Source organism: Panicum virgatum, chromosome 8N, assembly GCF_016808335.1.
Source record: "Panicum virgatum strain AP13 chromosome 8N, P.virgatum_v5, whole genome shotgun sequence".
NCBI lineage: Eukaryota > Viridiplantae > Streptophyta > Magnoliopsida > Poales > Poaceae > Panicum > Panicum virgatum.
The window spans coordinates 20,745,923-20,889,590 of NC_053152.1; the positions used below are offsets into that span (position 1 = coordinate 20,745,923).

At 46.4% G+C, this 143,668-nt stretch overlaps 5 protein-coding genes, 2 long non-coding RNA genes and 1 other non-coding gene across 23 annotated transcripts; 4 read left to right on the forward strand and 4 right to left on the reverse strand.

Moving 5' to 3' along the window:
- Positions 1-33,284: 33,284 nt before the first annotated feature.
- On the forward strand, positions 33,285-33,881 carry LOC120684880 (mucin-7-like). Its single transcript, XM_039966747.1, has one exon. It carries the CDS (start codon positions 33,285-33,287, stop codon positions 33,879-33,881), a length of 597 nt encoding a protein of 198 aa, XP_039822681.1.
- An 11,843-nt stretch (positions 33,882-45,724) lies between these two features.
- LOC120687069 lies at positions 45,725-45,831 on the reverse strand. Its single transcript, XR_005680569.1, has one exon. It is a non-coding gene; the product is annotated as a small nucleolar RNA R71 (small nucleolar RNA).
- A 2,427-nt stretch (positions 45,832-48,258) lies between these two features.
- LOC120686574 lies at positions 48,259-52,501 on the forward strand. Its single transcript, XM_039968788.1, has 2 exons — positions 48,259-48,981; positions 51,809-52,501. The coding sequence occupies exons 1-2, from the start codon at positions 48,591-48,593 to the stop codon at positions 51,907-51,909; spliced, it is 492 nt and encodes a 163-aa protein (XP_039824722.1). The 5' UTR covers positions 48,259-48,590; the 3' UTR covers positions 51,910-52,501.
- A 15,089-nt stretch (positions 52,502-67,590) lies between these two features.
- On the reverse strand, positions 67,591-69,005 carry LOC120686559. Of its 2 annotated transcripts, XR_005680239.1 has the most exons (3): positions 68,864-69,005; positions 68,100-68,767; positions 67,591-67,995 (listed from the first exon to the last, which is right to left on the reverse strand). It is a non-coding gene; the product is annotated as an uncharacterized LOC120686559 (long non-coding RNA). The 2 variants fall into 2 exon arrangements; XR_005680238.1 differs by having other exon boundaries at positions 67,607-68,767.
- Positions 69,006-69,680: 675 nt separating this feature from the next.
- On the reverse strand, positions 69,681-70,713 carry LOC120686557. The gene is made up of 3 exons (XM_039968768.1): positions 70,277-70,713; positions 69,974-70,195; positions 69,681-69,903 (listed from the first exon to the last, which is right to left on the reverse strand). Exons 1-3 carry the CDS (start codon positions 70,616-70,618, stop codon positions 69,811-69,813), a joined length of 657 nt encoding a protein of 218 aa, XP_039824702.1. The 5' UTR covers positions 70,619-70,713; the 3' UTR covers positions 69,681-69,810.
- A 31-nt stretch (positions 70,714-70,744) lies between these two features.
- LOC120686558 lies at positions 70,745-77,094 on the reverse strand. 4 transcript variants are annotated; one of them, XR_005680236.1, is made up of 5 exons: positions 76,776-77,094; positions 76,589-76,690; positions 74,038-74,115; positions 70,993-71,190; positions 70,745-70,918 (listed from the first exon to the last, which is right to left on the reverse strand). XR_005680236.1 is itself a non-coding variant. In XM_039968771.1 (4 exons), the coding sequence occupies exons 1-4, from the start codon at positions 76,975-76,977 to the stop codon at positions 73,584-73,586; spliced, it is 390 nt and encodes a 129-aa protein (XP_039824705.1). In that variant the 5' UTR covers positions 76,978-77,090; the 3' UTR covers positions 73,312-73,583. The 4 variants fall into 4 exon arrangements, 3 of the variants coding, with proteins under 3 accessions (XP_039824705.1, XP_039824704.1, XP_039824703.1); XM_039968771.1 differs by lacking the exons at positions 70,745-70,918; positions 70,993-71,190 and adding an exon at positions 73,312-73,591 and having other exon boundaries at positions 76,776-77,090; XM_039968770.1 differs by lacking the exons at positions 70,745-70,918; positions 70,993-71,190; positions 74,038-74,115 and adding an exon at positions 75,870-76,438 and having other exon boundaries at positions 76,776-77,093.
- A 29,465-nt stretch (positions 77,095-106,559) lies between these two features.
- On the forward strand, positions 106,560-108,263 carry LOC120686556. The gene is made up of 3 exons (XR_005680235.1): positions 106,560-106,933; positions 107,582-107,679; positions 107,993-108,263. It is a non-coding gene; the product is annotated as an uncharacterized LOC120686556 (long non-coding RNA).
- A 21,358-nt stretch (positions 108,264-129,621) lies between these two features.
- On the forward strand, positions 129,622-132,488 carry LOC120685630 (3-oxoacyl-[acyl-carrier-protein] synthase, mitochondrial-like). 12 transcript variants are annotated; one of them, XR_005679669.1, is made up of 7 exons: positions 129,622-130,462; positions 130,616-130,695; positions 130,778-130,850; positions 131,082-131,185; positions 131,259-131,389; positions 131,703-131,799; positions 132,228-132,488. XR_005679669.1 is itself a non-coding variant. In XM_039967669.1 (6 exons), exons 2-6 carry the CDS (start codon positions 130,652-130,654, stop codon positions 131,745-131,747), a joined length of 378 nt encoding a protein of 125 aa, XP_039823603.1. In that variant the 5' UTR covers positions 129,622-130,462; positions 130,635-130,651; the 3' UTR covers positions 131,748-132,017. The 12 variants fall into 12 exon arrangements, 2 of the variants coding, with proteins under 2 accessions (XP_039823603.1, XP_039823604.1); XR_005679673.1 differs by having other exon boundaries at positions 131,082-131,143; XR_005679668.1 differs by having other exon boundaries at positions 130,635-130,695.
- The last annotated feature ends 11,180 nt before the right edge of the window (positions 132,489-143,668 follow it).

The following is a 143,668-nucleotide window of genomic DNA, read 5'->3' on the forward strand; positions in this document are numbered from 1 at the left end:
CTTCCAAATTGAGTTACAAACGGAGTCCACAATACAAATCCTAACTCTACTCGGACTGCACAGGCCCAGACCAGTCTGACCGGTCGGCCCAACTAGTCAGACCGGTTGCCCTCGGTGTTTGCCAATTTTGGCCTCTAATAGATGGGGATAATTACTGAGAGGAACAGAATTACCAAGTGAATGTGAGTATCACCGCCAATCGTATTACGAATCGGCAGTGATGCCTGTCAAACCTTTCTCCACTGGCCTGTAATCAATCACTATCACCATCGGGTTGTATAAAATCAGTGGAGATGGGGCGTTTGGACTGGATTGTTTTGTAGTAGTGATTTGACATTCAAAATATTATTACTCTTTTTTATGCACTTGATGTAAATTTAGAATAGTTTGACTTAGAACAAACCAGCCTTGTATTTTAGAACGGATAGGTAATAGCATGAGAAAGTATCTCTGGTAGGGTTCCTTTTCATAGACATAATTCTACTGCTGGTTCCGCACACCGTACCCATACATTCTCAGCACTCACAAGCAGTGTATAAGATAGCGGGCTATGATAATTAGCGGAGAGCTCTTATCAGCCGCCATAGCGCGCTATTGCGTTGCCATAGCGTGCTATTTAGTACAATAGTGTTATAGCTGCAGTTGTTGAAAAATGCTATTGCGTCTCTATAGTGCCACTATAGCGCGCTATTTTGTACATTGCTCACAAGTCATAATCTGGGGTGCCGCCCTAGTATAACACCTGGTTTATAAAAGGACATAAATCGAGCAATCATATACGTGCCAGGATCAAGTCACACGTATATACAACAGAATGAACAGTATATCACAGCACATATCACGTAAAAGATATAATAAAGCGAGTACGAATGTTATTTATTACATAAATGACAAAATGTCTGATACAACGGAAGCGAAGTACAAATACGATAAAAACTCTCTGAAGCTGAGCAGGGCGCCACAGGGACGTCGACTGGGAGACGAACGCCTAGAAGTCCTCGAAGTCCTGGTAGCTCTGAGTGAACTCCCTCGCATTGGCAGGAACTGAGCAACAGTAGCGTATCCAAGGGGAAAAAGTAGAGAAGAGGCAAGGGTGAGTACACAACTTGTACTCAACAAGTATAACACAAACTATGAGGCTCTAGGTTGGCTGACTGACTGCATTAGCTTTTAAGTCTTGGCAAAATTTTATTAAAGCTAATTACTACAAGTTGATGAATTACCAAAAACCCAGTTACATAGTAATTAATCAAAATTAATCATGTTACTACTAAGAACCAAACCAAAACCACCAAGGTAACCCCGAGAGGCACCCCCTCGTCGGAAGGAGCTAACCCCACTAATCAAAAGGAGGATCTGGGCCGCTCATGACCGTGAGCACAGCTAGTATACCAGTTTTACACTCTGCAGAGGTTGCACATCTTTACCCACAAGTCGTGAGCTATGCCAGTTGTTCATCACACTTCCTTAGGTGAGATGGCTAGCAAACTCACTACGAGGCCGTTACAAAGGACACGTTGGTAAGGTGTAACCGCTAAGGATTCAGGCAATGCAACGATGGTACCCACCTCGAGGGGTGCGCACACCAAGCCTCGTAGCTTGGGCACCATTGAGGCTCGACTCCCCTCTTGCCCCGTCGGTAAGTTACTCCCGAACCAAAATGGCCTAATTAGTAAGCCAAGGCCGTCCCATTCCAGTCTTGTGGTAGCGCTGTTGTCCCAGGTTGTCGCTCTATGAATCGGTCCTTATGGAGAGTGGCCAACCAGGCAGTAAGCACCGTGCCGGCCCCCTAAACCATGTTTCTAACAAAACCAATTTTTAACGAGAAGTGAGCCACTCAAGCCACACAGAGTGCCACTCTCAGAATTAAGTTGCATATACCATTAATCAAATTAATTAAAAAGGACCATTATGTGTTATAGCGCGACACCTAGCACAACTAACCAAAATGCAACCCAAAGGATATATATAAAGGATATAATGTGGTTAGGAAAGTCCTTATAGGCATACAGTATTAAAATGCAGTATGAAAATGTATTTAAAGTGATAGGTTGTTCATGTTACACTTGCCTTCTTCGTACTGATCCTGCTGCTGCTCAAACTGCTCAGAAGACGGCTGCTCCGGGTACTGGTACTAGGGCTCCTCAACTGGATCAGCGTCTACTCACGAACACATGGCCAAAACAATGCACAACAATAAACATACATGCAAACACTAGCAAAAACTAAGAAACAGTACAACAATACATGAAAACAGCACACAAAACTAGTCTAGAACTATTCTACGCGTTACAACAATCGCGTGAACATAAAGAACGCCTAAAACAGAGCTAAAACGCATAAACTAGAGCTAAAACAAGTTCTAGGGGCTTATTTGCGAGAAAAACTAAGTTCCAGGCGGTTTTCTGCAAAAACCGAGGGCCTAAATGTAATTACCGGGTAGATCTAGGGTCTAGCTTGCAAAACTGCACTGACTGGACTGCGGATCCTATTTCTAGGAAGCTCAGGGGGGTCCTTGTAAAGTTTTGGGCCCATCTGTAATTACTTTTGAACACAGCTAGACCGCGGGTTGATTCTAGGAAAGTGGGGGGGTCTTTAGCAAAAGAACCAGGGCGAAAGGGTACGGGTGGATCTCAGCTGTTGGATCACAATCCGGTGGCTCAGATCTGATCAGCTCACGTTCTAATCCTGGGCGTTGCTTCCAGATCGGGCGGCCAGGGGCAAAGGGCGCGCGGGGCGGCGGCGGAAGGCCGCCGGCGACGGCTTCCCGCGGCGGACCAGCGCCGGAGAAAGCCAATCCAGCGCTCCAGGGGTCCGTTCGGGCTACTGCTTGGCCGTGGATGGAGTGCGCGGCATGCTTAATCCACCTGGGGGGTTATTTGGATTCGGGAAGGCTCGGAGCTGCGCTCGCGTGGGCGGTGGCAGCTCTGCGGGTCGTGACCGCCGGTGAGCGGCGTTCGTGCCGTGCGGGTGCTGGATGGTGTGCGCCGCAGGAGGAAATAACTAGCGCATAGGGGGTTTGGGGCTTGGGTGTGCTTACAGAGGGTCAAGACCGGTGAAGCTGTAGCGCGGAGTCATCGGCGTCGATGGCGAGCGGCGGCGCGCGGTGCAGTGCCCGTGGACAGGACCGAAGCAAGGCGTCCCGGGCTTCTAGACCTCACTGATCGACACGTGGTGCTCCTGTGGCGGCGGTGGGGGGGTCAGTGTGGCCGGAGCGGCACCGACGGCGAGCAATTGCTCGGATCAGAGTTACCTGCGGCGGCGGAATCCGGGGAAAATCCGGCGCAGGCAAAGGTCGAGGTTGGGGTTGGTGGCCGCAGTGCTGCTCCTGGTGCTCTGGCGAAGCTCCTGCAAGGTTGGCCGGGGTTGTGGCACGGCGGAGCGGCGAGTCCGCGGCGGCGCAGGGGCGGAGCTGAGGCGGGCGAGCGGCTAGGGTTTGGAGCGGCGGCTGCGGTGGAGGTGAGGTGCAGGGGGTGCGGCTGCGGGCTAAAAAGAAGGGGGCCCGAGATCTGGGCGTGCGGGATGGGCAGGGGAATCACGGCGAGGATCACGGCCGTGATTCGGGAGGCCGTTGAGCGCGGGCGCGTCGGGGAAGGAGGACCTGGCAAGCGGGCCCGGATGGTCAGCGGGTGCTGGCGAGAGCGTTCGGTGCGGGCGAGCGCTCCGCGCAGGCTGAGCAGCGGCTGGGCCGCGGGGCTAACGCGCGCGCGGTGACGGGCCGAGCGGGAGAGGAAAGGAGCTGGGCCCAGGAGAGATTGAGCGCGGGGGTTTGCTGGGCCGCGCGCGAGGGAGTGGCTGGACCTGCGGGTGGAAGTAAACTGGTTTGGGCTGGGAAAAAAAAAGAAAGTGGCCATGGGCCGCTTCGGGTATTGGTGGGATGACAGGGTTGGGCTGCCAACAGGGTTTGGGTTTCTTTCTATTTCTCCTTTTCTATTTCTAAAACAAACAAGCACGTTTGAATTCAAATACAAGTTTGAATTCAAACCACACTCACTCAATTGAAAACTATGCATCAGCATGAATGCAACAACAAGATTTAAACCTAGATAAAATTTTGATTACTTGAGGAACAAAATTTGGATTAAATGCCAGACTAACACAGAAAATCCTTAGAAAATTAAATAAAGCCAATTAAATTTATTATTAATTGCTGAAATTTGAATTAGGGTGTTACAAATCCTACCCCCTTACAGGAATCTCGTCCCGAGATTCTGGGCTGGCTAGCAAAGAGACTAGGATATGTCTTCATCAACTCCTCTTCCTTCTTCTGGCAAGTCTTCCGGAAAGACGTCCGGGAATTCAGACACCACACGAATGCCATCCGTGGGTCTAGCCTCCATCTGATGAAGAAAACCAGAAGGCTCGGTAGCACTGACTGTCACTACTTGGCCATTAGATGCTAACAAGTGAACTGACCGCTGAGCACAATCAATTCTGACTCCCCACTTGGCAAGAGTATCCATTCCCAGAATCACATCGATACCCTTGGTGTCTATCACCATCAGATTTGTACTGAACTTTACTCTCCCTATGGAAACAATGACTCTGGGGCAGGAGATATGAGACCTCAATTGTCCTCCAGGTGAAGATACTAACATGCACTTCTTTAATGTGTTAGTACGAATACCATGGTGCTCGACAAAAGACTGTGCAATGAAGGAATGTGTAGCACCAGTATCGAACAGCACCGTAGCTGGATATGAGTTGACCATGGACGTACCAATAACCACATTCAGAGACTCGGCCGCTGACTCGGCCGTCACATGGTTCACCTTCCCCTGTCGTGGCGCTCTGGGTTGGGCTGGGCGCCCCTGCTGTCCTGCCTGCCGTGGAGCCGGTGATAGGCGCTTCTGTGGACAACTTTTGGCATAATGACCTTTTTGCCCGCATTGGTAGCACATGCGGTGGTGGTGAATGACGCTACTTGGTTGACCTCCATGTGAACTTAGCATCACATCTTGCATCATTTCTGTTGCTTGCTCTTTGGGCTCCTTGCAACTGCGTGGCTGAATCACAATCATAGTGATAGTCAACCCATCAACATAATCATGGAGAGCTTGATTCTCGATATGTGTATCTCTAGAGCACTTAGGATCCTTTCTCTTCCGGATGGTTTGTAGCTCTTCAACTGAGGGAGAGTCAAGGAAAAGGGAATCCTCGACTAGCTGCTTTTGATGAGACCTCTTTCTCTTTGTACTGGAGAACAACCTCTGGTTCCTCCTAGTTGTGGCTTCATCTTCAGTCGCACGAACTTGACGACAAGGGACGCCGTAGAATTGGCAACACGGGCAAGCCTTCTCACCATTCTTCCGGTGGTATGTTGTTTGCGAAGACTGATCTTGTATCATCGTCGACTGCTTCACGGAAACTGTGGCATGAACACCATCACCCATTGCATGGTCTCCAAGGTCTTTTTGTTCTGCCGCCATCTGAGCTGGGTAAAGAGGAAACACAGGTAAGGTCAAGGAAGAGAGAAAAAATCCATTATTTAAGGTTCTATCCTAATTAGACAACACTGCACAGACATTACTGCTGATAACTCCAGATAGGTGTTTCTTAAATCCGGGAACAAGGAACTAGAGCATAACTTTTCTGTTTCGTCTGAGAGATCTCTCAACTTCTCCAGTACTATCTGTAGGCCGGGGTGTCACATCCCTACCCCCTTACAGGAACCGACGTCCTCGTCGGTGAATCTCTGGACATCACCTTCTCTTCGCGCTATCCTTCTTCTCAACAAGACCGAAACCCAAGGCATGATAAAGTAGAGAGGATAGAGTGGATGGTTTTACCCCCAACGATCTAACTTGTTTTATTAATTAATTAACTTTAACTTAAAACTGATTTTCATTAAACAAATTTAACTACTAAACTATGCAATCAACCAAAAATCCAAATCAAACATTTGCATAATGACAAGCATACAATTTTCACAACTTAGCCGAGTTTAACACACGACTCGACTAGCACAACGCGTCGCAGAGCGTGCTATCGTATTATTATAAAAGGGTCGCCTAGCTGATACTCATGGTGGTCAGATGACTGATTCAGGCCAAAATCTACGGAAACTATTCTTTAGAGAGAGAAATCAAGGAAAGACGGGTAAAAGTCATAGAATTCAAGGGGTATAATAGTAAAATAGTTTCAGCAGGCAAGGATTGGAGAGAAGAAGTCCTAAAACTCGACCAGTCTTATCTAGGCTTCGTCCTACAGTCGATACGGCTCTGATACCACTCTGTAACACCCGGTTTATAAAAGGACATAAACCGAGCAATCATATACGTGCCAGGATCAAGTCACACGTATATACAACAGAATGAACAGTATATCACAGCACATATCACGTAAAAGATATAATAAAGCGAGTACGAATGTTATTTATTACATAAATGATAAAATGTATGATACAGCGGAAGCGAAGTACAAATACGATAAAAACTCTCTGAAGCTGAGCAGGGCGCCACAGGGACGTCGACTGGGAGATGAACGCCTAGAAGTCCTCGAAGTCCTGGTAGCTCTGAGTGAACTCCCTCGCGTCGGCAGGAACTGAGCAACAATAGCGTATCCAAGGGGAAAAAGTAGAGAAGAGGCAAGGGTGAGTACACAACTTGTCCTCAACAAGTATAACACAAACTATGAGGCTCTAGGTTGGCTGACTGACTGCATTAGCTTTTAAGTCTTGGCAAAATTTTATTAAAGCTAATTACTACAAGTTGATGAATTACCAAAAACCCAATTACATAGTAATTAATCAAAATTAATCATGTTACTACTGAGAACCAAACCAAAACCACCAAGGTAACCCCGAGAGGCACCCCCTCGTCGGAAGGAGCTAACCCCACTAATCAAAAGGAGCATCTGGGCCGCTCATGACCGTGAGCACGACTAGTATACCAGTTTTACACTCTGCAGAGGTTGCACATCTTTACCCACAAGTCGTGAGCTACGCCAGTTGTTCATCACACTTCCTTAGGTTAGATGGCTAGCAAACTCACTACGAGGCTGTTACAAAGGACACGTTGGTAAGGTGTAACCGCTAAGGATTCAGGCAATGCAACGATGGTACCCACCTCGAGGGGTGCACACACCAAGCCTCGTAGCTTGGGCACCATTGAGGCTCGACTCCCCTCTTGCCCTGTCGGTAAGTTACTCCCGAACCAAAATGGCCTAATTAGTAAGCCAAGACCGTCCCATTCCAGTCTTGTGGTAGCGCTGTTGTCCCAGGTTGTCGCTCTATGAACCGGTCCTTATGGAGAGTGGCCAACTAGGCAGTAAGCACCGTGCCGGCCCCCTAAACCATGTTTCTAACAAAACCAATTTTTAACGAGAAGTGAGCCACTCAAGCCACACAGAGTGCCACTCTCAGAATTAAGTTGCATATACCATTAATCAAATTAATTAAAAAGGACCATTATGTGTTATAGCGTGGCACCTAGCACAACTAACCAAAATGCAACCCAAAGGATATATATAAAGGATATAATGTGGCTAGGAAAGTCCTTATAGGCATACAGTATTAAAATGCAGTATGAAAATGTATTTAAAGTGATAGGTTGTTCATGTTACACTTGCCTTCTTCGTACTGATCCTGCTACTGCTCAAACTACTCAGAAGACGGCTGCTCCGGGTACTAGTACTGGGGCTCCTCAACTGGATCAGCGCCTACTCACGAACACATGGCCAAAACAATGCACAACAATAAACATACATGCAAACACTAGCAAAAACTAAGAAACAGTACAACAATACATGAAAACAGCGCACAAAACTAGTCTTGAACTATTCTACGCGTTACAACGATCGCGTGAACATAAAGAACGCCTAAAACGGAGCTAAAACGCATAAACTAGAGCTAAAACAAGTTCTAGGGGCTTATCTGCGAGAAAAACTAAGTTCTAGGGGGTTTTCTGCAAAAACCGAGGGCCTAAACGTAATTACCGGGTAGATCTAGGGTCTAGCTTGCAAAACTGCACTGACTGGACTGCGGGTCCTTTTTCTAGGAAGCTCAGGGGGGTCCTTGTAAAGTTTTGGGCCCATCTGTAATTACTTTTGAACACAGCTGGACCGCGGGTTGATTCTAGGAAAGATGGGGGGTCTTTAGCAAAAGAACCAGGGCGAAAGGGTACGGGTGGATCTCAGCCGTTGGATCACAATCCGGTGGCTCAGATCTGACCAGCTCACGTTCTAATCCTGGGCGTTGCTTCCAGATCGGGCGGCCAGGGGCAAAGGGCGCGTGGGGCGGCGGCGGAAGGCCGCCGGCGACGGCTTCCCGCGGCGGAGCAGCGCCGGAGAAAGCCAATCCGGCGCTCCAGGGGTCCGTTTGGGCTACTGCTTGGCCGTGGATGGAGTGCGCGGCATGCTTAATCCACCTGGGGGGTTATTTGGATTCGGGAAGTCTCGGAGCTGCGCTCGCGTGGGCGGCGGCAGCTCTGCGGGTCGTGACCGCCGGTGAGCGGCGTTCGTGCCGTGTGGGTGCTGGATGGTGTGCGCCACGGGTGGAAATAACTAGCGCATAGGGGGTTTGGGGGCTTGGGGGTGCTTACAGAGGGTCAAGACCGGTGAAGCTGTAGCGCGGACTCACCGGCGTCGATGGCGAGCGGCGGCGTGCGGTGCGGTGCCCGTGGACAGGACCGAAGGAAGGCGTCCCGGGCTTCTGGACCTCACTGATCGACGCGTGGTGCTCCTGCGGCGGCGGTGGGGGGTCAGTGTGGCCGGAGCGGCACCGGCGGCGAGCAATTGCTCGGATCAGAGTTACCTGCGGCGGCAGAATCCGGGGAAAATCGGGCGCAGGCAAAGGTCGAGGTTGGGGTTGGTGGCCGCAGTGCTGCTCCTGGTGCTCTGGCGAAGCTCCTGCAAGGTTGGCCGGGGTTGTGGCACGGCGGAGCGGCGAGTCCGCGGCGGTGCAGGGGCGGAGCTGAGGCGGGCGAGCGGCAAGGGTTTGGAGCGGCGGCTGCGGTGGAGGTGAGGTGCAGGGGGTGCGGCTGCGGGCTAAAAAGAAGGGGGCCCGAGATCTGGGCGTGCGGGATGGGCAGGGGAATCACGGCGAGGATCACGGCCGTGATTCGGGAGGCCATTGAGCGCGGGCGCGTCGGGGAAGGAGGACCTGGCAAGCGGGCCCGGATGGTCAGCGGGTGCTGGCGAGAGCGTTCGGTGCGGGCGAGCGCTCCGCGCGGGCTGAGCAGCGGCTGGGCCGCGGGGCTAACGCGCGCGCGGTGACGGGCCGAGCGGGAGAGGAGAGGAGCTGGGCCCAGGAGAGAGGGAGCGCGGGGGTTTGCTGGGCCGCGCGCGAGGGAGTGGCTGGGCCTGCGGGTGGAAGTAAACTGGTTTGGGCTGGGGAAAAAAAAGAAAGTGGCCATGGGCCGCTTCGGGTATTGGTGGGCTGACAGGGTTGGGCTGCCAACAGGGTTTGGGTTTCTTTCTATTTCTCCTTTTCTATTTCTAAAACAAACAAGCATGTTTGAATTCAAATACAAGTTTGAATTCAAACCACACTCACTCAATTGAAAACTATGCATCAGCATGAATTCAACAACAAGATTTAAACCTAGATAAAATTTTGATTACTTGAGGAACAAAATTTGGGTTAAATGCCAGACTAACACAGAAAATCCTTAGAAAATTAAATAAAGCCAATTAAATTTATTATTAATTGCTGAAATTTGAATTAGGGTGTTACACCTAGGCCACACCTGAATATTTTGAGAAACAATTATGTAGATATCCCCCAAAACAATTTTGTATTAGAAACTAATCCGGAACATTATTAGTTTGTTTTATATGTTTGTATATAAATATGTTATGATACAAATCTGGGATGAATTAAATAGTTGAAAGGATCGTAGCCCAAGAAGGGGGGTTGAATTGGGACTTTTTCGATTTCTATTTGTCCTTAGCCTACTACTAGTGTTGCCCAAATCTATAGTTCAAGAACCTAGTATCTAGAGCACACAAATAACCTGATGATTCTAGGTAGGTAAGCACACTAACATAGCCATCATCCTAGATTGATCAAACTACCAAGCAAAGGCTAGCCCAAAGAAAGCAAACTATCAAGAGCAAGTCCTAGTTCCACACAAGCAAGCAAAGAGCAAGAAACTGAAACAACTTAAGTAAATTGCTTGAAAGTAAAGGAAAGAGGACAAGAGATAGCCGAATTTTTTTTCTGTGGTGTCGAGGAGTTGACACTCCCCCTAATCCACGTTGGAGCACCCACAAAGGGTTAAGCTCCCTTGTATCACGAAGAGCAAGTGATCACTAAGAATACCCCTTCTTCTTGGGGCTCCCACAAACTCCAAGAGCTCACCAAGAGCCTCCGATCGCCAAGATCATCTAGGTGCCGTCAAACACCAAGAGTAACAAGTCCGAAGACTTCACTTAACCATCACTAAGTCGGCCCTAAGCTCTAGCACACTTGCACTCTTCCAAGGATTGAATTCTTGATGGAAATGGTTGATCACAAGTATTTGGATGTCTTTTCTCAGCACAAGGGTGGCCTCAGGTGTTCAAGTGTTCAAAAGGCAGCTCAAATGACCTAAGGCACCCCCTTATATAGGCTAGGGATCACCTAATAGCCGTTACCAACTTTTCTAGAAAAAGTTAGTAGGCGTCGGATAATCCGACGGTGCTCTGACCAGGGCGTCGGATCATCCGACCCCACTGGGATTTTCATCGTAGCCGTTACATTTTAAACATTTGCTGATGTCATTCATTCGAGCCTTTAGTCCGACGACTTATGAAAGATGCATCAGATCATTCGTTGCTACTATTTGTATTTGAATTCCAAAGCAATGGCCATGATCATTACTCCTACTGATTTGTCCGACGGTCCAAGTTTATATCATCGGATCATCTGGTCCTTAAGACCATTTCAAGTCCTGGAATTATAAGCTCTTTGTATGATGATACGAGGAATAGTCCGACGTGCACCTTGAATGCGTCGGATCATCCGATCCTGTAGGCAAATTTCCAAACTGAAAACACCCTCTCTGAAGAATGATCCAACTCTTAGTCCGACCAATTTTTCTGGCGTCGGATAATCTGGCTTCTTTGGTCAGATAGACCGACACTAGGGTCATCGGATAATCCGGTGACACTCGGTTTTTCTGTTTCTATTTTCTGACTTGGAGTTGAATGGTTCTTCGATTCTTTCTTCTTCCAAGTGTCTTTCTGAGTTTCATAGCCTGTCTTGAGCTGATCTTGAGCAAGTGTGCATGAAATCTAAGGCCAACTCAAAGAATGGTCAAGCTACTAACTTCGAACCCCTCTTTACAATACGGTCACGAACTAAAAACTATAAAACCTATACTAAATCAAGTGTCCTTCATCTCCTTGTGACACTTGAGTCTAGAAAGATCCTTAATCTTGACGATTTGAGATGCTAGAAGTTTTTCTAGCAGTGGCCGAGCCGGTTTCCCTAAGCTTATCATCTAGGCTCCCAGGAGATGCTAGAAGTTTTTCTAGCGGGAGGCCTAGGAGAAGATCAAAATCGAGGATATCGTAGATGTAAAAATCTAAATGCACCTCGATTTTGTCTATTGTGGTAGGCACGTCCCTTGCAATCCCCCGACATTCAAAGTACAGTCCGGATGGACTTTTAAAGTGCTTGTCGGTTGGGGTTTGTAACACCCGGTTTATAAAAGAACATAAACCGAGCAATCATATACGTGCCAGGATCAAGTCACACGTATATACAACAGAATGAACAGTATATCATGGCACATATCACGTAAAAAGACATAATAAAGCGAATACGAAAGTTATTTATTACAATAATGACATAAATGTCTGATACAGCGGAAGCGAAGTACAAAATACGAAAAAGCTCTCTGAAGCTGAAGCAGGGCGCCACAGGGACGTCGACTGGGAGACGAACACCTAGAAGTCCTCGTAGTCCTGGTAGCGCTGGACGAACTCCCTCGAGTCGGCAGGAACTGAGCAGCAGTAGCGTAGCCAAGAGGAAAAAGTAGAGAAGAGGCAAGGGTGAGTACACAACTTGTACTCAACAAGTATAACACAAACTATGAGGCTCTAGGCTGGCTGACTCAACTGCAATAGCTTTTAAGTGTTGGCAAAATTTTATTAAAGCTATTTACTACGAGTTGATGAATTACCATTAACCCAGTTTCATAGTAATTAATCAGAATTAATTAAGAAACTACTGAGAACCAAACCGAAACCAAGCCACCAAGGTAACCCCGAGAAGCACCTCCCTCGTCGGAAGGAGATAACTTCACTAATCAAATGGAGGATCTGGGCCGCTCATAACCGTGAGCACGGCTAGTATACCAGTTTTACACTCTGCAGAGGTTGCACATGTTTACCCACAAGTCGTGAGCTACGCCAGTTGTTCATCACACTTCCTTAGGTGAGATGGCCAGCGACTCACTACGAGGCCTTTAAAAAGAATCTCGTTGGTGTTACAAATCCTACCCCCTTACAGGAATCTCGTCCCGAGATTCTGGGCTGGCTAGCAAAGAGATCAGGATAGGTCTTCATCAACTTCTCTTCCTTCTTCTGACAAGTTTTCCGGAAAGACATCCGGGCATTCAGCTACGCGAATATCATCCGTGGGTCTAGCCTCCATCTGATGAAGAAAACCATAAGGCTCTGTAGCACTGACTGTCATCTCTTGGCCATCAGATGCTGACAAGTGAACTGTCTGCTGAGCACAATCAATACGGACTCCCCATCTGGTAAGGGTCTCCATGCCCAAAATCACATCTATCTCTGAGGAATCAATGACGGTTAAACCAGTGCGTAATTCTGCCCCCTTTATGACAATACTAACTCTGGAGCAGATAGAACATGTATGTATCTGGCCCCCAGGTGAGGTAACTACCATAGCTGACCTCAGACACGAAACTGGAATACGATGCTGCTCGGCAAATGACTTGGAAATGAAAGAATGAGTAGCACCGGTATCGAAGAGCACCGTAGCTGGATAAGAGTTGACCATGAATGTACCAATAATCACATTAGGAGCCTCGGCCGCTGACTCGACCGTCACGTGGTTCACCTTCCCCTGTCGTGGCGCCCTGGGTTGGGCTGGGCGCCCCTGCTGTCCTGCCTGCCGTGGAGCCTGAGGTGCTGGACAACTTTTAGCATAATGACCTTTCTGCCCGCATTTGTAGCACATGCGGTGGCGGTGAATGGCGCTACTTCGTTGACCTCCCTGTGAACTTATCTTCACATCTTGCATTATTTCTGCTGCTTGCTCTTTGGACTCCTTGCGACCGCGTGGCTGGATCACATTCATAGTGATAGTCAACCCATCAACATAATCATAGAGTGCTTGGTTCCTGACCTGTGTATCTCTAGAGCATTCATGATCCTTTCTCTTCTGGATGGTCTGTAGCTCATCGACCGATGGATTATCGAGGAAAAGGGAATTCTCTACCGGCTGCTCTTGATGAGACCTCTTTCTCTTTGTACCGGAGAACAACCTCTGGTTCCTCCTAATTGTAGCTTCATCTTCAGTCGCACGAGCTTGACGACAAGGAACGCCATAGAATTGACAACACGGGCAAGCTTTCTCACCATCACCCATTGCACTGACTCCAAGGTCTTTTTGTTCTGCCGACATCTGAGCTGGGATAAAAGGAAAATACATATTGGTAAGGTCAAGGAAGAGAGAAAAGACCCCATTAATTAAGGTTCTATCCTATTTAGACAACACTGCACAGGCATTACTGCTGATAACTCCAGATAAATGTCACATAAATCTGGGAAAAAGGAACTAGAGCATAACTCTTCTGTTTCATCTGAGAGATTTTCAACTTCTCTTGTACTAAATATAGGCCGGGGTGTCACATCCCTACCCCCTTACAGAAACCGACGTCCCCGTCGGTGACGTCCTTGCCAGTGAATCCCTGGATATCATATTCTCTTCGTACCGTCCTCCTTCTCACAATTAAGACCGGGGAAACCCAAGGCATGATAAGGTAGAAAGGTTAGAGTGGATTGTTTTACCCCCCAATGATCTAACTCATTTTATTAATTAGTTAACTTTAACATAAGAGTGATTTCCTTTAAACAACTTTAAACTACTAAGCTATGCAATCATTCAAAAATCCAAATCAAACATGTAGCATAATAACAAGCAGACAATTTTCACGACTTAGCCGAGTTTAGCAAATAGACTCGACTAACACAACGCGTCGCAGAACGTGCTATCGTATTATTATAAAAGGGTCACCTAGCTAACTCATGGTGGTCAGATGACTGATTCAGGCCAAATCTACGAAAACTATTCTTCAGAGAGAGAAATCAAGGCAAGAAGGGTAAAAGTCATAGAAGTCAAGGGGTATAATAGTAAAATAGTTTTCAGCAGGCAAGGATTGGAAAGAAGAAGTCCTAAAACTCGACCAGTTCTATCTAGGCTTCGTCCTACAGTCGATATGGCTCTGATACCACTCTATAACACCCGGTTTATAAAAGAACATAAACCGAGCAATCATATACGTGCCAGGATCAAGTCACACGTATATACAACAGAATGAACAGTATATCATGGCACATATCACGTAAAAAGACATAATAAAGCGAATACGAAAGTTATTTATTACAATAATGACATAAATGTCTGATACAGCGGAAGCGAAGTACAAAATACGAAAAAGCTCTCTGAAGCTGAAGCAGGGCGCCACAGGGACGTCGACTGGGAGACGAACACCTAGAAGTCCTCGTAGTCCTGGTAGCGCTGGACGAACTCCCTTGAGTCGGCAGGAACTGAGCAGCAGTAGCGTAGCCAAGAGGAAAAAGTAGAGAAGAGGCAAGGGTGAGTACACAACTTGTACTCAACAAGTATAACACAAACTATGAGGCTCTAGGCTGGCTGACTCAACTGCAATAGCTTTTAAGTGTTGGCAAAATTTTATTAAAGCTATTTACTACGAGTTGATGAATTATCATTAACCCAGTTACATAGTAATTAATCAGAATTAATTAAGAAACTACTGAGAACCAAACCGAAACCAAGCCACCAAGGTAACCCCGAGAAGCACCTCCCTCGTCGGAAGGAGATAACTTCACTAATCAAAAGGAGGATCTGGGCCGCTCATAACCGTGAGCACGGCTAGTATACCAGTTTTACACTCTGCAGAGGTTGCACATCTTTACCCACAAGTCGTGAGCTACGCCAGTTGTTCATCACACTTCCTTAGGTGAGATGGCCAGCGACTCACTACGAGGCCTTTAAAAAGAATCTCGTTGGTAAGGCGTAACCGCGAGAGTTAGGTCGGCGACGATGGGGCCCACCTCCAGGGGTACAAGCACGTAGCACAGACCAAGCCGGAGGAGCAGGGACCATTGAAGCTTGCTACTCTTGCCCCGCAGGTAAGTTACTCCAAACCAAAAAGATCTAATTATTACGCCAAGTCTATCCCATTCTAGCCTTGTGGTAGCGCTGTTGTCCCAGGTTGTCGCTCTATGAACCGGTCCTTATGGAGAGTGGCCAACCAAGCACTAAGCACCGTGCTGGCCCCCTAAACCATGTTTCTAACAAAAGCCAATTTTAACGAGACGTGAGCCACTCAAGCCACACAGAGTGCCACTCTCAGAATTAAATTCAAGTAAACCATTAATCAATTTAATTAAAAAGGACCAAAGCGTGTTATAGCGCAGCAACCTAGCACAACTAACCAAAATGCAACCCAAAGGCATATATAAAGGATATAAAGTGGCTAGGAAATCCTTAAAGGCATACAATATTAAAATGCAGTATGAAAATGTATTTAAAAGTGATGGGTTGTTCATGTTATACTTGCCTTCCTCGTACTGCTCTGGCTGCTGCTCAAAGTGCTCGGAAGACGGCTGCTCCGGGTACTGGTACTGGGGCTCCTCAGATGGATCAACGTCTACTCACGAACACATGGCCAAAACAATGCACAATAATAAGCATACAAGCAAACACTAACCAAAACTAAGAAACAGTACATCAATACATAAAAACAGCGCACAAAACTACTCTAGAACTTTTCTACGCGTTACAACGATCGCGTGGACATAAAGAACGCTAAAATCGGAGCTAAAACGCATAAACTAGGCCTAAAACAAGTTCTAGGGGCTTATTTGTAAGAAAACTGAAGTTCCAGGGGCTTTTCTGCTAAAACCGAGGGCCTAAACGTAAATAAACTAAAACTCTGGGGTCTAACTCGCAAAAAGGCAAGGGCTGGACGGCGGGTTCTAATAGGGAAAAACTCAGGGGTCCGGGTGTTAAAATCAGGACCTAATTCTAATTGTTTTTGAGCTACCAGAACCGCGGGTTGATTCTTAAGAAGCTGAGGGACCTAAACGAAAAAGCAGCAGCGCTGACCGTTACTTAACTGGTTTGACTCCAGGCCCGGGTTAACTTGGCCCGCCCGATCTGGATCCTGCGGCCAGGATGGCTTGGCGCGTGTGGTGGCGGCGCTGGGTCGCGCCGACGAGCTTCTACGGCGGCGCCGCGCTGGGCCTCGCCGGACTTGGCCAAAATTGGCCGTCCGGGGGTCGAATCGAGCGGGGCTTGGCCTAGGAGGGAGTGCGCGTGGCGCCGAAAGCAACTGGGTGCTTGGGAGAGCAAGAGAAGGGTCTGAGCGTGCGGCGCAACGGCAAAAGCGGCTCCGGTCGCCGGCGCTCACACGTCCAGTCGTCGCCGGGGTAGATCCTGGACACTAACTGGGCAGGGAGTTTGTGGGGGACGCTAAGAAGCTACTGAGCACTACACGGGGCTTCGGCGCAGGGGAAAAAGTGGGGGCGCGCCACGACTTGCCAGTTCAGCGGCGGCCCGGCGAGGCGTGTCGAACCGACAGCGGCCGCTACGGCCCGACTTCAGTCTAGGGCTACGACACGAGCGCGAGCGGGGCACTGGAAGGCTCACCAGAGACTCGGAGCGACGGAACCGTGGCGCTGGAAGGACGGCGATGGGGTCCGGCGGTGGCGCACGGGCGGTACTCGAGGAGGGGTTGGGGGAGGGCGTCTCCGGGCTTCTGAACGGCACGGATTCACCCGCGGCGAGTCTGCGGAGCAAACCAAGGTGTCATGATGGTCTGAACCGCACCAACGGCGTGAAATTGCGACGGCGGCGGTCTTACCCAAGATGGCGTCCGGGCTCGAATTTGGCCGCTTCCGGTGCCGTAGTCGATGATGGTGGACTGGGGAGGACTCCAGACGTCGAGGCGGAGCGGGTGCGAGGGTCCTGGCGGCTCGAGACGCAGCGGAAGGGCAGGTTCGTGGTGGCGCAGAGCTCCTACGCCGGTGAGGCAGAGCGGCGGCCGCGGCTAGGGCTGTGGGGGGATGGGGGTGCAGGGGGGGGCCGCGGGCGGTTTAAAGAGGACGGCCGGAGATCTCGGGGTCTGGCTCGGGAAGGAAGGTCGCGGTGATTTCGGCCGGAGATCTCGGTAGGGCGTTGCGGGAGCGCCGGAGGTGGAAGATGACAGGTGGGACCGGTGCTGCAGTGAGACGGAGATGCGTGCGCTGCGGGAAAGGGGGCTGACAAGCGGGGCCTACTGTGCAGCGGGTGCACGCGCACGCGCGGGCGAGTGGAAGCGGCTGCAGGCCGAGCTGGGCCGGGCGGTCTGCTGGGGGCGCACGCTGGGCCGCTGCACTGGTTCGGGGCGAGTGCGGTAGCTGGGCCGCGGGGTGGATGAGTTGGGTCGGCCCGAGGGGAGTGCTGGGCCGGACGGCTTGAACGGGCCGTGCGGGAGAAAGGAGGAGTGGGGCCCTGGGCTGGATCTTAGGTTGGGGTTTTGGGCCAGAGGAAAGAGCAGGCCGGGCTGGGCTGCTAGCGGAGTTTTGGGCTGGGTTGGTGTGGGTTTTGGGTTGGTTTGGGTTTCTTTTCATACTCCTTCTATTCTATTTCTAACTCAATTCAAGCCAAAAGAATTCAAATAAATTTGAATTCACTCTAGCGCTCAAACAATTAAAACAATGCTCCAGCATGATGCACAAACATGTTGACCCTAAAATAATTTTTTTTTTACTTATGCAACAAAATTAGATTAAATGCAAACTAAGCCAATTAAATCCTAGAAAATTAAATAAAACCAATTAATTTTATTATTAACTAGGAAAATTAAGTTAGGGTGTTACAAATCCTACCCCCTTACAGGAATCTCGTCCCGAGATTCTGGGCTGGCTAGCAAAGAGATCAGGATAGGTCTTCATCAACTTCTCTTCCTTCTTCTGACAAGTTTTCCGGAAAGACATCCGGGCATTCAGCTACGCGAATATCATCCGTGGGTCTAGCCTCCATCTGATGAAGAAAACCATAAGGCTCTGTAGCACTGACTGTCATCTCTTGGCCATCAGATGCTGACAAGTGAACTGTCTGCTGAGCACAATCAATACGGACTCCCCATCTGGTAAGGGTCTCCATGCCCAAAATCACATCTATCTCTGAGGAATCAATGACGGTTAAACCAGTGCGTAATTCTGCCCCCTTTATGACAATACTAACTCTGGAGCAGATAGAACATGTATGTATCTGGCCCCCAGGTGAGGTAACTACCATAGCTGACCTCAGACACGAAACTGGAATACGATGCTGCTCGGCAAATGACTTGGAAATGAAAGAATGAGTAGCACCGGTATCGAAGAGCACCGTAGCTGGATAAGAGTTGACCATGAATGTACCAATAATCACATTAGGAGCCTCGGCCGCTGACTCGACCGTCACGTGGTTCACCTTCCCCTGTCGTGGCGCCCTGGGTTGGGCTGGGCGCCCCTGCTGTCCTGCCTGCCGTGGAGCCTGAGGTGCTGGACAACTTTTAGCATAATGACCTTTCTGCCCGCATTTGTAGCACATGCGGTGGCGGTGAATGGCGCTACTTCGTTGACCTCCCTGTGAACTTATCTTCACATCTTGCATTATTTCTGCTGCTTGCTCTTTGGACTCCTTGCGACCGCGTGGCTGGATCACATTCATAGTGATAGTCAACCCATCAACATAATCATAGAGTGCTTGGTTCCTGACCTGTGTATCTCTAGAGCATTCATGATCCTTTCTCTTCTGGATGGTCTGTAGCTCATCGACCGATGGATTATCGAGGAAAAGGGAATTCTCTACCGGCTGCTCTTGATGAGACCTCTTTCTCTTTGTACCGGAGAACAACCTCTGGTTCCTCCTAATTGTAGCTTCATCTTCAGTCGCACGAGCTTGACGACAAGGAACGCCATAGAATTGACAACACGGGCAAGCTTTCTCACCATCACCCATTGCACTGACTCCAAGGTCTTTTTGTTCTGCCGACATCTGAGCTGGGATAAAAGGAAAATACATATTGGTAAGGTCAAGGAAGAGAGAAAAGACCCCATTAATTAAGGTTCTATCCTATTTAGACAACACTGCACAGGCATTACTGCTGATAACTCCAGATAAATGTCACATAAATCTGGGAAAAAGGAACTAGAGCATAACTCTTCTGTTTCATCTGAGAGATTTTCAACTTCTCTTGTACTAAATATAGGCCGGGGTGTCACATCCCTACCCCCTTACAGAAACCGACGTCCCCGTCGGTGACGTCCTTGCCAGTGAATCCCTGGATATCATATTCTCTTCGTACCGTCCTCCTTCTCACAATTAAGACCGGGGAAACCCAAGGCATGATAAGGTAGAAAGGTTAGAGTGGATTGTTTTACCCCCCAACGATCTAACTCATTTTATTAATTAGTTAACTTTAACATAAGAGTGATTTCCTTTAAACAACTTTAAACTACTAAGCTATGCAATCATTCAAAAATCCAAATCAAACATGTAGCATAATAACAAGCAGACAATTTTCACGACTTAGCCGAGTTTAGCAAATAGACTCGACTAACACAACGCGTCGCAGAACGTGCTATCGTATTATTATAAAAGGGTCACCTAGCTAACTCATGGTGGTCAGATGACTGATTCAGGCCAAATCTACGAAAACTATTCTTCAGAGAGAGAAATCAAGGCAAGAAGGGTAAAAGTCATAGAAGTCAAGGGGTATAATAGTAAAATAGTTTTCAGCAGGCAAGGATTGGAAAGAAGAAGTCCTAAAACTCGACCAGTTCTATCTAGGCTTCGTCCTACAGTCGATATGGCTCTGATACCACTCTGTAACACCCGGTTTATAAAAGAACATAAACCGAGCAATCATATACGTGCCAGGATCAAGTCACACGTATATACAACAGAATGAACAGTATATCATGGCACATATCACGTAAAAAGACATAATAAAGCGAATACGAAAGTTATTTATTACTATAATGACATAAATGTCTGATACAGCGGAAGCGAAGTACAAAATACGAAAAAGCTCTCTGAAGCTAAAGCAGGGCGCCACAGGGACGTCGACTGGGAGACGAACACCTAGAAGTCCTCGTAGTCCTGGTAGCGCTGGACGAACTCCCTCGAGTCGGCAGGAACTGAGCAGCAGTAGCGTAGCCAAGAGGAAAAAGTAGAGAAGAGGCAAGGGTGAGTACACAACTTGTACTCAACAAGTATAACACAAACTATGAGGCTCTAGGCTGGCTGACTCAACTGCAATAGCTTTTAAGTGTTGGCAAAATTTTATTAAAGCTATTTACTACGAGTTGATGAATTACCATTAACCCAGTTACATAGTAATTAATCAGAATTAATTAAGAAACTACTGAGAACCAAACCGAAACCAAGCCACCAAGGTAACCCCGAGAAGCACCTCCCTCGTCGGAAGGAGATAACTTCACTAATCAAAAGGAGGATCTGGGCCGCTCATAACCGTGAGCACGGCTAGTATACCAGTTTTACACTCTGCAGAGGTTGCACATCTTTACCCACAAGTCGTGAGCTACGCCAGTTGTTCATCACACTTCCTTAGGTGAGATGGCCAGCGACTCACTACGAGGCCTTTAAAAAGAATCTCGTTGGTAAGGCGTAACCGCGAGAGTTAGGTCGGCGACGATGGGGCCCACCTCCAGGGGTACAAGCACGTAGCACAGACCAAGCCGGAGGAGCAGGGACCATTGAAGCTTGCTACTCTTGCCCCGCAAGTAAGTTACTCCAAACCAAAAAGATCTAATTATTACGCCAAGTCTATCCCATTCTAGCCTTGTGGTAGCGCTGTTGTCCCAGGTTGTCGCTCTATGAACCGGTCCTTATGGAGAGTGGCCAACCAAGCACTAAGCACCGTGCTGGCCCCCTAAACCATGTTTCTAACAAAAGCCAATTTTAACGAGACGTGAGCCACTCAAGCCACACAGAGTGCCACTCTCAGAATTAAATTCAAGTAAACCATTAATCAATTTAATTAAAAAGGACCAAAGCGTGTTATAGCGCAGCAACCTAGCACAACTAACCAAAATGCAACCCAAAGGCATATATAAAGGATATAAAGTGGCTAGGAAATCCTTAAAGGCATACAATATTAAAATGCAGTATGAAAATGTATTTAAAAGTGATGGGTTGTTCATGTTATACTTGCCTTCCTCGTACTGCTCTGGCTGCTGCTCAAAGTGCTCGGAAGACGGCTGCTCCGGGTACTGGTACTGGGGCTCCTCAGATGGATCAACGTCTACTCACGAACACATGGCCAAAACAATGCACAATAATAAGCATACAAGCAAACACTAACCAAAACTAAGAAACAGTACATCAATACATAAAAACAGCGCACAAAACTACTCTAGAACTTTTCTACGCGTTACAACGATCGCGTGGACATAAAGAACGCTAAAATCGGAGCTAAAACGCATAAACTAGGCCTAAAACAAGTTCTAGGGGCTTATTTGTAAGAAAACTAAAGTTCCAGGGGCTTTTCTGCTAAAACCGAGGGCCTAAACGTAAATAAACTAAAACTCTGGGGTCTAACTCGCAAAAAGGCAAGGGCTGGACGGCGGGTTCTAATAGGGAAAAACTCAGGGGTCCGGGTGTTAAAATCAGGACCTAATTCTAATTGTTTTTGAGCTACCAGAACCGCGGGTTGATTCTTAAGAAGCTGAGGGACCTAAACGAAAAAGCAGCAGCGCTGACCGTTACTTAACTAGTTTGACTCCAGGCCCGGGTTAACATGGCCCGCCCGATCTGGATCCTGCGGCCAGGATGGCTTGGCGCGTGTGGTGGCGGCGCTGGGTCGCGCCGACGAGCTTCTACGGCGGCGCCGCGCTGGGCCTCGCCGGACTTGGCCAAAATTGGCCGTCCGGGGGTCGAATCGAGCGGGGCTTGGCCTAGGAGGGAGTGCGCGTGGCGCCGAAAGCAACTGGGTGCTTGGGAGAGCAAGAGAAGGGTCTGAGCGTGCGGCGCAACGGCAAAAGCGGCTCCGGTCGCCGGCGCTCACACGTCCAGTCGTCGCCGGGGTAGATCCTGGACACTAACTGGGCAGGGAGTTTGTGGGGGACGCTAAGAAGCTACTGAGCACTACACGGGGCTTCGGCTCAGGGGAAAAAGTGGGGGCGCGCCACGACTTGCCAGTTCAGCGGCGGCCCGGCGAGGCGTGTCGAATCGACAGCGGCCGCTACGTCCCGACTTCAGTCTAGGGCTACGACACGAGCGCGAGCGGGGCACTGGAAGGCTCACCAGAGACTCGGAGCGACGGAACCGTGGCGCTGGAAGGACGGCGATGGGGTCCGGCGGCGGCGCACGGGCGGTACTCGAGGAGGGGTTGGGGGAGGGCGTCTCCGGGCTTCTGAACGGCACGGATTCACCCGCGGCGAGTCTGCGGAGCAAACCAAGGTGTCATGATGGTCTGAACCGCACCAACGGCGTGAAATTGCGACGGCGGCGGTCTTACCCAAGATGGCGTCCGGGCTCGAATTTGGCCGCTTCCGGTGCCGTAGTCGATGATGGTGGACTGGGGAGGACTCCAGACGTCGAGGCGGAGCGGGTGCGAGGGTCCTGGCGGCTCGAGACGCAGCGGAAGGGCAGGTTCGTGGTGGCGCAGAGCTCCTACGTTGGTGAGGCAGAGCGGCGGCCGCGGCTAGGGCTGTGGGGGGATGGGGGTGCAGGGGGGGGCCGCGGGCGGTTTAAAGAGGACGGCCGGAGATCTCGGGGTCCGGCTCGGGAAGGAAGGTCGCGGTGATTTCGGCCGGAGATCTCGGTAGGGCGTTGTGGGAGCGCCGGAGGTGGAAGATGACAGGTGGGACCGGTGCTGCAGTGAGACGGAGATGCGTGCGCTGCGGGAAAGGGGGCTGACAAGCGGGGCCTACTGTGCAGCGGGTGCACGCGCACGCGCGGGCGAGTGGAAGCGGCTGCAGGCCGAGCTGGGCCGGGCGGTCTGCTGGGGGCGCACGCTGGGCCGCTGCACTGGTTCGGGGCGAGTGCGGTAGCTGGGCCGCGGGGTGGATGAGTTGGGTCGGCCCGAGGGGAGTGCTGGGCCGGACGGCTTGAACGGGCCGTGCGGGAGAAAGGAGGAGTGGGGCCCTGGGCTGGATCTTAGGTTGGGGTTTTGGGCCAGAGGAAAGAGCAGGCCGGGCTGGGCTGCTAGCGGAGTTTTGGGTTGGGTTGGTGTGGGTTTTGGGTTGGTTTGGGTTTCTTTTCATACTCCTTCTATTCTATTTCTAACTCAATTCAAGCCAAAAGAATTCAAATAAATTTGAATTCACTCTAGCGCTCAAACAATTAAAACAATGCTCCAGCATGATGCACAAACATGTTGACCCTAAAATAATTTTTTTTTTTACTTATGCAACAAAATTAGATTAAATGCAAACTAAGCCAATTAAATCCTAGAAAATTAAATAAAACCAATTAATTTTATTATTAACTAGGAAAATTAAGTTAGGGTGTTACAGGGTTAGAGGCTTGTTACCCACGAGAGTGTCCAAAAGGCACTCGGGTAAGATGCAAACCTCAGCAGCAGGGTCATGAAGAGCTTCTATGATTTTTCCCTTGATAGAACAAGTGATTGTTGCAGAGGTTGGGCTAATCCGAATCGCTTCGGAAGCACGCTTTGACTCCTTTGACCAATCAATTGCGGGTGTATGACGGGAAATTATATTGAGGGTCTCATAAAGACACATCGGTTTTATAGGCTCCTCGTGCCTAAGATGATTCGAGGTATTTTTGATGTTCCCTGAAGGGTTATCCTCGAATCGGGAAGAGACCTCCGAAGGTTGAATTTTTTCTTCCTTCGGTGTTTGTGGTTCGGGAGAGGGCTCAACAAACGAATATTGAGATGTGGAAGATGAAGGCTCAGATTCGGGTGTTGAGAGACTCTCATGGCTCGACGCGGATTCCTCCTGGCGGGGTTCACTATGGTCGGTAGAGAAGAAAGTCTTCTAAGAAACTATCTAGGATGTCTCTTCCTTCTTCTAGAGTTGTGTGTGCGAACCATCCTCCGCTGGCGTCGTCAAGCTCTAGGGCAGTTTCCATGTCTAAACCCGAGTAGAAAACTTCCAACGATACTTCATCGGGTATAGACATGTCTGGGATAGATGCCAAAAGGCGCGAGAATCTAGCCCATGCTGCACCTATGGACTCCTTCTCTAATTCCTCAAAATTGAGGATGTCGATCGGTAGGGAGTCTATGCGTTCGGTGAGGGAGAACGAGTAACAAAAGTTATCTCGAAACTCCTCCCAATCACCGCTCATATTTCCTATCGTGCGGGTGTACCATTGCTCCGCCCTCTCTATAAGAGAGAAAGGAAACAATTTCCACCGCAAGGCTTCTTGTGTCGTGCCTAGGATTACTAGATCTGAACATAGTTCCTCGAATTCTTGCAAATGCTCATAGGGATCTTCATGAATTTCTCCTGAGAAGGGTCGCTTCCGAACCATGGCTATAAGGCCAGGGTCAAGTTCATGGTTAGATGAGGAAGATGGTGATGGCTCAGAGAACTCGCCCATTGGGGTAGAGAGCTGTGGAAAGGATAGCTGCTCTATGGGTAGCGGGGGTTGAGGTAGAAGGAAAGAAAAGGAAAAAGATACGAGTACGACTGAGTCCAAAGATAATGTAGCTGCCGTTCCCCGGCAACGGCGGCAGAAAGCTTGTTGGTATTTTGTAACGTCACGAATAAAATCCGCAAGCGCATGGATACCACTGTAGCTTTCATCCAAGAGTATTCCAGGGTATCGTATCCACTAGGGAACATGAGTACACTACCTACGGGTTCAGATAGTCCAAGGACACACACACTGGTGTAGGAGCATAGAAAAGAGATGACTTCTAAGATCTAGAATCTATGTTTAGAAGAAGAGATCACGTCGCCGTATACTTCAAGCTAAAGGTATCGACCGGCTTATACAAGCCGATAGTTCCAATATGATCCTCTATCCAATATCCGACCGTGGAGGATTACTAAAAGGCTCGAACAGGGCTGTCACCACCTGCCGGCTACCTCTACAAACCGTGGGACTATCAGACAACTGAGTGGTATAGTCCAACCTAGACACCACGTCTACGCCTTTCCCTACTAACTCTAGAGGCGATCAGGGTTATCCTTTTCTATCCGGAGCCCAACTCTAGAGTCAAATGCTACTCGCTAGCATACACATCAACTAATATAAGGCAGAGATGACAACTTGCAATCTAAACTCTAATTCTAAATAAACAAAGAAAGTCTCGAACACTTACGACCAAATAAGCATCCATCGAGGTACAAGCAGAGAAGAGTGCCGACAAGCCCGGCACTTCTCCCGACTATCTCCCTCACTCTCGTAGAGGTACAATTTGGAGAAGAGCGTCGTTACTGGTGCCCTTCCTGAGTACCTCTACTCCTAAACTCCTACTAAACACAAGCTAGAGAGGCTCTACACTTGGAGGTGAGTGATGTGAGTTGTGTGTTGTGTTGTGTGTTTCTATTCTCACCCCTCCCCTTGTATTTATAGGAGGGCACCACCAACCTCTTTCCCGGGAATCGAGCCAAACCGCCATGGAGCACCAACCACACACTGCCACGCGTCATCTGAGAGTCGGTGGGGCCCTTGGGCCGTCGCCACTGGGTCGGGCAACCTAGAGGTCGGCCGACCGTTGGCTGGGCCCGTTTGGCCCGGTTTTCGGTCAGGTGGCTGCTAGGTTGACCCCCATGAGATATGCATGTGCAAGGGCCTGTCTTGAGGTGGTTTGGTAGCTCTGGTAGGCCCATAGATCCACGTGAACATGTCTGATTCGTCAAGAAGGTGTTGTCTCGGATCGATGATGTGTCGCCTTGCTTATGGGCTGCGTCTCTCTCTCATGTGCAACTACCAAATGGGCCCTTTTGGCCTTTGGGCTTGCTTGTGCTTGGCCCTGGAATTTATGCCTTGGATAATATGCTCGTTACCTACAGTTTTAGCCCAAATTCACCTTTACACATTCTCAGAACAGCATCTATGGAATTCATCAAATAATCATCCTATGCTAATATTTATTCCTTCTGATGATCGACTTTTGCACGATAGTTGACGGTCAAAATGGGTCGTTAGTGACCATCAACATATATGAACCGTATTTAACTTTTTCTGCATTGTATTTGCACGGTTGTTGCCACCAAAGTCAGATTGATGTGGACATAAAGTTACTTTTCTGCAGTGACATGTGATGCAAAGTAGCACCCTGACCCATCCCTGCACCTTGTCACCAGTGCCTCGTTTGACGAAATGGGAGTCTGACTACCTCACTATGTGATATTTTAATCTTTTTCATTGAAAATAGTGATATTTTAATCTGCTGTTTCAGCTCCATCAGCTTACTTCTTGTACATGTCCAAATATGTTTCAGCTCCACCACCTCGAGTCAGGAAGAACACTGCGCAGCAGGTGCTGCATGAGTTTGAGCTCGCCGCATTCAAGGATGGCGAGATGGTGGAGGACTATGCACTACACCTGAGAGGCATGGTGGCGACCCTCGGTGAGGTGGTGGATCAAGGCAAGATCATGGAGAAGATGCTGCGGAGTGTGCCGTCACGGTTCAAGCAGATCGTGGTCGCGATCCGCATGCTCCTCGACACCTCCACACTCACAGTGGCAGACCTGACCGGGAGACTAAAGGCAGCGGAGGAGTCGTTCAAGGGACCGTTGCCGAAGCTGCAACACGATGGCAAGCTGTACCTCACGGAGGAGGAGTGGAACGTGCGTCGGAGGCAGCATGAGGCCGAGGATCACAACGGCAGCGGCGTGAGCGGGAGCTCTGGGCATCGTGGAGGCAGACGGGGGTGCGGTGGCAATGTTGGGTCGTCCTCCTCGAGCAGGACGGCAAACAAGCCCATCGGTAAGGATGAATGCCGGCGATGTGGGAAGACCTGCCATTGGGCCCGTGAATGTCCATCCCAGCCCAAGAAGGAGCAGGCCCATCTCGCTCAGGAAGAAGAAGAAGCCTCCCTCCAGCTGGTGAAGTCAACCATCGTCCCCTGCTCATTTGAGAAGGCGCCGCCGGAGGGGCGGCCGACCATGCCGCCGTCTGCAGCCGCCCTGAGAGGAGGGCGGAGAACCTCCCCGGTGCGGAGGACACCTACATCGGCAACCAGCAGCGTCGACCTCATCACCGCGGCAAGGCGAGGGATTCCCGTCCCTGCTAATGGAGGATCCAGATTCAGAGGAGCCGGAGTCGCAGTGCGGGCCGCCGTGCACCTCCTGGAGCACAAGGTGCTGGCGCACCTCAACACCGAGGGGATGGAGCACGAGGCGGATTCCTGGGTCCTCAACATGGGGGCCACAAACCACATGTCGGGCTCCCGTGCAATGTTCGCGGAGCTCGACGCCACGGTCTGCAGCATGGTGGGGTTCGGTGACGACTCAGTGGTCTGGATCGAGGGGTGCGGCACGATCGTCTTCCGATGCAAGAATGGCAACTCGACGAGGTTGCTACAAGATCATCGTCAACGACAACATGATGACGATCCGTGAGACGGGAAGGAAGCTGCTCGCGAGGATCAAACACTCGGTGAATCGGCTGTATGTGCTCTACATCAATGTTGCACAGCCGGTTGCCATGGCGACACGTACCTAGGAGGTGGCGTGGCGATGGCATGTGCGGCTCAGTCACGTGAACATGGCCGCACTACGGAAGATGGTGCGGGAGGAGCTCGGGCGGGGGCTGTCGCCGATCGACCATGACGACCGCCTCTGTGAGGCGTGTCTCGCCGGCAAGCAGAGGCGCACCTCGTTCCTGGAGCAGGCGGAGTACCGGGCACAGTGAGCTCTGGAGCTGGTCCATGGCGACTTGTGCGGGCCTATCACGCCGGAGACGCCGAGCAACAACAAATACTGTCGGTGTTTACCGCCAAGCCTGCTCAGGGATATCCTTAGTAGTAAGGTTTGTTGGTAGGGATCGACGGCTCTGGAACTCGATGGAGCAAGGCACACAAAGATTTAGACAAGTTCGGGCTGCGTGTTGTGTAATACCCTACGTCCTGTGTGGTTGTTTGTATTACCTTAGGTGTTGATGAGTTTTGAGGGGGTCCCTGCCCGCTCTTATATATTCGGGGGGACAGGGTTACATGGAAAGTCCTAGCCAAGTACAGTTGGAGTTATACTACAAGACGATCGGGTAGTTTTCTTCGTACTGCAGCTACTTCTACGCCTATTCAGGTAGTTACAAGAGGGGTAAGGCACATCCATGAGCTATCCCTTACTCTAGAACATTCTATGTCTATAAGATGTCCCGCTGCCCCAGGTCTGACAAGCCCCCGAGCTCTTCGTAGCCGAGTCCTGCTGGTGTCGAGTACTTGGCTAGGCATCATAGAGTACTTCAAGTAGTCAGAACGCCCTTCTGGTTGCTTCTGTCCCTTCCTTCAGATACATCGAGTAGTCCTCCAAGTACTTCCGGTTGCTTCTAGGCTATGAGGTGCTCAAGCCCAAAAATCTTGATCATATATGGTGCACGAAGTACTCATGCTCCTTATGGAGTAGCCCCCGTGCCTTATGTTGAATTGCAGAATCAGGCTGAGGGTCACTTCAGTCTTTTTCCTTCGTTATTTTCCAAAAAAATTAAAAAAAAATCTCTGAAACACATATCCCGTAGCCCCCCGAGTCTTGAATTTAAATCTCTTAATTTAGATTTAAGGATCAAAAACTCGTGATAAAATATGTTGTAAATCTGCTCAGAAAAGTGAACAATCCATTGATCTTCCAAATACTAACAAAATTGCCATTGGAGACCGTATAAACCCATGTGGTGACTTCTTAGGGTTTTACCCTTTTCACTCCTGGCCGCTGTCAAATTTAGATCTTAAGATTTCCCAATTGCTTGTACTCTCAGTTCTCCATCCGTTAGCCCCTCTCATAGCCCCTGAGCATAACTCATGACACTGAGATGGCTCCCAAGAAGAACAAATCCAAAATCGACGATGAAGCGGTTGCCAATCTTTCCACGGGATGGCGCAGGAGCAAAATGATTGAAGCAGCTGTACAAAAATTGGAGAATATGGGTCTTCCTCAGAGCCAAGCTGTGATCCAATGGCGCGCAGGTGAATGAGAAGATTGTTCTTTCGAAGGTACACTTGAAACCATTGTGTTCCATGATTTCATGTAACGTGGTCTTATGGTACCTGTTTCTGATTTCTTCCATGCTCTTCTGCACTTCTGGGAATCCAATTGCATCATTTGACCCCACAATCCATCTTGCATCTGTCTATATTCACCCATTTTTGCGAATCATTCCTTGGAATTCTTCCCCACTTCCATCTTTTCCAACATTTCTTCACCCTTGTACCCATTCCGAATGCTGCCAAACCCGCCGTCGTCGGGGGATGTGAATTAATACTCCGTCCTGAGACCCAAGACGAGTACTTATCTTATGATCCAGCGGGTAAAGGAACCGAGTGGAAAAGTTTCTGGTTTCATGTCGGGAACTTCGAATCTCCACTTCCAGAAAGGGTTGCCGGCGCCCCCCAAATCCAAGCAAGCTGGTCGAGTACAGGACATGGTGGCAAGCAAGTCGAATGTATTCTTTGCGCCATTGCAAAATTCAAGAACAAAGGAGTTACTGGCGATCACGTAGTCTTTTCCTTTGTGAGTCGTCGGATTCAACCTCTTTAGCGTCGGAAGCATCCTGCCTTTAGATATGAAGGTACCAAAGATCCCACCAATCTCTCTCCAGAAGCAATGGCTCATTCTGAAGTAATCAGAAGATGTTGCAAAGTACTTGATAATTTCGAGAAGTCCTTGATACTACCATCACTCTTTTCGGTAGTCAATCCACCCGAAAAGGCCTGGGTAAGTGTAAAAAATACTGTCGAGTACTTGTAAATAAGCATTTATGACCTTCTGATGAATCCTTTCCTTTTTTTAGGAGAATTATAAGACATGGTATTGCATGCCACCAGCTTCAGAAGATGTTGCCCCTTCTGATGGCAGTAACAAGCGGAAAGCAGCTCCTGGATCTTTGTTACAGAGGAAAGTACCCCGTCTCGACAGTGGCCAGTAAGAATCTGATCTTCTCAAATTAGATCTAATTAACCTCAGCTTTCTAATTTTGAGTCTCGCTTGTCTAGGATCCAATATCTTTCATCACATGAGAAGGATCAGATTCAGGACATTCGTAACTAGGTGCAGAGTGATCTGGAAACAACTACTCAATCAACCCCCGAGTCGCCAGTAATTGGTTTGATCGAGAACTCTACTGTTGTCAGTCAAGATGCTGGTACGTCTGGAACAACAAAAGAGCCAAATCCTGAAGCACCCAAGCTTACTCCTTCTACAGCAAGATACCTCAACTGCTGCTGGAATTGGCAGTGGAGGAGCTGAAGGGTCAAGGAATCCTACTGTTCGAGTAGTACCCTTTCAGTCTCTCCCACAGTCTGCCCAAGAGGAGATGGGAAAAGTGCTCTTTGATGATCCATTGTTGACTATAGACAATGTAAAGAAGCTCGCACATTATATGCAATGGAGCTTCAAATATACCAAGGTAAACCTTCTGCTGTTGTTGCTGATGTCGAGTAGTTGGTGATATCTGACCCATTATTTGTTATGCTTATAGGAAGTTGCCAATCAGTCTTTCCTGAAGTCTCAGGCTCTGTATCAGACTGTTGATAATCGAAAAACCTTGACCAAACAGAATGCAGAAATTGCCAAGCACCTTGATGAATCCCATGCTGCACGGAACAAGCTTTATGAAGCGAACCAAGAGCATACTCGAGAGCTTTATAAGATGAAGCAGAAGATCAAGAGCCTTGAAGAGGATAAAACTAAACTCCAGGAACAACTACAGACTGCCCAAGCCTGTAAGTACTTGATCCTTTTCTTGACAATGTTTCGCCAATTGATTGAATAATCATTGAGATGTCCTTTTATCAGGTTCTTCAAGTGAACATACTCGACTAGTAGCAGCAGCTCAGGTTATGGTAGATTCTGAAGAGGTGTTGTCGAGTAGTAAGCCTTTGGTAGAGCATTTAGAAGAGGCTCCCAAGAAATTCTTCGACATCATGACGGCCACCTCCAAGAATTATCTGACCCATATGATTGGAGTTATCAAGTCTTACAGGCCTCAGCCAAAGGAATAGCTTCTAATTGTTCTGATGAGAAATTCCAAAGCTATTGTAAAGATTCAGAAGTAATTGCTGAGGAGATTTTGAAGAACTTGGCAAAGTAATATGCTTGTAACAGCTCTTGTCATCTTCTGTAAGAACTTGTCTTTGTACGTTGCTTGCATCCTGTTGGTGTGTCTTAAGAAGCATGATCTGATGCCATAGGATAAACACAAATTACTCGAATGATCAAGTAGAATGTTCGCATGGAGTAATCTCCGTAGTTAGTCAGTTAGGATGAATCCCGTCGGATTACCCAAATAGAAAAAACTTTGTAGAGATATTCATAAACTACTCGAGCAAGCGAGTAGGGTGTCCTAGCCAAGGAATGGAGTAATTTTTAAGATAGATTTGTTAGAATGAACCCCGTTGGGTTACCCAAGACGAAACCATCTCAAAAATATCCAAAACCTACTCGAGCTAGCGAGTAGGGTGTCTATCATGTAGACTGGAGTAACTACTAAGATTGACCGGTTAGGGTGAACCCCGTCGGGTTACCCCAGAAGGACAAATTTTAGTAGTATCCATAACATACTCGAACAAGCGAGTAGTTTTTCCTTTAACACAAGGTTGGAGTTCCTTATAGTTGACCTGTTAGGATGAACTCCGTCGAGTTACCCATGTTGGACAAACTAGTAAAGGTATCCATAGACCTTCTCGAACCAGTGAGTAGGTTGTGTCCTTATATTGAGGACAAGGATGTGACTTGTATAGTTATCCCAATGGGAAGATTGTGTAAGCTATCCAGGTCGGTATGAATCTGTGGAGATTACCCTAGTTGAGAGAACCTATCAGAGAATAGTCCAATATGATGCTGCCAGGTTGAAAACTACCTTTAATGTAATTGAACGGTTAATGGAAACCCTTGATTGTATTAAAGAGATCAACTGACATAACCATGTATCTTGGATCAAGGATAAAATCTGCGCAAGTGCCCGATGTTCCAGGAATTGGGTACTTCATTACCGTCTGCATCGGTAATTATGTATGATCCGGGTCTTGTAACCTTAGATATGATGAAAGGTCCCTCCCATCTGGAATTTAACTTGTGCAATCCTGTTTCGTCTTGAATCCTTCGTAGGACTAGATCTCCTATACTGAAAGATCTTTGCTGGACATTGCGATCATGATAGCATCTGACTCCTTGAAGATATCTAGCCGATTGGGTCAAAGCATTGATCCTGTCTTCTTCGATTGAATCCAACTCAAGTTGTCGAGCTTCATCTACTTCTCCTTCTTGATAGGCCTCTACTCTTTGAGATTTCCACATGATATCTGCGGGTAGTATAGCTTCTGACCCATATGTGAGGAAGAAGGGAGATTGTCCAGTTGCTTTGCTAGGCTGCGTTCACAGCCCCTAGACCACATGGGGTAGTTCTTGAATCCACTTGCCACCTTTCTTGGAGTTGGCGTCATAGAGTCTCTTCTTCAAGCCATCGAGCACCAAGCCATTGATATGTTCTACTTGACCATTTGCTCGAGGATGAACCACTGAAGCATACTTGACCTCTATGCAAGAATTGTCGCAGAAATCCCAAAAAGACTGCGATGTAAAGTTAGAACCTAGATCTATGATGATGGTGTCAGTGTAACACCCTAATTCAAATTTTCAGCTTTAATAATAAATTTAATTGGTTTATTCGATTTTCTAAGGATTTTTGTGTTTAGACTCGCATTTAATCTAGTTTTTGGGTCATAAGTAATTAAAATTTACCATAGGTTTAAATTTTTGTTGTTGCATTCATGCTGGTGCATACTTTTATTTGAGTGTGGGTTGAATTCAAATGTGATTTTGAATTCAAACTTTGTTTGAATTAGGAATAGAAAAGAGAGGAAATAGAATAGAAAGGGAAAGGGAGTAGAAAAAAGAGCCCAAACCCAGAAAAACCCAAAACCCTCTCAGCCCGACCCAGCAAACCCCCATGCGCTGCCCAATCCTCCGGCCAGCCCGCTTCCCGGCCTGCCCCGCGTCACGCGGCCCGGTCCGCCCCAAGCTCCCGCTCGCGCAGCAGCCCGCGGAGCACGCGCCACGCCCCTGCCACCGGGCCCCACTCGCCCGCTCCGCCAGCGCCCGCGTCCTCCCGCTGCAGCCCGGCCCCACACGCCAGCTCCACCCACTCGCTGCCAGCCCGGGCCCGCTCGCCAGGTCTGTCCTCCTCCTTCCCCGCTCGCACAACCGCCCGCCCGCGATCACGGCCGCGATTCCCGCCGGCCTCTCCCTGGGCGCGCCTCCCCAAGATGCCCGGGGCCTCCCTTTATTTGGCCCGCAGCCCTGCGCCTCCACCATCCCTCCCACCCGCCGTCACCAGAGCCGCCCCCAAACCCTAGCTCGCTGCGCCACGCCCTGCTCCGCCGGGCCGACAATTTGCGCCGCCGTGAGCACGCCGCCCCGTCGCACCTCAGGCCGCCAGGACTCCCGCACCTGCTACGCCTCGGCGCCCAGGATCTCACCGAGCTTCCGGTCCCACGAGTTCAGCCACGCCAGCGCCGGGATTTCGCCTAGCCTCCGCCGCAGGTGAACTCCGCCGCTGCCGAAATTTCTCGCCGCCACTGGTGCTCTGGCCGCCCTGAACCCCTCTACCCCTTTGCAGTGCCCCGCCCGGACTTCCTCGACTGCTCAGCAAGCCCGGAGACGCCCTGCCTCGACCCGTCCGCGAGCACGCCGCCGTCCTCGCCGAGATCCCTCCTGCGGTGCAACTCCGGCCGACCCAAGGATTCAGTGAGCACCCCAGAGCCCCCCTGGTACTTTTCGCTTAGTAGCTTGGCCTGTAGTCCACTCCAGGACTTAGAACACCGCTCGCCGGCGAGAGCCGCCGTGCAGGGCCGCCGCATCCCTCGCTCTCACCGCTCAGACCCTCCCCGAGACTTGCAAAGGCCTCAGGTGGACTACAAGCTCCGCGTAGATCACCCCAGACCCAAGAACGGGTCGATTTGACCCCCGGACGGCCAGATTTGGCCAAGTTCGGCGAGTTTCCCGCCGCGCCGCCGCGGAACAGAGCCGCCGGCGACCTACCGCCGCCGCTCGCGCGCCCAACCCCCCTGCGCCGTCCGATCCGGATTCAACGCGCGCGATTAGATCTTGGATCCATTAGATCTAGACCGCCAGATCTAAATCCAACGGTCTGGATCCAAGGATACCGGTTCGCCTGGCATTTTTGTTAAAGAACCCTCCAGTTTTCCTACAATCAACCCGCAGTCCACCTATTTTGAAAAATAATCGCAGATAGGCCCAAAACTTTGCTAGAACACCCCTGAGCTTCCTAGAATTTGAACCCGCAGTCCTGGCTTGAAGATTTTGCGCGTCAGCCCTTAGAATTAATGTTTATTTACGTGTTAGTCCCTCGGTTTTAGCAGAAAAGTCCCTGAAACCTTAGTTTTCTCGCAAATAAGCCCCTGAACCCTGTTTTTAGCCCAGAAAATGCGTTTTAGCTCCGTTTTTAGCGTTCTTTATATCCACGCGATTGTTGTAACGTGTAGAATAGTTTTAGACTAGTTTAGTGTGCTGTTTTTTATGTATTGATGTACTGTTTCTTAGTTTTTGTTAGTGTTTGCTTGTATGCTTATTGTTGTGCCTTGTTTTGGCCATGTGTTTGTGAGTAGACGCTGAGTTACCGGAGGAGCCCCAGTACCAGTACCCGGAGCAGCCGTCTTCTGACCAGTTTGAGCAGCAGCAGGAGCAGTACGAGGAAGGCAAGTATAACATGAACAACCCATCACTTTTAAATACATTCTCATACTGCATTTTAATATTGTATGCCTATAAGGATTTCCTAGCCAGTTTATATCCTTTATATTTACCTTTGGGTTGCATTTTGGTTAGATGTGCTAGGTTGCTGCGCTATAACACACTCTGGTCCTTTTTAATAAAATTGATTAATGGTTTACTTGAATTTAATTCTGAGAGTGGCACTCTGTGTGGCTTGAGTGGCTCACGTCTCGTTAAAATTGGCTTTTGTTAGAAACATGGTTTAGGGGGCCAGCACGGTGCTTAGTGCTTGGTTGGCCACTCTCCATAAGGACCGGTTCATAGAGCGACAACCTGGGACAACAGCGCTACCACAAGACTGGAATGGGACGGTCTTGGCTTACTAATTAGGCCATTTTGGTTCGGGAGTAACTTACCGACGGGGCAAGAGGGGAGTCGAGCCTCAATGGTGCCCAGGCTACGAGGTTTGGTGTGATACCCCTCGAGGTGGGTACCATCGTTGCATTGCCTGAATCCTTAGCGGTTACACCTTACCAACGTGTCCTTTGTAACGGCCTCGTAGTGAGTCGCTAGTCATCTCACCTAAGGAAGTGTGATGAACAACTGGCGTAGCTCACGACTTGTGGGTAAAGATGTGCAACCTCTGCAGAGTGTAAAACTGGTATACTAGCCGTGCTCACGGTTATGAGCGGCCCAGATCCTCCTTTTGATTAGTGGGGTTGTCTCCTTCCGACGAGGGAGGTGCCTCTCGGGGTTTACCTTGGTTTGGTTTGGTTTGGTTCTCAGTAGTACCACGATTAAATTTGACTAATTACTATGTAACTGGGTTAATGGTAATTCATCAACTTGTAGTAAATAGTTTTATTAAAATTTTGCCAAGACTTAAAAGCTAATGCAGTCAGTCAGCCAACCTTAGAGCCTCATAGTTTGTGTTATACTTGTTGAGTACAAGTTGTGTACTCACTCTTGCCTCTTCTCTACTTTTTCCTCTCGGATACGGTACTGCTGCTCAGTTCCTGCCGACACGAGGGAGTTCGTCCAGCGCTACCAGGACTACGAGGACTTCTAGGTGTTCGTCTCCCAGTCGACGTCCCTGTGGCGTCCTGCTCAGCTTCGGAGAGCTTTTATCGTATTTGTACTTCGCTTCCGCTGTATCAGACATTTTTGTCATTAATGTAATAAATAACATTCGTATTCGCTTTATTATATCTTTTTACGTGATATGTGCTATGATATACTGTTCATTCTGTTGTATATACGTGTGACTTGATCCTGGCACGTATATGATTGCTCGGTTTATGTTCTTTTATAAACCGGGTGTTACAGTCAGGAAATCCAAACTAGTGTATGATGTCAGAGGTGAAATCCACTGCTCTATCTGATGAGATCTTGACAATGGGCTTGTACTCGATCCACTTGGTAAACTTGTCGGCTGCTACCAACACATGATTGAATCCTCCTGGAGCTACGGTTAGAGGTCCGATCATGTCCAGACTCCAACAAGCGAATGGCCATGACGGAGAGATTGTTATCAGATTGTGTGCTAGAATGTGAGTCTTCTTGCCGAAGAATTGGCAGCCAGGGCATTGTCTGACAAGGTCTTCTGCGTCCGATACAACTGTTGGCTAGAAGAACTCTGATCTGTAAGCCTTGCCGACTAGTGTCCTTGATGCGGCGTGGTTGCCGCAGACTCCTTCATGTATCTCTCTGAGGATGTCTTTTCCTTCTTCAAGGGTAACACATTTCATAAGGATGCCTGAAGCAGAGCGCTTATACAGGTTGTCGCCAACGAGAACAATACCCTTGTTTCGCCTGATAATGCGGGCAGCTTCAGTGCTCTTGGCATCAACGTGTGGTGGAAGCTTGAACTCCTTGATGAAGTCGATGAACTGAATCCGCCAGTCTTCTTCAATCATTAGCACTTCTCTGACTATGGCCGGGGCCTCCTCGTCAATAGCTTGTTGACTTTGTACCTTGACAGACGGTTGATGTAGTTCGTGAACAAAGACTCCAGGTGGAACAGCTGCTCGAGTAGATCCAAGTTTGGATAGGACATCAGCTCCCACGTTGTTGTCACAATCTACGTTGTGGATTTCCAATCCTGAGAACTTGTTCTCGAGCTTTCTGATTTCTTCAACATATGCGTCCATTGTATCCTTGTTGATGTCACATTCTTTATTTACTTGATGGACGACGAGTAGGGAATCGTCTTAAACAAGTAGTCGCTTGATGTCGAGAGAATCTGCTAGGCGAAGCCCGTGAAGCAGTGCCTCATATTCTGCTTCGTTGTTGGAGACTTTGAACAAGATTTGGAACACATACTTCAACTGTTCTCCCTTGGGGGAGATGAACAAAACTCCCACGCCGCCTCTGTCGAGCTTGAGTGAGCCATCAAAGTACATTATCCAATGCTCTGGAATGTTGTGAGGTGCTGGGATTTGATATTCCCGCCATTAAGCTATGAAGTCCACTAGTGCTTGTGACTTGATTGCTGTTCTAGGCTTGAAGTTGAATTCCAAGGCTCCCAGTTCAACTGCCCACTTTGAGATCCATCCCGTGGCGTCCCGATTGTGGAGTATATCCGCCAATGGGAAGTCAGTTATTACCGAGATCTTGTACTCGTCGAAATAATGTCAAAGCTTCCTGGAGGTGATTAGGATTCCATACAGAACTTTCTTAATTGATGGATATCTAACCTTTGATTCAGAGAGTACTTCACTGATGAAGTAGACTGGTCTCTGGGCGCCGTAAGCGTGTCCTTCCTCCAGGCGTTCGACTACTATCGCCATACTGACTACATGAGTAGTCGTAGCAATGTAGAGGAGTAGTTCCTCACCTGGTAGTGGAGCTGTAAGAATTGGCGGTGACTGTAGGTGATGCTTAAGGTTCTCGAGTGCTTCCGCAGCTTTTGTAGTCCACTCAAATTTGTCTTGTCGTTTGAGGAGCTTGAAGAAGGGTAGGCCCCGTTCACCAAGCCTGGACAAGAACCGGTTCAAGGCTGCCATGCAGCCTGTAAGCTTCTAGACGTCCTTGATGGTAGCCGGAGCATCCATAGCCATAATGGCATTGATCTTTTCTGGGTTAGCCTCGATTCCTCGGTTGCTGACAATGAATCCGAGTAGTTTTCCAGAGGGTACGCCGAAGATGCACTTGGTTGGGTTGAGTTTCCAGCGAAACTTTCGGAAGCTGTTGAAGGTTTTTTCCAGGTCGGTGATAAATTGATCCTGGGCCTTGGTTTTGACGACGACATCGTCAACATAGGCTTCAACATTGCAATGTAGCTGATCAGCAAAGAACAGCTGTATCGCCCGTTGGTAAGTGGCACCAGCTTTCTTCAACCCGAAGGACATGGTCTTGTAGGCGTATGGCCCATAAGGGGTGATGAATGCCGTCTTGATTTGGTCTTCTTCTTTCAGGGCGAGCTGATGATAGCCTGAATAGCAGTCGAGGAAGGATAACAGGACGCATCCTGCCGTGGAGTCGATTACTTGATCAATGCGGGGTAGCCCGAAAGGATCCTTTGAGTAGTGCTTGTTTAGATTGGTGTAGTCGACACACATCCTCCACTCGTTGTTGTTCTTCTTCTGGACGAGTACAGGGTTGGCCAACCATTCGGGGTGATAGACCTCTTTAATGAACCCTGCTGCGAGTAGTTTCGCCAGCTCTTTCTTGATGGCTTCTCGCATGTCCGGGGAGAAATGCCGTAGCCGCTGCTTCTTTGGTGTGGCTTTGGAATCGACTTTCAGGGCGTGCTCGATCAACTCCTTGGGTACCCCTAGCATATCCTCTAGTTTCCACGCAAATACGTCTCGGTTGGCCATAAGGAAATTGACGAAATCGAGTTCCCATTTGTCGCCCAAGCCAGCTCCGATGATGGCGTTTTTGGAGTCATATCCCTCTTGTAGCTGAATAGTCTTGGTGCCCACGTCACTGGTTGGCTTAGCCGATGACTGGCTTGGCTTCTTGGAGGGCATTGAATCCTTGTTGAGAGAGAGTTCCTTGGCGGCAGCAAGTATTTCGCTGACAAAGCTAGGAACTTGAATTGTGGCAGCATGATCTATTGATTCCTTGTCACAGTCGATGGACTTAAGGAGGTATCTTTGTAGGGAAACTACTCCTGTATTGCCCGACATCTTGAGGACTAGGTACCCATAATGTGGTACTGCCATGAACTTGGCCAGCGCAGGTCTTCCCAGTATGGCATGGTAGGAAGATTTGAAGTCAGCTACTTCGAACTTGATGTACTCTGTCCGGAAGTTTTGTTCTGTACCAAATGTGACCGGAAGGGTGACCGAGCCAATTGGTGTAGAAGAGTTTTCGGGAATGATGCCGTAAAAAGGGGCCTTGCTTGCAGTGAGCAGACTCATGTAGTTGAGGCCCATCTTAGCTAGTGTACTTGAAAAGATCAAGTTGAGCCCACTTCCGCCGTTGATGAGTACTCGAGTAAGCTTGGATCCTTGGACAACTAGATCGAGTACTAGCGGGAACTTCCTTGGTTCGGAGAAGCTGGTCCATTGATCCTCCCTGGAGAAGGTAATGGGGACATCGCTTTATTTTAGTGGTCTCTGAATTGCTGGCTCAACTGAAAGAATTTCTCTGAGTAGCAACTTCTGGGCCCGTTTGGAGAAGCTAGGATCTCCTCCAAATATGGTGTTGAAGACATTTTGTTGCTGTTGGAACCCGCCAGGGTCTTTCTTGTCATCCTTGTTCTGCTTTTTCTTAGGAGCATCTGGCGGTGTCAACTGGAAGGATTTGCGCAGGATCATGCACTCCCACATCGAGTGGTTGCTCTTGGGGTGGATTGGGCACCTCTTGTTGTGAAGGATCTTGTCGAACTGATCCTGCGGCTTTTCATTCTTCTTACCACGCGGAGTACGATCCATAGTACCGACAGTGTCATCAGGCTTGCACTTGCGTGCAGGATCCCGCTGGTTGCTGGGCCCTCCATGGTCATTGTGACGCTTCCCGTTATTATCGTTGTTATGGCGTGGGAAGCGGATGCACTCTTGCTCCTCTTCGTCTGCCCAGCGCTGCATCATGTCACGCAGCTGCACTACCGTTTTGGGGCGGTTACGGTCGAAGTCGCGGTAGAGAGACTGGACAGTAATGCCACTTTGGAAGTAGTCGATGATGTTGTCGTCCGCAACGTTGGGGATGGTGGCTCTTGTGTCGAAGAAGCGCTTGACGTAGGATCTGATGGATTCACCTTCCTCCTGCTTGCACATAGACAAGGCGTGTCGAGTAGCTACTCGATGTAAGGACCCTTGGAAGTTGTCGATGAAGGTCTTCTTGAGGTCCTCCCACAACTGTAAGGACTCGCGCGCAAGCTCTCGAGCCACGTCAGAGGTGCGGGCTCTAGGGCCATCAGGAAGTAGAGGACCTTGGTGTTGGTGTCTCCTCCTGCAACACTAACAGTGGTCGAATATAAATGTAACCATTGTGCAGGGTCTTGCTTACCATCGTACTTCTGGATATTTGTTGGTTTGAATTCCTTCGGGTACTCGACGTTGTCAAAGATGCTGCTGAGGGCTAGGAAGCGATCGGAATTGTCTGCAAGCTACGCTCTGCGCCTTGCGTTGATGATTTCTCGTGCGTCCATTATGGAATCGGCTACTTCCTCCCTGTTTTGACTGCGATTGTTGTTGCGATTTGTTTGAGGCCCAGGAGCTTGGTTTGCTGGTCGTTGGCCACCCCTGGGGCGATGGATGCTTGCAACTTCTTGATCCTCTTGGTTTCTTTGGTTTTGCTGCTCCGGCTGTTGTTGACGGTGATGACCTCTAGGGGTATGACATGCTTGAGGTATGACTGTTGTAGTGGCCCTCGACCGGGTGCCATGAAGCGAGGACAAAGGGTTTTGTCTCTCGAGTTGTTCGACAGCATTTTTAGCGAGGTGAATGACACGCTCCATCTCCAGGTTTTGAGGCATCTGCATGAGTCACAGGGTTGCTTCTGTCATCGCGGCGATAGGAGTAGTGAAGACTGGATCCGCCACGTTGTTGAATTCCTTGTTGAGGTTGCGCGGGGGAAGGCGAGCACACTCAGCAGCTCGAGCCCTGCATTCTCCTTTACATTAGTTTCTTGCCCTGCGAGCTGTGTGAGTAGCTTCATCCTCATCTTGTGGGGCATCTTGGGTCAAATTGTCTTCTTAAATCTGATCCACGGTCTCATTAGGGTTGTGATGATTAGGAGCACCTCCACCTTGTTGGTTGATCGTAGAAACCAGACGTTCGGGGGAGAAGCTTTCTAGATCTGATTCGTAATCAGCTAGCACAGCTTCTCCGGACCCAGTTTCCCTCTCAGTTGCGAGGGGAGTTCCATGTTGGAATGAAAGATCATCAATGCTGGGAACTTCTCAGAGGTTGTCGAGTAGTTCTGCGAGGTCATGATCCTGGCAAGACTTGAGTTGGATTTTTGCCAGTGCATTAGTGATGAAGTCCAGACTGTCCTTAGATGACTCGACTGGATCTGGATATACGTCAAAAACGGGTGCCTCCCGGCCAGCGGTGAGTTAGTGGTTTTCAATGTAGAGAAGATGATCCAAGCTATTTTCATAGATGGATCTGATCACCTGTTTGTAAGCAGATGATGCATTGCGCAACCCGAAGATGGGTTGAGCAAGAGGGGTCTCAATCCGAGTAGAATTCGGTTTGAGATCAATCTAAGTCCGAGTGGAACTTGAGTTATCTTCAAGTTTTATCTCGATCTCCTTGAGAAGGTCAGGAAGCAGCGTGATGCCATGATCGACTGATCTGGCGAACTTGTTGGAGCTTTCTAACGGAGTTGCCTTCAGCATGGGGGAATTGGTTAGGTGGCTGTCAAAGCCGCCCGAACCATTGGTGACTCAGACCCACGCACCGAAGACAAAGGTGGCGCCCTAAGGAGGTGCCATGGTGCTGAAAGCGAAAGTGGCCATCGAACTCACCGAGCCCCCTACCTGGCGCGCCAGCTGTCGGTGTTAACCACCAAGCCTACTCAGGGATATCCTTAGCAGTAAGGTTTGTAGGTAGGGATCAACGGCTCTAGAACTCGATGGTGCAGGGAACACAAAGATTTAGACAGGTTCGGGCCACGAGTTGTGTAATACCCTACGTCTTGTGTGCTTGTTTGTATTTCCTTAGGTGTTGATGTGTTTTGAGGGGGTCCCTGCCCGCCCTTATATATCCGGGGGGACAGGGTTACATGGAAAGTCCTAGCCTAGTACAGTTGGAGTTCTACTACAACACGATCGGGTAGTTTCCTTCGTACTGCAGCTAGTTCTACGCCTATTCGGGTAGTTACAAGAGGGGTAAGGCACATCCATGAGCTATCCCTTACTCTAGAACATTCTATGCCTATAAGCAGTCCCGCTGCCCCGGGTCTGACAAATACTTCCTCCTGTTGGTGGGTGACCGCAGCTGTTTCATGTGGCTGACGGTGTTGCCATCGAAGGATCGAGCGGGGGCGGCGATCAAGGAGTTCCAGGCGCGGGCGGAAGGAGAGTCCGGGTTGAAGCTGGGAGCTCTCAAAACTAATCGAGGTGGTGAATTCACCTCGATTGAGTTTGCTGAGCTCTGTACAGCTGAGGGGGTTCGACGGCAGGTCACTACCACCTACAGCCCTCAGCAAAATGGAGTCGTGGAGCACCGCAATGGCACGGTGGTGGCGGCAGCAAGGAGCATGCTCAAGACGAAGGGCCTGCCAGGCTAGTTCTGGGGCGAGGCGGTGAACACTGCGGTTTACGTCCTGAACTGGTGCCCGACGAAGGGCGTGGAGGGCACGACCCCATTCAAGGCTTGGTATGGGAAGAAGCTAGTGGTGCACCACCTGAAGACCTTCGACTGTATCGTCTATGTGCGGAACATGGCTCCGCACCTCAAGAAGCTAGAGGACCGTGGGTGCAAGATTATCTTCATCGGCTACGAGCGAGGGACCAAGGCATACAGGGCCTACGATCCTGCTACGCGTCGCGTCCACATCACCAAGGACGTGATCTTTGATGAGGAGGCGCAGTGGGACTGGTCCCATGGCAAGGAAGCAGGCGCGGCGGCTGGGAATGTCGAAGACACCTACACCGTCGAGTTCGCCACCGGGTACGCACCTGCTGATCTGGAGGCGCCAAGCGAGGGGGACGGAACACTAGGAATGCCCCCTGCTGCGACATCGACTTGGCAGGGTGGCTTGGGCACGCATACACCGACCGTTCCCAGTGCGACATCGACTCCCCCCGCCACGACACCTGCTGGTCCGAGCACGCCGGCTGCGACGCCGGCCGGAGTTCAGTTTGTGACGCCTCCGCAGCTTCAAGGCGACTGTTGACAGCCATTATCTCACATTTTGACCGTCAACTTCTCAGAAATAAATAAAGTTTTGCACCATGTTCCATGCATATTTTATTTAATTCTAATAAGTTCCACAAGTTTTGAATGAGTTGTGCTTGCAGGAATTCACTATCCAAAGATGGTCGAAATCATAGAAAATCCCGGCCGCCCGAAACATTCCGTGCCGATCGGCGTGACAGCTCCACATACATGGGTCCAATAATTTTACTGGAGCAATGTCACATGTTCATAAGGTTCTAGAACAAGGCGAACATCTCATATCCTGTTGGTGGACCCGGAAGGCACAAGGTTCAACCCAAAGGCCCACATGCCAGTGCCAAGATCGTCAAATGGGGAAACCACCCAATCCAGAGGCAATGTGGAGTGTGGTTGTGCAACATCGGTGAAGCAAAGAACCTAGGGGCACCGGGGGCAGGCCGCCCGACCAACCTCAGGCCGCCCGGCCCAAGAAAGAGGCATCCGAGGAAGCTACCCAGGGAACCGACGTCCAGGAGCAATCAAGAGCCATCCACATGAGGTCGGTGGCCAGATGGCACACCCCTAGGCCGGCCGGCCTAGGGAGGGCCCCACCTTGCAGAGACTCGGCTCCCGGCTTCACGTGGAAGTTAAGCACTGCCTCTACAGTTGCATGCACCGGACGCTACCTGAATTTCCGGCCTTCTACCGACCTTGGAAGCCTATAAATAGCACTCTCCCCCTCACTTGTAAACACACACTCAAAGGAGCAATTCTCTCTTCTCAAGTCTAGAGTAGGTTAGTAGTTGGGAGTTAGAGTCGAGTCGAGCTTGTCTCGGGGATCCGGAGTCGTCATTGGAGGTCGGTATAAGCTCTTGTATCTTTTCCTTTGACTATTTTAATATAAGTTCCTTTGACTATTTTAATATAAGTACTCTTCTTTATTTACTCGAGTCAGCTTTATTTTATGTGAGTATTTATATTTCCAAGTACTAGTACTTGTCTGTAGGAGTAAGTTTTTACCTCTGGTCCAGTTTAAGTTCTCTTTCTTGCCTTGTTGGAATTAGTCTTACGAGTTTTCTTGCCCGTACTAGTGTAACTCAAGTTAGTTCACTAGATTGAGGGGGATTTCTCTTGAAGGCCTCAAGAGAAATTCTAATTCCTAGAGCAGACGTGGTGTCTGACTCAGTGCTAGCTAGAAAGTTTGTTCCACCCCACGGCACCGCAGTGGTAGGCGGCAAGTGGTGACAGTCTTGTCCGTCCCTCGTAGTCCACCATGTTTGGTTGGTTTCATAGCAGTAGTTACCGAAGAAACGTTGGGCCCCTTCTCACCCCTGTCTGAGCCCTTCTCTTAGGCCGCCGAAGTAAGCTCCTGGTTCCGACATCAAGATAGAAGCTTAGATTAGTTCTAGTGAGGCTAGCTCAGTAGTCTAGAAGTGTTTCAGGAGTCCTTTCTTGCTCGTTGTCCACCCAGCTGCTACCTCTCTAAGGTATAGAATCTCCTGTGTGTCAATCGGTCATAGACTGGCCATTTATCCTACCCGTTATTTGGCTTACCCCAGTAAAACTAGTAGGTTGATAAACTCAGTAAAGGTTTCCACTACAATTTACGATACACTTTACCATAGTGCTTCCCTGAGGATTTCATGATACCCCAGAATACTCCGAGGTGAAGTGCTACACCGGTGAATTCTGTGCGCTTGCAAAATACCTATTCAGATTGAGCATAAGAGATACCAACAAGCATTTCTAGTGCCATTGTCGGGGGAGCAATTGGCTAAACTTATCATATAATTGAGTGAAAAACTTTACTGTTTTGTCACCGCTAGTTTTAGCGGGCTTACCATTGCTCTCTCTCTCTCTCTCGTTTATTCGATGCAGAGCAGTGCATGACCGGTTTTGATCTACCATCCAACTATGATCCGAATCCTCAGAGAATTGGGCGAATTGTGAGACACCGTGTCGTCCCACCCCAGAAGAAACCCACTGGAATCCTCGTTTGTTAGTCTTAGCACCACCCATGGCCAGGACTCTCAGGCAGTACTCGGTCCCGTCCAGCAGCCACATCCCTACTGGACTGAACAATGACCAAGGCAACGATGGCTTTGAGCTCAAATCGGGACTGGTGAACATGGTTCAAGCGAGTCCATTCTGTGGCAAGGCATCAGAAGATGCCAACGCTCACCTTCAGAACTTCCTGGAAGTGAGTAGTACTATCAACCCCAGAGGTACCATGATGGATAACGTCCGTCTCCGGCTGTTCCCGTTCTTCTTGCTAGGCAAGGCGAAGACGTGGTTCTACACCAACAAAGCAGACTTCACCACATGGGAAGCTTGCTCCAATGCATTCCTGACAAAAAATTTTCCAGTGGGCCAAACCAACGCCCTTCGAGGTAAAATCTCTAGATTTCAGCAGCTCCCGGATGAAGCCATTCTGAAAGCTTGGGAGAGATTCCAGGAATACATCGCAGCATGCACCCACCACGGCATGGAGGAATAGCTGATCATTCCGAGTTTCTTCAATGGCCTGAACACACCAGCCCAGAACCACATCAATACAGCATCAGGTAGTTCCTTCCTTTCGCTCAGCGTTAATGCAGCGAAAGCACTGGTAGAGAAGATTACTTCCAACCAGAGTTGGAAAGGTGAAAGGCAGCAAAAGCCCCACATGGGAATCCATCATATCGATAGTATCGATATGCTTGCTGCCAAGATGGATCTTCTCATGAAGAAACTAGAGTCTCTGCACCAGGAGGTTAACCAGGTTATGGATTCTCGCATGACATGCGAGACTTGTGGAGAAACTGGACACACGGACAACTCTTGCCAGATCACTCAAGAGGAAGCTCACTTCATTGGCACGAACAACTCCAACAACTCTGGCTTCCGTGCTCAGCAGGATTGGAATTTCAAACCCAACCTCCCTTTGGTCAGTAGCAAGGTATGAACTTTAATAATAGTTTTCAGCCTACTCTAAAGGACCTAGTTTATGGCCGGATGCAAATTAATGATAATATTAGTAAGAAATTCCTTGCTAATGATAAAACCTTGGAATCTTTGGCCGGGCAGCTGGAGGGCATAAATTATGTTATTAAAAACCAGTTGAGCTTCAATAAAATGATAGAAACTCAGGTTGCTCAACTAGCCTCATCTTGTCCTAACAATAACTCGGCAAAACTTCCTAGGCAACCAGAAGTTCCTCTCAAGGAAAGTGTTAGTGTGGTGACTACGCGGACACGTAAGTCCACGCAAGAACCACCATACCCTAAAGATGCAGGATCTCGGCGGAAAGCCGTACCCGCCAGCAATACCTTTGCTGCAGACGAAGATCAGGAAGATCAGGAGGAGGCCGAGGAGTCCAACACAACTGCTGCCCAGGAGGAAACTATGGAACCCCCTAGAACTTCACGGGAGTTTCATGACACTACTGCCTTACCGTTTTCGGAACGGATAAGGAAGCCAGTGGCCGACGAGCAATTCGGCAAGTTTGTCGAGGTAATAAAAAAGTTGTATGTCAATATACCGCTTCTTGACGCTATGCAGGTCCCAACCTATGCCAAGTAAATCAAAGATGTACTTGGTAACAAGAGAAGCCTGCCCACCACTGAGGTCGTGCAACTCACGGAGGAGTGTAGCGCAGCTATACTCGACCCTCTCTTGCAGAAGAAGAAAGATCCAGGATGCCCCACGATCACATGTTCAATCGGGAGCCAACATTTTTCAGATGCTCTTTGCGATTTGGGAGCAAGCGATAGTGTCATGCCTAAGGTAGTTTACGATAAACTAAATTATCATGAGCTTGCCCCTACTGCCATGTGCTTGCAGCTAGCGGACCAAATGGTCCGTTACCCCGCGGGAATTGCAAAGAACGTCCCGGTAAAAATCTGGAACTTCTTTATTCCCGTTGATTTCGTCGTCCTCGACATGGAAGTCGACGCCAAGACGCCTCTCATTCTAGGAAGGCTATTCTTGAGTACCGCAAATGCACACATCGATCTTGGAGCCGGAGAGATCCAGCTCAATATCAATGGGCAAACGGAGAAGTTCGCCTTCAGACCGAAGGTCGAACAATGTTCCTAGGTCAAAACTTTCAACCGAAAGAAGCCCGAGACAAAGCAGGAGAAGCCATCAATACTCACAATCGATATCCTTGCCGAGCTCTTGGAACGACTAAGAATCGACAAGGAGATCAGAGTGCATAACTACATAAACACAAGACGACGAATCCTTCAAAGAGAATTTGAGGAATCGGAGGCGAAAGCGATCAAAACAAAACCTGCCACCAAGAAGGAATGGCGGAGAAAAGTGTCTTCGTCTGGAACTCCATCCGGCGACGACAACATAACCCGAGGTATGGAGAGTCCCGCTCTGGACTTGAAACCCGAGCTATCGCCATGAGAATCATGGTACGTGCTATCCTTACATTTGCATATAGGATAGTTAAAATTTGTTGCATAATCTTTCTTTCCAAAGTCGTGGCTTGTTTAAGATTTTATTTTAAACCAAAGTTTAAATTTGCATCAAATATTTTTGCATACAAAAAAAATTTGACCAAAGTGTAGGCCGGCCGGCCCCACCGAGGCCGGCCGGCCCCACCTTGTCTCCTTTGGTCAGGGGGCAGCAGGAACCGAAAAGCTTTGAGTGCATGAGAAGCAAAGGAAAAGGGGAAAAGGTAGAATGAATGGCGCGGGATTGAGTGGCACTCATCACGGCCGGCCGGCCTGCCTCCACCAATCACGTCCCATCTTCACCCACTCAAGCATGATCACCAGCACCTCTAGAGGCAGTAGACCGAGGCTGTGGCGCGCTCGCCGCTGTGCCCAGGCCGGCCGGCCTACCCCACACCGCCTGGCCTGCCCCCTGCGCCCGGCTATAAAAGCCAATGAAGGTAAGTAACTCTCTGCACCCTCAGTGCGAGTACGCTGAAAACTCCCCTGTGCTCTAGTTCTCTCTTCTCTCTTCTGAGTTTTCTTGCTTAATGAAGCTTTTAGGAGCTAATTAAGCTAAGTAACTCAAGTGCTAGCCCCACAAATAAGTAGTAGTGCTGAGATTAGCTCAACACTAACCCAATAAAACTTAGTAGTAACCCTCCCTTAAAATGAAAATCACAAAAAAAAATCCCGTTGAATAAAACAAGCTCTGAACCAAGAACAATTTGTGGTGGATTGATCCCCACAAGAACGACTAACCACTGACCCCTCCGATTATTTTTCCCTGCATACTCTTTGCACTAATCTTTTGCAGGAGTCATGTCAGTCTGGGGGAACATCCGGAACAAGGAGAAGAAGCTCGGCTCGTCATCCCGATCCCGGAGTTCGCAAGCGTCATCAGGCTCTCGGGATGACATGTCAGTGGACTCTGTTCGCCGACCGTCACAATCTCAGGAAGAAGAGGAGGAAGCCCCTGCCTCTCCAGCAGTCCCGAGGCCCCGTCTCAAAATTAGAGTTCTGACTTCGGTTGACCAGATCGTTGTCCAGATTGATTATGAGCAGGACGCCTTCGAACTATTGAAGAAGCAGTCGTACAGCCACGCCAAGCGGTTCGATACAAAATTCCTCATGATGACAGGACTCCACAAGGACATGAACCGCGCATTCACGGCTGTGGGATGGTCACGCTTCGCCGACATCACTGAACCAGGTTCGCACCTTCTCACCATGGAATTTCTATCAATGCTACATGTCGAAACCGTTGGAAAAGAAACTAAAATCCACTTCTGCTTTTTCAACGAGTTCTTTCAGATGCCAACCAAAGATTTTAGTAATGCACTAGGCTTCTGTAAGAAATGCATCTTAGAAGCTAATGCATTAGCAGATGAACTTGAGTATGACCGTAGTGCTTGGTGGAACGAAATCTCAGATGAACCAGTGAGCAGTAAAAACAGCATAGTTTCCATCCATAACCCAACTCTGAGAGTTTTAGCCAAGTATCTTGCTATGGTATTTTTTTCCCGATCAGACCTCAGGCTGTGCAGCTCCTCGGAGCTCATGTGCCTGTACGCTATGGCAAAGAAGATTCGCTACTCACCTTTCATGGGCATGGTCGCACACTGGCAGAAATTGATCATGTGCAAATCTCCCATCGACATAACCTCACTAGTCACCCGCATTGCGCGGTTTGTTGGTGTTTTGGAGAATGCACAAGTCACATATCTGCCCACGACGGATGAGTACCGAACCTTCATCGGTCTGGACCACTTTGTTCACACGCACATGATGCGTGAAGGTCCCAAGAACTTAGTGTTCATGTGCTATCCAGGGCACGAGAAGGAGATCAAGCTGCCATGCCCGAAACTCTCACTCTACTCCGTGAAGCGTCTGACCCTCCAAATGGAAAAGAAGGAGCCAGCACGACACAGCACAGCTGGTCCTATAACACGTGGTAGAACTCGGCGTGACACACAGTTGGCCGAGGGTGGCACATCACGGCAGGCAGGAACTTCCCGTCAGGTAGGCACATCCCGCCAGGCAGGAACTGCTCGCCAGCCAGGAGCTTCGCGGTAGACCCGCGCTTCTCAGGAAGCCGGACCATCACACGCTGCACCCTCGCCAGATGCCTTAGCACAGCCTCACCCAGACACGACTCACATGAGCTTCGAGGAGGCCTATGGGTATTACACCCAGGGTGGCCGGACCTCATACCAGCCTAAGGGTAGCACAGGGTCTGGGCACGACCAGGGGTTTTACTACCCCTCGGGTATGGGGACCTCCCATGGCCACAGGTTGGCCCATCTGTGTCAGCACGCTTTGAGTACGACAACCCGCTCACCCGGGAGCTGTCGGATCTCACTGCCCGAATGGGTCCCATAGAGTTACGTCAGGAGGAGTTGGGACACAGCCTCGATCACAACACCAGTTTCACACAGGAGAGTTGGGGGATGTTATCCTCCATGTCCTACGATTGGCACCACGGTGCGTACTACCCCCCGCCACATCCAGACCAGTAGCCCCGAGCTTCGTTGAAGCTTGGGGGAGAGATCGTCAGAATCCAAGTAAGTCGTCATACCCATTTAGCTTGTCATGATCTTAGTAAAAAAGAGAGAAAGAGAATTGCCATGCTTAGAATAAATGTGTAGAAATCCGTGCAAGCTCTTATCTTGGAAATGATGAATAGTTGCTCTGGTTGAGATTTGCATGTGCCCCGTTTATAGCTTTTTACTCATCTAGTACTAGAGCTAGTTGGCACATAATAGACACATTATAAATCTGTTTGTGTGGGAGCATTAACATGATTTCTGAGTCTAAGTTGTTGTGGGATTCGAGATGGCCTACATTGGCATTAAAACTGTATATCTCAGTAAGGGAAATTCTCGGAATAACATTAAAACATGATGAAAGGTTTCCCTATTGGTTTACATATCCCATCCAGAGCCATAATGTTATATCATACATAAGCTACCATAGGTAATCTTTATTTACTTTGAGCTTTGTCGAATGGTGAGTTCGCTTGAGGAAAGGTACTTGTCATCTGCCGGTCTTTCTCCTTTGCGTACCCATTTCTTTGCTAGCCTCAAAATGTCTGGTATGACAATTACCTACTCCGGGTATTGTCATCCACTTTCACCAAACAATTCCACCACAACTCCACCCCAAAATCTCCACTGTATGCCCATCCACTCCTGAAAGGGTCAAAATTCTTCAAAATTTCCCTCTGAAAATATTCAATTCAGGAAGGACATGGAGTAATCTTCTTTTAAAAAAATGTGAAAAAAGGGGAAATGATGAAAAGAAGTGCCCATGATCCTTAGCAAAAATAGTTCAAAAGAGGAGTTCAATTAGATGACCCAAAAATATTTCCAAAAGTGTGAGTTCATTTCTCCCTCTCTCTTGGACCTTTGCGATTCCATAATATCGGAATTTGATCAAGTACCTACCCCTTGCGAACCACTCTTCGGCTCAGCAACACAGGTAATCAAGGTATGTCACACTCTTCCTATCCAAAACTCCAGATATCAGCCTTAGAATAGGAAGAAGTTGGTCAAGTTTCGACCTTGGTGAGGATCATACACCTTGAGCGATTGAGAGCACCTTTAGGGAACCTTAATCTTATGCATACTTGAGAAATATTCCGAGAATGAACCTGAACAGCGAGAACTGGAAAATATTCTCGTGAAGGTTGTTCAGTCCTCCAACCGCTCAAGACAAGGGATGAAATGTGAAATCAGCCCCATCATTCAAAACAAATAGGTATGAGCCAACTTACTTGATGTACATATGGATAAAGTAATATGCTGTGCACAAGGTACCTGCAGAGGGCAAACATCGACGTAACTCCTGATCCACCGAGCCTCAGTATTAAGCTTTGCTCAAGGACGAGCAAAAGTTTAAGCTTGGGGGGTGTTGACGGCCATTATCTCACGTTTTGACCGTCAACTTCTCAGAAATAAATCGAGTTTTGCACCATGTTCCATGCATATTTTATTTAATTCTAATAAGTTCCACAAGTTTTGGATGAGTTGTGCTTGCAGGAATTCACTGTCCAAAGATGGTCGAAATTAGAGAAAATCCCTGCCGCCCGGCACATTTCGTGCTGACCGGCCTGACACCTCCACATACATGGGTCCAATAATTTTACTGGAGCAATGTGACACGTTCATAAGGTTTGAGAACAAGGCGAACATCTCATATCCTATCGGTGGACCCGGAAGGCACAAGGTTCAACCCAAAAGCCCACATGCCAGAGCCATGATCATCAAATGGGGAAACCACCCGTTCCAGAGGCAATGTGGAGTGTGGTTGTGCAATGTCGGCGAAGAGGAGGACTGAGGGGCCCCGGAGGTAGGCCGCTCGGCCTACCTCAAGCCGCCCGGCCCAAGAAAGAGGCATCCAAGGAAACTACCCAGGGAACCGACGTCCAGGAGCAATCAAGAGCCATCCACGGGAGGTCGGTGGCCAGATGGCACACCCCTAGGCCGGTGGCCGCCCGACCCCACCTTGCGGAGACTCGTCTCCCAGCTTCGCGTGGAAGTTAAGCATCGCCTCTACAGTTGCGTGCACCGGGCGCTACCTAAATTACCGGCCTTCTACCGACCTTAGAAGCCTATAAATAGCACTCTCCCCCTCACTTTTAAACACACACTCAAAGGAGCAATTCACTCTTCTCAAGTCTAGAGTAGGTTAGTAGTTGGGAGTTAGAGTCGAGTCGAGCTTGTCTCGGGGATCCGGAGTCGTCATCGGAGCTCGGTATGAGCTCTTGTATCTTTTCCTTTGACTATTTTAATATAAGTAATCTTCTTTATTTACTCGAGTCAGCTTTACTTTCCGCGAGTATTTATCTTTCCAAGTACTAGTACTTGTCTGCGGGAGTAAGTTGTTACCTCTAGTCCAGTTTAAGTTCTTTTTCTTGCCTTGTCAGAGTTAGTCTTACGGGTTTTCTCGCCCGTACTAGTGTAACTAAAGTTAGTTCACTAGGTTGAGGGGGATTTCTCTTGAAGGCCTCAAGAGAAATCCTAGTACCGAGAGCAGACGTGGTGTCTGACTCAATGCTAGCTAGAAAGTGTGTTCCACCCCACGGCAATGCAGTGGTAGGCGGCAAGTGGTGATAGCCTTGTTCGTCCCTCGTAGTCCACCACATTTGGGTGCTTTCATAGCAGTAGTTGCCGAAGGAACGTTGGGCCCCTTCTCACCCCTGTCTGAGCCCTTCTCTTAGGCCGCCGAAGTAAGCTCCTGGTTCCGACATCAAGATAGAAGCTTAGATTAGTTCTAGTGAGGCTAGCTCAGTAGTCTAGAAGTGTTTCAGGAGTCTTTTCTCACTCATTGTCCTGCCAGCTGCTACCTCTCTAAGGTATAGAATCTCCTGTGTGTCAAGTGGTTATAGACTAGTCATTTATCCTACTCGTTATTTGGCTTACCCCAACTAAACTAGTAGGTTGATAAACTCAGTAAAGGTTGCCACTACAATTTACGATACACTTTACCATAGTTCTTCCCTGAGGATTTCACGATACCCCGGAATACTCCGAGGTGAAGTGCTACACCAGTGAATTCTGTGTGCTTGCAGAATACCTATTCAGATTGAGCATAAGAGACACCAACAGCGATGAGCTGGACGTCGACCACGACGAGGACGCGCCGCTGCGGTTCCGGGCGGTGGACGACATCGTGGGGCCGGGATCACCGCCGGGCTTTGCTGTTCATGACCTTGGCGATGGCAGGCTGTTGGCGATGAGCACGGAGGAGCTCGCGTCCTTGGCGCAGGCAAAGATGGAGGTGTGCTGGCGCCGGGCGATGGAGGAGGAGCAGCGGTCAATTGAAGAGAACCGCACATGGACACTCACTGAGCTGCCTCAAGGCCGGCGTGCCATTGGGCTCAAGTGGGTGTTCAAGGTGAAGAGGGACGAGCACGGCGTGCTGATGAGGCACAAGGCGCGGCTCGTCGTCAAGGGGTATGCACAGCGCCACAGCGTCGACTATGATGAAGTCTTTGCCCTGGTGGCACACATGGAGGCGGTACGGCTGCTCCTGGCCCTTGCTGCTCATGAGGGCTGGGAGGTTCACCACATGGATGTCAAGACAGCGTTCTTGAATGGTGATCTGCACGAGGAGGTGTTCGTGGAGCAAGTGCCAAGCTTTGCTCAGGCAGGGCAAGAACACAAGATACTCAAACTGCACAAAGCTTTATATGGTTTGCATCAAGCTCCTCGTGCCTGGAATCAGAAGCTAGATGATAAGCTGGCTATTCTTGGGTTCAAGAAGTTTGCATCTGAATAAGCTATTTACTGTCGGGGTGCTGGTTCTGAGAGGCTAGTAGTCGGGGTCTATGTGGATGATTTAGTCGGGGTCTATGTGGATGATTTAATTATCACAGGGGCCAGCTGCAACAGCATCAAGAAGTTCAACGCACAAATGACAGAAATTTTCAAGATGGGTGATTTGGGAATACTCACTTATTATCTGGGTATTGAGGTGAAACAAGGAGTGGAGGGAATCACTCTGTGTCAAGGAAGTTATGCTGGTAAAATCCTTGAGAAGGCTGGTATGGAAGAGTGCAATGCTTGTGATGTTCCTATGCAAGCAAAGCTGAAGTTGAGTAGGGACAGTGATCGCCCTCGAGCTGATGCTACAGAGATAGAAGCTTGGTGGGAAGTTTGAGTTATTTGGTGAATACTCAACCTCATTTGGCTTTCGCAGTCGGGTATGTAAGTAGGTTTATGGAGGAGCCTCATGAAGATCATCTAGCAGGAGTAAAATACATTCTGAGATACATTGTTGGGACTAGAGATTGGGGGCTCAAGTATGAGAGGAAGAAAGGTGATCAACCTGCACTTATGGGCTTCAGTGACGGTGATCTTGCTGGAGATATTGACAGCATAAATAGCACTACTGGTATCATTATTTTCCTTGGTGAAAGTCCCATCAGTTGGCAGTCAGCAAAACAGAAGGTTGTGGCATTATCTAGTTGTGAAGCTGAATACATTGCTGCTGCAATAGCTGCCTGTCAAGGAGTTTGGCTAGCACGGCTCTTAGCTGAGATCTTGGATTCAGTGGTGAGTAAGCCGGTGCTCAGGGTGGACAACAAGTCTACAATCTCTCTTGTCAAGAATCCTGTGCATCATGACCGGAGTAAACATATAGACACAAGATTTCATCTGATCCGGGAGTATGCACACAATGGGCAGATTGAGGTGAGTTTCATTAGAACTGATGAGCAATTAGGTGATGTTTTGACAAAGCCTCTTTGCAAGAACAAGTTTTTGGAGCTCTGCAACAAGATCGGCCTACATATCCGTAAGTAGGATAGCTGCACAAGACTTAGGAGGGCAGCATTTGTTGTATAATTCTTGTGCTTAGCTGGTGTCATAGCCGCTTATTTCCGTTTGTTAGCATGTGCATGGCTGGTTGTTATGTTGTGCGTGGGTGAGCTCCGACTTGTGCTGTGTCCATGAAGGTTCCGAGTTAGTTGTAATCCGTTTCCTTTATATGCAATGATAAGAGTCAGAAAATGCTGTCAAGTATTGCAGCACAAAACAAGACCGTGTTCATGTGTTCCTGTGTTCCCAGTTTGCGTGAGTTGTGGGCGTGCGTTCTTGAGCTCGCTGGCGTCACGGACGGCGACGTTTCTCCGGTGATCCCTGACAGAAACCACTGGAAAAAGTTCAGATGAAATTCAACAGATTCACAGACAAGCAGCAGCAACCACAACCAGAGCAGCACAAATGACCAACCAAAGCATCGCAGCATCTCAAATGAACGGCAGCAAGCCAGTTGACAGAAACACATAGTAATACCATACCATATGTTAAATCGAAGACAGTTCGAAACACTCTCATGTCAATAGATAATTACAGACGCTGGAAGCTATACCCTCCTGATTGACAAGGCCAAACTCGACATGACACCCAAGCGTGGCTCGCCACCACTGTTTATCCTGCCTCCCCCATCAACAGGGTAGGCACACCAAGCACTGCTACTTTTATTAACCCATCCCGAATCAGACAGACCCACCACCAGGCCGACAAAATCTAGTTCTCCAAATTTAGTTCAAGAAACATAATCATTTCCATAAACCCACCGCTGCAAATGCACAGCCCACCTGCCGTTACGCTGGGAAAGTGCGAATACAAGGTTGATATATGGCCTTGGTTCGAGCCTGATGATGAGCGATTGTCAACGGACTGGCATTTCAGGTTGAGTTTGAGGACTACGGCCAAGGGCGTGAGTCGTGTTGTGCAACATGTTTCTTGGCTTGTGGTGCGCAGGTGTGGAAGTCGGAGGCGATGGTCGGTGGCGAAGGTGAAGGTCAGGCAGGTCTGTGCCGACGGAACAGGAGCGGTGAAGGACGAATGCTGGGCTTGGACCGAGGAACGAGGAGGTCAGATGACTAGCTGCGATGACTGACGTCTGGGGACATCGACAAGTGCAAGAGTACACAGGGTGACCGTGTTGACCAAGTCAAAATGGCGGTCATGTAAATTGAGCGGAGGCTCGGGAAGACTTGGTGCCCGGGTGGTCGAGGACGGTGGTGACACGCGTCGAGGATCGGTGGACGGTTTTCGAGTTTGGGCCTCAAAACCCGAGGAAGGATTCCGGCGGGAATGGAGGCGGAGTGCTCAAGGAGGTCGAAGGATAGATGGATGGATCGCGAAGCTTGTGTCGAGGCAAAGCAAAGTCATGAAGTCGCTGGGTCTATCCGATGCTCCATGAAAAAGTTAGACCAAATTGGTCCCCTGAACATATAATAGGTGTAGTTAATAGTGCACGGGTATTTTAGCCAATTCAGTGGGGACTTGGAGGATAAGATAAAGGGGTCACGATCGATTGGATCTCCTCCTTCTGTTCTGGTCAACCGAGCCCCTCCTCTCAGTTCGGTTTTGACACGGTCCTTCCCCCTCTCCCTTCTTCTCCTTTCCTCCACCTCAAGACATGGAAAAACTCTGAGATTGGATCCGGGAATGGAGGCCCTTCCCATCTAGTGCCCTCCGAGCTTTTGATTTGTCTTCAAATTCTTGTCTCCCATAGTGAATTATTTCTCCTCTTTGAATCTGCTTTTGTTGGTTTTTTGTGGTTTCTTTTGTTCTATGAACTTGATCTGCTCTCAGGGCTAGCTGATCTGTGGTGCCGTGGCAAGCATGTGTGGAGGTGCTGTTAGAATTTTAGGCAATTTCTATAGTAATTTAATCTAGAAAAAGATAATCAACGGGTTTGTGACATCAGATATGTGCATGTGTGATCTAAATATGATTAGTATACATATAATATTGATTATCATAAGAGGAATGTACCCAGCGGCAGAGCCGGATGCACTAGTCGACATAGTGCTCATTTGTGTAGTCGTCCCGCTTGATGCACTGCAGAAAGGTTGTCGTGCTGATCAACAACAAGATGTCGGGAAGAAGATGATCGTCACCGACAAAGCAAGTAGTCGTGTTGCTTGCGGACACTCTCCAAAAACATGATTGCCGGCCTTCACCTGAGCAGGTGAACTCACGGACAACAGCGCTTCGGAGGCCTACTCTTCCAGTTCTCGTGCGCGCAAGGACTGAAACGGGGCAGCAGGAGCGCAGCACAGTAGTGTGGATAAGCTCTTGCCTTTTGGATGTGTATGTGTGTGTCAGGTTGATGTAACGAATATGGCCCCATTTAGGCCATTTTGAGTGATTTTGGTGATCGTGTGACAACGTAATCAATAGGACTAACGAGTTTGCGAGATCATATTTGTAGGATTCTTTAGGTCCCTTAGATAGAGTCCAAATCATATCTGAGACGTCCAATGCACCGTTGAGACGTCCAACGCACCGTCGAGACGTCCAATTCATCATAGAGATGTCCAATTCACCAACGTGACATCCAAACCACCGTCAAGATATCAAGTCGCAGTGAAAAAGCAGAGATAGAATATATTTGGAGCCTCCAAATGACCGCTGCGACGAGTTGGACAAGTGCAACAATGAAACAGGAAAAACACAGTGTGACCGGATAATCCGACACCCCCATGGTTGGACTATCCGACCAATGCAGCCGGATGATCCGACGCATGGATTCTGAGCGTCGGACTAATGCTCGGAGCATTCACCAGAGAGCCTGTTTCTCGAGTTGGAAAATTTGCTTAAGGATCGAATGATCCGACGCGTGCTATTTGGAGCGTCGGAGTAATGGTCGGATTAATGATCAGAGACGTTGCCTTGGAATTCAAATCAAGCCTTCTAGACCGGATGATCCGACGCACCGTCAGACAAAGGCGCCGGAGTAATAGTGTCATGTTTGCAGGCGCAGAAGAAGAAAAAGTCTTCAGGACCGGATGATCCGACGCCCGTCGGAGTAACGCGTCGGACTATCCGACGGTCTCCACGTCAGCTGTCAGAAGCTCAACAGATACCCAAGGACACAGAGTGGTCGGATGATCCGACGCCCTTGGTCAGAGCACCGTCGGATTATCCGACGCCCTACGCAGAAAAAGGATTAACGACTCTAAACGGCTAGTTTAACTTGGAGGGCTATATATATAGGTTCCCCGGTCGTTTGAAGTTTGCTGAAGTTCAGAGAAGTCCCACACACATCCAAGAATATCTCCAAGCCAACCAAAGAGCAAATTGATCACATCCTTATGTTTAGCACATGCTTTTGTGAGTGTTAGTGCTAGATTAGCTCTTGAGTGAGTGAGTGAGCAAGGTTGTGTGCCTTGTACCTTGGTTCTAGGAGAGAACCACATCTTGTACTCGGTGTGCCGGCCCCTTGGAGTCTTGGTGGCTCGCCGGCAACGTCTTCGACCCTCCGGCTTGGTGTGGAGCGGCGACGACACTCTTTGTGCGGGGGACGTGTTGACCCCCCATCATTAGTGGAGAAGCTCCTTAGTGGAACCCGGGGCCAAGGTGACCGTGATTGTGTTCACGGAAGAGACTTGGTGGCCGAGAAGCAATACCCTTTGTGAGTGCTTCAACAACGTGGATGTAGGTGTGCCTTTGTGGCTAACCGAACCACGGGATAAATCCTCGTGTCAAAGAATTTGCTTTCTCTCATCCCTCCTTTAAGCTTCCGCATTTACTTATTGCAATTCTTATATGCCTCTACTTTCATAGAGTAGTTTCTTGATAGGATTGGCTATAGGTTGCATAACTCTTTTGGGATAAGGGTTTTTATACTAGTTGAATACTAGTTGCACATCTAGATAGTATGATCTAGTTTATGTTTTATGTGCAAATAGTTGGAGCTTGAAGTTAAGGTTTTTAGTTTGTCTAATTCACTCCCTTCCCTTCTTAGGCTACGAGCACCCGATTCCTTTCAGTTGATGGTGCCAGCAATAAATGCAGCAACCACTCAATGTTGAAGCACTCCCAGCGACACACAATACACATCCATTTTATAGTCACGTAGGGAGATAGAAAGGCATTAGACAAAACGCTGCATGCATGACCTCTTTCACTAGTGCAACGGAAGCCATTAGCACTTATGTGCATTAACGTTGCAAGCACCTAATGGCTTGCAACGCATGCACCAAATGACTCCATGGCTACCAGCGCTAATGCATGCATGCAACGTTTATGCTCCATTTATAATGCTCTCATTTACACATATCACTATTAGTATTGAAATAATCTTTGGTATTTAACAGATTAATTAGATTTTGTTGTGCGATGGGCCTAAATAATCTAACAGGCCGCGACAGAAGCACTCGGCTGGGCGGCGTTGGCCGCGCGCGCAGCACACGGGGGCAGGCCAGGCTGGGGAGGTCGCGAGTCAAGGCAGCAGGGAACGCCGTCAGCCAAGGTAGGAGCAAGGAGCAAGCAGCAAGCTTTGTGCTACCTTGTGTGTGCGTGTGCGTGTTGTTTTTGCAGGGGAACAGCAAGAATCGACAGGTAGCATCTTTGATCAGCAAGCTGTTGCCTTTGGCTTTGAACACCAGCGCCCACTTCTCTGCCATCAACATGTACGTTCGATCTAATGCCGCACAGACCTGGACAGGAGCGAGCGTTGATCGGCAGCTAGCGGAGCTGCAAGCCGCTCTCTTTCTCCTATTGTGCGGCGTGCGTGTGTGTGCAGGTTGGAGAAGTGCTAGCAGCAGCACTGCGAGTAGTACCAGGGCAGCGGCAGAAGCTCGGCATCGGCAACAACGCAGGCTGTTCGACATTTTGCCCACAAGGTTAGGCAGCTTGACTGGTCAATGAGCACAGCATGCATAAGTGAGCAGGTTTATGTTTTGCAGTGTATATTGCAAGTTCGGTTCAGAGCACAAGCAAAGCGTGTTTTTAATTCCTGTCACATGCTTTGGAACGTCACTTTCATGATACAGTGAAGCACCACTGGAGCACACACAACGTCACTTTTATGCTGACGCACCACTGGAGCAGAGGGATCGACGATTGTGTTTGTACGGTTTGAGGGTGATAGTCCCATGGTGGAGGAGTTCGGATAGTCGTTCGGGCTTACAGCGGGTTGCTGCTCTTGGCGTGGCACGGCGTCGGCGACGACGGCGCAGTTCGTGACGGCTTCTTTCGCTTCCTCTCCCAATTTGTGGTGGTGTAGTGTTTTGTTGGGTGTGTTGTTTGCGTGCGTTGTTTGTGTGGTGATGGTGTTCGCTTCGGCACGTTATGTACAATGCTTCTTATTCTTATATGATGTGGTAGTGCTCCTGCCTTTTATTTCAAAAAAAATGATAGTGAAGCTTTCTTGTTTAATCATTTTCTGCTTGTCTTGGCCGATAACTTCCATTCCATTTTGATTAATTCTTACATGATCTGTTAGCTGGCCAAGTTAATTTAGTTAGCATTCTCTCTCTCAACTAAAAAGAAAAGAAAAAAAATTAGTTATATAGCTCTTATTTTTAATTAGCATCTCTTATCCTGCATAGTTAATAGTTTTTACCACTAATAGTCTGCTCATGGTAGCATGTTTTTCTCTCAGTGTTTGCTTTCCGACAATTTTTCGCTTCCGTGTGTGAGTTCTTGCGCTTGAATTCTTTTTCGATGGGTAATCCTAGTGCCAGTAACCGTCCTGAGCTACGTGGTACTGTTACTAGCCATTCGAGGTGCATTAGGTGCAATCGGGACACTTTCTCTCTTATTTTTTGAAATTGGATTTGAGCCTCCCATTCACCCACATCTGGTCTCCTATTTAGTCCTTCAATTGGTATCAGAGCCGGTTAAGGATCATTTCACCTTAAATGGTTCTTGATCCGCATAGGCAACATGGAGCGTGGTTCAGGAAAGTCGTTGTTCATCGATGGAACAAATTATCCCTATTGGAACGTTCGCTTTTCCGCATATCTCTAGAGCATGAGCTTGCGAGTTTGGGAGATCTTGGAAGATGAAGGTTACAAGGTTCTTGCTGCTCATGTAGGTTAGGATCAAATTGACCAGCACGAGGTAAATAGCAAGGCCCGTAATGCAATCTTTTCTTGTCATTCGCCTCCTGAATTTGATCGTGTTTCTCACCATGCTACGGCTCAGGGAGATCTGGCAGACTCTTGAAAAATATCATCAGGGAACTTCCCAAGTTAAGACCAGACTCTTCGAGATGTACCGACGTGAGTACGAGAACTTTGTCCAATTGCCTGTAGAGTCGGTCAATTCGTTGTTTTCTCGTTTTCAGGTGATTGTGAACAAGATGCGAGCAAACAAGCTGCAACTACCCTATGACGATAATGAAAGAGCTCTTAAACTTCTACATGCTCAAGATTGGAGGGTTTGTCAAGTGAACATTTCTGCAATTCATGAGTCACCCAACTATGAAACACTCACTGTGGATGAACTTTTCAGCAAGCTCAAGTCAGCGGAGATTGGTCACCAGACTCGAGCCAAGCTCGATAACCCTTCTACTCAGACCATGGCATTGGTCACAGGTACTGGTGGTTCAAGTTTTTTTGACTAATTCTTCACAATCTTTGTTTGCCTTGTCCTCTTTAGTTTCTATTTCAGAAGAACAGCTGGAGGTACTCAAAGATCATGAGCTGGCGTTGGTCATCAACCGGTTCTCACGGTTTCACAACAACCGCATGAATCGTCGGCGTGGTGGTCAGAAGGAGAGATGCTTCGGCTATGGTGGCCTCAACAACTTCGTCGCCCACTGCCCCAAGACAACCATCATCCCACCAAGCCCAAGGACAAACGTGAGTACACCTACGCCAAGAACAAAGACAAGCGTGAGCACACCTCCAACAAGCACAAGTCCAAAGGGAAGCTGGACAAGGAGACTCTCAATAAGGCCAACATTCAAGCACGCGCCTTCCTTGCTTCCCTTCATGAGAAGGTTATCTTGAGAAGGAGACTCTCAAGCTTCTTCACCATGTCTTCACGGTTATCTTGAGAAGGTTGGACATTGCTCTCTATACCTTAGCCCTTCAATCTATACAAGTCCTTCATGAGCCTTTCCAATTCTTGCTTGAGCTCATCATTTTCCTTGGCAATATGATCATCACATGATTCTACAACAATATTCTCATAGCATTTCTCATAGCAAGGGTTAGAGCAAGAATCATCAATTAAATCAATGCAAGAAGTTGAAGCATCTACCCTAGAGATAGGAATTGCACAAGGGATAGTTTGCTTTATTTCCAAAGAGTCATTAGTATCATTAATGCTCTCAAATTTTAATTTGAGTTCTTCATGCTCCTTGCTAAGCAATTTGAATTTGCACATCAAATCTTCAAAATTTGTAGCAAGAGAAGCATTTAGATCTTTGAGAGTATTAAGGTTTTTAATTTCTTTTGATTGCTTCTTAATGACTTTTTGGTGCTCATGAACAAGGTCAAGAAGTTCATCAATTGAAGGAGAGTCGGAGTCATCATCACTTACATCGCTATCCATATCTTTGGCCATAAAGCAAGTGTTGGATCCCATGCGGGTAGTGAATTTCTTGTTTGATTCATCACTTGAACTTGTACTTGATTCTTCACCACCGCTTACCCATTCACCAAATACGGCATATGATTCATGCTTGGGTTCTTCTCCTACTTTTGCTTGTTCTTCTTGAACTTCTTCTCAACCTTTATGAGTTGATGGTGAGGCCCATTTTTGAGGAAGACCACATACCCCATTGAATTGATTTCCTTCAAGCATTTGTTCATCTTCTTTACTTGCTTGTAGAGGTTGGGGTTCATTGGCTCTTTTTCATAATTTGAGGAGCTTCTTGCATCCTCTTCTTCCTCATCACTTGAGCTACCTTTGATGGCTATCTTCTTCAACTTTTTGAGGTGTTTGCATGCAAGTGCGCTATGTGTTGGTGAAGAAGATGACGCTTTTGCCTTGATGTCATTGCGTAGCTCATGGGAGATCACCTTGTTGAGGACTTGATTTGGTGTCATTGTGTCGAGCTCTTTCTCATATAGAATTGTGGTCACCAAATCATAGTCCGGCCTTCAGAGTGAGTGAAGAATCTTGTGAATGAGTTCCAAGTCTTCAATTTGCTTCACACCTAAGGAATTAATCTCATTCACAAGAGTGTTCAAGCGTGAGTACATTGATTCGGCATTCTCATCATCAAGTTGCTTAAAGCTATTAAGCTTATCAATAAGAACATGATATCTTTTGTTGGCAACATCCTCCGTGCCCTCATGATTCTCAATGATAGTCTTCCATAGCTCTTTAGCATTTGTACAAAAAATAAACACGATTGAACACATTATCACTAAGAGAAGACAAGATTATGCATTTTGCGGTGACATCATATTGCTTCTCTTGTTGACCATTATTTTTTATGCCCTCACTCACAACTCTCCAAACGTTTAGTCCCGTCGCTTGGAGATGGACTTGCATTAACACCTTCCATCGTTGGAAGCCCGTGCCGTCGAACCGTGGAGCGGGTCTAAAAGGATTCATCCTTTCCCCCTAAGAGCTAACTCACTAGGCGGCGAAGCCTACCGGTCTAATGAGCCGGTAAACATAAATTTGCCAATGGAATTGGCTTTCTTTGTGAGAGAAGTGAGTCCCGGCTCTGATACCAATTGAAAGTGATCGGGTGCTCTAGCCTAAGAGGGGGAGGGAGTGAATTAGGAACTCTAAAAACCTTAACCTATGGCTCCAACTAGTTTGCACAAAACATAAACTAAAACAAGCTATCTAGATGTGCAACTACGGTTCACCTTAGTGTGAAACCCTCATCCCAAAAGAGTTTTGCAACCTATAGCCAATCCTAACAAGATACTACACTAAGAAAGTAAAGGCACACAAGTTGCAATATGAAATGCGGAAGCTAAAGGAGAGGGATGAGAGAAAGCAAACTCTCGACACGAGGATATATCCCGTGGTTCGGTTTGCCACAAAGGCACCCCTACGTCCACGTTGTTGAATCACTCACGAAGAGTATCGCTTCCCGGCAATCAAGTCTCTTCCGTGAACGCAATCACGGTCACCTTGATCGCGATCTTCACTAAGAGAGATTGCCCACGAAGGAAGAGTCTCCGTCCCCCGCATAATGTTGTTGACGCCACTCCACACCAAACCAGAGGGTCGTTGACTTGCCGGCGAGCCACTAATGCTCCAAGGAGGCCGGCGCACCGAGATACAAATTTGGTTCACTCTAGAACCACAGCACAAGGATCTAAACCTTACTTGATCACTCACTCAAGAGCTAACCTAGCACTAACACTCACAAAGCTTGTGCTAAGGACTAAGGATTTGAATTTTATGCTCTTGGATGGCTTGGAGGTGTTCTTGGGTGTGTGTGATGTCTTGGGACTCCAGCAAACTCAAAACAGCCGGGGTGAGGCGTATATATAGGCCACCAACTCAAGAGAGCCGTTACTAGCCATTGGCCAGTTTTCTACGTAGGCATCGGAACTTCCGGTGCATAGGGCATCGGTTCTTCCGGTCACTCTGCGCTTTGAAGTAGCCGTTGGCCTCTCTGACACTACTGCAGCAACTTCAGGGACCATCGGTTGATCCGATGCTTAGGCGTCGATTCTTCCGGTGACACTTGATCCGCAGATAGCAGTTGCTCTTGCTGACGTCATTGCACCGACGCCTTGCTCCGACGCACCACCGGTTCAACCGATGTTGAAGACTTGGCTACTGCATGCTTGACAACATCTCTAGAACATAGTACGTTGAATGCACCGACGCTTCTCTGGACACCGTCGGTTCAACAGGTGCTTCATTCTTTCTTCACTTGATCTCCAGAAGCGCTAAGTCTTGCACCAAAGCCAGGCCGTCGGATGTTCCGACAACCATCGGATGCACCGATGCTATAGGCATCGGTTCTTCCGGTGCTACTTATTTCAGTAGAACTCGTCCAATTCAGCGTTTCTTTGAGTTCTTTCTTCGTGTTTTGCTTTGCATGGCCTTTGTACATCATCCCTGGGATCTAGAAATGTTCACTCAATAAAACTGTTAGTCCCATTGATTGCGTTGTCATACGATCACCAAAATCACTCGAAATAGCATGAATGGTGCCATGTTCGTTACAATTTTGAAATCAGATTTTATTTGCTGAAGGAGTATGTGCTAAACCTCTTTTCTATAAAGTACTGTACTGATGTGATGGCATATGTTGACTTACTCCAATACTTTGTGTTTTCTCTTAGCATATGATACAGATAAAAGCTGCAAATTGAGTGCAGTAGTATTGCTAGGCTTCCGAGCTTCCACTCAATTTTTTGACTTTTGCCTCCACTCTTCTGTCTCCACCTCACTGCACTTGGATTCTAGGTACAAAAGTTGAATTGTGTGGCTTCCAGGGCTTCTTCTGCTTCTTCTCTTCACTTCGAACTATTTGCAATGGCCTCCAGTCCTTCGAGCTCTCCGTAATAGGTGTTCCATAATTCAGGCCAGAAAGAATATGGCACTTTTTTGTATCATGTTATCCAGTCATTAACTTTTTATATCTTTGGTCACCGGCTTGGTTGTGTGAATAACCCAAGATTACATTGGTCATGGTCAGTACCAGATTATCTTGCCCATCCTAGAGCAGAACCAAAATATTTTGCCAATGCAAGATCTTTTACCCGGGCAACCAAGATCAGAAAACAATGGAACAACTTGTATCGTTCATAGATTAAACCTGTTAGAGCAAAGTTCAGGTCATAGAAAAAATGGCGCCCTTTTGTACCATGCTATCTAGTCATTACCTTTTTAATTTTTTTTTGTCACTGGCTTGGTTGTCTGAAAAATGTAGATTACATTGGACATGGTCAGTTCCAGACTATTTTGCCCGACAAAGTTCAGAACCAGATTGTCATAACACTCCAAGGTCAGAACCAAGTTCTTTTACCCAACCAACCAAGTTTAGGAAACAACTCGCCTACATGACGGTAAATTGTCCTTTCTGCAAATTAACAAGACGATTGTTAAAAAGGTCGTTTACTAATGCACATTTTCTAATTGTTGTGCTTCAGTGCCAAGCACCCTAGAAAAAATTAGGGGGCTATTGACCAAAATCACACTTCATCCTCGGATCACAGAAAAGATCAACCTAGCAACCCTATTTGGTCAGATTATTATCTTGTCTTCTTTCCTCCTTTGGATTACTCACTCATCTTCGGTCTGACTCTTGTAAAAAAAAATATTCTCTCCTGAGCAGGCTATCTTACAATTGATGGTAACAGTCTTTGGTCCCAAGTAATGCATGGCAGTTCTTTTGGAATTCCTTTGTGCGATGATGGAGGCATTTCTTGCTTGCTAGCTTTGCGGTACAACTGAACCATTAGTCACACATCTTGCTAAAAAATGGTTCTCATTTTGGTTGATTGCATATGGGGACGCTTAACCTGTTGTGTTTGATATGTTTGGTGAATTGCAGGCCAAAGTATTGGATGGAGAAAATTATCTTGAAGATGCAGGCATACGTGCTTCATTTATTGGCAAACATATAGGGTACAATGTTGAGGATTGTGCCATGGTATATTGTTTTATCCATGCCTAGCACCATGTACATAGCAAAAACTTAGCTTCAATCCCAAGTTTGCTGAAGTTGTTTGCTGTTGCAGCTTATCGTTCCTGTCGTTTCGGATGGGAGATGGAGCTGCTACTTGACTTTGATGCAAGAAAATTACATGTTCTAGATCCTACGATGATGAAGACTAGCTTTTCTAGTGTACAGAAGCGTCACAATTTATTTGTAACCAGCTTTAATGAGGCTATTGCAAGGTGCAAATATTCTTTCTTCCAAGGCTGGTCTGTGAACATGCATGGCTGGACGAGGTGCTTTGGAGTTGGTCTTGGTGTGAGCTGCCACAGGTGTTTAGATTTTCAGTTTTTGTTTTCTGATATCAGCCAACATTACCATGAACCATCTGGTTGGTTATCACGTACTGACAGCTCTTTGGTGACAGGACCAACTCCGGTCTATTTGCAACTCACTATGTTAGAGCGTCTGATGGAAACAGCCTTCTCTGGGTGCTCCAAATGGTAAAATTAAATAGAATAAGCTGGAAAAAGTTTTTTTTTTACTTGCTCAACATTTGGGGTTTTTGTACATTCATATACCTAGAGGATTCTCTCTGGTATACCAACACATAATCATTTTTTTATGCAGGCTGAGCATGCATTAAACCGTGCTGAATTGTTGTACCTGCTTTTATCCATTGCAGGGAATTGTGGTGACATCCCAGAGATGGCTGAGCATGCCAGAGCTTGAAGATTTGATATATATGGTCTACATAAGATGAAGACATATTTTGACGTTTTGCAGACTCTTTTGACAAGATTATTGGCTATACCAATTCTGCATGTTTGTTACTTTGTCATGTTGTGACTTATGCATCTCCACTTTGATCTGGCACTTGTGACACATTGACTCATCTCTTCCTTAATGGGCATACCAACTTAGTTACTACTAGGTTAAGAAGTTGTTTGCACCAACAAAATATTTGAGTAACGTTGAATGAAATGTAATGATAATTGTAGATACAAACATCATCTAGCATACATGTTCAGGTTTATACCACCTCAAGGGCAGGGTGAATGCAGGATCTTAAATCTTAGCAAAATATTACAGACCAACATCGGGATGTAGACAAGTCACCCAAGAAGCCATTAATTGTAGCAAGAAATTACAGACCAACATCTGAATGCATACTTTAACGAACCCAGCAAGCTTAGCCTACAAGCCAGTGCATGTATTATCAGCACTTTTAGTGAAGCACTCTGATGTTTTGTGGTCATCCAGACCACAAGTTGTGCAGTTCTTCATTTTCCCTTTCTTCTTTGCAGCCTTCTTTCCAGATTTCATCTTCTCTTTGATCATATCAGTACGCGGCCTGTAACGGTTGATCCTTGGTCGGCCGCGCCTAACTTTCACATCAGGTGCCCACTGCTTAGCTTTGTCATGGACAACAAGGAACACCAAGGGATCACCAGTAACCCTAACATGGAAACGGGTGGATTTGTCTACATGTTTTCTGAACAAAATGTATGCAGCATTGGTATACACTTGCAACGCATGTATTTCCATTGGCCATGCATGCTCACGAACGAACACATCCTATATTGCAAAGTTTTCAAAGTAAAGCTACTCAATATTGGATAATAAAAAAATTAGGGTGCAAATGGATCAACAAATAGTCACGATGGAAACAAGTTGCATTACCTGCTTCGTCTTGTGTTCAGCTTCTTGCTCTACTTTATACCAATCAAGTAGCAAGTTGTTATAGTTCATCACAAACTTGTTCATGGAAGAGTTCCAGTTTGTAGATTTCAGTTTGTAGTTACAAGTTCATTCGAACCATCATGGCAAACACATTTTTTATGAAAAAGAATAGTATTACAACCGACTAAGGGAACCAAAAACACTCGTCACGGTAAATTTTTAGTGGTTGCTGCATTGTTGTTTAGGTGGGGAACCGGAAACAGGTAGTTGAGTTCAGTAATAGAGTAAAAAAAAGGTGCAGATATGTCTAACCACTTTGGCCATGGTTTTACTCCCCCTCCACAATCAAGTATTATAGAGTCCACGCCTTCATCATCCGAAATATGCCAACTCCTCCACCAACTGCAATTGATTCACTCCAAGCATCACTGCCAATTGGTGCCTCAGTCCCAACCTGACCCGAAGGTTCCGACCTGCTATGTGCAAAAATAAGAAAGTGATTAATAGCAGCAAAGGGGAAATAATCTATGGGTATTGCATAAAAGTTTGATGGAATACAACATTCTCACATTTCCTAACGAGATGGAACAAATTGAATATTATTCATGTTTGATGAAACAGGCCTCTCCAAATTCAGAATAGGTGTCGCTTGGTCAGGACTTAATATCATTCATGTTTGATGAACCAGGCCTCTCCAAATTCAGAATAGGTGTCACTACCGGACTTCCAAACTTTGCCGAGTGTCAGATACACTCGGCAAAGGACATATTACACTCGGCAAAGTCTTTGCCGAGTGTAACACTCGGCAAACGACACTCGGCAAAGGTTCACACGGCAAAGTTGACTTTGCCGAGTGTCGGAATACGGGCACTCGGCAAAGGTTTTGCCGAGTGCCCTGATACTCGGCAAAGAAGCCACGTGGCGCCACCCTGGTCCCGCGGTTTGCCGAGTGTCTAACGGCAGACACTCGGCAAAGTTTCAAACTTTGCCAAGTGTCCGACTCGGACACTCGGCAAAGTCCCCGCGCCAGGGTACCGCCACGTGGCTGGTTTGCCGAGTGTCAAGGCACTAGCACTCGACAAACGTTCAAATCTTTGCCGAGTGCCAGTACTTTAGCACTCGGCAAAGTGACTGCGCTGCTGACTTGTGCAGGCTCCTTTGCCGAGTGGTTTGGGTTAAACACGCAAAGTGGTGAATTTTTCTTTTTTTCTTGTTTCGTTTTTCTCTGTTTTTCCATACAAATACAACAGAAATATATGTGATTGCAGAGGTCATTACAGGCAGTTATAGTCCATCACATATGATTGACAATGACTAGAATGGCATCGATACAAATAACACCGTCCATCACATATATCACAAGTCCAATACATAACACGAGTCCGATACATAACACAAGTCCATCACATAGAATATAGTCCACATATGTCACAAGTCCGATACATAACACTAGTCCATAAAACAGAATATAGTCCGATACATATAATAAGTCCAATACACTAGTACTACAAGGCACTCACTGCTCAGGTCTGTGGGACCAAGTTGGCCACTGGGCCGCCGGCGAGTTCTGGTCAGGAGGAGGGTCGTTCGATGCATTCCACGACTGATTCTGCAAATAGGAACATATAAATTGAAGCATAACAAAAATATAATAATATCTACAAACAAAACATCCTCACGGGAGTGTCAGAAGGTCCTGCAGGAAAGTAAGGCTGAGCTGGTAAGACGAAGGGAGGAGGCGGCGTCGCATAGTTCATCGACGTGCCAAGTCCTTGCATCCAGGTGACCATGCTTTGCAACATAACCGACTGCGCCTCCCTCAGCTTCCGCTCCTGCTCTAGCTTGGCCTCGATCTCCATTCGGCACCTCCTCTCCTCCTCAAACTTTGCCTCCATCTCGGCCTACAAGATTTAAACCTCCATGTTACAATACGAAGCAAAGTTTCATTTTAATCATAGAATGTCAACTAAATCTAAACTAACCTGTCTCTGGTGCACGCTGGCCACTGAAGTCTCAGGCCGTGGGCGAATGGGCGGGGTCGAGTCGGTGGTACTTGCCCTAAGCTGCGAGAGACTGGGCGTACTCGCCATGTCAACCAAGCTGTTGGCGATCAAGTACCGCCCGTGCTTCTTCCCTTGTCCCGCCCTCATGATGGCGTCTCCGGAGAGTGGCGCGGTGGTCGGATCCCAAGTCTCCCCGTGGAGCGCCCTTCCCACCTCCATGTACGCATTGATGAGTGCGTGGATGCTTGGGTTTGTGTAGGCCTCTGGTGGAGCCGCCGGGTTGTAGACCACGTCCGACGTCGCCCTACCCATGTGAGACATGGCGTACGCCGTGAAGTCGTTGCAAGACTGGCCTGGATGAGACTCCGACTGCCAAGAAGTCAACAAGATGATTAGTAAGAATTAAAAATATAGCTTTAGAAAAAATGAAGATCATAGTGAACTTACCCAAGTATTCTTGTACTCGTCGAGGCTAAGGCTCCCTTGATGATGTGCCGGACCCGACATCATCAAGCGGCGCTCCCGGCATAAGGCGTGCTGGCGGGCCCAATCCTCGCTAATCCACTTGTCCACCATCATAGACCAGCACTCGGCCTTGTTTGCACACCAGTTCGGAGGCACCTAAACGTAATAAAGTGCATGACATATTGTATTATCAAATACAAGATAAATGAATAGAGATGGCATTTATTTACCCTTAAGTACTGGTCTCGCGTGAGGAAGATGTCCCTTGCGGCTGGTTTCTTGACACTCCTCTTCTCGAACTCGGCGCAGTACACAACGACGGCCTGGACACGCGCCTCGTAGTGCATGTCCTTCACCAGCTTGTAGCAAATCTGGTGAGCCAGCTCGTTCGCCCGGGCCTCATAGCCTTCCTCGCACCTGTAGAAATCCTGCATATATACCCACAAGATAATTGCAATCATTATTCCAAAAATTGAAACAGAATGCGATATTTGGTTGTGAAGTTTGACACCTCCTCCAAAATATATGACTCTGCAATAGAAGCTTCAATTTTACATTTATTTTTGCATTTCGTTCGAAGGACCTTCTGACATCTCTCAATTGGATAGCACCAACGGTACTGCACAGGCCCCCCCCCATCCGTGCCTCATACAGAAGATGTAGAAGCAAATGCTGCATCGGATTGAAGAAGGCGGGTGGAAAGATCTTCTCCAGCTTACATAGCAACACAGGGGCCACTTTTTCCATGTCCGAAATAACGACCCGAGATAACTCCTTAGCACACAGCTGGCGGAAGAAATTGCTCAACTCTGCCAACACTCGCCATATATTATCAGGGAGATAGCCTCGAACCATCACAGGAAGAAGCCGCTCAATCCATATGTGGTAGTCATGACTCTTCAGCCCGTTGATTCGCATCGTAGCCAAATTAACTCCCCTCCTCAGATTCGCTGCATACCCATCTGGAAATTGTAACTTTTGGATCCACTCTAGTGCTTCCTTTTTTTGGGGCCTCGTTAGGACGAAATCCGCCGGAGTCTTCCTCCATTGTCTCCCTGGTCTCGGAGTCTTCATTTCGTATCTTGGTCTATCGCACAACGTTGCCAGATCCACTCGAGCCTTGACGTTGTCCTTCGTCTTATCAGGAATGTCCATGACAGTTCCAAAAAGAGCCTCACCCCAATTCTTTTCAGTGTGCATGGCATCAATATTGTGTGGAAGCAGGAGATCATTAATATAGGGAAGCCTCCACAAGCCAGAGACCTGAGTCCAAGAATGTTCTTCGCCATATCCCACAAAACCACCTGCATCATTGACCTGGAGAGCATCTATCTGAGCATGAAGCACGGCACCCGTCAGCATCTGCGGTGCAGATTCTGTAACTACGACACCTTTCGTGAAGTTCTTAATGTCTCTTCTAAATGGATGGTCAGCAGGAAGGAATTGTCGATGTTTGTCAAACAACGAATACTTGCCCCCCTTTCTCAACCAAATGAACTGTAGAGTTGCCTTGCATGTTGGGCATGGGAACTTTCCATGAGTACACCACCCGCAGAAAATGCCATACGCTGGGAGGTCATGCAGAGAGTAGTGGTACCACAGATACATTCTGAAGTTTGTCTTTGTCGCTCGGTCGTACGTCCACACCCCCTCCTCCCATGCTTTGATCAACTCATCGATTAGAGGCTCCATGTAAACACTCATTTTATTCCCTGTGTGTTCAGGAATAATCAACGACACAAATATGGTTTGTCGTTGAAAGAGAACACCGGGGGGGAGATTCAAGGGAATAACGAACACGGGCCAACATGAGTACGATGCGGCCATCATACCATAAGGATTGAACCCATCGGTTGCTAGCGCAACACGTACATTACGAGCTTCTTTAGCTTTTTCATGATGAATCTCATCAAAATGAGTCCATGACTCACCGTCGGAGGGATGCACCATCTTATCTGGGTTGTATCGAACACCTTTTTTGTGCCATGTCATCTGTTTCGCGGTTTCCTCGGTCATATAGAGTCTTTGGATCCTTTGAATGAACGGAAGGTAACGTACGATTTTCACAGGAATCGTGAGCTGCCTCTTAGGCTGACCGTCACCTGCATCCACCTCCAGGAATCTTGAGGCTTTGCATTTTGGACAGTAAGTTTCAGCCTCGTGCTCTTTCCTAAATAAAATGCACCCATTAGGACAAGAATGTATCTGCTCATATGGCATCTTCAGTGCACTAAGGATTTTCGTCACCTGATACATTGTCTTGGGCAGAATGTGATCTTCCGGAAGAATGCTCCCAAAAACGGTCAACATACTATCAAAGGCGTCTCGGCTCAGGCCAAACTGGGACTTTAAGGCCATAAGGCGGCCAATGCCGTCCAGCTGAGAAACCTTTATTTGGCCGTGAAGAGGTTTCTGTGCCGCCTCCAACATCTCGTAAAATGACTTTGTGCTTGCCTCTGGCTCCTCCTCATGCAGTCTTTCACCGAAATGTGCCTCCTCATAGTCGTGTAACATGTCCCCAATCCCACCAGCAGCATCACATTCATCGATGCGTTGCCTCATGACCTCGTCCCTCATACGATGGGCTTCACCGTGAAAGATCCACCGGGTATAGTCTGGCGTAAATCCATAATTGACAAGATGTTCGTCCATGACCTTTTTTGTCTTTCGTTTCTGGTTTCCACAACTCTTGCAGGGACACCACATGAATCTCGACCCTTCAGCTTGCGCCCATGCCCCTTCCAAGAACTCGTTAGTCTTCTCAATCCATTCATTGGTCATGCTAGCTCGAGTTACCCGGCCGGTGTACATCCACTCACAGTTATCCATCTTCCAAGATATCAGCGACTACTATCAAATTTAAATACATGTAGACGTTCGGCTTAGACTCTAGTAGGTAAAGATAGGTCCTAATCCCACCCGACTATGTGTAGATGAGGTCAGTTTATATGATCCACTCCTATCGAAGACAGAATTTCGGCAGCACCTCCCCGCTATTCTCCAGATACACGTCCCGGAAGGGAGATTGTGTATCCGGAGAACAATGGAGAGATGTTGCCAAGATTCTGTCTCGGATGGGAGCGGACCATGGAAACTAACCCCATCTACGCATCATCGGGCTGTCCAAATAACATGGACAATTCGAAACAGATACGGCCATAGATATGTAAAAATCTGCATATTTCGAACCGTATCTGTTTCGAACGGGAAATGCCTAACCGGGTTACGAGAACTACGAATAGAATACGAAAACAAAGTCTTGTACACGTGCTCACCTACGGGCTCGACGGTCGGTGCTGCTCGACGACGGCTTGCGGCCAAGTGAACGAGTCGACGACGGTGAATCAACCTCCCTTGTCAACAAAAGAAAAAAGGGTGTCAAATTAGTGTCAACAAAAGAAATCAAGCACTGGCAGAAAGAATTGAAAGGATTGGAAATGATCTTTGACTCATGGACAGTGCCATTTCATTTATGACATGTTCATATGTTATAGCCTTAGATTCAACAACCTTATGGTTATGGTGGTCATTGGTCAATTACGAGTGAAGTAGCTGGTGGTAGTGAATGACTTCTGATAAAGGAAGATATGGAGGAGGTTCAGATGCTGGTTCCAGGTATTTGTTTTAAAAAAATGAAATTAGAGAATGTAAAAGATTGATCGTCGGGATCGATAAAAATGGTCTGGTTGATCACTAGGTTACATCGCATGTATCATTGCTTGTTTAGGTGGTGAAACCAAACCATTTAAGACAGATAAATAAAGGGGAAAACATTGTGGTTGATTGCTGAGCGCTTATTGTTCCTGCCGTTTGTTAACATGTATGCTAAATAACTTTGCAGTTAATCCTAGCAAAGAAACAGTATGGAGTATGGACAATCATGTTTAGCTCAGAAACATGAATCAAAATCTATAAAAATGAAAATTGCAAAACATTGAAGTATACAATGTTTAGTTACAGACCTACACGTTTGAGCCTTTGATCTTGTATTTGAGATGGATGGGTGGCGGGGTTGGTGCGAACGTGCGACGCCCCGGCGAGGAGGCGCTGCAGCGGCACAGTGGAGGGAGGCCGGCGGCGCGAGGCCCGGCCAGCAGCTCCGGCGTGGCCGGCAGCTGCGGCGTCGTGGCCGGGGGCGCGGGGCCCGGCCGGTAGCTCCGCGTGGCCGGCGGCGCGGCACCCGCCCGGCAGCTCCGGCGTCGCGGGGCCCGCCCAGCAGCTTCGGCGTGGGCGTGGAGGGAGGCCGGGCGCAGTGGAGGGAGGCCAGTGTGGCCGGCTGCGCGGGGCCCGAACGCCGCGGCGGCGGCGCCCGGCACCTCCGGCGGCGAGCGGGACCTCCGGCTTCGCAAGGCGGCGCGCGGAGGGGAGTTGCTGTGTGTGTTGCGTGTGTGTGTTGCGTGAGTGAGCACTGAGTCAGTGTATAAGTGCAGGACTTTGCCGAGTGCCCAGATCCATGGCACTCGGCAACATTTTTTTTGTTTTCTGCCTTTTAATTCATTACAAAGGTTTAAGTAAATTTGTTTGAATTTTTTTTGAAAAGTAACTTTACTAATTCACTAAAAAGGTTCATATTTGACGTGTCAACGAAAGAAATCTCATCATTTCATGTAGTATGCATTCAAATTCAATTTACATCAATTTCATTAATATAGAAGTAAAAAAAAGATATATTATCAAATGGACTCAAAAAATGACGAAAAATTAACATGAAGCAACCCATCATGACTGTTGCCTATATAAAAAGTTTTGAACTCAAATCTCAATTCGATCGTCACTGAGTCAAAAGCTTAACGAATCCTGCACAATTCTCTTAAACTTCTTCGAGGTTCTTTATTTCATAACCAACATACGTCACAACTTTTGCAAAACCGTCTCAATTTTTTATCACAGCATCCACATATGATATCATGATATCATGACAAATCACATGATTTTCAGAGTTCATTTGCATTTTATAGAATTTAAAACCTATTCGGTCACACGTTCCTATAAATGAATATCAACTTTTCCCGTCATTATAGTACATTATTCCATACAGTAGCGGTTCAAATTTGAATTTTTGAAGAAATACTTTTTACCAAAAGAAATTAACTAAATATAGAGAATATAAGGAAAAAATATACTTAATTTTAATATGTACGTCTTCATATCGTAGGAGATCAGGGAAAAATTTTGGGAATTGGGAGTGGAAATTTTTTTAAAATTTCGCCGAGTGCCTCAAAGGACACTCGACCAATCTGACAATTTGCCGAGTGCTACTCCTTTGGCACTCGGCAAAGACATATATTCGCCGAGTGCCTCAAAGGACACTCGGCAAAACCAAACGGAACGGCCGGCCAGTAGCTGTTACGGTTTTTTTTGCCGAGTGTCACATTCTGGACACTCGGCATACTCTGGATTTGCCGAGTGTCTATATTACGGCACTCGGCAAAAGCAGAGTTTGCCGAGTGTCTTTGTTTTGCCGAGTGTTTAATTGTTTACACTCAGTAAAAGGTTCTTTTGCCGAGTGCTCGAATTTTGGAACTCGGCAAAGCCGTAGGCACTCGGCAAATATAGGGTTTCCGGTAGTGTGTCGCTTGGTCTGAACTTGCTTCCACATAGTTGTCATTGCCACAGGATTTGCTTTGTCACCAATTTCAGATGAATTAACTCCTGCATGCGGAAGAACACCATTGCCTGCTTGCATTACCATGTCCTGGAACGTTACTAATGGACCAACCCCTTTCATACCAAAAACACATATAACAAAAAGATTAATTTTATGTATGGCCTTGACAGTAATGTGTCAATTTTGCATGAACAATTAAAGTCAAAAGCAATACGCACCGTTCTGATTCAAGCAATGGAAGTTGAAAAAGGAAGGATTCATGAATGGGTAGGAGCTAAGAGCTGATGCATGCTCCAAAGAAATTATCCCCATGCTCGTATCTAAGAAGCACCATTTCCAAAAATCAAAATCCATACAAAACTACAGAGCCACAGTACACAAAAACACAAGATGCAGGGCAGTTACCGTTCCCATTGATGCTCGGTTTGCCTTTTCCTTCTCCAGGAAGGCATTCGTCCCTTGGACCTTTTCTCCCCATCGCCATTGACACCGACACGGTGCTACATCTGACCGGACCAACTTCATCCCCAAGGTCTTCTTGCGCCCTGAGTGATGTGCGGGCGGCATCAGCCTCTTCGTCGCCAGAACCAGCTCCTTTGGCCACCATGCACACAAGGAAGGAGGTCCCGTGTTTTCCGGATCTAGGAAGAACTCATGGCCGCCGTGGAGGTGCTGTGGTGAAGATGGAAAATGGTTAAACCGAGGAGTGCAGGGGTGCCCACGGGTATGATTGGTGTGGAGAGAATCCAATGTCCATGTGGGTCCACCAAGTTGTCTGGAAATTTGCCTGACGGGCTGCATGTTTTAGGCTCATCTTTGTAAACACAAAAAAGCCGAAAACGCATTAAAGTGAAACGGAATCTTGCCAATTTGAAGCACTAAATGAAGTCTATTTACAAAACTTTTTGCATGGATGGACTGTAAATTGCGAGACGAATCTAATGAGACTACTTAATCCATAATTTGCAATAGTAATGCTATAGTAATCATCCGTTAATTATTGATTAAACATGGATTAATTAACATCATTAGATTCGTCTCGCAATTTACAACCCATCTATGCAAAAAGTTTTGCAAATAGAATTCATTTAATACTTCAAATGCCTTGTTTATATCTTTACAAGTTTTTGCAAAATGAACTAAACACTCTCTTAGCCTCACGAACCAGGCATAACAGGTAGGCATGGGTCCCACGGCGGAAGTGGTGGGACCAACTTCAGCTCCTCCCAATCCCGCAGCAGGTTCTTTACAGCAGATCAACGGTGGGAAACTTCCCTGCCCGGGCCGGCACCTATACGGCAGTCTCAACCCAGACTCTACCATGGAGTCTAAGCCTCCTATTTATTATGTTTTACTGATGTGGCGGTATATTTATGGAAGAGAGAGAAATCAAGACTCCAAGTCTTATTTAGACTCCAAATCTTCACGCAAATCAAGAATGAATATGAGAGAGACAAGTGGGACATATAAACCAAAGTAACACACTTTGCATTGAGAATTATAATTTCTTGTGATAGAGTTTTTGAGACTTAGACTCTAAATGGAGTCTGCATTGGAACTTGGAAACCACACTCGGCGGGCGGCCTCCCACGGCGCGCAGCCCCCAGGCACGGCTCCACGGGCGGGCAGCCGCACGCGTGGCCGGATCCCTGCGCCGCTGGTGGCGCCGGACGGTGGCGGCAGGGGCGCCCCTCTGCTAGGGGGAGAACTGGAGAAGGCAGCTGACTGGTTTTTGTGCGTCGCGTGAGAAGGATAAAGGAAGATGTAGTCAGTAATATGGACAAGGGCAAAATGGCCATTTTCATTGGTAAGTCCCAACTGTCAGAGCTTCTCTACCTTTAACATTGAGTTAAATACACCAGCAGCCCTCCAAGTTGTCCCCAAGTGCCACTTGGGTCCACGAACTTGCAAAATCGAAATTTAGCACCCTGAACTTGTTAAGTTGTGCCACTTAGGTTCATACCCCTTCAAGGGGCATGAATATTTGCAAAAAAATCCTTAAGTTTTATTATCTTCTACCTTCGCATCCTTGAGGGAGAGATAGTGAGGAGGCAGGGCTGCCACACACGCCGCGCGCCGGCCTCTGCGAGCCGCCGGCCTCCATGGCCGCCCCAGCAGCGCACAGCACGGCGCGGCGGCGAGGGTGGTCAGGGCATGACGCGGAGGGTAGGGCACGGCGCGGCGGCCCCTGCAGCACGAGGACGAGGCACGGTGCCACAGCCACCATCGCGGTCTGGAGCCGCGGAGGCGGGGCCCGCTAAGCGGCGCGGAGCCGCGGAGCTCGAGGTGTTGAGGGACGCCATGGAGCTCGAGCAGGGAGGAGCCACGGCAGCGGGGTCCATCTCCGCGACGCCTACGAGCACGTGGACGAGGCCCGCCTGTGGTACCGCGCCATCTGCGTCGACGGCGTGGTGGCGGGGTCCATCTCTGTGAAGCCGGCGGCGCCGGCAGAGAACTGGCGGCGCCCGTTCAGGGCGCGCACTGGGGCTGCGGCATGGTGACGCGCGCGGTGCCGGCAGCGGCCGGGGCGTGACCGTAGCCGGTCGAGCTACAGGCGGCGGCGGGGCCCGACCATGGCCGGCGGAGCTCGACGAGGGCGACCGCAGCGGCGAGCTCGTGGGCATGGCGGGACGCGACCGCGGCCGGTGGAGACGTGGGCGGCGGCGGGACCCGACCGCGGCTGGCAAAGCTCAACGAGGCTGACGGAGCCACGCGCGGCGGCGACGCGGCGGTCGTGCGTGTGCGGCAGCTCGCCGGCAACACGGCGGTCGTGCATGTGGCCACTCGCTGGGGACACGCGTCGCTGCCCGGCCACCGCCGCAGAGCATAGCAAAGCCGAGGCGTGAGGTCGAGCCTCGTGCTCGCCGGCGAGACGGAGCGCGTGAGCGAGACGAGCCCATACGCGCCCAGCTTGCACTCGGCGCTCACCTGGTGGAGCAGCTTGCGGACGGAGACCTTCCATGTCTGGTAGGCCTTCTCGAACAGGAAGAGCGAAGCCTGCGCGAGCGCCACGGCGTAGAAGAGCAGGAGCGCCGCCCCTTCCCGAGCTGCCGTGCCCGCTGCCGCTGCCCGGCGTCTGCTCACACCACGGCTCGAAGAAGGACGCTGACCCACCGCCTCCGGTGCCGAGCCCGCCGGCGCCGGGGTGCTCCACGATGTCCAGCTGGATGCACCGCCGCCACCAGTTCTTTCCGCTGCGCCGACGGGGGTGGGGCCCCTGCTCCGCCGTGCCACCGGCTCGAGATCGAGCGGAGGAAGCGGCGAGCCAGGGACGGCGGCCGCGAACTCTAGGGGCGGCGGCGAGCGCGGAGGCCGCAAGCTCCAAGGGCGGCAGCCACGAGCTCCAGGGGGCGGCGGCGTCCGCGGCGGCCGCGAGCTCCAATGGAAGGCAACGAGGCAGGGGGCGGCGGCGAGCTCCACGCACTGACGGAGGAAGCAGGGGAGGCGTCGGGAGAGAGAAAGAGAGAGAACGGGATGGAGGGGGTGAAGGTAGAAGATAGTAATTTTGGAGGGTTTTTTTTCATATATTCATGCCACGTGGCATCATGTCAAGAGGTATGGACCTAATTGGCACAACTTAATAAGTTCAGGGTCCCAGATTTCGATTTTGCAAGTTCGTGGACTTAAGTGGCATCTCAGGACAAGTTCGAGGGCCGCTGGTGTATTTAACTCTTTAACTTTTAACAGAACATGGACGGAAGGGTACAAGGATAAACAAAACTTAAAGCGAGGGCATACAGGTACGAGTCAATTTTTTAGAGGTATAAAAGTCAATAGCACTTTACATAAGTGTATATAGATAAAGGACTCCATAAATATACTGATAGCTGCACTCGAGCTGTATGCACACATTTTTTTTTCAAATGCTCAAGCGGTAGAAAAGCAAAATAAAAAAGTTGAACTCACGGTGATGCATATTTTTGTCCGAGGACACAATATGCACTTATAATTGCACACAACAAAATTTTAAAATTGTTATTGTTCAAAATGCACATCTACTGATTTGATATCCTATATATAAATAATAGCTTAAATATAATATATAAAAAATACGACAGATGAGATGCACTTATTTGTAAAAAAAAGGAACAACCGATGCACAATTTTGCTTATAAATCAAGAAATAAATTAAAAAATATGTGTACTTTCTCTCATTCTAAGGTGCAATAATTACATCTATGTATATACTCCCTATGTAATTTCTCAATAGTATTGATCTCCGCATCGAAATTTTAAAAGTGCACTTATTCAGGGATGGAGCTCTTAAAAACAGAGGAACATGGAAATCGAGTTTGATCCCATCATCTGTTCGGAGCTGAATGCACATATTTCCTTTCCATGATCCGGATGCAGATATGCATAGGAAAAAAAATTAAATTCATAGTGATGCACATTTTTCAAGACAAAGTAAGGCACACGTGTTTACACACAACACAAAATCACGATGTTGTTTGAGATGCACATAAATTTGCACATATGAATTTGAATCCACCTATAAATAAAAATTAACATGAGCATGATTTTATATATTATAAAAATTATGATAAAAAAGGATGAGACGCACATATTTTTATGTACATAAAAATTACCGAAGTTATTAGACATGCGAGATGTCTATGCAAACAGAAACATGCAACAAAATTTTGCGATGCACTTTTTTATAGATAGTAAAAAAATTAAGAGATAGTGTAATACTAATACTAAAGAATGTGCAGACTTTTACTATTCAACATGTTAATTGTGCATTTAAAATATGTGCTGGAGAGAGCCCTAAAATGTGTGGTGGAGAGAGCATCCTTCCGAATAGTTTCAAATAAAATAGTCTGTCCATTCGCACTAGCATTCCGAGTTCCGAGAGGTTAACCTAACCGGTGGGAACCGGTCCGGTTTGACCGGTTACCGGTCAAACCGGTCCGGTCCGGTTCCGGTTCCGGCCGGTACCCAACCGGCCAAAATTCAAATTTTAAATTTGAATTCAAAAAATGATAAATTCCCAAAAAATTCCTAAAAATACTTCAAGGTGTGATGAATCTAATGGTGTCAAATTTTCTCAAAAATTCATTCATTTAGTATAGTTTGTGGGAATTTAAAGTTAAATCAAAAAAGAAAAAGAAAAAAAATGGGCCGGCCCATGAAGGCCCACCGATCAAACCGGTCAAACCGGCCGGTAAACCGGTAAAACCGGCCGGTAAACCGGTTGCACGGGAGCTTTTGAATTTCAAACCGGTCAAACCGACCGGTAAACCGGTAAAATCGGCCGGTAAACCGGTCAAACCGGCCGGTAAACCGGTCGGAACCGGTTGCACGGGAAAATTTGAATTTATTTGAATTTGGATTTGAATTCAACCGGTTTCCACCGGTTACCGGCCTAACCGGTCCGGTAAACCGGTACCGGAGGGCGGCGGTAACCGGTTTCCGGTTGGGATTAAAAACCCTGGTTCCGACAGCCTAGCAGAGCAGCTTGAGGAGGTGGCTTTTTTTTCTCAAACGATACTACCACCGTTCGAAATTATAGATCGTTTGACCTTTTTGACACTAAATTTGACCACTCGTCTTATTCAAAAAATTTATACAAACATAGTCAAATTTAAACCCTTCTTCGAGAATTTGTATTAATAAAGCAAGCCACAACAAAAAAAGTAATATTTTGCACAAAATTTTAAATAAGACGAGTGGTTAAATTTAGGGTTGAAAAAATCAAACGATCTATAATTTAAAACGGAACAAATAGTAGAGATGGGAGCAAGTTCCCTAGTTGAATTAGCCGTTTGGCTGCAGGCCCAAGCAGCTGCAGCACTACTGACGTCTACAGGTGTGCTTGGTTTATGGCCCGTCACAGAGGTCTATTCTGGACGACTAAGCTTGGCGCCCGTGGCAGACCATGCCAGGGTGCCATACAGCCCCTAGAGACATCCTATCCGTGCAAATGGACGAGGGTGTGTTTAGTTCCACCCCGTAAACGCAAAAAAGCCGTAAACGTATTAAAGTGAAAAGGAATTTGACTAATTTGAAGTACTAAATAAAATCTATTTATAAAACTTTTTTATGGATGGGATGTAAATCACGAGACGAATCTAATGAGCCTACTTAATCCATGATTTGCAACAGTGATGCTACAGTAACCATCCACTAATTATTGATTAATCATGGATTAATTAGCATCATTAGATTCGTCTCGCGATTTATAACCCATCTGTGCAAAAAAGTTTTATAAATAGACTTCATTTAGTGCTTCAAATTGGGAAGATTCGAAACGCAAAAATTTTTTGCGTTTACACCCTACCGAACTAAACACACCCTGAGTTGGAGGCACGGCCGAAAACGGTACATTTGTTGTGTGCTTGAGTATTTGTTGTGTGCATAATATCAACACTACTACAAAATAGATCTTTGATCCAAGCCATTTGTCCTGGCTGCCTTTGGACCCGGGACCAAAAGTGACTTTTGTCCCGTGTCCAATGGCTTGCCGGGCGGGTGGGAGAGACAGGGACCTTTGGTCCCGGTTGGAGGCACCAACCGGGACAAAAGGACCCCTTTTTATCCCGGTTGGTGGCTCCAACCGGGACAAAAAGCGATGGACATTTAGTCCCGGGTGGTAACACCAATCGGGACAAAATGACCCCTTTTGTCCCGGTTAGTGGCTCCAATCTGGACTAAATGGGTCTTTTGTCCCGGTTGGTGGCTCCAACCGGGACTAAAGGGTTCTTCACGTGTTAGTTTAATAGGAATGCATTCATTCTAAAGTCACATGTGGTGTGTAGGTGGGGTGGTAAAGAAACTACACGCGATGCAAGACATCTCGGGTTCGGGTTCTGGGTTGCACAGAATATTTTTGACGTTCCACATGGCCTTTAGTCCCGGTTATTTCACCCGGGACTAAAGGGTCTGGGCCTTTTGTCCCGGCTTCATTGTCCCGGTTCCAAAACCGGGATGAAAGGGGGGTTTAGAACTGGGACAAAAGCATGTTTCTGTAGTAGTGCAAGCACATGCCAAAGAGGCGGTTTGTCATGTGCTGTCGGGAAAAAACACTGCAAAAAAACACACACGGCAAAAATACAGAAAATACATCCTTTGCCATGTTGAAAAAATCGGGTGCTCGTAGGCTAAGAGGAATAGGGGGTGAATTAGGCAAACTAAAAACCTTAACCTCATTCTCCAACTAATTTGCACATAAATTAAATCAAGACATACTATCTAGATGTGCAACTAGTATTCTTTCAGTGTGAAAAACCCTATCTCAAAAAAATTACGCAACCTATAGCCCTATCAAGATACTACTCTAAGAAGGTAAGCCAAACAAGTTGACAGAATGAAATGCCGAAGTTTAAATAGAGATAAGACAAAGCAAACTCTTGACATGAGATTTATCCTATGGTTTCGTTAGAGTGGGTTGGGCACTAAGCCGCTCCTACTCCACGTTATTGAAGCACTCACGAAGAGTATCGCTTCTCGGCCACCAAGTCTCTCCCGGGTCTCTTCTAGCGTCGCCACCAAGGCTTGCAAGTCACCACGGTCACCTTGACCCCGAGTTCCACTAAAGAGCTTCTCCAAGAAGGATGGGGTCTCCACGTCCCTCGCATAAAGATGTCTTCGCCGCTCCACACCAAGCCGAAGGCTCGAAGACATTGCCGGCGAGCCACCAAAACTCCAAGGGGCCGGCACACCGAGTACAAAGGCTGGTTCACTCTAGAACCACAACACAAGGCACAACACCTTGCTCACTCACTCACTCACTCAAGAGCTAATCTAGCACTAACTACAAAGCACGTGCTAAACCTTAGAATTTCATCACTAAACACTTGGGTTGGCTTGGAGATGTTCTTGGATGTGTGTGAGAATTCTCTGAACTCCAGCAACTTCAGAATGGCTGGGGTGAGGCGCTTATATAGCCCACCAAGTCGAACTAGCCATTATGTCTTTTTCTGCGTAGGCATCAGACCTTCCAATGGGGTGCATCAGACCTTCCGGTCACTCTAAGCTCTGATGTAGTCGTTTAGCCTTCTAACAGCTGACATAGCAGTCACCGGATCATCCGACACATTACTCCGATGGGGCGTCAGATCATCCGGTGCTAAAGAACTGTCTTTTCTGCAACTGTAATGCTGACGTAATTGATCCAGTGCCTTAGTCCGATGGCCGTCGGACTTTTCGGTGATGAAGGCTCTGCTGCTGCGCCCTTCACATGCTCTCTGAGTAAAAGTCTGGTCCTTAGTCCGATGGCTATTATTGGAGGCGTCCGACTTTTCGGTGGTACTGATATTTTCAGCTGAATCCAAAATAAATAGTACATTCGCCCGGTCCTTGGGTTTCGGACCTTCCGGTCAGGGGGGTCATCAGATGATCCGATGGCCCCCCTGATCTTCCGGTGGTACTGAAAATCCTGCTTCCTCCTTACATTTGTCCAACTTGTCGCAATAGCCATTTGGACACTTCAAATATATTATATCTCTGCTTTTTTCATTGTGACTTGAGTCTCTCGACGATGGTTTGGACGTCTCAACGGTGAATTTGACGTCTCAGATATGGTTTGGACTCCGTCCAAGGGAACTAGAAAATCCTCCAAATATGATCTCGCAAACCTGTTAGTCCCATTGATTGCGTTGTCACTCGATCACCAAAATCACTTGAAATGGCCTAAATGGGGCCATGTTCGTTACACGTGTGCAGGATAAAAACACACACGGCAAAAACCGAACACATGGCAAAAAGTCCTATTTGCCGAGTGCGTGCCGCCAGGCACACGTCAAATAGCATGTACACCATTAACGGCCGTTGGCTGGACGTTAGCGTTTGCCTTGTGCTAAGTCAGGCACTAGGCAAACTAAGAGTTTTATCGTGTGTATTTATTCTTTGTCGTGAGCCTCACGTAAATCACATGACAAAATTTTTGAAAAAATATTGATTCTTCTCTTCTAACTTTTTTTGCTATCCACATACTACTTGGTACTCCATATTAAGTTTTGTGTATTTCTGGATCTTTTTGTAATATCTAATTATTGTATTTCATTAAAAATATTTTTGGGGGATAAATCATACATGAACTGCAAGTGTTTTGAATAATGGAATATAATAAGATCTTTCTCAAGAACCATGACCATGAAGCGTGTGGCCCAATCATTTTAAAATTCTACAAAAAGTAACGAAGTCTGAAAATCATAAGATTTGTCATGATACACTACTGAAAACCGGCCTTCACAACCGGTTGAAAACGTCCATAGGCATCGGTTTTCCAACCAGTACCCGCAAACCGAGACCAATGGCCTCGCCCTAGGACACCGGGGTTTTCACCTGGTGCCTTAGACATCCAATGGTACCGGTTGAAAAGAACAACTGGTACCATAGAGGCTGCCACCTTGACGCAAGCTGGCGGCCCCTTTGGTACCGGTTGGTCTTTCCAACCGGTACCAATGAGCTTTCCCTATTTTGACCAAATCCTATTTTGTTTGTTTTATTTATTACTATTTATTCTTTTATAATTGCTAAGCGTACCCGAGTTGTACAGTACTATACGTTCATTGGTCATGTTCAATTTCAAAGAATATTTGAACCTAACTAAAAGTCAAATGCAAGGATATAATTAAGCTAATTAGCTAAACTAATATATTTACAAATATACAAATAACAAGGCATCACGTTTAAAAATATTTACAAATGTACAAGTCATGTTTATAGTCCAACTGCTGGGCCCCTCAAGACGTCGATGGAAGTCCTTTATGGATGTGACTGTCGTGGTAGAACTCGCATGTAGGATCTAGAATCTCATTCAAAATGAATCCGGCGAGCTGCTCGCACACAGGGTTGATCCGATCGGTGGAATAACATTCATCCCCGAATCGAGCCATCTATCATTTAGGAACAAAGGACTGATATATTAACATCATGTGCGTTAGTATAATTATAAAAATGTACTAGTGAACGGTTTGTGCGTACTCTTAGGTCCTCCGTAGTAGACTTCCCGCATGGAGTTATGATGTGCAAGAAGTCGCATACGTAGTACCCGCACCAATCAGTTCCTTATTTTTGTCTCGCACACTTAAGGAGAAACAAATAAATTACTCAAATTTGAACAAATTGGGATTACTTAACTAGAAAAATGTTCGTGAATCAACATATCGGATAATCCATTTTAACATTCAGTTCGGGGCTCCATTGACTACGTCCTTTGTTCGTTTTCACAAATTTTTTGCACACCCTGCGCTCAAAGTTAAGTTTGATATTCAACAATTGTTATTAATTGAAAACGAATTTGATTGTGCAAACTGAACTTACCTGTTCAAGGGGTCTATGATATGCTGGATTGCGGACTTTAGATTTCTCATTGAGTCAAACACTACAAGATTGCCGGTCTCTACGGCAAGTATGAGTAAAACCTAATGATAACTGCAGATATAGATAGGATATATACATACAAGCATTAGACGATTTAGTATTTATTTAGAAATATAACAGAGGATTGAGTCGACCAAGTCTTACCCATAGTTGTATGGTATGAATATATAGGATTTGTAATTTTGCCTAGTCAACTAATCGTACATGTTTTGGCACGTTTCCGTGTAATTTTTGTTGAGCACTTTCTGGTTGACTAGCAACGGAGACATGAAGCCGATCTGATGGTGTCATCCTTCTTTCTGGCCTCTTTGAATCTCCTGTCTAAATGATACAATAGAAATTATATAATGCACACAGATAATTACGTTGCTTGTGAACAAAAAGAATTAATATAGAGGTAAGTGATACTTACAGAACCCAAATGGTGATGACAGAGGTGTCGAGGGCTTGTCGTTGGTATATGTGATATATATTGTCAAAGTACACCCAGAAGTCGTCCTCCCCGCAGAAGAAATCATGGTCACCATACTTGACTCTAAATATTTTTATTTCGTCATTCGACATTTGCAGGTATCATCTATGCAAATTGTACATCTGCGTGCCCAGACTCATCTCTTATTCCTTAGTGACAAAAGGTTTTCCATGCTCGAATGGAGTAATAACGGGAGCCACAGGGATATCTGGCTCCTCTTGCCCCATTGCCTGCTCTAGCATTAATCTAGTTTCAGAAAGAAATAGCACCGCCTGTAGGTCCGCCTCGTGTAGGATTGGTAACATTGGCACCTGGAGGGGCTCGAGTTCTTTTTGTTGTGTGCCAAGCTGAGGAATGGTCTTGCCACATTTTTTCTTCTGATTTCTCACCTTGTGGGCATTTGTCAGAGTACGATCATAGTCCGAGGGTATGCTTTTCAGTTTTGGTGGGTTGTCTAGGCTTGCGAGAAGCTTTTTCCCTAATTTTAGAGGTACCTTTTCCCTCGGCAGGGGGACTTTAGGCTTCAACTGTTCTTTTATATATCGAGCTGTCTCCTCTTCCAACTCCTCAGCGGTCTTCTCGTAGGTCAATTTTCTTTCGACTGTTTTCTGCTTCTTCTTTGAGGGTCCAGCCGCTGGGAGGGATGATGTCTTTTTCTTTCCTTTTTCCGGTGCAGGAGGAGTTGGAGTACTCGTGGCCCTTTGCCCTGGCGGAGATGGTGGTGGTTGTGGGGACGGCGGTAAGGGAGGCTGCGGAGACGGGCTATCGGTCTGCACGGGAGCCGTTGTGCTTGCAGTAAGTTTGATGTCGGCCTTGCGCCATAGAACGACCCCGTGCAGTGCGTCTCCCAATGTCTTCTCTCCATCCCCTCCAACGAAGTCGAGCTCAAGATCCTCATTGTTTCCAACTATCTGCTCAACTGTGACGGAGGTGTAGCCAGGGGGTATCGGCCTTCCATGAATTGTAGTACAAGGATTCAGTGGCAGGGCTGACCCGTACGCTACATGAATGGATATATTCTTTGCTCGCACATGTAGCTCGCAGGCTGCCGGTATGGTGATATCATCCACTGGATACCTCTGGTCATCTACTGTTGTTGGCTCAATCTGGGGGTGTTGATCAGCTTGTACGTTGGTGCCGCTGTGGATGCACAGCTGCTGCGTCGCTGAGAGGCCGGGCTTGTCACAACATCCAGGTGCGACCCAGCAGTGCCCCTTTGGCTCAGAGCTAGCTGCACTGCCTCATTGACCCTGACGTCCATCTGAGATTCCAAGGACGCAACCTTCCTGTTCATCTCTTCTTGTAAGGCACGAAGTTTCTCTTCTTGTTCAGCTTTGCTCTTTCGGTGAGTCTTGTAAGAGGAATCTCCGACCCAAGCAACTTTCCATGGGACCATGCTGATGCCGCGGGCTCGTCCAGGGTGTTTCAGTTTCTTTAATGCCCTAGTTAGTTCATCATTCTCCTTTTGAGGCTGGAATGTTCCTTGTTGGGCCTCATCTATTGCTGTGACCAGATCGCGGGACACTTCTTGCATAGGCTCTGGCACGACCAAAGTTCCATCCAACTGGTTTAGTGTCACGCTGTTAGCAAATAACCACCACTTGGATCTATCCGGCCAATCCCAAGTCGCCGGCCTGATGCCTCTATCCATAAGGTCATGCTCCATCTTCTACCATTTTTTTACTGCCTTCTTGTACCCGCCAGCCCCAAAGTGGTGGCTGTAATTCTTATTTGCTACATTTGCCTTGGCCTGTTGGGATTTTCCTTGGGCTTCCTCTAATAGTTTGTATTGTTTGAACTCCTCCCAATATGCTTTAACCTGAGGAAGATCGTTCCAGTTCGGCTCCTTATCCTTCTTGATGTAATTGGTGTACAACTTCTTCTTGAAAGTTGCAAAGGCAAGGGCCATCTTTTTCAAGGCACATTTCTTCACAAGTTCTTGGTTAACTCCTTCAGGAAGAGTGAACATATCCTTGAGTTCTGTCCATAACATTTCCTTCTGATGTGGAGGCACGACGTGTTGTTGTTCTTCTGGTTTGCTCGATTTCCATAGTCTTGTGGTGATCGGAATTATTGCCTGAACAATAATCCCACATTGGTTGACAAATTTCGTGCTAGCAGCCTCTGGAGCACTTGGACAGCCCTCAGCGTCCACTTCTATGACGTCCTGTCTTCCCTTCATTTTTTTGGTTTCCCGGCGTCTCCCTGTTGATTGGCTCAATGAAGTCGATGCGGAGGTCAACTAAATTATAGAAAAGATATGTTAATCGCAAAACTAATCTACTGAAGTCACCATGCATATATAATTAAGATCCGTACTGGAATGTGCTACTGATGATTGGGTGGTGGCGCAAAGTCTTCATCTTTTTCATCGCCATCGCCAGACATATTTAGAAATGAATCAGCTGTCCGAGGATCTTCTTCACCGATTTGTATTTAGAAATGAATCAGCTGTCCGAGGATCTTCTTCACCGATTTGTTGGGCGGTGTTGGCCCTCGTATCTTCGTTTATTGCGTCCAACATGTATTGCCCGGCGGCCTCCTCATCACCGAAGGAGATGGGTGCTCCGCGGCAGGGTGGTGCTTGGCGGTGGCAATGGTGATGGCAAGCGGCGGGCGGAATTCCAGGGCGCCGGGAGGAGAGTGGGGGCTCGGATTAGGGTGCAAAAGGTGGAGGAGAAGGGCTGCAGAGGGGAGTTCCACGGCGAGCTACTAGGGGACGGCAATGGAGGCGACGGGCGGTGTTCTAGGCGCAGGGGTTTGGGGGCTCAGCTCTGGGGGAAAGAAAGGATTGGAGGAGATCGACCTATCGAGGCGGCCGGGGAGAGCCGGACCGTGGTGGCGGCGCGAAGGGGAGGGGGCGCCGGCGTCGAGGCGGAGGCGGGGGCGGCGCACCAAGACGGGTCGGGCGGGGGCGGCCAGGCGTTCAGGCGGCGGCGTCACAGCGGAGAGAGGTCCAGGCGGCGAGGCAGCGGCGTCCAGGTGTTGTTGCAGCGCGGTGGAGGACGATCTGGCGTGGAGGGCCGGCGGAGGTCGATCGAGAGACTGAGGAAGAAGAGAACATGGCACACCAATATATACCCCAAGACCTTTGGTACCGGTTGTTAGAAAACCTGGTACCTTTCGAAACACATAGGCACCGGTTGTATATGGACCCGGTACCTTAAGTCTCCAACGGGCGGGAAATGAAAAGGGCCTCAGGCACCGGTTAAAGTAAAAAAACCAGTGCCTTAGGCTCTTGTGAATAATGTACTTTAAACATTTTGCCGCCTTTAGAGTTGAAATCACAACATAGCTCAATGGAAAGCCAAAATTATCTCTGCGCCGCGGCCCGGGTTCGACTCTAGCTCACCCATTTTATTTGGCAAAGATATTGGTACCGGTTGAAAATATCAACCGGTACCAATAGGTTATTCACAATAATTCTGATAAATCATTTAAATGCTTAAAAAATGTGATAATTGCATAATAAATCATTTAAATTTACAATAAATCTGATCATTGCATAATAAATCATTTAATTGCATAATAAATCATTTAAATGCATATTAGACGCCTAATAAATTTGTTAATGCACAATAATCCTATTAATTGCCTAATAAATCATTGAAATGCATAGTAAATCTTATAATTGCATAATAAATCATTTAAATGCACAATCAATCTGATAATTGCATAATAAATTATTTAAATGAATAAAAAATGTGATAATTGCATAATAAATAATTTAAATGCACAATAAATCTGATAATTGCATAATAAAACAGATAATTGCCATAACAATCAGAGATAATCATTAATAGCATGTTCACAAAAAATATTACAAGACATATTCATTCAACTAATGGAATATTAATGATGGTCGCTTTACAATCGTCCCTTCATTGTGATCATGGCGTGCGTTGGGAGCCTCCTCTTCGGCTAAAAGAATACTTGTATCAACCTCCACTGTGAACGGAGTCATATCTTCAACCTTGTTGTATTCTTCTTCATCTGTGACATCGTCAACTCCCACAATTTTTCTTTTGCCTGCCAGAACTATGTGGCGCTTTGGCTCATCTCCAGCACCTAGAAAATTTGATTTATTTCTGGACTTGTACTTTTTTGGTTTGCTAGACATGTCCTGCACATAGAAAACTTGAGTGACATCCTTAGTTAGGATGAATGGTTCGTCTCGATAGCCAAGCTCTTTGAGGTCTACTATTGTCATTCCATACTCATCGATATCGACACCTTTTACTGCCAGTTTAACCCACACTACCACAATTCTGAATTTTGCGAGGCACTTAAAAAAGGCCTCTGAGGCGTGCACAAAAAATAAACGCCTCTGTTAATGCCCAGCATTAATAGAGGCGGTCATATTTTATTAACTGAGGCGGTTCCAAAAAATGCCTCAGAAAATCGATTAATAGAGGCGTTCAAACATAACACGACCGCCTCTGTTAATACTCCTATTAACAGAGGCAGTCAAACATAACACGACCGCCTCTGTTAATGGACCGGCCCAATCGAAGCCAATTGAGCCCGGTTGCTGAAAGAAGTATATAAGAAACACTAACTCCCTCAAACCCTAACTTCCTCTCTCTCTCTTTCTCTTCTCTCTCCCTTCTTCCTCTCCCGCGCGACGCCGCTCGCCCCGCCTGGACATCGCCCCACAGACTCCGGGGCGCGCGCGTGCGGGCCATCTCCTCCGGGGCGGCGACGGCTCTCCTTCCCCACCCGTTCCTCGACTGCGGCGGCGCGCCTCCTCCTCAACCGGACGGCGCGGCCGGGCGGCGCCCCTACTCCTCCACCGGCCGGCGCGGCCGGCGCCGCCGAGCGGTGCATGGGCTTCAAATCCGACCCCCCCCCCCCTTCCACGACCGCGGCGGCGTGCCTCCACCTCCACTGGACGGCACGGCCGGGCAGCACACGGGCTCTAGATCCAGGCGGATATCGCACGGGCGGCCCCTAGGGCGCGCGGGCGGCGGCGGATCTGGCGTGCCGGCCGGGGTGCGCGGGCGGCTGGGGCGAGCAGACGCAAGCGGGCGGCGCGGACGCGCCAGCGGCGGCCGCGATGCGCGTCGGCAGTGACGTAGCGCCCGTTGGGCTCGGCGGGCTCGCCTGTTTTTTTTATTTATTAACAGAGGCGGACAAACAAACAGCTTTGAAAATGTTGTATTAACAGTGACGATAGCTCTGAGGCCATAGAGAGATCTTCAGGGGTCCATAGTCGAGTTCCCAGATCTCTTCAATGTAACCAAAATATGAGTTCGTTTGGCCACTAGAGTCATTGGCATCTATACGAACACCACTATCTTGATTGGTGCTCTTGTTATCTTGGGCTCTTGTATAAAATGTGTATCCATTAATTTCATATCCTTGGTACATCAGGATTGAATTTGCCGGACCCCTGGCCAGCCAAGCTAGCTGCTCGTGAATTTCATCGTTGGCCATGACTTCCTTCTGCAACCAGGTGACGAATGTATCGTTATGATGTTTTGTAATCCATGTCTCAGACTTCAGTGGGTACATGCTTCGCACAATTTGCATGTGCTCCTCCATGTATGGAGCCACCAAGGCTGATTGTTGTAGAACTGTGAGATGTGCTTTGCTCAACGTGGCATGATCTGTGACATTTACTGATTTTCTACCAAGTGTGCCCTTTCCAATCAGTCGCCCCTCATGACGTGATACTGGAATCCCAATTGGGAAGAGTTCTTCCACATAGTCAATACAAAACTCAATGACCTCCTCTGTGATGTAACCCTTCGCAATGTTTCCTTCTGGACGAGCCCGATTACGAACATATTTCTTTAGGACTGCAAAGTATCATTCAAAAGGGAACATAATAAGGAAAACAGGACCAAGAATACTAATCTCTTTGAACAGGTGAACTAGATGACGCCTCATAATATTGAAGAATGATGGAGGAAATATCATCTCAAGACTAACTAAACTTTGGACAACATCCTCTTGTAGCCTGCTTAGACTCGATGGATCGATTGCCTTCTGAGAAATTGTGTTGAGAAATACGCATGACTTTATGATTGTTGCTTGAACATTAGCTGGTAGAATACCTCTAAGTGCAATTGGAATCAATTGCGTCATCAACAAATGACAGTCATGGGACTTTACGTGTGCGAATTTCTTCTCTTTCAGGTTCAGTAGCCTCTTTATGTTTGAAGAGTAACCTGATGGGACCTTGATACCGTTCAAATAGTCGAACATACTTTGCTCATCTTTCTTCTAAGAGTGTAGCACGCAGGATCTAGGTAATGACGTCCTTTATCCCTTTTTTTGGATGTAGGACGGCCTGTTGTTTCATACGTTGAAGATCTTGCCGTGCTTCCAGTGTATCTTTTGGCTTACCGTAGACACCAAGAAAGCTTAGAAAGTTCACACAAAGATTCTTTGTTAGATGCATCACATTAATTGTGTGGCGGACCTCTAAAACTTCCTAATAAGGTAACTCCCAAAAAATACTCTTCTTCTTCTACATAGGTGCATGTCCGTCATCACTCTGCACTGATCTGCTGCCAGGTCCATTTTCGAATACTACTTTTATATCTTTGACCATTTCAAACACCATTTTCCCACAACGGTGCCTAGGTTTGGTATGATGATCTGCCTTTCCACCGTAGTGAGCATGCCTCCTCCTTAATGGGTGCTTGATCGGAATAAATCGACGATGACCCATATACATAATCTTCCTACAGTGCTTGAGATACGTGCTGTCAGTTTCTTCTAAACAATGGGTGCATGCCCTATAACCCTTATTGGAATGTCCGGAGAGGTTGCTTAGTGCTGGCCAGTCGTTGGTGGTTACAAAAATCAATGCACGAAGGTTAAAATGTTCCTCTGCATGTGCATCCCACATACAAACACCCTCCTCTTTTCACAACAATAGAAGATCATCAATCAGTGGTTTCAGATACACATCTATATTGTTACTGGGCTGCTTTGGGCCGGGGATAAGCACTGGCATCATATTGAATTTCCGCTTCATACACAACCAAGAAGTAAGATTGTATATACATAGTGCCACAGGGCAGGAACTATGGCCACTGCTCTTCTCACCGAAAGGATTCATGCCATCCGTACTTAAGCCGAACCTTATATTCCTCACATCATTTGCAAATGTTGGGAATGTTCTGTCCACCTTTCTCCACTGCGACCCATCAGCGGGGTGTCTCAACATATTGTCTTGCTTACATTCTTCTTTGTGCCATCGCATCAATTTAGCATTCGTTTTGTTCATGAACAATCGTTTCAGATGTGGTATTAGAGGGAAATACCACATCACTTTGGCAGGCACCCTCTTCTTGACATGCATCCCCTCAACGTTGCTTGGATCATCTCGAGGAATCTTATATCGGCATGCGTTGCATACAGGGCATGAATCCAAATTTTAACGCATACAGGGCATGAATCCAAATTTTCATACTCACCTCGATATAGGATGCAGTCATTAGGACAAGCATGTATCTTCTGTGCCTCTAATCCTAAAGGATAAACAACCTTTTTTGCCTCGTATGTTGTCTCCGGCAAAGTGTTCCCCTCAGGGAGTAAGTTTTTTATAAGTTTCAGCAACTCCTCGAATCCCTTGTCAGACAAACCATTTAATGCCTTCCATTGCAACAATTCCAATGTGGTACCCAACTTCTTTTGGGCTTGTTTGCAATCTGGGTACAACAATGTTCTGTAGTCCTCCAATATACGCTTCAGAACTCTCGATTCCTTTTCTGTTTCGCAAACTTCCTCAGCTTCGCGCAGCATCTGACCCAGATCATCTTCTACAACGTGTCCTTCAGCATCTTCTTCAGGCTCACCCATTGTAGTGTCATCAAAAAAGTCACCGTAATAGCCTGCAAAGTCGGGAATCCTGTCCTCTTCTTCAATATGATCCAGCATTATTCCTCTTTCTCCATGCTTGGTCCAAACATAGTAGTTCGGCATGAAACCACTACTGAATAAGTGACTGTGGATGGTTCTTGATGATAAGTAATCCTTCTCATTCTTGCAGTTTTTGCATGGACAGCGAACGAAACCACCGTACTTGTGGTTCTCAGCAACTTTTATGAATTCATGCACACCATCAATGAACTCCATTGAACGTCGTTCCGTCATGTACATCCATTGCCGACTCATCTGGGTTCACATTTCATTTATTAACATTAAATGAGTGTCAACATAAACCATTTTTAAATAAACATTGGAAGTAATAATAATAAATTGAATGAATCAATGATTGATTACGAAACAAATTAAATTAAAGTGTCATCAAAATTATATACTATAAATAGATATATTTTGCATGCCTAATATAAAAATAAAATAATCCAAATCCTAACTATATATAAATAAATAGTTATCTTATGCCTAATAATTTATATAACAATAATATAATACCATAAAACTAGATCGGGTCCAAAATACATCTACAAATATTTATCATGTGTACAAACTAAATCAAGTGCTAACTACATCTACAAAATTAATTTGCTAAAGTATTGAAAACAATATTACTAACCTTTTAAAAAAATTGAAAAAAATCGCCCCCCCTCCCCTCACTCAACTGCCATGAACAGTGAGTTCACGGCAGCTTGGAGGGGGGAAGAGGGCGGGGTATTTATAGTGGGGGCACAAAGGCACCGGTTGGTGCTCATCAACCGGTGCCAAACACTAGGCATCGGCACCGGTTGAAGTTACCAAGCGGTGCCTTTGTGATGGGCACCTGGTGGCACTGGGTCATGGCAAAACTCGATGCCATTGTCCGCTCATTAGGAACCGGTTGGTGGCACCAACCGGTACCTATTCTTGGTACCGGTTGGTGCCACCAACCGGTATCTATTCTTCCTTGTTCTTTTGGTACCGGTTGGTGGCACTAACCGGTGCCTATACGGGGGGTTTGGTACCGGGTGATGCTTTAATCTGGTACCAAACCCCTTACCTTTGAGCGCCGCTGGCCAAAGGTACCAGCTGATGTTGCAGCCGGTACTGATGCGTGGCTAAGGTAAAAAAAATCGAGAAGGTTTCGCACAAGTTATCACATACGCTCCTTACAAATCGAAGCATCTCCAGAGAATGTTCAAAGAGTTGAGAAGGTATCGAATTGGTGTTTGTCTACAAAAAATTTTTGTATATGCAATAGATAACTTAGATTGTTTCATGGCAAATTTTGGTTATTTTTCGGAGCTGTTTGATAATTTTAATTTTTTGCAGTTAAACAATATCATGTTATACACATAAAATTTGAGCTATAACTGCATGAAATAATGGAATCTGTTTCATATAATCATCAAAACATGAATTATTGAGACACTTTAGCAAGGTATTTAAAGTACATTCAACCAAATTTAGTTAAACATGGTATGGAGACGATTTAGTTAATATAATTTGAATTTGAGCTTGAAACACATGAAATAATATGTTTTTCGCATAGAATCATCAAACATGAATTGTTGAGTCACATTGGCAAGGTATTTAAAGTATATTCACTCAAATTTAGTTAAACACAGTATGGAAACAATTTAGTTAATATTATTTGAATTTGAGCTTGAAATGTATGAAATAATAGATTTTTTCGTATAGAATCGTCAAACATGAATTGTTGAGTCACTTTGGAAAGGTAAAAATTGTGACAAAGTTATGCAAACATGAAATAGTGGAACAAATTGAATGGTAAAAAAAATTAAAGGTAAAAAATATTATGTTGTGTGTTGGATAAAGGGCACACAGCAAATGATCAGGCTTTGCCGTGTGCCCTTGATATGGCATATGGCAAAGTGTGCCGCCCCACACATAGCCACACACGCTGCCGGCCACTCACACACATGCCACAAACCCACGCACACGCCGCGCCGCCACCCCGCTGCGCCACCACCTCATCTCGTCGCTCCACCCCAGCTCCGTCCTGCCCGCCGCCCTCCACCGGCCTCCACACCCTGCCGCCCCGGTGCCCCACGCCCCGTGCCCGGCAGCCCGCGCACCCGCGCCCCAAGTCCGGTGCCCAGTAGCCAGCGCCTGGAGCCTCCGCGGCCCCTACGCCGCGGCCGACCCCAGCTGCCCCAGCACCCCATGCCCCCACTGCCCGGCGCCTGGCAGCCCGCACCACCGCATCCAACACCACAACAACCACTGCTCTGCACCCGGCCCTGCCACCCCACCGACCTAGCAGCCCACTTCTCCGTGGTAGGCGCGACTATGGCCTCTACTCCACGTCTAGACACACTCTACCGCCGGTCCCCGGACGCGCGCCGCACCACCGGCCCCCTGGCCACGGGCCGCCCTCCAACGTCCGCCGCCGACCTCCTGCCGCCTCACCGTAGGTGAGCACTTGCAGAAACCATTTGTTTTCCATATGAATGTCTATGCGCCGCCGTAGCATCACTGCTAAGCCGTGGGAAATTTTGAATTGATACTATTTTGTTTCTTTTTGGTAGGAGAGGGTATTGCACACCATCCTTAATCTGTTTGCAATGACACGCGTGTCACCGCCTCGCTTGCTGACTAGCCCGTAGGTGAGCACGTGCACAAGACCCCTCATTCCATCTTGTTCGAAGATCATGTAACCCAGTTACACATATCCCATTTTAAGGAGATACAGTTGGAAATATGCAAAAATTTGCATATCTATGATCGTATCTGTTTCAAATTGTCCATGTTTTTTGGACAGTCTGAGGATGCGTAGATGGGGTTAGTTTCCATGGTCTACGCCGAACCGTGACAAAGTTTTAGCATCATCTCCCCTTGTTCTTTGGATATAGAATCTCCCTACCGGCACATGTATTTGGAGAACAACGGGGAGGTGGTGCCGAAATTCTGTCCCGGATCGGAGTAGAATTTGGAAACCTACCCCAGCTACGCATCCTTGGGTGGGATTAGGACCTATCTTCACCTATTAGAAAGTAATGTCCAATTTACCTCGTACTTAGTATGACGTTACAAGTTGCTCGTACGCGTGAATACAATGAAGAACTATCCTGCTTGAACTTGTAGGGCCAAACCGATACGTCTATGAGTGTCGAGTTGCGGCAGGTTGCCAATGGTTGTGCCTATAGGGTCAAGTCATTTGGCGCTTATGATAAGAATGGATATCCCTTTCACACAACAAGGCACGAGCAGAGTTGGTCGAATCGAAGAACCACAAATACCGGAGTTTTTACGCCTGGAGACGATGGGCTCGAGTACTATGGAAGAATTGAAGAAATATACGAACTCATGTTTCATGGTTCCAAAGCTCTCAAGCCTACCATATTCAAAAGTCATTGGTTCGATCATCAAGCTGTGAGACGGACCCCGAATCTTGGGCTAGTCGAAATTCGATAGTCGTCCATGTACCCAGGAGACGATATCTATGTTGTGGCTCCACATGCCACGTAAGTTTGTTATCTCTCATACCCGTGCCAAACGGACGACCATCTCAAGGGTTGAGATGTTGTGTACAAGATATCGCCACACGGTAAACTACCTATCCCAAACAATGAAGATTACAACATAGACCCAAACACATATGCCAGAGAGTTCTTTCAAGAAGATGGGCTAGAAGGGAGTTTTGAGATAGACTTAACGAAGCGATCGAAATGGAAGTAGACAATGAAAGGGTTGTTCACGAGGATGCAGGATATGAGGTTCATTATGTGAAGGACTTAGAATTACTTGAGTGATTACGTTTAGGTAATGACAGTGATGATGACAATGTTCGTTCTTTGTAGCGCGGCGTTGATCATATCTACATGCATGATAGTAATAATGAGATATATGATCCAGCTAATCCCGATCATGATGGTTATTTCTAATATATGTAAGATTCATGCTAATTAATTTTCTACCTGTAATACTATGTTATTTTCTAATTATGTTTTTTATTTTACTAGTTGTACTAACTTATTTACTAGTTGTACTAATAAATTTCTAGTAAATATACTGATTGGTTTACTCTTTTTAATTGCAAGTGATTGAACAAAGTTGGTGGGGCGCAATGGAGATATGATGAGGCCGCTCACGGAGGTGCTCGACAGAGTTAGCGGGAGACGTGAGTCCTCCAGGAGGACTCAAGGGAAAGGCAAGGGAAAAGGGAAAGGTGGAGCGAGTTCATCGGCGCCTAACACAGTTGAGGACTCTAGCATGGCTCGAGGGAGAAGGGGGGACTCGTAGGAGGTCAGCCTCACATGTAGCTTTATCATCGTCGTCGTCGTCGTCGCGTCGTCGTCGGAGGTACCTGAGGCGCACAGCTCTGGTGAGGAGCAGGAGGTGCAAGAGGATGAGGAAGAGGAGGACGAGGATAGTGAGGAGGAGGAGGAGGACGACGACGACGAGGAGGAGGCAGGAGCTATACCTCATGTCTGGTTGCGAGGCCCCTCGAGGCTCCCGGAGTGACCTATTCCTTTCAAGAGACGACCGATTATTCGACCTGACGGGAAAAGGTAAGTACTTTTAGATTTTATCACAACTTTTTATTTTGGTATGTTCAAAATAACAATTGAAACTAGTAATTTGTCTTAATCACTTGAGCAAGAAATTTGTGATCGAAGCTCCAGGTGCTCACAAACGCATGCCCAATGGCATCCTGGGGCTGCTCTGCAAGCTACACTTCGCTGGCATGATGCAGATTGCCGGCCGACTTCAGCTGGCATCGACGTGGGAGCACTATGTCACCTCCACTAATGCACCAGATCATGAAGGCAGGATATTTCCAAACAAGGTGCAGCGGGTGTTGAACAAACTGTGGGTAAGTGTTCCTCGCACGACATTGTTCAATACATCACATTCACTATACATTCTTGAAATAATGACATCGTCTCTATGTGCAGGATTTCTACAGATGCGAGGAGGGAATGCTACCTAGGGCGCTTGAGGTGGCTAATAAAGCCTATTACAAGCTGGTGGCGGATATGCATTACAAGGCGCGCATCCAGGCCATCATAATGTACAATGTTCATAGCAAAGGAAGGTCAAGAAAGCGGCTGCAAGAAACATGAGGCTAACCCAGGAACAATTCCTGTAGGTAAATATAGAACATTATTAATACTGGCTTTTTCTGAGATGAAGTAGGCTCCATATGATCTTCTTATATGTCATGTATTTGATGACATGAAGGTGCCTCCATGGTGTCAGCCAGGGATACTCAATGCTAAGAAATGATGTTGGACAAGTGGTGCGCGAAGGGTTGGGTGCGTTTGATGATGTCAGGTGCACCACACCATCAAGGTAACCGTCACCTCGGCAAGTACGTGGCTATTTGGGTGCGTGAATTCATTTTTCATTAATACGCTCAATTGTGCATAATTTGTAATCATATTGCTTTTTTTCGTAGTTCGTGGCACATGGTAGCCAGCCTTGCTCCCAGCTCTAGGCATGGGCTATGGCCCACAAAGGCAAGGTGAAGTCTGACGTCACCTACAAGCCGGACGACCCGCCCGAGGCATACAATAATCCGACCATCCATAGCCGCCTCAGTGAGTACACTTCGATGGTAAAGCAGGTCCATGGCCCAGAGTACGATCCGAGCACCCAGCCCTTGATGGAGAAATCGTAATGAGGGTGGGGGAGGCAAGAAGAATGACCGGTACTGGATTAGCGACAGCACACTCGACACAGCCAGTACTCCCACTCGCAGATTTGAGCTAGGAGCACCAGCTCAAGCCCAGACATACGCTCATGGCTAGACACTGCACAGACCCAGATGGAGGCAATTCAAGTTATTTTTGTTTTATCAGTCGTCCATTGATTTTCACACATTTGCTTTGTATTCTAACCTTGGTATCAAATATTGTAGGCCCGGATGGAAGCAGACTTTAAAGTACGAGAGCAGGAGATGGAGGCGAGGTGGCAAGCCGAGCGGGAGAGGATGGAGCAAGAGTTTCAGCGGAGGCAGGAGGCCGAATGCCTGAGACTGGAGCAGGCACTTATGTACATGCACAGGGTGCGGCGATAGGTCGTTCGCCGTCACCATTCACTCCTCGACCTCCACCTCGACCTCCTGAAGTTACTCATGTGAGTGATTTGAGAACCTTGTAGTTTCATTTCTCATTGTGACTTAGCACTTTGAAAGATGGATAAAACTAGAATGACTTAGGATACAACTACAATGACTAAGAACTTAGGATAAAGCTAAAATGACTTAGATAAACCTTGTAGGCTCATTTCTCAGAGTATACATGCTCACAACTTAGGATAAAGCTAAAATGACTTGGGATAAACCTTGTAGTTTTATTCCTCATAGTATTATTCATTTCTCATAGTATACATGCTCAAATCTTAGGATAAAGCTACAATGACTTAGTTTGAATGTTTCTAATTAAATCTTGTCTCAGACATGTAATCTCTTCACCTATGCGCAGAATGAATCGGCGGCATTCAATAATTGGCCAGTGAATTCAGACATGTTGCCTCCGTGCCCACCTCAGCCGCCTCAGTGGCCGTGGCCGTCTTAGGGGCCGGGGCCGGGGCCGTGGTCACAGCCGCCGCTGCCGGCCCAGTGAGTTCTATGAACTTGCTTTGTATGGACATATGCCATATTGCTAAGGATGGATCTAGACATTCGAATTCTTAGAACAAATTTAATATTTTAAAATAGATATGCTTACAATTTTATGCTAATCTTTTTTTATATTATCAAGCATATTATTACACATAAGAATAAAATTTTGTATATATTTTTTATGTATTATTTGCTCCCTACAATTAAAAAGGTGAAAAAAGATTCGAATCCGTATCCGATCCGGATTCGAATTTTTATATCTATTATTTGAGAATATATATATAATAAATTTGAGGTTTAGTTTTTATGAATCTTTACAAGATCAATGTTAAATACAAGGCTATGAATTTATATAGTAAATTCTATATCTTATTTGTCCATAATCGAAGAAAAATGACCAAAAATCTGACATTCGAATAAACATCCGAATCCATCCTTACATATTGCTTTGCATTGCATTTGAACTTGTATGAACTTGTATGGCTTGTGATTGTGGATGAACGATTGTTTTTGCATTTCTGGATTACTTGAGTGTAGAAACTGCCTATGGTGCTTATTGTAATATGAAATGACTGTGATGTTTATTGCAATATATATGAACTGCCTTTGATGTTTATTTGATTGGGGTTCCATATACATGACCGAATAAATAAAATAGAGAAAATATGGTCAATTTGTTGTGCGCTATTACCAAGGCACACGGCAAAGAGGTCATTTATGTGAACCATGGCGCCATTTTCTGCCGTGTGCATTAGAGATGGCACATGGCAAAGGGGCAGCTTTGTCATGTGCATTTGACATGGCACACGGCAAAGGGGCATGGTTTGCCCTGTGCCGTGCCATGAGGGTACACAGCAAAGCTGCCGTTACCATTGATCGGCCGTTTGCCTCGTTTTATTTTGCCGTGAGGCATCTTAGCACATAGCAAATCCTTTGCCATATGCTCAAAAAAAGTCCCACAGGAAAGGTGGCTTTGCCGGCCGGCATTTGCTATGAGATCTTCGCCGTGTGTAACACATGGCAAAGCCTCCCGAGCTGAGGCTAGCATAAAAAATTACTTTTCTTAGTGCTGATGAGGAATCATAAACTGAAAATCTTAAATAGTAATGTCGAATTTGCTGCAGAATGGCAGAGAAAAGTCTCTGCTTATACTACATGCTCCTCTATCTTGAGCAACATCTTAGCTTTACAAGATTGGAATACAAAAGCAAACAATGCATGTTCCAAACCAAACTGAAGGGAGATGGTTGACAGTGCATATAATAGCCGGGCGAAATTATAGCAATCCGGGGCGAGAATGGAAGAGAAGCTGATGCATCACTACTGAAGCCTGAGCTCTCTTCTCCTTTACTACCATGGACCGATCGACCGCCATCGTCTTTGGCTCACCTGCTGCTTCGCCAGCAGCTGCACCCTGATTTCCGGTGGCCTCCTCCTTCTTCTGTTCTTCTCCTCCTGCTAACTGTGTCGGCTTCTCTCCCGTCTCCACCGCAAGAGCAGCTCCAAAGCAGCAGCATCTGCACAGTCCCAGAACCATCGTCTGACGTGTTTTTTTTTCTTCTTCTGATGACGCTCTACTCTTGGGTTGGTATTAACACGCGCTGGCCCTTGTTCACGTTTTTCAGGGATATGTGAATTGTCGCAGATTCAGGAGCGTATTTATAAGGAGCTGGTAATATTTGTTTGTGTTGAAAGATGGGGTTCAGAAGAGAGAAGAGTCGTGCTGGCTCGAAGTTGTATACCTTCACTACCAAGTACCTAGGTTCATCTTCTTTCTCTAAAGAAACAAAAAAGAAGGCATTTTTAATTGTTGGTAGTCCAACAGATTCAAGATACGACAGCTGCTGCAATTGTTTCTCAGTAATAGAGGATTTGGCAAGCAAGGAACTTGGTTGTGAAGAAAGGTGAAAACGATGGCATGTAAAAAAAAAGAGAAATGGCCTCAAAATGGTGTGACTCACTCAATTCCTCGCCTCTCATCACCATGAAAAAGACAGGCAGAGCATGCACATGTCCGTTCTTTGCAATTGGAAAATTGTTTCATTCATTTACTCCTTCTGTCCCAAAAAAACTAGTCATCCTGACATTCAAATTTTGTCCCAAAAAATATGTCATCCCACCTTTTGGGCAATCCTATGGGCCCACAATGAATAGGAAATCCACCCACACAGCCCGTGATTTCCTTAATTGATTAATTACGGCACAAAAAAATTACTGATAGCGGCAGCTAACCTCCTGCATGCAGCCATGAAGATTTCCTTAATTGAATGATTACGGTGCGGGATCTCCTCCAACCGGTAGGGGCTGCATGGTCATTCTACTCTCTCACTAATATGTCTGAAATTTTCCAGGGTGACTAGTTTTTTTTTTGGGACGGAGGGAGTAGCTAGCAATTATTATAAAAAAATTCTTTGACAGGCCTAGAAGGAGGTCAGGAGGATGCTTTTTTCTATTTCGGATTATCTATTTTAGGGACATGTGTGTATTTTCTCGATATAGCAAGTCACAGTTTTCTATGTATTAGATCAAAGAGCCAAATCAAAGAGCATTTTAATCCAATATACAAAACCAAGGGAACAATTTGTTTATGCTGAGAAAAGCGATCATTCATTCGGGGTTCTTTTCGTATGAAAATGAAGATATCACATGCACTACAAGAAACTGGGTTTGCCTTGGCGGCTGAATTGGAACTGTCAAGAAATATGATTTTTCCTTGGCTGTACTAATAAACAGCTAAGAAATGTATATTACTTGGCGGTTTGACAAAAACCGCCAAGAAAACATGCAATTTTCTTGGCAGCTCGGCTACGCTGCCAAGTAAACAGTCAATTTTCTTGGCAGCTCGGCTAAGCCGCCAAGTAAAGTTGCAATTTTCTTGGCCGTTTTGCTAAGCCGCCAAGTAAACGTGCAATTTCTTTGGCACTTAGGCTAAGCCACCAAGTATTATGTTTTCCTTGGCAGTTTGGTGGCCAAGAAAGTACTTGTTGGTACTTATTTTCGCTTATTAAGCTATATGATACATGCTTGCTATATATTTTTTCACTTGTTTAGTACCTATATTGACTTAACATATATGATATGCTTATTTTAACTTAAATATATGGCAATCTTGATTCTCGTTGAGTTCACAAACACACATATGGCAATCTAGTTCACTAACTCATGTGGCACAAACTTGAGTAGTGAATAGAAATTCATTTGTTGGCATAACAATTATTAGTGTAACTTCATATTTTATAGTACTAGAGTAAATATAAGGTTGTGTTCAAATTTGAAGTGTGTATGAGTTCAAAATATCATGAGGTATTCAAACCTCTAAATTTGACTTAAGTTAAAAGGAACTATGTGAGTGATCTATCTATTTTATGAACAATCTATACTTCAATTTTCATAAAATCTTATGAACTTTTATGTAAAGTTTACGCATCCATAAAATTATTCTATGACAATTTATAAACTTTTTGCAGAAATTTTATGTATTATTATCATTATTTGTAACAAGGTTGCAAGTAGAAGCTTGAATTTTCCCTAGCAAACAATTCAATTTTCATTTATTTTTAGGATTCGAGCTATAATAGAATATATATATACTTAAAATGTATTTTTGTGTATCTTTTATGTATTATTTGACATACATCTAGTTCAAATTGTAATTACTTTCAATAAACTCGTAGAAATTCAATCAAACTATTAAAAATAGTAAATAATATAAAAATATTAATAATTATACAAGACAACTTATATATAGTGTACTATATATAAAAATATTTTAAAAATATACAAGATAACTATTTTTGTGGTTACTTCAAAAGGGTGATTTAATTAGATAGTTGAAAAACTATTAAACAATATTGGGCTGAAAACAACATCAAATTTGGCGCATAGGCTGAATATGATTTTATAACTAACAAATGAGGCTAAATATGATTTTATAAAAAAGTTTCCTATCTTATTCGAGGTACACGTAGTTTAATTTTGAATTACTTTCAATAAGCACATAGAAATTCATTTAAACTATAGAAAATAGTGAATCAATTTTAAAATTTATGAAACTTCTACTCAGCAACTTATATGTAGGCTACTACATATAAAAAATATATTGGTGCACATAAGATAATTATTTTATCTGTTGCTTTACAATGGTGCCATGAAATGAAAAATGAAAAAGATTAAATAGATCGAGAAATTTACTCTATTAGTTTCATAATTTTTAATTCCTATAATTTTCTAAGTGACCTCTTCTATTGATTCTAACAAGTGCAATCTAGTTTTAGAAGCCGACGGTGGGCCTAGGCATGCTAGATTCGGTCAAACCAGTAGCACTCCATACCAATGCCGTGTTTGATTGGAAAAACCAAAATTCCAAAAAAAAATTCCGGCACCTGCATGGAGACTTAAATCTAGACGAAATAAAAAACGCATTGCGACTGCTGTCTGTAAATGGCGAGACGAATCTAATGAACCTAATTAGGATGTAATTAGATGTTAAATTGTTATAGTAATGCTACAGTAAATAACCTTTAATGCCGGATTAATTAGGCTCATTTGATTCGTCTCGCGATTTACAGACGAGTTCTGTAATTATTTTTGTGATTAGTCTATATTTAATAGTTCAAATATAAAAAGATGCATTTTCAAAAATTTTAGAGGCAACCAAACACAACCCAAATGCCAAAAATTTTGGCGGCAAAACTCCAGCTCTTGGAATCCAAATTCATTCCGCACGCAGCACACCCCTGTCCCTTCCAATGTTTTAAATAGCGGACTAAGCCATTTAGCTATCGATGTCCAAAAACGAGCTATAGTCAGTTATAGCGGTAGCTAAGAGCTAAATTATACATGAAAAAATTTAGCTAAATTTCTCTAAAATAATAGCCGGAGATTTAAAACCTTGGTCCTTTCCGATCTGCCTTATCCTTATCTCCTCTGCTCCCCATCCACCAGTTGCCTCTCTCTCGCAGCCAGGCGCTCGGTGCCCCCGCCTCCTCCTCCTCTGAGCGTGCAGCCGCTAGCCGGTCGCGCATCCGGCCGGCGCTCGCTGCCCCGTCTCCTCCTCCACGCGCGCAGCCCGGCCGCCGCCTCCTCCTCCTCTGGGGCTGGATCCGTGCCTCAAAGAGAAGGCACCAACGGCGGCGGAGGTGGGGCTGGGGCCGAGGAGGTACCGCAGCCCAACGGCGCTCGGCGGCAGCGTGGTGCATCTATGGGACCAGGTCGCGGGGGGTGGGTTGACGCCGACGGCGAGCCGGCGGCGGAGGGGCCGGGTCATCGCTACCGCCCCGGGTTTCTGAACTCTTGCAGGTTAGCCAAAACTGATCCTGCAGCTGTTACCCAGCTTATGAGCGCTTGCAGATTACTGATCAGCTTCTGAATATGTGGTGATGCTTCCCGAATTGCTGTTCTTTTTTCTACTCCGATTAGATTGATCACGCGTTTGCAACTGTTAAACACATGGATTTCTGTTCAATCACTCCACTTTCTACACTCACTTCTCTCGAGAGACCCAGTTGGCACTGTCATGAACAGGGGGCTACATTGCTGAAATGGAAACTGCTATTCTTTTTTATCTAGGCTAGTCTCGTCTAGGCTCAGAACCTTGCACAATGCACTTGAACCAAGCCACTCTTGATTCTTGTTCACCACAATGTATTTTTTTTCTGCTGCCCCTTTAAATTTTCAGTCTGACAATTGCTCCCATTTGCAGGAGTATGCTTGCAACTAGTTTATTTCTAATGAAAGAGCAATTACTTAGCATCAGCAATGGGTAAATTCATAGTGCAGAGTGAATGATTTAGCATGCATAGGAGCCTAATAATTGAGTACAAGAAATAAGTTCTAGGCTAGCTCCTGCATGAATCCTGATAATAACAAGCGGGACCCATGTCTCCCATCTTTATGTACATATGTTCAACCTTTAATTAATTTATATGTTTTCTTTGCTTCATGCAGAGATGGTGATAGTCGACAAGGTGGGAGGGAGGACAGCACACCCCAGCAAGCAACATCTAGGAGGTCAAATATCTGTGGATCTCATCCAATCCTCAAAGGTTAATAACTTATCCTCCCAATTCAGACCCAAAAGCAGCTAATCAATCATTTAACTGAAACATCTAAAATTTGTAGGAAAAAATAGGTAAAAATCTCACAAATGTTGAACAATTGGAACTACAGGTGGAAACTTTGGGTAATTTGAAAAAAATAAAGCTTAATCAGTTGAATATTGGTTGCACCCAATAGCTTAACCATATTTTCTAAAGAACATGCAAGTCTAGCAAGCCTGGTGTCTTATGTGGCCACTTTGATGTCTTTGGAAGTGATGTGTTTATGTTGGAACTGAGTGATGAAGCTATCTTTTTGCAGGAATCATTTTGATGGCCTGGGCAAGGAAGTTCGCTGTGGTTTGTAGTGAGATGAGGGTAATTTTGAGTCTAGATAATTTTGGTAACTGATAGTGACTTGTGTATTTAGATGCATGGGTTTACTCGAGGATTATATTGTAGGTAATGATTTTTTTATCTCGGAGATAAGCCATTTTATTTCTTATGAAAATGAGATGTTGCTTTTGATGTATGTGCTAAGATGAGTTGGCAAAATATATGGTTAATTAACTGTATGTGTGCATAATTTAAAATTGATTGATATAATTTTTTTTATTGGTGGTATGCAATTTTCTTGGCAGTAGGCAGCCAAGAAAAGGGTTGCCAAGGAATCAACATTTTTATCTTGGTGGTAGAGGGCTACCAAGATATCCCCTTTATTTGGCGGTAGAGGGCGGCTAAGATAACCCTTTTACTTGGTGGTTGAGGGCGGCTAAGATAACCCCTTGGCGGTTGTAGACTGCCAGGAAAAGCTATTGGCTTTGTGGTGGAGGGCTGCCAGAAAAATCTATGAGCTTGGCAGTGCATTAGAACTGCCAAAGTGATCTTTGGGTTTCCTTGGCTCTCTGTTCTCGACGGATTTTGCTTGGCGGTTGGCTGCCAAGGACAATTACCTTGGCGGTTTTCTTATATTCTTTAGCGGATTTTGGCCGCCAAGGCAATTCTGTTTTCTGGTAGTGATGGCATGCAAATATCATCCTACTCGTGTAATAATCTAATAGGAAAGAAAATGCATTTATACTCTGAAAATAGTCCTATAGACTGTTAAAAAAACTCATTCGAGGATTGTGTTTTTGAAGCATTATGAATACTGGCCATGAGTTCATAAAAAAATATTGTAGACTGCGAGCATAAAAAAATATTACCTGATTCAACGTCTCAAATGCTTTCACAATTTAGAATTATTTTAATATACAAAAGAACATATTTTTCAAATAAATAATTAGTCAAATTACCATCTGGGGCGTGTCAATGCTTGGACTCAACTATCATGCATGACAGTGACTTGTCACACATGTAGTACACTACCTGTCTGCGTGCGCTGGATGACTAGCATTCCTCAGTAAAATCAATAGCATAAACACATGAACAAATTGCAAATGCGAGATGAGTAAGGCACTGCGATTCCTGATATGTAGACAATTAATCTTGCTGAGAGGGCAGTTTGCTGCACAAAAATATCAGCATGCAACTATATCATCAAGTGCTCATTATTTTGTAGTACACACTAGGCTACTAGCTAGTATGTACCATTACTATGAGTTTCTTTTTCATATTCTCTGGATCAACTCTGATAGATGAACAGAACACTGAGTTACTTATGAGCTATAAACAAACAATATTTACATACAAATCACTCACAATCACAATCTGTGCCTTGTGCCTACAAAACAGATTATTTCGTACAAAAAATCATAAAAGGATCGGAAAGCTCTCCTTCCTAGTTCCTAGCAAGACTAAAAAGCCGGCTGAAATTACAGCAGCCCAGGTCGAGAATGGAAGGGGAAGTGATGCACCACAATGGGAGCTCCTTTCTTCTTCCTCAACTTTGCCACATCCCCAACCTCGTCTCCCATCTGCTTGCGCTCACCAGCAGCAACTTGTCCCGCCGCCGCTCCCTGGTCGTTGGCTGCATGCTGCTTCACCGTCGTCTGTTCTCCTTCACCATCTTCTTGAGGTGGTGCGGCCGTTTTAGTTCCTGCTGCTGGAGGAGCGCCGAAAAGAAGGCGGCCTAGTCCGAGGTGAGCCATCTCGCTGTTGGAGCTGGTGTTTCTTGTGTTAAGTGTTGCTGATCCTTGGTGATCTTGGGTAGCTTTATAGTGGAGTTCGTGGCTGGCATTTCTTCTTGCTGACGGAAGGAGGATCGAGGGAGACCACCAAACATGCATGCGGCACGCGCTTACGCGCCTGCTTCCAGGTGTGTGGAATCCTACTGCTGACTTGCTGCTGCTGTGGTGTCGAGTACCGTGCTAATTAACCCAATCAACAAACTGGTGCGAGCTAGGCAGAAAGGTCAGCACTCGGCATGTAAGGAACATTGCATCCAAGTGACGAGGAACTTTCTTCGAAGAAAGAGGGCAACAATTAATGACCGCGTAGAGATACCATGCAACATTTATAGAAAGAGGACAACTTCCTTTTACCTTGAAATGTACTTCGCAAGTCATTTTGCTTTATCTAAGTCAAAGTAGTCTAAGATACATCAAATTTATAGAGAAGATTATTAACATCTAATAAAATAAATAAATAAATAAATAAATAAACAATTTGAAATATACCGCTACAAATAAGGCATGTCTGGCACTCGGCAAAGTATTGGCTTTCCCGAGTGCTAGATGTGCCGCACTTGGCAAAGTCTAACAGCCGTTAGGCTATCCGCACTCGTCGTATTCTAAATTCATTCTCTAAAAGGAATATGCTATTCTAGTAATCAAAATTCTCTACTCTATCTACAATTTCGCTGCACCCATGCATCCTCTATATTTCTTCTCTATACCAACTTCTAGGTCCACCTGTCATCCTCTGCATCTTTATCTTACCTCTCCCCACCTGCCTCCCCCTCCGTCAATCTCCCCGAGCTCCGTCTGGCCCTCCGCCCCTCTCTCCCTCCGGCGACCGGCCACCTCCGCGCCTCCATCTCCGGCCTCCGGCGCGGCGGCGGGCGCCCAGTGGATAGAACCTCCCCAAGCGCAGCGCGGTGCGGCAGCCCTCGCGGGCGGCGGCAGCTCTGGGCGGCCCCCGCGCTGCCCCCTCCCTGGCAGTGGCGGATGGCGCCGGCGTCCATGGCGCGGCCTCGCTGCAGGACCGCGCTGGCGGGGCGGAGTGTGCGCGCAGCCTCCCTCTCCGGCAAGCGCGGGTGACAGCGGTGAGAGCGCGGGCGGGCGTGGCAGTGTCGGTGAGCCCGCGCAGGCGGGCGGGGCATCGTGCGCTCGCGCGTCCTCCCTCACCGGCAAGCGCGCGCGGGATGGCGGCTGAACGCGCCCTGAACAGCGGCCTCGGCGGCGCGGTGACCATGGCGTGCAGTGGAGGCGGCCCCCTCCCTGCTCCGGCCAGCGAGCTGCCCGTCCCCTTCCCGCGTGGCGCAGCCTGCGCGGCGGTCGGCCTGGGGCAGCGCGGCCTGCTCGGCCGGCAACGGAGGTGGCTGGCGAGCCCGCGACGGCGCAGCCGGCGCACGGATCTAGGCGGGCGTCGCGGTGTCCGGCTGCCAGGGAAGGAGCCCAGCGTCATCAACAGCCGCTCCATCTCCCTGGCGTCTATCTCCGGCGGGCACCGTGCCACTATTGTCCGCGCCACGGAGGCCGACGAGGACCTTCCCGCCGCCCGCGGCTCGCATCGCCGCGGATCCACGCACGGTCGGGCGGAGAATGCGGCGGGGATACCGCCGCCGACGCGTGCGAGGACCTGGCGCGCGTGGAGGCCCCGACGCGTAGTCGGGCGGAGACCGCCGCGGGGATCCCGTCGGTGTTCCTCTGGTGGGTCACCGACACCATGCCGCTGGAGGTCGCGTCCATGGCGCCGCTCTTCCTCTTCCCTCCTCGGGCTCCGCCGCATGAGCTCGGTCGCCGCCATGGATCACCTTCTCGAGCTCCACCGCACGCCATGGAGGGCCTCCTCGAGCTCCACCGGATGGCGCAGTGGCGCCTCCTTGAGCTCCGCCGGCTCCTGGCAGCCATGGTAGGTCCGGCCACGCCGTGCGCTCCCGGCCGCCGGCTCGCCTCCCTGCCGGCTGCCACCCTGCTCTGCTCCTTTCCCTCTTCACGCGTGCAGCAAGCTAGTTGGACCGAGGCCCGCGCCATGCTGGCCGATGGTGGACGTCCTGGAAGCCCGCTGTTCCTAGCGGAAGCGAGCTCGTCCACTTGGGTAGCGGAAGCGAGCTCGTCCGCCTGGGTAGCGGACGCTTCCCAGGACGCTGCTACAGGCCATTTTCCGCTATGTGGCTCCTGCAGGATCCTTTGCAGTACCCCAGTGCGGGTAGCCTTAGGCCTTTTCACGGCCGCCAGATGGCTGGCACGCGTGGTGGGCACGTGCGCCAACTTTGCCGTGTGCATGATCTAAGACACTCGGCAAAGAGAGGCTATGCCGTGTGCCACTTCTTTGCCGAGTGCCGGCACTCGGCAAAAAGGGTATATGCCGTGTGCCGTGAGTTTGCCGAAAACCTAAGGGTCGACACTCGGCAAATGGCCTCTTTGCAGAGTGCCCGATATTTTGCACTCGGCAAATCCCTTGGCACACGGCATAGCCTCCGTTCCGGTAGTGAAAGTCAGCAGAGATGGGGCGTTTCGAGTGGTTGTTCTGTGATTTGACATTCAAAATATTAATACTCTTTTCTATGAATTTGATGACAATATAGAACGATTTGACATAGAACAAACTAAAATATTAATAGCGTGATGAAGTATCTTTACTGCCGGCTCCGCTCACCGTACCCATGCATTCTCAGCACTCACAAGTCCATAATCCGGGACGCCGCCACATGCCACACCAGAAATAGTTTGAGAAAAAATTATGTAGAAATTAATTCAAAACATTATCTGTTTGTTTGTTTTATATGTTCGTATATAAATATGTTACGACACAAATCTGGGATGAATTAAACAGTGACTATACTTGCCGTTATTAAAGTAAATTAGATAAAATGGAATCAAATATTTATGTGGCAGGTTCTTGTCTGCAATACCGGCCGCATCAGTTGTCCCTTTCATCTGCAACGCCGTTCTCGTCTCTTCTCTCCCTCACAAGAAAGTTCCTCCTCAGGTCACACGTCGATTTGTTTTGACTGGACCCCAACGACCTCACATGCCCAAAGTGATCGGTAGAACTTGGCAGCCAAGGCAGCGTCAGCGTCAGCACGGGCAATACAAGTCCACAGATCCTTCTCTTCAGTTTACCCGGTCTTCTTGGACGAAGCTTCAAGCTAAGCCCCTTCCCCAGCAACAAAATCACCCACGCAGCTCAAGAACCCAACCGCTATAAATACCTCCGATCCACCACCCAGAGACACAGAGCTAGCCAAAAACAAGAATAAGATCCTCGTAGCAAGAAGCAAGTAGTACACCAGACTACCAGAGTTGAAACACAATCACAGGAGCCTATCTAGCTAGCCTGCTGGTCGATCGGGGAAACTAAAAGGCTGTACTTTATCAGTGTTGAAAGGAAGATTCGGCGGTCGACCATGGTGCTGGGTCTGGGAGGATGCTGTGGCGCCGCCGCCGTCGCAGCCGCGGTATCACCGGCGGCAAAGCGGTCAGGGGAAGGAGCTCCAGAGGCAAAACAGCAGCGAGAGGTTGGAGATGAGAAGATGGAGAAGATGGCCGGCAGGGAGGAAAGGAAGAAGACGAGAGATCATCAAAAGGATGATCCTCCGATCGTCGTGCATCAGTTCCCCTTCCATTCGCGCCCCGGGTTACTCTGAATCCAAGGACCGATTGGTTGGGTCTCTTTTCTGTTTTCTTTTGACCAGAGCTGCTACTTTTGGTCATCCACATCAGAGGTGTAATTATTTGGTTCTTTAGTCTCGTGTGTCATTTCATTTGTGACCCGTCAAAAACTCAATATACATATACACCAAGCTCAATCTTCCGAAGTCCGTATATCTATATGTTAAACGCGCACCTATGAGGCTATCCACGATAGCAAAATAAATTTGTACCGTTCAATCGGTATCACGTGGTGTGTGCTGCATCAGGCGCCTATACTCCCAGCTGCAGTAGAGAAATTCGTGCTGCGAGAAATTTTAGAATTTGACACCCAATTCGCAATCCTTTCGGAATTTGACACCGGGACTGCGAATTCTTTCAGTTTAAATGTTTCTCATCTATTTTCTCTTTTTTACATTTTCTTCACTCTCCAAGCCACATGAAAAGACCAAATTGCCCTTACCTTATCCTTTCAAGGGAACCACTGCTCCCAGGCCCTTGCGCACGGGCTCTTCTCCTTCTTTCTTGTCTCGCCTCCATGAGCCCGAGCTAGGGTTTGGAGCTCCTGGCGCCGCCCCCAGGCTGCCCCAGCTCCCTGCGCCGCCCCAGGTCTACGGCACCGTCACAGCTCCCTGCACCGACCCTGTCGCTGCTCCCTGCACCGCCCTAAGCCGCCCATCTCCCTACGCCGCCTAGCTCCCTGCGCCGCCCCAGCCCGCCCAGCTCCCTGCGCCGCCCCAGCCCACCCAGCTCCCTGCGCGGGTGGTCTGAACCTGGGATGGATCCCGTGGAGGTGCCTCCTAGGTAAGAAAGCAATCCTTCATCCCTCTCTTCTTTGTCTTTACTGTTTAATTTCGCCTCAATGGCCACCTCAGCCGCTTCAGTGGTCGTGGCCACATCAGGTGCCGGGGCTGTGGTTGCAGCCATCGCTGCCGGCCTAGTGAGTTGTATGAACTTGCTTTGTATGGATATATGTCATATTGCTTTGCTTTGCATTTAAACTTTGTATGGACTTGTATGGCTTGTGGTTGTGGATGAACGACTGTATTTGCATTTCTGGTTTACTTGAGTGTAGAAACTGCTTGTGATGCTTATTGTAATATATGAAATATCTGTGATGTTATTGCGATATATATGAACTGCCTTTGATGGTTATTTGATTGGGGTTCCATATACCTGACCCGATAAACAAAATAGTGAAAATATGATCAATATATCTTGCGATATTACCAAGGCACATAGCAAAGAGGCTATTTATGTGAACCATGGAGCCATTTTTTGCCATGTGCATTGGAGATGGCACACGGCAAAGGGGCCAGGTTTTGCCGTGTGCCGCGTCATGAGGGTACACGGTAAAGCTGTCGTTACCGTTGACCGACAGTCTGTCTCATTGAAAGACCGGATCGGGTGCTCTAGCCTAAGAGGTAGGAGGGGGTGAATTAGGCAATTTAAAATCTAGACCTATGGCTCCAACTAAATTGCACAATATTAAACTAAAACATGCTATCTATATGTGCAACTAATGTTGTTCTAGTGAGAAACCCCCGAGTTTAGCAACCTATAGCCTTTCCTATCAAGAAACTACTCTATGAAAGTAGAAGCACAAGAATTGCTAGTATGAAATGCGGAAACATAAAGAGCGGGATACGAGGAAGTAAACTCTTGACGTGGGTGTTTATCCCGTGGTTCGGTTAGCCACAAAGGCACCTCTACATCCACATTGTTGAAGCACTCACTAAGAGTATTGCTTCTCGGCAATCAAGTCTCTCCCGTGAACTCAATCTCGGTCACCTTGATCCCGAATTCCACTAAGGAGCTTCTCCACAAAGGATGGGGCTCTCCACGTCCCCTGCACAAGATCGTCCACGCTGCTCCACACCAAGTCGGAGGGTCGTTGACGTTGCCGGCGAGCCACAAAGCTCCAAGGGGCCAGCGCTCCAAGATATCTTCTTTGGTTCACAAGAGAACCACAGTACAAAGGCACAAAGCCTTACTTGTTCACTCTTTAAAGAGTTAACCTAGTACTAACACTCTCAAATGTGTGCTAAGGACTAAAGATATCATCAATAAGCACTTGGATGCCTTGGAGATGTTCTTGGGTGTGTTTGAGGCTTGTAGCAACTACAGCAACCTTGAAATACCCGGGGGATGGCATATATATAGCCCACCAAGTCCATAGAGCCGTTAAGAGCCGTTGTCCCTTTTCTGCGTAAAGCACCGGATAGACCGGTGGTAGGGCACCGGTGCATCCGATCACTCATGGCTCTGCACTATCCATTGGCCTTCTGACAGCTGACGCGGCTGTCACCGGTTAGACCGGTCCCATGCACCGGTGCTTCACCGGTTCATCCGGTCCTGAAGAAATCTTCAGCTTCTGTCTTGAAATTACACCGGTGCCTTGCCTGGTGCACCACCGGTTCAATCGGTGCTGAAGAAACTTCTTCACGCCCCCTTGACATGCTCTCTGAGTGATAGCATGGTGGTTACACCGAGGCTCCCACTTAACATCACCGGTGCATCCGGTGATACTTGTTTTTCTCCACATGGCCTGGGCATTGCATGGCCCATTACACCGGTGGTATGGCACCGGTGTATCCACTGCCAACCGGTTAGACCGGTGCAGTGTCACCGGTGCATCCGGTGCCACTGTTTCTCCAGAACTCGTCCAATTTAGAGTTTCTTTGAGTTCTTTCTTCGTGTTTTGCTTTGCTTGGCTTTTTTGCTTTATCCCTGGGATCCATTAATATTTACTTGACAAACTCATTAGTCCATTGATTGTGTTGTTACTCAATCACCAAAATCACAAAGTAATGGCCTAATGGGGCAATTTTCCTTACAATCTCCCCCTTTTTGGCGATTGATGACAACACAATCAAAGCAAGCATAAATTTTGCAAAAATTGAAAAATTGAAGCACTTACACTTGCTTGGATGCTTATCATCATCCAATGTTGGCTTGCCTTCCCCTAAATCCATCATTCCCCCTTTGTTTCTCTCCATGTTTGCTACTTCTTCTTCTTTTTCTCCCTCTTTGGAATCGAAGTTGTTCCCCCTTTGGGTGATACTCATTTTTACCTTGCTTTGATCCAAACTTCTCCCCCTTTGGAATCAAATCACCTAAAAAGGCTTGGCAAAACAATATAGCTCAAAGGGAAAAAGTTAGTAGCCTAGGGAGTTAGTTCCATGAATCATGATCCAATTGTATGATATCAATGAAGATACCAATTGAGCAATTACTAGGGTGGATCACAAAATCACGAAACTAGCATGACATGAACTAAACTCTCCACAAAGTTTGGGCACAAAAAAAATGATAATGTGAAAATTATATGCACAACTAGACATTTGAAGGAGAAAGCTTATATTATATCATGCACGGAGGTAGCTCTATGAAAACAAAGAATCGATAAGGATATCAATTGAAGAAGTTGTAGACCATGCGTACCTCCGGGGATCTTTGTTACCTTGCATGCACCAATTTGAAAGTCTTGAAGTGAAGAGCACTTGGTACACCAAGGTGATTAAATGTATGAGCATATAGCCTATGAACTTAGATATGGAAATTTAAGTTCAATAGAGTATGGCTCAATATGCATGAAAGCACACTCATTTGTCTAATCACTCTTATAGAGTTGTCCATTCACATTGGAAGTGAACAACATTCTCTTAAAGTGTTAACTCCGGAAAGAGACTATAAAAGATAAACTTGATAACATATTATTCTCAAAATCACAAACCATAGGATGAGCTCCCCATAAATGTGTGCATTTAGTGTTTGAATCACCAATCAAATATATGCACATTGTTTATGACAACAATGGAAAGTTTAGCCCATAGCTTGTGTTCATGGTACACAAATGAAACACATACCTCATAAAGTCCATGTACCATGAAGGGTAACCTTGTGTAGCTTTATACACACTTATCAAACTATGTAGGTTGCTCATGGGTTAGAGCATGACACAAGCAACCCACCATATATAACACTAGGTGATGCAATGCAAACAACCTAGCAAGGCAATGGAGCTACATGATGATTGAATTGAGATCTAGCTACCATTACTTTATGGGGGACTTGGGCAACAAATGTCCAAGTTGTGAGCTTAGCTTCTTTGGCTTGAACATTCTCGTCATCTTATAAGCTAAGCCTCCAAATCCCCCGAAGCCATTCTTGGGCTTCAAGTCTCCTTTGGAACCCACACCATTTGAGTCCCCTTCATATTGGTGATGACATCCTTGGGCACCCAAATGGAGTGATTCCAACTCTTTTCTTACTTCCCAACCTTGTGAGCAACCACCTTGTCATTTGTCTTCTTTTTTATCACATAGGAGGTGCTATGTCTTTTGTTCCTCCTGTTGGGTTTGGGGTAGATGAGAAATCTCTTGATTGTAAGCTTCTTCTTGTTCTTCTCATCCAAAAGCTTCTTCTTTAGTTGAGGGCACTTGTTGGACTTGTGGCCTTCTTGATGGCACTTAGAGCAAGTCACGGTGGACACCTTCTCAAGCTTCTTCACCATGTCTTCATGATTATCTTGAGAAGGTTGGACATTGCTCTCTATGCTTTTGCCCTTTAATCTAACCAAGTCCTTTATGAGCCTTTCTACTTTTTGCTTGAGCTCTTCATTTTCCTTAGCAATGAGATCATCACATGATTCTACAACAACATTCTCAAAGAATTTCTTATTGCAATGGTTAGATTCATCAATTAAATCTAAGGAAGAAGTTGAAGCATCTATTTTAAAATTTGAGCTTGTACTAGGGGTAGAATGCTTGGTTTCCAAAAAGTCATTAGCATCATTAATGCTCTCAATTTTTAACTTGAGCTCTTCATTCTCCTCGCTAAGCAATTTGAATTTGCATGACAAACTTTCTTAATTTTTAGTGAAAATAGCATTAAGATCATTAAGAGCATTAAGGTTTTCAATTTCATTTGATTGCTTCTTTATGACTTTTTGATGCTCATTAACTAGTTCAAGAAGTTTATCATATGAAGGGGAAACGGAGTCATCATCACTTATATCGCTTTCCATACCTTGGGCCATAAGGCAAGTGTTTGATGATGATCCCATGTTGGTGCGGGTATTGAATTTCTTGCTTGATTCATCGCTTGAGCTAGCACTTGATTCTTCACCACCACTTACCCATTCATCAAATATGGCAAATGATTCATGTTTGGGCTTCTTCTCCTTCTTTTCTTTCTTCTTCTTGAATCTCCTCTCAACCTTCATTTGTTAGTGATGAGGCCCATCTTGGAGGAAGACCATATACCCCATTGAGTTGGTTTCTTGCAAGCATTTGTTCATATTTTTGACTTGCTTGTAGAGATTGGGGTTCATTGCCTCTTTTTCATCATTTGAGAAGTTTTGGCATACCTCCTCTTCTTCCTCTTCACTTGAGCTACCTTTGATGGCAATCTTCTTCAAATTCTTGACTTGCTTGCATGCAAGTGCACTATGTGTTGGTGAAGAAGGTAGCGCTCTTGGCTTGATGTCATGACGTAGCTCGTGGGCGATCACCTTGTTGAGGACTTGATTTCGTGTCAATGTGTTGATTTCTTTCTCATAAATAATTGTGATTACCAAATCATAGTCCGGCCTCCGTAGTGAGTGAAGGATCTTGCAAATGAGCTCCAAATCATTAATTTTCTTCACATCTAAAGAGTTAATCTCATTCATAAGAATATTCAACCGTGAGTACATAGATTCGGCATTTTCATCATCTAGTTGCTTGAAACTATTTAGTTTATCAATGAGAACATGATATTTTTCATTTGCAATATCTTTTGTACCTTCATGGTTCTTACTAATAGTTTTCCATAAATCCTTAACATTTTCACAAGCAAACATTGTCACCAAGAGAGCTTAAAATAGCATATTTGGCTATAGCATTATATTGTCTTTCTTGTTGACTTCTACCCTTCATTCCCTCACTAGTTACCCTCCAAACATTTAGTCCCTTTGCTTGGAGGTAAGATTGCATTAAAATTTTCCATTGTTGGAAGCCCGTGCCATCGAAACGTGGAGGAGGTCCTAATGAATCCATCCCTTCTCCAAAGAGCTAACTCACTAGGCGGTGAAATCTAACCGATCAAGTGAGCCCGTAAACACAAATTGCCAATGGAATTGGCTTTCTTTGTGAGAAAAGTGAGTTCCGGCTCTGATACCAATTGAAAGACCGGATCGGGTGCTCTAGCCTAAGAGGGGGAGGAGGTGAATTAGGCAACTTAAAATCTAGACCTATGGCTCCAACTAAATTGTACAATATTAAACTAAAACATGCTATCTATATGTGCAACTAATGTTGTTCTAGTGAGAAACCCCCGAGTTTAGCAACCTATAGCCTTTCATATAAAGAAACTACTCTATGAAAATAAAGGCACAAGAATTGCTAGTATGAAATGTAGAAACATAAAGTGCGGGATAGGAGGAAGCAAACTCTTGATGCGGGTGTTTATCCCGTGGTTCGGTTAGCCACAAAGGCACCCCCTACATCCACGTTGTTGAAGCACTCACTAAGAGTATTGCTTCTCGGCAATCAAGTCTCTCGCGTGAACTCAATCTCGGTCACCTTGATCCCGAATTCCACTAAAGAGCTTCTCCACAAAGGATGGGAGTCTCCACGTCCCCAACACAAGATCGTCCACGCTGCTCCACACCAAGTCGGAGGGTTGTTGACGCTGCCGGCGAGCCACAAAGCTCCAAGGGTCCAGCGCTCCAAGATATCTTCTTTGGTTCACAAGAGAACCACAGCACAAAGGCACAAAGCCTTACTTGTTCACTCTTTAAAGAGCTAACCTAGTACTAACACTCTCAAATGTGTGCTAAGGACTAAAGATATCATCAATAAGCACTTGGATGGCTTGGAGATGTTCTTGGGTGTGTTTGAGGCTTATAGCAACTCCAGCAACCTTGAAATGGCTGGGGAATGGCATATATATAGCCCACCAAGTCCATAGAGCCGATAAGAGCCATTGTCCCTTTTTTGCATAAAGCAACGGATAGACCGGTGGTAGGGCACCGATGCATCCGGTCACTCACGGCTCTGCACTATCCGTTGGCCTTCTGACAGCTGACGTGACTGTCACCGGTTAGACCGGTCCCATGCACCGGTGCTTCACCGGTTCATCCGGTCCTGAAGAAATCTTCAGCTTTTGTCTTAAAATTACACCGGTGCCATGCCTGGTGCACCACCGGTTCAACCGGTGCTGAAGAAACTTCTTCACGCCCACTTGACATGCTCTCTTAGTGATAGCATGATGGTTGCACCGAGACTCCCACTTAACATCACCAGTGCATCCGGTGATACTTGCTTTTCTCCACATGGCCTAGGCATTGCATGGCCCATTACACCGGTGGTATGGCACCGGTGTATCCGCTGCCAACCGGTTAGACCGTTGCAGTGTCACCGGTGCATTCGGTGCCACTGTTTCTCCAGAACTCGTCCAATTCAAAGTTTCTTTGAGTTCTTTCTTCGTGTTTTGCTTTGCTTGGCCTTTTTGCTTCATTCCTGGGATCTATTAATGTTCACTTGAGAAACTCATTAGTCCCATTGATTGCGTTGTTACTCAATCACCAAAATCACAAAAACATTGGCCTAATGGGGCCATTTTCCTTACACTCACTTTATTTGCCATGGATTATCTTAGCACACAGCAAATCCTTTGCCATGTGCTCGAAAAAAGTCCAACAGCAAATGTGGCTTTGCTGGCCGGCATTTGATGTGAGCTCTTCGCTGTGTGTAGCACACGCAAAGCCTTTGCGGTATGCCAGAGGCACACGGCAAAGTCTGTAATGCACACGGCAAATAAGCTGAATCCCGTACTGTGGCTAGCATAAAAAAATACTTTTCTTAGTGCTGATGAGGCATCATAAACTAAAATCTGAAATAGTAATTTCGAGTTTGCTGCAGAATGGCAGAGAAAAGTCTCTGCTTATACTACATGCTCCTCTGTCTTGAGCAACATCTTAAGTTTACAAGATTGGAATACAGTAATCATCCTCTAATTGCGTGTTCAAATGCCTCATTAGATTCTTCGGGGTTGCTAGCGCGGGGGTTCTGAAGTTGGTTTTGTAAACTGGCTTTGTTTGGCACCGTAATTAGCGGTCAAACTATCACTATTCACTAGCACAACACAAACCAAACGGGACCCTTATATTTCAGAATAGAGGTAGTAATAGCGCGATGAAGCATCTGTGGTAGCGCTCAAATTTCCATAGACAGAACTCTACTGCTAGCTCCGCTCACCGTACCCATGCATTCTCAGCAGTCACAAGGCCAGGGGCGCCGCCGCAGGCCACACCGAAAATAGTTTGAGAAAAAAATTATGTAGAAACTAATTCAAAACATTTTCTGTTTGTTTTATATGTCCGTGTATACATATGTTATGACACAAATCTGGGAGGAATTAAATAGTGACCATACTTGCCGTAATTAAATTAAATTAGATAAAATGGAATCAAATATTTATCTGCAATACCGGCCACATCAGTTGTCCCTTTCATCTGCAGCGCCGTTCTCGCCTCTTCTCTCCCTCACAAGAAAGTTCCTCCTCAGGTCACACGTCGATTTGTTTTGACAGGACCGCAACGACCTCACATGTCCAGGTGATCAGTACAACTTGGCAGCCAAGGCAGCGTCAGCGTCAGCACGTGCAATACAAGTCCAAAGATCCTTCTCTTCAGTTTACCCGGTCTTCTTGGACGAAGCTTCAAGCTAAGCCCCTTCCGGCCAGCAACAAAATCACCCACGCAGCTCAAGAACCCCATCCGCTATAAATACCTCCGATCCACTGCCCAGAGACACAGAGCTAGCCAAAAACAAGAATAAGGTCCTCGTAGCAAGAAGCAAGTAGTACACCAGATTACCAGAGTTGAAACACAATCACAGGAGCCTGTCTTGCTAGCCTGCAGGTCGATCGAGGAAACTAAAAGGCTGTACTTTGTCAGTGTTGAAAGGAAGATTCGGCGGTCGGCCATGGTGCTGGGTCTGGGAGGATGCTGTGGCGCCGCCGCCGTCGCAGCCGCGGTATCACCGGCGGCAAAGCGGTCAGGGGAAGGAGCTCCAGAGGCAAAACAGCAGCGAGAGGTTGGAGATGACAAGATGGAGAAGATGGCCGGGAGGGAGGAAAGGAAGAAGAGGAAGGATCATCAGAAGGATGATCCCCCGATCGTCGTGCATCAGTTCCCCTTCCACTCGCGCCCCGGGTTGCTCTGAATCCGAGGACCGATTGGTTGGGTCTTCTTTTTTCTGTTTTCTTTTGACCAGAGCTGCTTTTGGTCATCCACATCAGAGGTGTAATTATTTGGTTCTTTAGTCTCGTGTGTCATTTCATTTGTGACCCGTCAAAAACTCAATATACATATAAACCAAGCTCAATCTTCCGAAGTCCGTATATCTATATGTTAAACGCGCACCTATGAGGCAATCCACGATAGCAAAATAAATTTGTACCGTTCGATCGGTATCATGTGGTGCGTGCTGCATCCGGTGCCTCTACTCCCAGCAGCAAGAGAGAAATACGTGCTGCAAGAAATTTCAAAATTTGACACCCAATTCGCAAGTCTTTTGGAATTTGACACCGGGACTGCGAATTCTTTCAGTTTAGGTGTTTCTCATCTATTTTCTCCATTTTCTCTTTTTTATATTTTCTTCACTCTCCAAGCCACATGAAAAGACCAAATTGCCCTTACCTTATCCATTCAAGGGAACAACTGCTCCCAGGCCCTTGCGCACGGGATCTTCTTCTCCTTCTTTCTTGTCTCGCCTCCATGAGCCCGAGCTAGGGTTTGGAGCTCTTGGCGCCGCCCCAGGCTGCCCCAGCTCCCTGCGCCGCCCCTGGGCGCCCCAGCTACCTGCGCCGCCCCAGGTCTACGGCACCGTCACAGCTCCCTGCGCCGCCCTTGTCGCTGCTCCCTGCGCCACCCTAAGCCGTCCATCTTGCCGCTCCCTGCGCCGCCCCAGCCCGCCCAGCTCCCTGCGCTGGTGGTCTGAACCATAGGGATGGATCCCTTGGAGGAGCCTCCTGGATAAGAAAGCAATCCCTCATCCCTCTCTTCTTTGTCTTTACTGTTTAATTTCGCCTCAATGGCCACCTCAGCCGCTTCAGTGGTCGTGGCCACCTCAGGGGCCGGGGCTGTGGTTGCAGCCATCACTGCCGGCCTAGTGAGTTGTATGAACTTGCTTTGTATGGATATATGTCATATTGCTTTGCTTTGCATTTAAACTTTGTATGGATTTGTATAGCTTGTGGTTGTGGATGAACGACTGTATTTGCATTTCTGGTTTACTTGAGTGTAGAAACTGCTTGTGATGCTTATTGTAATATATGAAATATATGTGATGTTATTGCGATATATATGAACTGCCTTTGATGGTTATTTGATTGGGGTTCCATATACCTGACCCGATAAACAAAATAGAGAAAATATGATCAATATGCCGTGCGATATTACCAAGGCACATAGCAAAGAGGCTATTTATGTGAACCATGGAGCCATTTTTTTGCCATGTGCATTGGAGATGGCACACGGCAAAGGGGCAGGCTTTGCCATGTGCATTTGAGATGGCACACGGCAAAGGGGCCTGGCTTTGCCGTGTGCCGCGTCATGAGGGTACACGGCAAAGTTGTTGTTACCATTGACCAACAGTCTACCTCACTTTATTTGCCATGGGTTATCTTAGCACACGCCAAATTCTTTGCTATGTGCTCGAAAAAAGTCCAACGGCAAAGGTGGCTTTGCTGGCCGGCATTTGATGTGAGCTCTTCGCCGTGTGTAGCACATGCAAAGTCTTTGCGGTGTGCCAGAGGCACATGGCAAATAAGTTGAATCCCGTACTGTGGCTAGCATAAAAAAATACTTTTCTTAGTGCTGATGAGGCATCATAAACTAAAATCTGAAATAGTAATTTCGAATTTGCTGCAGAATGGAAGAGAAAAGTCTCTGATTATACTACACGCTCCTCTGTCTTGAGCAACATCTTAAGTTTACAAGATTGGAATACAAAAGCAAACAATGCATGTTCCAAACCAAACTGAAGGGAGATGGTTGACGATGCAAATAATAGCCTGGAGAAATTATAGCAATCCGGGGCGAGAATGGAAGGAAAGCTGATGCATCACTACGGGAGCCTGAGCTCTCTTCTCCTTTACTACCATGGACCGATCGACCGCCATCGTCTTTGGCTCACCTGCTGCTTCGCCAGCAGCTGCACCCTGATTTCGGGTAGCTTCCTCCGTCTTCTGTTCTTCTCCTCCTGCTAACTGCTGTGCAGGTGCCGGCTTCTCTCCCATCTCCACCGCAGGAGCAGCTCCAAAGCAGCTGCATCTGCACAGTCCAGAACCATCGTCTGACATGTTTTTTTCCGGGAAAAGTCTGTTTTTCAACCCTGAACTATCATGCTAGTCCGATTTTGGCCCTTGAACTACGAAACCGGACATCCTACACCTCCAACTAACGAAACCGTTTGAAAAACAACCCTGGCTCAGCCAAAGGCGGTTTTGGTACAGTAAAATTTCCGAATTTCGGGAATTTCACACCTCTCTCAATTAAATAATAAAGAAAGCATAGTTAATATTGTCTAAAAATCATGATATTTTTTTGGGAGGTAGATCAAAAGACAAGGAATCTATTTTTTATCTACCTCCCAAAAAAATATCATGATTTTTAGACAATATTAACTATGCTTTCTTTCTTATTTAATTGAGAGAGGTGTGAAATTCTAGAAATTCGAAAATGCTACTATAGCAAAACCGCCCTCAAAACAGCTTGCTACAGTGCTCGAGGGGGTGATTCGGACGGTTTTGCCAGTTCGAGGGTCTAGGTTACCCGGTTTCGTAGTTGGAGGTTGACAAATGGAATTTTTGACTAGTTCGAGGTTGTAAAATAGACTTATCCTTTTTTTCTGATGATGCTCTACTCTTGGGTTGGTATTAACACGCGCTGACCGTTGTTCACGCGTTTTTCAGGGGTGTGTGAATTGTCACAGATTCGGGAGCGTATTTATAAGGACACTACCGGAAACGGCTAATATGCCGTGTGCCAAATAGTTTGCCGTGTGCTAAAAGACGGGCACACGGCAAACAGCCACTTTGCCGTGTGACCAAAATAAAACACACGGCAAACCCCACGCACACGGCAAAATTGTCTCTTTGCCGTGTGCCAGCCCCAGGAACACACGGCAAAAACCAAACACACAGCATATTACTATCTTTGCCGTGTGCCGTCCTCAAAACACACGGCAAACCTCGTGCACGTGACACTCACGTGCGGACTGGCGAACGGAGGTGGACGAAGGGGCGACGGAGGTTGACGGGCGCTCAACTTTGCCGTGTGCCATCGTCAAAACACACGACAAACCTCGTGCACGTGCCACTCACGTGCGGAGGTGGCGAACGGAGGTGGGCGGAGGGGTGACGGCGGTTGACAGCGCTCAACTTTGCCGTGTGCCGCATGGGCAGACAAGACACTTCGCCGTGTGCTTTTTCTTGGCACACGACAAACAGTTTGAAAATTTTGAATTTTCAAACTCGAAACTTTTTCTACACTGCAGAGACATTGCTTGGTACTCTGTATTAAAGTTTGGTATTTTTTTCGTAATGTTCACTATATATAAAAAATTGTGTACCTGTTAAACGAATTTTTCGGATGAGTCAAATTTTGAACTGCAAGTACATAAAATAATATAAGAAAATTCTTGGAAAAATGATATTCGTGTTTCTGAGTGCGCAGTAAGAGCTCATGTCGTAGTTGACATTGTCATTTCGAAAATGGTGTTCACAAAAAGTTCTCGTGAACGTAGAACCGAATAGTTGTAAAATTTTAAAAAAATCAAACGAAGTCTGAAAATTATGAGATTTGTCGATTTCTTATGCTATCATACATAGAATCTAGGGTAAAAAATTGAGGGAGTTCCGCATGTGTTTGTCACGTACGCTGCTTATAAACTCAAACTTTCCCGAAGAAGATCTGGGTAACGGAGAAAGACGCGGTTAAGTTTGTAGGGGCACACACGTTCAAATTTGAATTTGGTTTCTACACTTTTTATATAGGCAATAGAGAACATAAATGACTTCATGTTAATTTTTTGCATTTTTTTGGATCTGTTTGATAATTTTAACGTATTAACTGCATTTATACAACTTTAATTGATATAAATTGAATTTGAACTATTAGTACATGAAATAATGATTTAACATGAGTGAAATAATTATATTCATGTTCTTCAGTGAACTTTAAGGTCTTGTTTTCAATTTCAAATAAAATTTCCAAAATGACACTGAAAAATTTAAAAGAATACATGTTTCATTCACATGAAATATAGAAATGCCGTGTTCGCCGTGTGCCTGGGATCTGGCACACGGCGAACTCATTACTTCGTCGTGTGCCCTGGATCTGGCAACTTCGCCGTGTGCCGTAGATCTGGCACACGGCGAAGTCTCCTACACTTAGCACTTTCAGACCGCTGCGTGCCTCTCTCACTCACTCTCTCTCACTCTCACCGGTGTCGCCCCGCCGCCCCCGTCCCGACGCGCCACCGCGGCCCCGCCCCGACGCTCCGCCGCAGCCCCGCCCCGCCCCGGCCCCCTACTGCCCTGGCCCGCCCCGACGTGACTCCCCCTGCCCGACGTGACGCCCCGCCCCGACGCACCGCCGCGGCCCGCACCGACGTGCCGTCCCCGCCCTGACGTCGCCGCTCCGACGCCCCCGCCCCGACACTCCGCCACAGTCCCACCCCGATGTCGCGGCCCGCAGGCGCGGCCACCAGGGCGCGGCCCCGCCCCGCCGCCGCCCCGCCCTGGCGTGGACTCCCGGCCCCTTGATGGAGAAGTCATTATGAGGGTGGGAGGAGGCAAGAAACATGGGGCGCTACTACATTGGCGATGGCCTTGTAGACACGGCCAGCACTCCCACCCTCTACCAGATTCGAGCGAGGAGCACGGCCAATAGCCCGGCCATACGCCCACGGCTGTCCGCGTCGCAGCTCCAAGTACAGGAACTTCAGGTTATTTCTTATTTATTCATAGTTCTTTCGTTTTGTACATATATTTGCTTTGCATTGTAATATTGTCATGAACTATTGTAGCACCAAATGCAAGCGCAACTGGCGGCGTACAAGGCGGCACTGGCCGAAGAGAGGAGGATACGACAAGAGAACGAGCAGAAGCAGGCGGCCGAGATGGCCTAGATGTACAACTACATTTGAGGTCTTTCTGTCCAAATGGGAAATCCCATCCCAGCCATGCAATTCCCTGTGGCTCTTGCTCCTACTACTCCTCCGGTGAGTATCTTGAAAACCCTTTAGTTTCTTTTGAAGTATTAGATACTTAGAGAACTTTATACCACTATAAGAAACCATTTAATCTATGACGAATTCTGACGAAATTTTTGTAACGTTTTCAGAGATCGTCACAGATTTGCAAATGGCCCATTTGGGCTCCAATTCGGGCCCAGTTTCTATGACGAACCTTTGATAACCGTCATGGATTGAAAATTAAAATCGTCACAAAATAAGTTGCCTTTATTTGCTTGTGATGGAAGAAAAAAAATTCTCCCGCAGAATTGGTGATAAGAAAAACAAAGAGCTGCTCACAAAAAAAATAATGATAAAAAATTGGGAAAAAAAAGAGAGAATGGAGCATTCGAACCATGGTCTCCAAGACCAGGCCGCCGCACCATAACAGTATGGCTTAAAAAGAAAATAAATAAGTTATGCTCTCATTCATGGGATGTTAGGCATTATTTTTTTTAGTTAGTATGGCTTAAAAAGGGGAAAAAAGTAGCTCAAGGGTGTAGGGGATCGAACCCAGTCACAAGCATAAGAGGCACCCACCTTTCCATTACGCTACAAGAATGCTTGCGACTATAAGCCAGGTATTAAGTCTTTTATACATATATATATCCCATGTTTTAATTCGAAAAAATAGAGGCGCAATTGGGGACTCGAACCGGGGTCACCAAGACGAGTAGACCGCGCCTACCAGTGCGCCAAACCTTGGCTTGTGAAGGCCACGGGCAATAAATATTTTATGAAGACCGAAAAGCCAGAGAAAAAAAAAGTGCGGATGCAGGAATCGAACCTGGAACTTTCCTCTACAAATGAATGCGCTTACCACTGCACCATCCTTCCTTTTGTGACAGGCATCCATTTCTAGTCTTATTTTTTTATACCGAGTGAGACGAAGAACATATATAGAGTTCATTTTCTCTTTTTGATCCGGAATTAAAATTTGTAATTAGTATTTCTTCCTCGTATGAACTCCAAATTTGATGTTTCTTTTTTCTAAATTTTTCTAAAGTCATGATTTTTCATTTAATAGTGTTTTTTTGCATGTTAATTGTTATTTTCAGAATTTTTTCATATGGCTTGCTTTCTTCCACCTCAATGGAGAATTGAAAAAACATGTTTTTTACATAACAATTGCTAATGTAGCTTAATATTTTCTTATATTATAGCCAACGTAAGGTTGTATCCAAATTTAGGGTGGATACGTGTTCGAAAATGTTATGATGTATTCAAATTTTAAAGTTTGACTTGAGTTGTATGAAACAATGTGAGAGATCTATCCATTTTGTGAACAATGTATCCTCCAATTATCATAAATCTTATGAAACTTTTTTGTCAAGCTTATACATCCATAAAATGATTCTATGCCAATTTTCAGAAGTTTTAGAGAAATTTTATGTATTATCAATATTATTTTATAATACGATTGTATATAGAAGTTTGAATTGTCCCTAACAAACGTTTGAAATTTATACCTACTTTTTGGATATGAGCTATAGTATAATATAATTACTTAAATATATTTATTTGGAATTTTTTAATATTATTTTAGATACATGCAATTCAAATTTTCATTATATTCAATAAACATCCAGAAATTAATTTAAACTACTGAAAATAGTAAATAAGCTTAAAAATTATTGAAACTTATAAAACAAAACTTATATATACTCTACTATATACCAAAAATATATAAGTATATATAAGATAATTATTTTTGTATGTTACTTTACAATGTTCCAATAAAATAGAAAAAGAAGAAGAAAAACATTTGGCAGAGAAAGAATGAGAAGGCCCATTTTAGCCCAAACAGCTAAACGATTTCTGACCGTCCATATTCGATCCAATGGCTGCCATCATTTTCTCATGATATATAATCTGTTGTCTCGGCTCCAAACCCTAACCCTTCTCCTCTTCCCCCGAACCGGGCAGCCAGCCTCCGCCTCCACCTCCTGCCGCGCCCGTTCTCATCTCCCCCGCCCCTCTCCCTCCCTACAGATCACCCGCCGCCAGCCACCACATCTGCCCCCCACTGACCCGCAGCCACTAGATCGTCCCCAAGGCCAGCAGCTCCGGCCACCACGAACCCAGATCCGGTAGCACGGGCTCACGCCCAGGCGTTCGTGTGCTGCGGTCACCTCGGTGGTGATGGGCTCTGGAGACGCACGGGCGCGGCAACTGAGTGTTGTGTGACACGGCGACCAGTTCTCCTAGCGTGTGGATCTCGGCGTCCTGCGGCCAGCCCCCGAGCTATGGCTTGCGATGCAGCGGCGGACTTCCAAGCGCTTCCGTCCGCCGCACGTTGGAGGCCAAATCCCGCGAGATTTGTTTGAGGAAATTGTTGCTAGGACATTTGTGGGCAGCTTTGGCTTGATCCTCTCTCAAATCTGTCACGGATTCGGCTTGGATTTGGAGTTTTCCCCAAAACCGAGTTCTTCGTAGGGTTTCGGTTGACTCCAAAATTTGTGATGGATGCTTGAGCTTTTCGTCAGATTCTTCGTGGATCTATTTTTCCTTGGGGCAGTGAATCTATGGCTCAAGTTTTGCTTCGATTTGTTGTGATTTGGGAAAGCAATTTTGATTCGAAGCTTTGCTAGCTCTCATGTTCTTCCCCATGGACAGGGAGAGCCTCACGGAGGCCACGTCGGGGGCAATCGGCGCGCTCGTCAGCACCATCGTGCTCTACCCGCTCGACACGTGCAAGACCAAGCTCCAGGCCGAGCTCCAGACGCACCAGGGCATGCACAAGTACAGGTACGGCGGCCCAACCCCTTCCCTGGCCTCTCTTCCTTTCATGGCATATTAGTTTTTCTGAGCAATAAACGAGCAAGATTTTCTGCTTCATTCAGTAAGGATCTCGCTTGCATTCCAAGGTTTTCTGCTTACATATGATAGTTTTACTTGAAGAACGGATAACTCTGTGCAGCTGATGAGGCTTTGAAGATGCAAATTGGTTGCCTTCAGAAGATGAGAAGAAAGAAAAAACGGTATCCTTTTCTTTTGTGGAAACACATTTTTCTTTTATATATGTATTTATGAGATGCTGGGATCTGATTGGAGCTGTATCAGGGAGTCTATTGGTGGAGGGATTGGAAGCATCTCAAACATTTTAGATGCATCACAAATGACATTGAAAATATCTGTATCCTTACTCCTGCATTTATCTTTTCTGGTTGCAAATTTTATTTTAAGTAGCTATTCATTGTAGTGACTATGGTAATTTGATTTCATATAATGAGACAGATGCAATCCCATACATATACATTTTATCTTGTTGCCATGCTTTGTTTGACTTGCAATGACACACATTCCTTTGCAATATAAAATGTGAAATTTGTGTTTTCTTTTCATTAAAGCGTTTGGGTCGCCTCAGCCCATACTTCATACCACAGATTTTGATCAACATGGCATCAGGCCACGTCAGCATGGGATATGGTTTCCAGATGAACTTCCTTGTTACCATTAGGCATAACTATGGTTATTGTCAAATGAATGTTAATAGGAATAGTTATGCTTCTAACTTAGCGTCTAAACCATGCTGCTGTGACAGCTTGTGCGACCGCTGCTCAAGCTATTTGTGATGCTACACGGATGATTCTATTTGGAGATGCCGATGTGATGGTGGCTGGTGGAACAGAGTCCACTATCGATGCTTTGTCTATAGGTGGATTTTCTAGGCAAGTATGTTCTTGGTGCTTTGTTTTATTTGTCTTTGAAAATAGTAGTTTGTATACTTTGGTGACTGGAAAATGGCTTGAATGCTTTAGTAACGTAATCAGGAGCAACTGTTAAGTGTGAGGATTGTAGGAAGCCATAGAGAATCCACTTTTATGTTCAGAAATAATCAAATAAACATGTCTCATAAATAGCCTATGCAGACTTGGTCACCTACATATTTGCTTTTTGCCCACTGTTTTTGTGATTGATATGTAGCTCCTTTTCTTATTAGTATACCCAACATTAACTTATCGGTTATGTTTTATTTGATTTGCAGGTTAAGGCCATTTGTCTAACATACAGATCCAAAATCCCATCTTGATTTTGTGCAAGGTTGCAGATCCGTCGGTTCCTGGGTTCTTAGCGTGCTGCTGGTTCGGATTCCCCTGCTGCTTGTTCTTATGCAAACCTCCCCCCACCCCCTCCTGTGATGTCTTGTGCTAATCTGAGTATATGTCCATGCCTATAATCTGTTCATGTATACATGGCAGTGATGTTTTTTTCAGCTGTCCATGCCTATGAAATTTTCCTAATCTGTACATGTGACCATTACATTGTTATTTTTTTTGTTTCTGCATGTTTCTTCCATTCATGTGATGTTAGTTCCAGTTTATTTATCAACATATCCCAATTACATCTATTTGCTTGGGCTCCTCATCTTATCACAGCCCTGTATGCATTCTTTCTGAGTAGAATTATGTGATACTGCACTTAAATAAGTTTGTTTTTTTACCCGTAGCGTTAGCACGGGCCAACTTACTAGTTCCATGGCTAATTTCACTATGTGCTATACCACGTGCAGGTATGCAAATAATTAAACTGAGATGGATACAATACTGGAGGAACTTTTTGCTGCTGCTAAAGTTTTGCGGCTGTACTGGTGGTTTTTGTTGTTTCTAGTGTGTGGTCAAAGAATGCTGATATCTAACTATTATTCTTTCTGGTGCTATCTGTATGCTGTGGTGAACTCTTTTCACCCCGGATGATCTGACATTTCTGTTGCTGGAACAAAGCTGTATTATTGTATGATTTTCTGTGAAATTAGCTGTTGTAATTCTATGTATTATGGGCTCAAATGTGTGTAATGATAAATGGGCTGAAAACTGGCCCAAAGAATTAGGTTATGGGCTGATTTTACAAATGGGCTGTGATGAGGTCACCCGCCACGTTGCAGCAGCCCAGTTCCAAAATCCACCCAATAACAAGTGGGCCCAATGCTCTGAAAAATTACCGTGTCATTAGCCACGTTAGCTGCCATGTCATTGATGATTGAATACGTGCCATCATCAGTGACAATATCTATGATGTTTATTTTTGTCATAGATACTGGGCTTCAGTTGGGCTTCGGTTGGGTTAAGTGGGCTTTGGGTTGTTTTGTGACGGTTTAAAAAAGTCATAGATTGTGTTAATTTGTGACGTTTATGCAAAAAACGTCATCCGAATTAATCTGTGACGCTCAATACATGACGCTGCCAGAAAACGTCATAAACAAAATTTTATGACGAATTTTCAACGATCTATGACGAAATTGTTCTGTCACAGAATAAATAGTTTCTCGTAGTGTACTTAGAGATTGTGACTTACATTACTCACTTAACGATTTAGAGGACCTACATATTTAGACTTGATTTTCGTTTTTCTTGCTTTCTATATGTGTGTATCTGGATCTTCTTTCCCTGAGCTCGAAGGTCTTAGCTTTTGGTTCTGAGATTTCTTCTCCTAGCAGCTAGATCGCTAGATCTTTGATCTTGGCATGAGGGAGGAAAAAGGCAAGACGCTATATATATATATATATATATATATATATATATATATATATATATATATATATATATATATATATATAGCTAGCTCCTGTCAGCTTCTTGCTTTGCGATTTTTTTTCGTTAACCAAGTTATATTCTTGGATAAAGTTTTTTCTTGGAAGATTGAGTTGCTCTTTTTACATCTGATCTTGTACCTGCTTCGACCTCTCTACAGCGGTTGGATCTTTAAGCTCCTCTCATGAGTTATAACTTGATAACTTGGTTTTTGTCTCATCTGCAATTTATTGTCTTATATTTTTTGCAGAATCTATCGGCGGTATCGAATACGCCAGAATTGTCGCCGGGCGTACAAAACATGTTGCCATCTTAGCTCAACGCCCCACCGCCATTCGACGACCCACCTCAGCCATGAACTTGTTAATTTGTGCCTCTATGGATGTAAACTTGATGATGCTAGGAGGATTTTCAATAAGGATTTGTGGATTTGTAAATTAGTGAACTTAATTTATGCGTTGACTTGTGAATTTGTGGTTTGTCATGATATATATATATATATATATATATATATATATATATATATATATATATATATTGCATGTGCTTGTTATGATATATGATCTATGATATATGGTTTGAGTGGGTACTTTAAACGTGAAAAAAACAGGTTGTTTCTGGTCACTTTGCCGTGTGCCAAGCCCATGGCACACGGCAAAGTGACCACAATTCGCCGTGTGCCAGGCGGCGGCACATGGCGAACTGACCAGCCTTTGCCGTGTGCCACGGGCCCTGGCACACGGCGAAGTATGCTGCCACCTGGGCCCCCAACTAGGACTTCGCCGTGTGTCACACGGTAGGCACACGGCAAACCTCTCCCCTTCGCCGTGTGCCCAGGGCCCGCGGCACACGGCGAAGTCGACCCCGCCGCCGTCAACTCCGGCCGACGCCGTTTGTTATCTTTATTTCGCCGTGTGCCATGAATAACACACGGCGAATATTTTCGCCGTGTGCCCGATATATGACACACGGCGAACACCCTCTTCGCCGTGCCAGTGGCTACCGTCGGCCATCCACGGCGAAGTTTTCGCCGTGTGCTAAATGGGCTTCGCCGTGTGCCCCTGGCACACGGCGAAATGAGGAAATCCGGTAGTGGGAGCTGGTAATATTTCTTTGTGTTGAAAGATGGGGTTCAGAAGAGAGAAGAGTCGTGCTGGCTCGAAGTTGTACCAAGGTTCATCTTCTTTCTCCAAAGAAACAAAAAAGAAGGCATTTTTAATTGATGGTAGTCCAACAGATTCAAGACACGACAGCTGTTGCAATTTTTTTCTCAGTAACAGAGGATTTGGCAAGCAAGGAGGAACTTGGTTGTGAAGGAAGGTGAAAATGATGGCATGTAAAAAAAACAAGGAAAATGGCCTGAAAATGGTGTGACTCACTCAACTCCTTGCCTCTCATCACCATGAAAAAGACGGGCTGCTAGAGCACGCACATGTCTGTTCTTTGTAATTGGAAAATTGTTTCATTCACATAGCAATTATTTTTAAAAAAAATATTTGACAGGCCTAGAAGGAGGTCAGGAGCACGCACATGTCCGTTCTAGCTTTGTAATTGGAAAATTGTTTCATTCACATATATAGCAATTATTTTAGGACATATGTATATTTTCTCGGCATAGCAAGTCACAGTTTTCTATGTATTAGATCAAAGAGCCAAATCAAAGAGCATTTTAATCCAATATACAAAACCAAGGGAACAATTTGTTTATGCTTAGAAAAGCGATCATTCATTCGAGGTTCTATTCGTATGAAAATGAAGAGATCGCATGGCATGCAAATACCATCCTACTCCTGTAATAATCTAATTGGAAAGAAAATGCATATATACTCTGTGAAAATAGTCATATAGACTGTTAAAAAAAACTCATTCGAGGATTGTGTTTTGAAGCATTTTGAATACTGGCCATAAGTACATAAAATATTGTAGACAGCGAACATAAATGAATATTACCAGATTCAACGTCTCAAATGCTTTCACAATTTAGAATTATCTTAATTTACAAAAGATCATATTTTCACATAAATAATTAGTGAAATTACCATACTAGGGCGTGTCATTGCTTGGACTCAACTATCATGCGTGACAGTGACGTGTCACACATGTAGTACAGTACCTGTCTGCACGCGAACAAACACTGCTAAAAAATCTCTCATTAGTACCGGTCGGGAACCCCGGTTTGTACTGGTTTCCCGACCGGTACCGCTCCTCCGGTACTAAGTGCACACGCACTTAGTACCGGTCAGCTGGCCCGGTACTAAACGACCCGTTTAGTACCGGTTGGTAACACCAACCGGTACTAAACTGCTGGCCACGCCAGCAGCTAGGCCGAGCAGTTTAGTACCGGTTGGTATAAACGATTTTTTTTTCTTTTTGATGCTTTATATTTTTTCTCTTTTCCTTTCAATTTCAATTAATTAGTATTAGTAGTCATACTCACAGCGGTTTGTGTATTCGTACTCGTACTCGTATCTAGAATTTGTATTTATATATGGAGCAAAGCAAATAAAAAAAATTATATACATATACATACATGGATAAAAGACAATAATATTTACAAGTATGAATTCTCATAAGTTTTTTTCCGACAAATTCTTCAAAAATTCTAATCATCTGCATCGTCATCGGCACCGGTATCCTTCTTGCGGCGTTTGTTGAGTTTCTCAGCTCGAGCCACACTGATCATTGGATCGGAATAAAATTCACCTTTTGGATTTATCACCTCATCCAACAGGAATCCACAGAGTGCTTCTTGAATTGCCCTGATTCTTTCCGGTTCGATGAGGTTCTCTTTCAGTCTCCAAATCTGTCAACAACAAATAAACACCAATAGTTTAATTTAGTACCTGCATGGAATTAGATACAAGAAATTATTACTAATGTTATACGTACTTCGAAGTTTTCTTGTGTCACCCTCTTGATTTCTCTGCAAAAAAAGTGCATGTGCTCACATACGTAGTATCAGCAGAGGTTGGTTCCTTGTTGCTGTCTTAAACACTATATACATATATACATGTTATGAAATATTCATGCTGTTTGAATAAATGAAAGTAGATGTGCGATATTCGTACCGGTTTGTTATAGTTGAATTCAAGCTCAGTCGGTGTTGACGCGACTCCTAATTGTGTTTTGAGGAACCGAGACCATGCCCTTTGCATGATGTCTACGAGATTTTGATATAATTCTGGTGGCTTATTCAAGGAGTCCCACACAGTAACTCGGGACCGATCGATTTCGATCACAAGTAGGATCCTGTGGAAACTGTTGATACATACATATGGATACAAGAAATGTTAGATATATACACTTATTGGCTAGTTGAAGTGACTCAAAAAGTGAAAGGACTCACTTGAAGTTGTACGGCAACAGAATGAATGTGCGATCGTGCTGCCCTTCCAAGGACATGACTAAATTATTCTCGTTCAGATTAGGATATTTGCGTACACACTCCTCATGTATAACATTCGGATCTATGAAGCCAACATTGTAAATCCCGCTCTTCGGCATTCTTGCATTTTCATCCTGCACGATTACAAATAAAAGGAGGGAATAAGAAATCTAAACGACTTAGTAAAGCTAGAGTGTACAATTGACAGAAAACACTTACATAGACCATACACTGACGAGGGACTTGTCTAGGGCGTCTTGATGGAATAGAAACAAAAAATGGTCAAAATCAATTCAAATGTCATCCATTCCCCGATAGAAATGGGTATTTTTAATTCGAGCAGCTAGCATTATATACCCCTCTGCACATGCTTTCAAGTACCACTGATATAACTCACGCATTCTTGTTGGTAGGGTGTCAATCAACTCTGGCCACATCAGAGGTTCCCCCAGTACAAATGGCTTTCTTCCTGCCCCTTGGTGAACCGGGATTTTTTCCTGACCTAGGAGCTGAGCTTTTGTGAGGTTCATTTCCTTGACAAACTCAGCAGTAGCTTCATCCTCTTTTGAAAGCACTACTAGAGGGGGTACACTTTGTTTGGGTTGTTCGCCGAGCTGGGGGACTTGGTTGTACCTCCTATTACTCTTCTTCTCCCATGATTTTGTAATCGAGCGGTCGTAGTCTGACATTAGTGGAGGCTTTGGTTGGCACATCATGGATAGATAGAATTTCTTCGCTGCCGGATCCACTGGTTCCTTTGGCGGAGGCTTCTTTGGCTTCAACTGCTTGCGCACGTCTTCTTGCACCCAAGCATCTAATTCCTCTGGAGTCATTTCGTAACCTGACTTCTCTGGCGCGGGCTTCTCTTTCTTCTTTCGTTCTTGGGTCTTCTTATATCTTGGAGCTGGCGGTGGCGTCACCCAAGTAGATTTCTTCTTCTTTGCGGGGCGAGGAGATGGCGGAGGCAGACTAACACTAGGCTCCCCGGAAGTGGCCGGTGACGGCGATGGACTAACGCTGGGTCCTGGGCTGCGGGCGGTGACGGTGGATCCACACTGTGCCTCGAAGACCCTTGAGCAGCTGGCAGTGACCTCGGAGATGGGCTAGGATCCCTTCCTACAATTTTTATGTACTGTTTTTTCCAACAGATCCAAGTGTGGAGGGCCTGTCCTAGTTCCTCTTCTCCATCGTCTCCAGGGATCTCGAGGTCGAGGTCTTCCCATCCTTTCTCGACACGGTCAACCATGACTCTAGCATATCCTTCTGGAATCATCATGCCATGGATTGTCCCGCCTTGAACAGGGACTTCAGCAACCCCGTGAGCGACTACTTTCAGTTTTTTCCTTAGCGAAAATAGAAGCTCACAAGGGGTCCTCACGGCGATGTCGTCCACGGGGTAATGTTCCGCAACCATTTCCTCTCGATCTGCGGCTGGGTGTTCTGTTGTAGCGACGCTGCTACGACGCTGCGAGCCGACGGGGCTAGTCTCCAGCTGAGCCGTTGATCTGGCTTCTGGTGGCTGCTGTTGGCTAGCTGTAAGTGCACCTTCGATCGAAGCAACCCGTTCTTCTAGGGCACGCACCTTCTCTGCTACTTCAGCCTTTCTTCTCTGTCGGCTTCGATACATCTCTATGTCGCCACTGAAGCCATGCTTCCATGGAACTACGCCCATGCCTCGCACACGTCCTGTGTGTTTCAGTGTGCCAAGAGCATACGTCAGCTCGTCTTTCTCTCTGTCTGAATTGAAGCTACCTTCGGACACAGACTTTAGTGCCACATCGAGCCTGTCGGCCGCTTCCCTTATGGCATCGCTAGTGACTAACGACCCATCTTCCATATTCAATGAGCCTCCATGAGCGTAGAAGTAATGTTTTGCTCGCAACGGCCAGTTGAAAGTCGCCGGTACGATTCCTCTGGCAACGAGATCATCTTCCATCTTCTGCCATTTCGGAATCGCCGACGCATATCCTCCTTGCCCAAGATGATGGAAGTGCTTCTTTTTTCTCGCATTCTCCTTGGCTTGGGCTGTCTTGTTCTCGCTATCCTCGGACGACTTGTACTGCACGAATGCCTCCCAATAAGGACGTTGATTCTTGAAGTTTTTCTCGAAGTCCGGCGTGAGTCCCTTTTTAACATAATCTTTGTTCAATTTTTTCTTGAATGTCTGAAAAGTAATAGCCATCTTCTTCATGACCCAATCCTTAAACAGCTGTTCTTTGTCCTCCGGAAAGGTGAAGTGCCGTTTGACATCTGCCCATAACATTTCTTTCACGGTCTCGGGAACGACGTCAGCATCGATATCTGTGCCTTTACTTTTCTTCCATAGCTTGAAGCTAATGGGAATGTGGTCCCTGACATAACATCCACATTGATTCACCACCGTCGTCTTCACACCCTTCGGAGACTTTGGTTCACCGTCAGGATGCAATGAAGTGATAATAGTGTGCCCCTCCATGATTTTCTTCGACCCTCGTTTTAGTTTTGGTTTCCTAGTCGATCTGGATGCCTAAAAAATATATATTTAGTATGCATTGTACTTACATACAGAATTAATGCTTATGTTTATATATATAAGCACGAATTGTATATACCTCTGCGCTATCATCTTGCACAGTCGTTTGTTCTGTCTGGTTATCATCGCCATCGCCAGTATCATTAAGTTATTGGCTGCCATCGTCCTCGGCAGCATCCTCTTCGTTGTGGTGCGTGCCCGTACCAATTATGTCCGCAAGAAAGGCCTCGTCGTCATCACGGCGAAAGGGTTCCATTTCTTTTCCTATGTGAATCACATATGTTTGATATGCAATTTTGTACTAATTAATAATATATAAAAAAATTACAAGTGCACCTTCGATAAAGCTGCACAACGCATACATGGACAAAATTTCTAAAATTTACATCATATACATCTTATATACAATGTGCCCTGAATTTTCTAAGATTTTCTACTAATTACACCTGTTTATAGTATAGCAAACTAAAATTTACAAAGAAAATTAGAAGTTCAATAGATAAAGCTGTACAAGACAAAATTTACATCATATACATTTCATAACATTTTCTATAATTACTACAAGATATAAAGACATACTTCTGTACAATATACCTAAGAAATAATTTTCTATACATTTTCCTTAATTTCTCATAATTTCTCTACATTTTCCATAATTTTCCATACATTTTTCATAATTTGACATACATTTTCCAAAATTTTCCATAATTTCTCTACATTTTCCATAATTTTTCATAATTCCTCTACATTTTCCATAATTTTCCATACATTTTCTACAAATTTCAACAAATTTACTTCATTTTGAACAAATATCTATAATTTTCTACAAATTTCAACAAATTTCTACAATTTTCACTAGTGCGTATCAATTCCTAACATTTTCCTACTATTTTCATTATTTCTACGTATATATCTAATAATTTCTTACAAATTTTCAACAAATTTCAACAAATTTACTATAATTTGAAAAAATATCTATAATTTCTACAAATTTTCTAAAATTTCTACAACTTTTCTTCAATTTTTTTACAAAATAGAATACTGCTTTAAACTAAATTTGAATTTGAACCTACTAGTCAAATAAACTAAATTTCAACCCTAAACCCTAAACTAAATTCGAATTTGAACCTATAATTCATTAAATTAACAAGTTCAACCACAAACAAAAAAATAAAAAAACCTAAACCCCCGGGGCCGGCCACCTGCCTCTGCCTACCGGCGTCGGGTGCAATGTGTGAAGGGGGGTGGGGGGGAATCGGGGGCGAGGAGGACGCCGCGGCTCACAGCTGTAGGGACGCGGCGGCGGTGCTCGAGGACGGCGGCGGTCAGGGCTGGATGACGCGAGGATGGCGGCGCTCGTGGACGAGGCCGGCGCGGCGGCGTGGAACGGGAGAGCTGAGGGCCCGCGCGCGCGTGCTCGGCGAGGAGCTGCGGCGAGCGGGCACGACGACGGCCCGCGAGGAGGCACCGGCGGCGTGGAGCGGGGGCGCCCGCTGTCGAGGAGGAGAGGGCCCGGCGTCGCGGAGGCGGAGACAGAGGCGCGACGGGGTGTCGGCGCAGAGATGGAGGCACGGCGCGGCGGCGGGGCGGAGGCGGAGTGGCGACCGGCGGCAGCAGCGGCGGCGAATCGATCTCGGCGGAGGCGAAGATGAGGGGGAACGGCGCTCCTGATATATATATATATATATATATATATATATATATATATATATATATATATATATATATATATATATATATATATATATAGGGGTGCCACTTTAGTACCGGGCCAAGGCATCGCCCGGTACTAAACTGGCGCCAACGGAGGTTAGTACCGGGCGTAGACACGGCCCGGTACTAAATGGCCACATTTAGTACCGGGCCGTGGCTACGCCCGGTACTAACCTGCCTTATCTGGCGGGAAATTTTCATGTAGTTGTTTAGTACCGGGCTAAGATTCAGCCCGGTACTAAACAGCTAATTAAATAGCTTTTCTATTTTCTTTGTGAGTGTTTTACATGTTGTTTATTCATAATAAATTAATTATAAATACAAATATATGTTGTTTTCACCATGCAAAATTATATTTCTGTATTTTAGGTCACTATGTTTGATATATTTAATGTGTATGCACTTAATTTATCATATTGAGTCCAAATATTTTTTATATGTGTTTCAATTATGTTTTGTGTGCAAACTATTATATAAATGCATAAAAAATTTAAATCTCAGTTATTTCATACATGTTAATTAAACAGTTAATTAAATAGATTTTCTTTTTTTTGGTGTTTTATCATATATGTGCATGCACTTAATTAAATAGATTTTCTATTTTAATTATGTTTATCACATTGAGTATGCACTTAATTAATTTATCATATTGAGTCTAAATTTTTTTATACCTGTTTCAATTGTGTTTTCTGTGCAAACTATTATATAAATGCATAAAAATTAAAATATAAGTTATTTCATACACCATATATTACATCAATCATTTGGTTACATGAACATGAAAGTATAACCTAATGATTACACATCATTGTTTAATGGAACGTTGACAACCTTTTTTTACGAATGTCCCTTGATCATGATCGAGGCGTAAGTAAGGGGCGTAATCTTTGGATAACAGGATGCTAGGGTCAACATCGACAGAGAATGCAGGACGGTCGTAAAACTGATCAAAGTCTTCTGACTTGTCCGAAATGTCTTCAACTCCAACGATTTTTCTTTTTCCTGGAAGAACTATGTGGCGTTTTGGCTCGTCGTCGGACTTGCCTTGATTTTTCTTAGGTTTGCTTTCCATGTCCTTCACATAGAAAACCTGCGTCACATCCTTGGAGAGGACGAATGGTTCGTCTTTATATCCAATCTTTTTAGAGTCCACTATTGTCATTCCATACCGGTCTATCGTTACGCCGCCACCTGCTTGGTTCACCCATTGGCATCGAAACAAAAGAATCTTCAAGGGGCCATAGTCAAGCTTCCATATTTCCTCTATGACCCCAAAGTAGCTGTCCTTATTTCCATCATGGCCTATTGCATCAATACGCACACCACTATTTTGGTTCGTGCTCTTTTCATCTTGGGCTCTTGTGTAAAATGTATATCCATTGATCTCGTATCCTTGGTATTGCATGATTGTGGCCGATGGTCCCCTAGCAAGCCATTGTAGTTGTACATCAATCGTGCTGTCACCTATGAGTTTTCTTCTCAACCAAACCACAAAGCTGTCTATGTGATGACGTGTAATCCATGCCTCAGACTTCCCTATGTTTTCATATCGGACAATATTGATGTGCTCATCCATATATGGGCCCACGAGGGATGAATTCTGTAGAACAGTGAAATTTGCTTTGCGGATTTCACTTTCAGGGATGTGCATATTAGATTTCTTACCTAGTGTGCCCTTTTCTTCCAATCACCCATCATAGCGTGACATGGGGACCCCAATCGGACTAAGTTCATCAATGAAATCAACACAAAACTCAATGACCTCCTCTGTTCCATAGCCCTTGGCGATACATCCTTCTAGCCGAGAACGATTCCGAACGTACTTCTTTAAGACTGCCATGTATCTCTCGAAAGGGAACATATTGTGTAGGAATACAGGGCCTAAAATGTTTATCTCTTTCACAATATGAACCAGGCGGTGGGTCATAATATTAAAGAACGAAGGTGGAAAGACCATCTCAAAACTGACAAGACATTGGACCACATCATTCTGTAGCCTTGTGAGCTTATTTGGATCGATTGCCTTCTGCGAAATTTCATTAAGAAAGGCACATAGCTTCACCACTGCTAATCTTACATTTTCTGGTAGAATACCCCTCAACGCGAATGGAAGCAATTGGGTCATCAAAACGTGGCAATCATGAGACTTTAGGTTTGTGAACTTTTTCTCTTTCATATTAATTCTTAACTGCATATTCGAGGAGTAACCGGACGGTACCTTCATACTGTTCAAGCAATCAAACATGCTTTCCTTCTCCTCTTTGCTGAGAGTGTCTAGCAGGACTTACTGTCCATTTTCTCTCTTCTCAGGACGTAGGTCTTCTCGTTGTTTTGTTTCTTTTAAATCACGTCTTGCTTCTAGTGTATCTTTTGACTGCCCATACGTACCAAGGAATTCTAGCAGGTTCACGCAAAGATTCTTCATCAAGTGCATCACATCGATTGTGTTGCGGACCTCCAGGACATCCCAATATGGGAGCTCCCATAGTATGGACTTCTTCTTCCACATTGGGGCATGGCCGTTTTCATCATTCGGAACTTGGTTGCTTCCACGGCCCTTTCCAAACACGACATGGACATCCTTCACCATCAAGAAAACACGCTTCCTGTTTCGGAATATAGGCTTAGCACGAGTTTCTGGTTCCCCTTTGAAATATTTTCCTTTTCTTCTTAAGGGGTGGTTGAGGGGAAGGAATCGACGATGACCCATGTACCCGACCTTCCTACAATTTTTTAGATATAAGCTGTCGGTTTCTTCTAGACAATGAGTGCATGCCTGGTATCCCTTATTCGACTGTCCGGACAGATTGCTA

Bases quoted from the DNA above. Each gene is read 5' to 3' on its own strand.
- LOC120686557 (XM_039968768.1), bottom strand. From the start codon at position 70,618: ATGTCTCACATGGGTAGGGCGACGTCGGACGTGGTCTACAACCCGGCG. The intron at 70,196-70,276 runs GTTAGTTTAGAT...TAAATCTTGTAG, and splicing joins CCAGCGTGCACCAGAGACAG to GCCGAGATGGAGGCAAAGTT. The intron at 69,904-69,973 runs GTGAGGATGTTT...TCCTATTTGCAG, and splicing joins CAGGACCTTCTGACACTCCC to AATCAGTCGTGGAATGCATC.
- LOC120686574 (XM_039968788.1), top strand. From the start codon at position 48,591: ATGTCAGTCTGGGGGAACATCCGGAACAAGGAGAAGAAGCTCGGCTCG. The intron at 48,982-51,808 runs GTTCGCACCTTC...TTGTGCTTGCAG, and splicing joins CGCCGACATCACTGAACCAG to GAATTCACTGTCCAAAGATG.
- LOC120685630 (XM_039967669.1), top strand. From the start codon at position 130,652: ATGCAAATTGGTTGCCTTCAGAAGATGAGAAGAAAGAAAAAACG. The intron at 130,696-130,777 runs GTATCCTTTTCT...GAGCTGTATCAG, and splicing joins ATGAGAAGAAAGAAAAAACG to GGAGTCTATTGGTGGAGGGA. The intron at 130,851-131,100 runs GTATCCTTACTC...TTCATACCACAG, and splicing joins AAATGACATTGAAAATATCT to ATTTTGATCAACATGGCATC.
- LOC120684880 (XM_039966747.1), top strand. From the start codon at position 33,285: ATGCGCTGCCCAATCCTCCGGCCAGCCCGCTTCCCGGCCTGCCCCGCG.
- LOC120686558 (XM_039968769.1), bottom strand. From the start codon at position 76,977: ATGGTGGCCAAAGGAGCTGGTTCTGGCGACGAAGAGGCTGATGCCGCC. The intron at 76,691-76,775 runs GTAACTGCCCTG...GGTGCTTCTTAG, and splicing joins ACCGAGCATCAATGGGAACG to ATACGAGCATGGGGATAATT. The intron at 76,484-76,588 runs GTGCGTATTGCT...TTGGTATGAAAG, and splicing joins CCATTGCTTGAATCAGAACG to GGGTTGGTCCATTAGTAACG.